The 121,896-nt window shown below is 42.3% G+C and overlaps 1 protein-coding gene and 1 pseudogene across 1 annotated transcript; both read right to left on the bottom strand.

Annotated features, from left to right (window-relative positions):
* Positions 1–316: 316 nt before the first annotated feature.
* On the bottom strand, positions 317–67,001 carry LOC112232698 (apoptosis regulator Bcl-2-like). The gene is made up of 2 exons (XM_042298804.1): positions 65,615–67,001; positions 317–537 (listed from the first exon to the last, which is right to left on the bottom strand). Exons 1-2 carry the CDS (start codon positions 66,170–66,172, stop codon positions 409–411), a joined length of 687 nt encoding a protein of 228 aa, XP_042154738.1. The 5' UTR covers positions 66,173–67,001; the 3' UTR covers positions 317–408.
* Positions 67,002–70,018: 3,017 nt separating this feature from the next.
* On the bottom strand, positions 70,019–76,337 carry LOC112232670 (annotated as a pseudogene).
* Between the last annotated feature and the right edge of the window lie 45,559 nt (positions 76,338–121,896).

The following is a 121,896-nucleotide window of genomic DNA, read 5'->3' as shown; positions in this document are numbered from 1 at the left end:
TGTGTGTGTGTGCATATACAAGGCTGTACTTTTCATTTCGCAGGAGGATGGGTCATAGAGTATGAAAGAACTGTTCCGTTGGCAGTTGGGGAGTAACAGAGTTGTGCAGTTTCATTTGAAGAGCTGGGAGCTCTGGGATAGAACCAGGCTACAGGCCCAGGCTGGGCAGTGCTAAGCTGTGAGGTGCTTTCAAAGATACATGAGGAAAAAAGAAGGTGATGGGAACGAGAGACGAAATATTGTAGTCTGCACACAGCAAAGTTATAGGCTGCCAGTTTTTGGAAAGAAAACTTGCTGTGGGCCTTTTGGGGGGGGCTACTGGGGCCTTTTGGGGGGGGCTACTGGGTAAGGACCCTTCATCTGGTAGCAGGCGATTGACAAGGGGGAGGTCTTCTGGGGCCTTTTGGATCACTTCTGGGTGAACAAGGCTCCGATGGTGACTCCGGCGGCTCCCAGGGCGGCCAGGCCGAACACTGTCTTTAAGTACGACCAGGAGTGAGAGATCCTCTGCTGCTCATAGATCTCCACAAAGGCGTCCTGGGAGAGAGAGAGACGGGGAGAGAGATTGGGAGAGAGAGAGAGGTTAGTATCACCATCATCAAAGCCACCCTTTAACATTACATCTGTTCTTTTTTCTGGTTACTGAACATTCACCTCCTGTGTATGTGTCTTTTTTACATTATCAGTTTGTCCCATCAAGCCCCGAGTGTACAAGACATTAGGAACTCCTTCCTAATATTGTGTTGCAACCCATTTTGCCCTCAGAATAGCCTCAATTCGTCTCCAATGCTCCCCACAGTTGTGTCAAGTTGGCTGAATGTCCTTTGGGTAGGGGATCATTCTTGATACACACGCGAAACTGTTGAGTGTGAAAAACCCAGCAGCATTGCAGTTCTTGACACAAACCGGTGCGCCCGCCAACTCCTACCATGCCCCATTCAAAGGCACTTAAATATTTTGTTTTGCCCATTCACCCTCTGAATGGCACACATACACAATCCATGTCTCAATTGTCTCAAGGCTTAAAAATCCTTCTTTAACCTGTCTCCTTCCCTTCATCTACACTGATTGAAGTAGATTTCACAAGTGACATCAATAAGGGATCATAGCTTTCACCTGATTCACCTGGTCAGTCTATGTCATGGAAATGTTTTGTCCACTCAGTGTATGTATAGGCACTAGGCATCCGGAAACCCAAACCCCCCCTGGGCCTTGGTCCAGCAAGGTCTCAATGACAATGGCTGCATGTGGCCCAGATCTCTGTGGCTCTACTCCTGAGCCTCCTCTGTCTGTGGTACACATAGGGACAAAAGACAGGAACAGACGACCATGTCTCACAGCCAACCTCTCAGTAAGAAAGAGACTCAGTTTAATGCCTCCCACACACACACACACACACACACACACACACACACACACACACACACACACACACACACACACACACACACACACACACACACACACACACACACACACACACACACACACACACACACACACACACACACATTTACACTCCTTCTTTGCATACCAGGCATAGTAAGACCAAAACATCAAATTCCACAAGAATATGAACCACATGTAAATGTATCTCAGCATATCTTGGTTTACAACAGGTTCTTCCCCAAATGTGTCCACTGGACCGGTTACAAGGAAATGTTCAGGTTCTTCCCCCTGCTTGTTCAGTGTAGTGTAATTGTAATATGATAAGCAAGGGGACATGAATCTCTGTTCCTGGTAATACTTAGCTTTTTATAAATAGTTGGAAAAAATTTAATCTGATGCAATATAATCCCACTGCAGCTCCTCTAGATGGAATCTTTACAAAGTTAGTTTAAGAGGATGTAATACTGCCTCAGGTGCTAGACTGCCTCCAGTGTTTGAGGTATTTTGGTCGACATCGAAGGCTGTTTTATCACTGTAAACACTGTTACTGTGTGTGGTTGTGACCTGTGACCCCAGGCTGTGCAGTAAGAGCTGGGTATGTAACACTGTATTCACAAATGTGTGTTTATTTTTTACAGCCAGAACTCTATGGCCAGAACCCTAGATCCTAGTGTGTGTGTGTGTGTGTGCGTGCGTGCATGTGTGGTTGGTTGGTAGATTGTAAGGCATTTCACTGCACTTGTGCATGTGACATTCAAACTTGAAACTTGAAACTAGATTGAATACTAGTATGCCTTCGATTTCTTCCCCACCTCCCCATACGCAGAGGAGTAGTCTGCTTAATAAGTAAAGCCACATTGTTTTTATTGCAGCGTGCTTGAACCATATTACACTTGGCACAGACTCTCATCTGCAGCTCAAACCCGTCATCTGAGTTCAGCGTTCCACAACGTGCTGCCTGGGAGGAGGGTAACAGACTGCAAAAAGGAAGCTTCCCCAACGTGCTGCATGGGAGAAGGTTAACCCACAACCGCCGCACATCAAAACCAGTTAGAGCAGATGAGACGTGGAGGGAAGAGGAGAGACAGAGAGCAAAGAAGAGCTAGCTCAAGTCAGAGCGATGATGCAATATTCAGTACCATTTATCCAGAGGTGTAGCTCACACAAGTCGTTCTTCATAGTCCAGAATCATCCTCTAGTTAGAATGGATAGGCCAACGAAGTTGGATTTAAGTCTTGGAGTAATCACAATTTCCCATACACACATACCTTCCCTCATTCTACACTAAATGTCACTGAGGAAAAAGCACGTCGTGGATCTTTTCTCTGACAGCCACGGGTCAATATCCTGTGTCTTGTATGATGAGCACTGCATCATATCATGTACTTAATCCCCTCTCTTCCAGAAATATCATGTTTATAGCCATCCTTCCCACTTCCAATATTCACCCACGGTGCTTACTGTAGTAAAGGTGATCAATCGAAAAGTGCATCATTCAAAGTGTTCAATTACGAGAACAATTTCTCTACATTTCCACCACTCAGCAAAAAAAGAGATTGATGACATCATGGGAAATTCCTTGATTGCTCAGTCTGGTCATACAGAGGCATGACAGCCTCCCAATAGGAACTGCCTCTACTTGTCTCATTAGCTTATTCCTAAACGTTGTCCTATCACGGCTAATTACATGAATCGATTCCAGCTGGGGGAACAGTTGTCCAGATGAGTACAGTTGATCATGCATATCCAGCGTAAACAAAGCAACCCTGTGGATGTACTGTAAAGAGTAGATGTCACACTGGTTCCCTGTTTTCACAGTTGTTTCCACTGTCGTGCTTCCACAGTATGGGGATATACACTAGCACTGACAAGAGAGCTGTACAAAACATAGACATACGTCAGTCCAAAGATACCAACGCTGGTTTGATGTCATGGTTTATTCCATTCTCTCGACTCGTTTGTTCCCCCTCTGGCCAGATAGAGCAGACGTGCAGTGTGTATTTCATTATGACACACAAGCAAGGGCTATTAGGTGTTTACACCTGCAACAACAGCTGCTTTGTTGATCACCTGATACACACACACTCTGTCCCCTCTCTCTCCTCCTCTATCTCTCTTTCCCTTCAGGTTACTTTATGGTGCTGTCCTCTCCAATGGCTTCCATTCCTCCTCGTCTAATGTTTTGTTCTCACAAATACAAGAGCAGGTCCCCAAGGAATGCAATGACTTCCATTTGGAGTAAACCTTTCTTAGCAGCTATCCTGTTTGCTAGTCAGAGGGTCGGTGACAGACAGGGCCCCTTGGATTTCCAACATGTTGACAGGTTGGCTACCTCCATCCCTGTTTGCTTTACGTTTTTCCCCCCACCTCAGCAAACATTGTCACTCGGCAAGCTTCCGGCGTGTGTTTGAACAGACCGGCTCTGTTTGCCCAAGGCCAGTACTAATAGCCTCTGAACGCAGCTCTGACTTTTAGATGGAGCAGCTGAGCTAGCTAGCTGAGTCAAAGATGATCTGTTATATTGACAAGATGGACCAGTGACCGGTCTAAACAATGGAAATACATGTTCTCAAAGATGGAACGCAAGAGCAGGCGAGATCAGGTGGGACCATTCTAGCCAATGAAAGGGCAGATACGCGTGTGAACATTTTTGCAGAAATGCCACGTGTCCACTTATTATCAGTGCATTTGTAACAACCTAGCCATTACAAAACTTCTATTCAATCAAATAAGCCTAATGTAGCAAATTAATAATTACATTTTATGTTGACCAAATTCAACATTCTCTCATTGACCTCCATACAAAAATTCCTCACTTCCTGGTCTTATTTTGTGGACAGATTTTTGGGCAGAGTAAACCCACTTGCTTCACCAGTGCCATCATGGCCACCAGGATATACTAGCCTACTTGTTTGGGCTTACGTAATGTTAATGCTAACAGCGAGGTGAATGAAAAAAGTGTCCACTATGTAAAGATGTCAGTAAATATTAGTAAAGGGTAAGTTGTGAATCTTCCGAATGTCACATCTGACTATTGCTATATAAACAGATGTCATTCTTTGTTATGCAGACTTTGCAGAAGCTTTATATGCATTCTAAGAAGTAGTGTTACTGACATCTCTTTACAAACAAAACGATGACATTTACTCAACCTGAAAATGGCGCCAACAGGGAGGGCTGCCTCGCTTCTTGTTCTGAGGAAACTTTGCATTATTTTGTTTTTTTATGTATTATTTCTTATATTGTTAGCCCAGAACTCGGGAAGAATTATTGGATATCAGAGAGGCAGTAACTCACCAGCACTACCAGCATCACGACCAGGAATAAAACTTTCCCAAAACAAATTATTTTTTCGCACCCCCCAGGGCAATTGAACTGATTCCAGAAGCCGACCCAAAACAATGGCGGTGAAGGAGAGGTACTCGGAGTGGTCTTCTAGTCCGATTTAGGAGACGCGCACAGCACCCACCGCTTCCGAGTATATTACTCGCTAATGTTCAGTCTCTGGATAATAAAGTTGATATGGGATATGTTCCGGGTAGCTTCTGAGAATAACATTGACGAATACACTGCAACTCCTCCCTGTAGGCCGTCTCATCGTTGTTGGTAAACAAGCCTACCACTGTAGTGTCATCTGCAAACTTGATGATTGAGTTGGAGGTGTGCATGGCCACGCAGTCGTGGGTGAACAGGGAGTACAGGCTCAGAACGCACCCTTGTGGGACCCCAGTGTTGAGGATCAACGGGGTGTAAATGTTGTTATCTACCCAAGCCACTGCCTGTTATCATCCAGAAGGCGAGGTCAGTACAAGAGCATCAAAGCTGGGACCGAGAGACTGAAAAACAGCTTTTATCTCAAGGCCATCAGACTGTTAAATAGCCATCACAAGCACATAGAGGCTGCTGCCTAGACATGAAATCACTGGCCACTTTAATAAATGGAACACTAGTCACTTTAATAATGTCTACATATCTTGCATTACCCATCTCATATGTATAAACTGTTTCCTATACTATTCTACAGTATCTTATTCTATGCTGCTCTGACATTGCTCGTCCATATATTTTTATATTCTTAATTCCATTCAGTTACTAGATTTGTGTTTATTGGGTATATGTTGAGTAATTGTTAGATATTAATTGTTAGATATTACTGCACTGTCAGAGCTAGAAGCACAAGCATTTCGCTACACCCGCAATAACATCTGGCAAACACCTGTATGTGACCAATAATTATTTTGATTTGACCCATCAGTGTACCTATTCTTCAACAACCTGATTAGCGCAATGATAACTGACTTCCTTGGAATATCAATAGCAATTCTACCTAAAAACAGCCAACCAAGCCCTTTCCCAGAGTTTTCCCTAATGGATTGGATCAGAGCCCAGGTAATGTAACAAAGCCAGCCAAATGTGACAGGCTCTCACTGTACCCACACATGGGTTATTAGGGTTTGAGGTCGTTTAATCCAGGGGGATTAGCCAAATGGATGGGATTTAGACGGATTTGCATGAGATGCTGATTAGGGCATCCGACTGGGTAATGGAGGAATGCTTCATCTGGGGAGTTTCCTCTGCCGGTTCACTGGGGGTTCAGCATGATGGGATGGCTCACTGTGGAGAGACGATCAAACTCATAAGTGCTCTCTTTCTCTTTCCTCTCTCTCATTTCCTTATTCCCGGGTCTCTTTCCTCTCTCATTTCTTTATTCCCGGGTCTCTTTATTCTCTCATTTCTTTATCCCTGGGTCTCTTTCCCCTCTCTCTCATTTCCGTATCCCCGGGTCTCTATCCTCTCTCTCATTTCCTTATCCCTGGGTCTCTTTCCTCTCTCTCATATCCATATCCCTGGGTCTCTCACCTCTATCATACACATCCCTCTCTGTTTGTTCTTTATCTCTGTCTCTGGGCTTGATTCAATCCATAGCACTGAAGTTCTGCGCTGCAGCACGGTTGAAATTTAAAGTGAATTTCCAATTGAGCCAACATACGCAGCGTTTAGTGTGAATGCAGTCTCCGCAGGAACATTGCTTTCAAATTTATTGCGTTGTAGTACAGGTCTTCAGCGCTATGGATTTAATCGAGCCCTCTGTCTCTCACTCCGCCTCTCTCTACTTACATACACTAACTAGGACATATACATATACATATTTATATATACATATATTTACAGTGCATTCGGAAAGTATTCAGACCCCTTAACTTTTACCACATTTTGTTACGTTACATCCTTATTCCAAATAGGGCTATCTTCTTTATTGCACCCCTACCTTGTCACAACACAACTGATCTAACTCATTAAGAAGGAAAGAAATTCCACAAATTAACTTTTAACAAAGAACACCTGTTAATTGAAATGCATTCCAGGTGACTAGCTCATGAAGCTGGTTGAGAGAATAGCAAGAGTGTGCAAAGCTGTCATCAAGGCAAATTATTTTGACTTGTTTTGGTTACCACAATTCCATATGTTTTATTTCATAGTTTTGATGTCTTCACTATTATTCTGTAATGTATAAAATAGTCAAAATAAAGAAAAACCCTTGAATGAGTAGGTGTTCTAAAACTCTGGACCGGTAGTGTATAACCAGAGTCTATACCAGGTAATCGTCTTTGATCAAATGACGTAGGTGCTCCAATTCCAGGTGAGGTAGTCTTCTTAATGTGGAAGGACTGAGAAAAATCCCTGGTTGTTCTTAGTGTAAAACAAAAAGAGATTGGTTATTCCCAAAGCTCCAACAAAGGACTAACTCTTGGATTCTTGTCAGGCAGGGAGTTGAGAATGAGAATAGGAACGTTGAGGGCTTTGCCCTGCTCAGGCACCTGTCACATGTTGGCAACAACACATCCCCCCTGCCTCTCATTTGTGCTGAAAAACCTCCACTGACCCCAACCTCCTCCCCTCAACTCCTCCCCTCAACCCCTCACACAGATTTTATTAAGAGGGCCTCTTTTCTGGCAGGCATAAAAAAAATAGTTTAACGGTTTTAGATTGCCAGAAGGATGTCGCAATAGAGGAGAAAGGAAGCAAAACTCTCTGAAAATGGGGAGGCTTCCGATTCAGGCCTACCCACTGTGTCAGGTGACAGTTGACCTGTTATTTGCGTCAAAAGCCAGGCCCTTTGATTCATTGTTGTAAGTTCAAGGAAAGAATGTAAATCGTATTGCCTTGGAGCTTTTGGTTGTGGCCTCAATTGACAATGCTGGGATTGTACACATAATAACATTGACTGTGTGTGTGTGTTTCTGTTCATTTGAGTCTCTTACAGAGAAAACAAGGCCTTAGTTCATGTCATGGCCTCCAGGTCTTTGGCTTTGTCACGTCACATGTCAAATGTAGTCAGTCCTGGACAATTATGAGCTCAGACAATCACCCATTCCTGAATTCAAGAATGCAATTATTTGCTGATCTACTTGCTGCCTATCCCATGATGCACTGTGTGTTTGGCTCACAGGCCTCCTATGAACCTTACCGTAACACATTATGACATCCTTTCACACAGCCATTTAACCTGAGTCAAGCGTACCAACTGACAACTGTACCATACAGCTAAGAAGGCTTCAGGTCTCACCTAACCCCAGAGCTGAACACGAATGTCTCCATCCATCCAATCACGTGGAAGCATGACTCTGGGTAAGGTTTTCCCCGTCATGTGTTCAGCCATCAGAGTGGATTAATTAGCTGGCCACAGATATAAATGCACCATGGGAAAGGGAACAAGGCACGATTAACACTGCACTGCCTAAGAAGAGGAGTGTGTAGAGCTGTGGCGGTGATCGTCATGCAGACATCTGCCAGTCTCACTTTAATTGACCGTTAATTAACATAAAACACATTTAGCATCTCCTGGCTTCCATGCATAGCCTACAAGCCACTGATGCGGACCCTTGGAACATCTACATTTTAAAAAGCTTGAATAAATCAACGTAATAGCCTACACCATCACAATCACTCCATTATTTATTTTAGACAGGTCTAAAGAAACATGACATGAAGAAAAGGTTGCCTAAAGAAACATGATATGAAGAAAATGTTGCCTATTTCAGAAGTACAGAATAGCATATTCTGAGTTGTCCTTATGTTAGGCTCTGATCTGGCTATGCCAAATGTCTGTGTCTTTTAGTTATCCAAATTCTAAACTTAATTGAGCAGACAACAGTAGGCCTATAACCTATTTTATTGGCACCAGCGGAGAGCATCGGCAATATCTCCGGTGAGTGCGCACTTTGCATATTCACTATTTATCATTGTTGGGTCAGTACCAGTGTTTTGGACACTACGTTATATGCGCTCAGCCATTGAACAGCCATTTTGCAGTTAAATTATCAGCCAAAATTACTAACGACTATCCAATCATCACATAAGGTATAGTATGGTATTTTACATGTCTGTAAATGCAATGATGCATGGAATTCGTTATTGTATATTGACAGATGAGAGTTGACCTGTTATTTGCATCAAAAGCCAGACCCTTTGATTCGTTATTGTAAATTCAAGGAAAGATAGTAAATCGTATTGCCATGGAGCTTGTGTTGGTTGGTTGTGGCCTCAATTGACGAAACTGGGATTGTACACAGAACAAAATTGACTGTGTGTGTGTGTTTCTGTAAATAAGAATTTGTTCTTAACTGACTTGCCTAGTTAAAAAAATTAATACTTTTTTTTTTATAAAGGTGAATTTTTATGGAGAAAATGAGCTTCCACAAACCTGAAACACACGTGCCACCTGTGTATGCTACACTGGATGTAAAGCCAATTAATGTGCTTCATTTGAAGAATTAAGCAAGAAATATCGTAGCACGAAACAAACTGGGCCAGTCAAAACTCTGTTTTCATACATGATTGCGCAATGACTGTGCTGTTTCTTGCCTTAGACTGTACACGCTGGACATCATTCACAGGTGGTAATAATGCATCAGTCACATGTGACAATATTGGCCCACATTAGACTATTCTTAATTCTCAATCTTGTTTTTACATATACTAAATAATATACGTGTGAAATTAGTTTTGATTGAGAATGTCCATTATCATACACCTGTCGGTACAGGGGTATATTTGCATTGATGTCAGAGTGATTAGAGGGACAATAGAGCGCTGAGTACCAAGCCATTAGTGACTGGCAGTTAGCCACTTTCATAGGCTACTAATGACCATCAGGGGCATCAGAGTACAGTCTTGGAGAAGACTAGTTACCATGACTAAACGGTCAAGTGGAATTTGATTGCAATCATGACTCGGTAACTAGGTCATGGTGTGTTACTGTTGGAACAAATGCATGCTGGGATTTACAAACAACAACATTTCAATGTTTTAGAACGATTCATACACATCAAACACAGAAATAACTACACCGGTGTTGTGTTATACATGTACTGTTCAGTTTATCACGTCGACTTTAAATTCAAACAACGTAGAGTGACTACCGGGGGAAATTGATATCTGACACAAAAAAACTATGCCCCTAGTGCCCCAGACCACGACACTAAAACGAAATGTGTTTATTTCTCAGAACTTTCCTTTTAGCTGTTACCCTAGCAACACTTCCTCTTCTTACAGCTCACTATCATGGACCCGCTGGGGACTAATGAGGTCTTACAAGCATTTTTTTCTCCTTGAGATAACGAGATTCCAGTCATTAAGGCAATGCAGTGGAGGTGAAGACAGACCCCCTACTGTGCACAGGTTGACACACCCCCCTGTGGCCCCTCCCAGGGTACCTTCCATCAGGGGGTCAGCATCACAGATAAAAACGGAAATTAAAAAGCACACATCCTCCCAGTTCTATCCAATCAGTGTGTAGACCAGGGTGTGTGTGTGAGCATGTGAATGTGTGTGTGGTAGAGAGAGAGAGTAGCGGTGGGGAAAGGGGATTGTGTCCGCTTTGATGTAGTAACCACAGGGCCTGAACGTTAGCTCCAGATGCACCTTCCACTGCATGCACCCCACGGCCGGGCAAGCGTAACGCAGAAAGCAGGAAATCATTTTGTTTAGATGAAGTAGCTTGGGGCAGATGTTGTCCCTTTGTGATGTTTTTTATTTTCCATAGAGGAAACATTAACTTGTCTAGAAAATGTCTTTGCTCTTAGCGTCTTGTCGACCCAGTTTCATATATTTTATTTTGTTATGTTATCGTGTGTTTAATGCAAAAAACATACGGTGACATTCTCATGAAGCGGTAACTAACTTGCGGTAGCACATAGAAATCTGCAGCTTAGTCAAGACCTAATATCATTATTTTCTCACACTTTATACCTCTGAGAATATCCTTAATTGAATGATGAAACACAATTTCAGTGTTGTGCTTTAAGGCCTAACAATACTTTTGGCAAGAGTAAGAGGCATGAGACATGAATAATGTTGTTAAATGTACGAAGCCTGGAGAGAGATTTATATTTTGTCTGTTGCTCAGTACCAGAGTCAGGAGTTTAAACTGAAAACAATTACCTTTTTTTTAGGATGCATTGGATTACGAGGTCAAGGTTCAATCCCCCCTCCCTTCTGTGCTTCCCCACTCTGCTTCTATTTCTTCTTTTATGGCATTGACCCCTGTGACCCATGGCGGGCAGCACCACACTGACATGAGAGGATTGAGGTTTAGGAGGGTTTGAAGTGTGTAACATGGCACCAGAAACTGAACCAAGAGGAGGGTCACACTGTTGCTCTTTCGGGAGAGCCTTATGGGTAATGAGATTGGCCACCTTGGAAAGTCCTCTTTCTTGGAGGGTTGGGGCATGTCCCCCCACCCCATCTCCACTTTACTTGATGGGGTTTTATTTAGTCCCTTTGTCCTCTCCTCCCCTTGACCGTGTTTTGGTTTGGAATAATTCTCTAGGGGACAGTAGGGTAAGTTGAGCCATTTTTTTTACATTCAATATCACTCCTTCAAGGGAAATGTAGTATTCTTTCTAACAAAGATATCTACATATACACTGAGTGTACAAAACATTTAAAACACCTGCTCTTTCCATGACATGGACTGACCAGGTGAAAACTATGATCACTTATTGACATCACTTGTTAAATCCACTTCAATCAGAGTAGATGAAGGGGAGGAGACAGGTTAAAGAAGGATTTTTAAGCCTTGAGATAACTGAGTCAATGATTGTGTATGTGTGCCATTCAGAGAGGAATGGGCTAGACAAAAAATGTAAGTGCCTTTGAACAGGTTATGGTAGTAGTTGCCAGTTCGTGTCAAGAACTGCAATGCTGCTGCGTTTTTCACAATCAATAGTTCATCCAGCCAACTTGACACTACTGTGGGAAGCATTGGAGTCAACATGGGCCAGCAATGGGGTATGTTGAGCCGCGGGACATGGTGAGTTTAGCCACCTACAAACGTCTATACTGAATGAAATATTACCACTACCTTTTCAAAACCATGTATCTTCATTTCCCAAACACAATTCAACACAATCACAATCGCTTTTTTGTATTTTAATCATTTTAATCATATTTTAACACAGGCTTAACACCTAACAAACACTTTGTACTGTTTTAAAGACTTTCAAATCAAATCAAATTTTATTAACATAGGTCAGGCCCTGTTGTTACCTCCTATCCCAGCGATAATGCCTTGCATTACGCCTGGGAAGAAAACTCTCTTAATGGTGCTCAACTATTAGCTTAACTTATGCTACGTTTCAGACTTCATATTGAAGCTTATAGAGACCCCAACTGATGTATATAACAATCTTTAAATGATCTACTTTGGTTTAGATACAAGCATCATGAAACCTCTAACACAAACTAATTTGACCTGGTGAAAATCTGTTTTTAGGATCTAAATTGCTTTCCATTTTTTCTTCCTTCACAGACTCCATGAAATGATGACCTCTACCTAAATATTTGGTCAAATGATTCATTTTGTGCATGGTTTCCTAGAAACAAGGGTGGCTCAACTTACCCCACTCTCCCCCATTGTATGTTGTTGTAATAGGGAATAAAGCTTAGATCTGCTTAGAATGGCATCTTAGGGGAGATTGACAGTGCATGATCATGGTATCACACACATCCCTAGTAACCTATGTCCTAATTTGTAAGGAAGACAAAGAGATACTGTATCGTTCTATCTCCCATCTGTCACTATGCATGTTTGTTTGTTTCTGCTAAAAACAGCCATGTTGAATGTGTTGTTCCTCAACGCTTTTGGCTTTGGTCTAAATTGACCGTCACAATGGTCATTTGAGTGTGCAATAATCTTTACGATAAAAAAACGTGACCCACGAAAGCCAGATGGAGATGGGTGAATTAGACGCGCATTCTGTCTTTATATTACTGTAGCAGAGGCTATGCTGCAGCAAGTGAAGACCTACCTGTCACAAGAAAAAAAGTTACCATGATGAGATGATATGTCTACATGCATTGTGAACTGCATTCCATATTGAGATGGGCTGTCTGTCCCCACCCTGAGCGTTGATTCATCATGCAGAGGCTGTAGAGAAGCCAGATTTAGCCAGATTTAATCACATATAATTTAGCAGTTCCATTTCACGCCATGCTATTCATATAAATAATTTATTATAATTTACATTTTTCTCAGTTATTTTTCACAGGAAAGGGGAGTGTTTTTGGTTGGCAAATCCCGGCCAATCTTGGTAACCGGGTTCCCGCCATTCAACCCTAGTGCATGTCCTGTTCATGGCTGAGCATAGCTATCTTCAACAGATGCACTGGACAGAAAGTGGAAATAGAGGGATGGAGGGGGTGAAACTACTCCCGGCCAATGGGGTCCACCGATCTGGTTTCATTCACCATTCTGCCAAAGGATCCTAGAGAGCCAATTAGGGTACAAGAAGAGTGGGGGAAAAGAAATAGAATTACCCCCAGTCCAGCTGTCTCCCCTTCCCCTTGTCTCTCTGTCCCCATATCCAATGCCCAAAATGTAAGGCAACAGGGATTTACGCAAAAAATCCCTCCCAGGAAGAGTATAAATTGTGTCACATGCAGAAACTTATATTAGCTAATGAAAAAAAAAGAAGAGTTTATTATTTAGTGACAAAATGCTTGTTCTTGAACAGAGGCAGATGAAGTGAGAATGAACACATTGAATAATAGTTCAAAAGCTGTAAGAACCTTAAGTAACCTTTAGTTTGTAAAATGCTCACCATTGTTGGAACATTACTGTATGGTAATGAGTGGGCGTGGGTGTGTTCTGTGTATACGCTAGTCAAAGTGAATGATGTATGAGGGAGGAAGCAAAGACAGAGGGGGTTGGGGGCACATCTAAAATGTATGAAACAAGGCGTTGATTAAGATCAGAGAAAGCATGTCACCGGTGTACTTTGATGAAACAAATCAACACATATTAAAAATGAACCTTTAGCGTGAACAGACATGTCCCATCCTCAACATCAACCCCGTTCTCTTTTAGACAAAGATTTTAAATATGACTAAGGACGAAGAGTGTCTCAGTTCCTAGTCTAGAGTTGCTGTGTTCATACTGTTAACTCTGAGGGGGAGGTTAAGTGAGGTCATCTCTTGGCTTAGCGCCAAGCAAGGCCGCCCAGAACATCCGAGGAAACGATGAATCTGTCACTCTGAAATCCAACCCTCTGTCACTGACAACTGTCACCGTCCTTATTAGGATGGAACACACTGACCACAACAGAGTCAGGAGGCCATTCAGTCTGTGGAGGCATTGAGTCTCCCCCTTCACCAGGACTCTTTCTTTCTTCTCTAAAAGGTGCTGGAGGTTATTTATAATCTGATGTATTAATGGCTGAAGGAACCGTTGGCCCCTTCCACCACAGAGCCATCCCAGGTTTACAGGCTGTTCTGTATGTTTGACACCACTACACCACAGAGCCATCCCAGGTTTACAGGCTGTTCTGTATGTTTGACACCACTACACCACAGAGCCATCCCAGGTTTACAGGCTGTTCTGTATGTTTGACACCACTACACCACAGAGCCATCCCAGGTTTACAGGCTGTTCTGTATGTTTGACACCACTACACCACAGAGCCATCCCAGGTTTACAGGCTGTTCTGTATGTTTGACACAACTACACCACAGAGCCATCCCAGGTTTACAGGCTGTTCTGTATGTTTGACACAACTACACCACAGAGCCATCCCAGGTTTACAGGCTGTTCTGTATGTTTGACACCACTACACCAGAGAGCAGTGAAGACCTGCTTGGCCTTTAGCGTCTGTGGTAAGTGCAGTTAGCTGTTGTTAATGTGGCTTGATAATTAATCTGCTCTGACTGTTTAAAACATGTCAGGGGAAAGAAACTGATCTAGAGGCATGTTTCCTCATGATTGGGATGGAAAAGCCTTGCGAAATAGCTTAGATACAGACTTGAGGCTGCCTTGGCTTGGTAACTTAGGCATTATATTTTTCAGAATGAACAGTTGCAGTATACTAAATCACAGGAAGTCATAAGAAGCTGACTATGATTAGGAAGCTTTAGTATTTAGGAAACCCATATATTTTTTAAAATGTTCCTGTATATGTGTGTGTGTATGTGTTTGTTTGTGTGTGTAAAGGGCCGTAGCAGTAGAGAATCTGACTCACATTTAAAGCTCGCTATTCATTAGCATGAGGTGAAATCCCTGCAGTGTCTACAAGTGAGACAGACTCTACCGCCCACCCAGTACCTGCAAACCTGTGAAAAAACATGGCGTTCCAGGAAGAATCTATCGATGGAATGGCAAAGGTTGACGCACCCATTGTCTTTGTCATGGGGCGAGGTGTAAAGTGCTGACTGATACACACTGCCAAGGTCATGTCCCCATAGGATAACCCTTTTTGGTTCCAGGTAGAACCCTTTGGTGGTGAAAAAGGTGCTACTTAAAACTTTATTAGTGAAAGGGTTCCACATATAGGATAAATACAATAAAATTGATTTTCATAACTCAGCTGCTAACTTTCAGTTGGGTCTTTGGAAGGCGAGACATTCTCAACCTCACCATCCTCCTCCCGTACCGTATCCCTCAACCTGCCCTTTCTGTTCCACTGATGATGTGTGCTACATACCGTATCCCTCAACCTGCCCTTTCTGTTCCCCTGATGATGTGTGCTACATACCGTATTCCTCAACCTGCCCTTTCTGTTCCCCTGATGATGTGTGTAATGTACCGTATTCCTCAACCTGCCCTTTCTGTTCCCCTGATGATGTGTGCTACATACCGTATTCCTCAACCTGCCCTTTCTGTTCCCCTGATGATGTGTGCTACATACCGTATTCCTCAACCTGCCCTTTCTGTTCCCCTGATGATGTGTGCTACATACCGTATTCCTCAACCTGCCCTTTCTGTTCCCCTGATGATGTGTGTAATGTACCGTATCACTCAACCTGCCCTTTCTGTTCCACTGATGATGTGGGGTACATACCGTATTCCTCAACCTGCCCTTTCTGTTCCACTGATGATGTGGGGTACATACCGTATCCCTCAACCTGCCCTTTCTGTTCCACTAATGTTATGGGGTACATACCGTATCACTCAACCTGCCCTTTCTGTTCCACTGATGATGTGGGGTACATACCGTATCCCTCAACCTGCCCTTTCTGTTCCACTAATGTTATGGGGTACATACCGTATCCCTCAACCTGCCCTTTCTGTTCCACTGATGATGTGTGGTACATTATATATCCCTTCCTCAGTCCATTCTCTCTTCAACCTCTCCTTCACATTTCAACCACACACATCCAGCTTGCTGGCTTTAAACAGGGGTAGGATTTTGTATCAGCTTTCAGAACAGCAAGACACGATCACAGGGGGGAATGTGTGTGTGTGTGCGTGTGTGTGTGTGGCTGGTCATACAATGGCACTGAGGTTGTTTGATGTTGGAGCCACAGAATCTAGTCCCCCCACCAGTGCCCTGCGTTCCCATGGCAGCTCAAGTTCGCTGTGGGAGCAGCAACTCGATCTCTACCCAAAAGTAGAGGCAAAAAGAGATTAAAAGAACCTAAAACTAAACCCCAAACTATTTGGTGAGGTATAATGTACATATTGACACTGCCTTATTGCATGACAGAGACTATAGCATTACGTCACATGACATCATAGTGTTGCTCGATGAGGCATCTACAGATTGATTGTAGTGGTTGGATTGTTGAAGCACTGATATCATGTAAATCCTTCGGATTCATAGGTCAATGTCAGAGAATGTTCAAGGTTCTTCCGAAATGTTGTCAGAAGCAACAATAAATATTTTCTTCAGCAAGACTGCCTTAACTGAAGAATAACCCTGCTGCACACTTTTAAGTATCTTAACAAGAAAAGTGTCAACAAACACTTAGTATTAGCATCGAAATGACAAAGCGACAAAATGGGCAAAGAGAAAGCACAACATTTAATTTCACTTGACACTGTCAAGTTTCAATGAATTTCAAGATATCTTTATATATATTTTCTGTTTAGTCCAAGCCTGGTTTCAGCCAACTTTTCTGTTTGTATGGCTGGCTCCATATCACGTTGAGGCCTTTCATAGAGGCTCCTCTATCAGCCTTTTAAACTGGTAGAGGAGCGATTAACCAAAATGTTGCTTATTTTTCGGTTAGTTACGAAACAAAAAATTGATCTACACTACCGGTCAAAGGTTTGGACACTGCTACTCATTCAAGGGTTTTTCTTTATTTTTACTATTTTCTGCATTGTAGAATAATAGTGAAGACATCAAACTATGAAATAACAAATATGGAATCCTGAGATTCTTCAAATAGCCACCCTTTAACATGATGACAGCTTTGCACACTCTTGGCATTCTCTCAACCAGCTTCACCTGGAATGCTTTCCCAACAGTCTTGCTGGAGTTTCCACATATGCTGAGCACTTGTTGGCTGCTTTTCCTTCAATCTGTGGTCCGACTCATCCCATACCATCTCAGTTTGTTTGAAGTCGGGGGATTGTGGAGTCCAGGTCATCTGATACAACACTCCATCACACTCCTTCTTGGTAAAATAGCCCTTACACAGCCTGGAGGTGTGTTGAGTCATTGTCCTGTTGAAAAACAAATGATAGTCCCTCTAAGCACAAACCAGATGGGATGACATATCGATGCAGAATGCTGTGGTAGCCATGCTGATTAAGTGTGCCTTGAATTCTAAATAAATCACAGACAGTCTCACCAGCAAACCACCCCCACACCATAACACCACCAACTCCATGCTTTACGGTGAGAAATATACTTTCAGAGATCATCCATTCACCCACACTGTCTCACAAAGACACCGCGGTTGGAGTCAAAAATCTCCAATTTGGACTCCAGGACAAAGGATACATTTCCACCGGTCTAATGTCCATTGCTCGTGTTTCTTGGCCCAAGAAGGTCTCTTCTTATTATTGGTGTCCTTTAGCAGTGGTTTCTTTGCAGCAATTCGACCATGAAGGCCTGATTCACACAGTTTCCTCTGAACAGTTGTTTTTGAGATGTGTCTTTGACTTGAACTCTGTGAAGCATTTATTTGGGCTGCAATTTCTGAGGCTGGTAACTAATGAACTTATCCTCTGCAGCAGTGGTAACTCTGGGTCTTCCATTCCTGTGGTTGTCCTCAAGAGAGCCAGTTTCATTATAGCGCTTGATGCACTTGAAGAAACTTTCAATGTTCTTGAAATGTTCTGTATTGACTAACCTTCATGTCTTAAAGTGATGATGGACTGTCATTTCTCTTTGATTATTTGAGCTGTTCTTGCCATAATAGTTACTTGGTCTTTTACCAGATAGGGCTATCTTCTGCATACCCCCCTCTCCCCCAACCTTGTCACAGCACAACTGATTGGCTCAAACACATTAAGAAAATACATTCCAGAAATGTACTTTTAAGAAGGCAGACCTGTTAATTAAAATGCATTCCAGGTGACTACCTCATGAAGCTGGTTGAGAGAATGCCAAGATTGTGCAAAGCTGTCATCAAAGCAAATGGTGGCTATTTGAAGATTCTCAAATATAAAATATATTTTGATTTGTTTAACACTTTTTTGGTTACTACATGATTACATGTGTTATTTCATAGTTTTGATGTCTTCACTACTGTTCTACAATGTAGAAAATAGTAAAAATAATGAAAAACTCTTGAATGAGTAGGTGTTCTAAAACTTTTGACCGGTAGTGTATGTTTGTTCAAATATTTTATATTCATTTTTTTTTTTGTGAGCTTGATGCTCAATGCAGTTTTTCTAGAGATAACTGTGCAATGCAGTAGGGAGTTATAGCTTCCAACTATTCAACATAGTTTAGCGCAGAAAACGTGATAATTAACTACAATGACCATAATCCATTGTGTGCCTACTTGTCCGGTCTGTGTGTTTCTCTTACGCCTGCTATATTAGGTTAGTGTGAGGCAGACGTGTCTAGGGGAAAAAGAGACAAGAATGTGTGATCAAGAGGGATAGAGAGAAGTTTATTCCTAAGGTATCACTACCTGAAAATACCTGATCTAAGTGATTGATCGTTGGTATTCTGCAGTCATAAAAGTATGCCTTATTTACTTTGAAGAACTACTAAAATAGTGATTTTGCCAGAAAACATAGGCAGCAGTTGTATAGAGATGAGGTGATGACTTGGAATTAAATAATTTAGTCATCAAATAAAGCAAATGTAATACACACAACTGAAATATTTTAGTAAAGTAATGTGTATAAAAGATGGTTAATAAGTGATAAGCAGTAATGGGCAGTCACTACCATCATGGGACTTTTATTCATTGTTATATTCTGTGTTGTTACAGCATTCTACCCACATAATGCATATTGCATTTAATGTTTACAACAATTCTCAAAATCAAAAACCGTGATTATTTTTTAATAATCTAACCGGAACTGAACCGACCTCAAAAATCACTAATCGCTCAGTACTCCAAACCAGGACTTGATTAAATGATTGAATATCAGGATTTTTATCTCCTTGGTTTCTGTTATCCCATTATAAACAACAGTTTATTACCATCTGTTAACATGAGCATTACTGGTATTAGTAGTTTATTACAGAGAGTGAAACTAGGTAAATTGGGATAGAGAGGTGGGCCTATCAGGTATGAGGAGACATTCACCCAGAAGTCTTTATTTAAGGCTTTTAAACTTTTTGTCTCATCGCACTTCATAATTACAATTTGAGAGTATCCAAGGGAACATTATCCCGAACACACACACACACACACACACACACACACACACACACACACACAATGAGACTTACACATTGATTCTGTTTCCACATTAGGATAGACATAGCATTATCCTGGCTCACTCTTTCCAGATGCTCCACGGTACCATAACCTTGATGGTTTGGGAGGAATAATCAAAGCATCCAATTCAATAATCTGCCATAAAGTAACTTCCATCCTGCAGAGAAGCTGAGAAAGAATCATCCTCTAAAGTTTCCTCTGGAAGATTATTGGTCTCTCTAAAAGCCCTGACTGTCCATTCACGAAACCATACCTGATGTCTATCAACTCAATGTTCATGCATAATTTAGCAGCTTGATGCCTGTTGTAAATACATAGTCCTTTATTATGACTGGGGCATCAAATATTCATCCAACAAGGGATTAAGATGGTGTTACATGCAATACATCATATGTATCAGGCAGAACCCTCTCAAGGCTCGTCTTCCGGTAAGGCAGAATGCACACTTACTGAATTAATGATACTCCTGGACATAACAAAAATGACTCTTCTTCCAGACAGTGATCCATAATGTGGAAATTGCACATCTATGCATAGATAATGAATCTCTGATTTTGGGAGAAGAAATAGGTGGGAGAGGGAGAATGCTTCTTTCTGATTTTCCAGGTATGATATACAAAGTTTACAAAACATTAGGAACACCTTAATATTGAGTTGCACCCCCTTGTGCACTAAGAAGAGCCTCAATGGTCGAAAGCGTTCCACAGGGATGCTGGCCAATGTTGACTCCAATGCTTCTCACAGTTGTGCCAAGTTGGCTGGATGTCCTTTGGTTGGGGGACCATTGTTGAGACACACGGGAAACTGTTGAGCGTGAAAAACCCAGCAGTGTTGCAGTTCTTGACACAAACCGGCACTTCAATCTTTTGTCTTGCCCATTCACCCTCTGAATGACACACACATAATCCATGTCTCAATTGTCTCAAGGCTTAAAATTCCTTATTTAACCTCTCTCCTCCCCTTCATCTACACTGTTCGAAGTGGTTTTAACAAGTGACATCAATAAGGGATCATAGTTTTTCCTGGATTCACCTGGCCAGTCTATGTCATGGAAAGTACAATTATTACACAGTACAATTATTGAACAATTGTTTATATAAGGTGTCAAAGAAAGAGTCTTTGAGTCCTGGTCTTCAACGCTATCAAAGACCTCTAGTGTACAATAGCTGCTGCTAATGCTAAAAAATAAACAGACCCATAGCAGAGTGTGTGACGCTCTATAAAAGTACTTAATCTTTAAACAAAGATGGTCCATTAAGGGGAAAGGGGGGTGCCACTGTAGAGTAACTGGCAGACTGAGTCATCACTGAATGACTGGCACCAGCAGACAGGATGTGCTAGCTAGTAAGTTCCACCCCAGCAGCCCACCTGGGCCGCCTTGCTCAGGGTTACGATCAGTAACCACCATCCTTCCCCATACCGCCCACCCATCTCATGCTAAGAGATCACACACACCACACGGACTGTCTATTAACCATTCATCTGCCATTCATCTTCTGTTCATCTGCCGTTCATTCGGCGCATTCATCTATCGTTCGTCGGTTCAACCATCCGGCGGTTGCATTTGCATTTGACATCTTCGGAGATTTCTACATGTTGGTTTGCCAGTCGGTAGAGACATCCCAGCAGGCATGGAGGGTAGGGGCTTTAGAGAGCAAAATACATTATTGTGTTATTAGCATTGCTAATGCTAATTTCAAGGAAATTGGTAATGCAATAGATCTAGGCCCTCTAACTCTAATGGCTTAGCATTGCTTACATGTTTAAGGGTCCCAAGGCCTACGAGACCAGTGGTATTTATACAGTACATACTAGTGATACACCAATATGACATTTATGTCCGATACCGATATCTGATATTTCCGTGCCCCAAAAAAATATACCGATAACCGATGGTGACGGAGAAGAAGGCAGATGTTTTACATGCCTCCAGTCAATTGTGTTTTTGGTTCGTTTCTTTGCGTTGTTTGTAACTTATTTTTGTACTTATTTCGTACATAATGTTGCCGCTATTGTCTCTTGTGACCAAAAAAAACTTCTAGACATCAGGACTGTGAGTACTCATCACGGACTAGCAGAATCCTTTTTATCCTTTCATGACTCTGATGGGCCCGACGCAAAGGATATACTGCTTCTTCGGGAACAGGCCCTGATCCCCATGATCTGCGTGAAGAGTTGGTGGAGAAAGAGGGGCTGAAGGGCGGGCTGCCTTTTGAGAATTGGTAGGCGATCAAATAAACCCCCACTTCCCTCCATTCTGCTAGCAAACATGCAATATCAACATACACCTTGCTGGTTATACAGTGTACCGGCAGGTAAGACAATGGGCAGCGGACTATGTATTTTTGTAAATAACAGCTGATGCACGATATCTAAGGAAATCTCGAGCTATTGCTCGCCTGAGGTAGAGTATCTCATGATAAGCTGTAGACCACTCTACCTACGAGAGAGTTTTAATTTCTATACTTCGTAGCTGTTTACATACCACCACAGTCAGATGCTGGCACTAAGACAGCATTGAATAAGTTGTATTCTGCCATAAGCAAACAAGAAAATGCTCACCCAGAGGCGGCGCTCCTAGTAGCCAGGGACTTTAATGCAGAGAAACTTACATCTGTTTTACCAAATTTCTATCAGCATGTTAAATGTGCAACCAGAGGATAAAGAACTCTGGACCACCTATACTCCACACACAGAGACGCATACAAAGCTCCCCCTCGCCCCCCATTTGGCAAATCTGACCATAATTCTATCTTCCCGATTCCTGCTTACAAGCTAAAATAAAAGCAGGAAGAACCTGTGACTAGATCAAAAATTGGTCAGATGAAACAGATGCTAAGCTAGAGGACTATTTTGCTATCACAGACTGGAATATGTTCCGGGATTCCTCCGATGGAATTGAGGAGTACAACACATAAGTCATTGGCTTCATCAATAAGTGCATTGATGACATCGTCTCCACAGTGACCGTACAGGCAAAGTTTCAAACAGGCCAAGCTTCAATACAGGACTAAGATCGAATCGTACTACACCTGCTCTGACGCTCGTCAGATGTGGCAGGGCTTGCAAACCATTACAGACCTCAAAGGGAAGCACAGGCGAGAGCTGCCCAGTGACAAGCCTACCAGATGAGCTAAACAACTTTTATACTCACTTCGAGGAAAATAACACTGAAACATGCATGAGACCACCAGCTGTTCCAGGAAGACTGTGATCACGCTCTCCGCAGCCGATATGAGTAAGACCTTTAAACAGGTCAACATTCACAAGGCCATAGGGCCAGACGTATTACCAGGATGTGTACTGCGAGCATGTGCTGACCAGCTGGCAAGTGTCTTTACTGACATTTTCAACCTCTCCCTGTCCGAGTCTGTAATACCAACATGTTTTAAACAGACCACCATAGTGCATGTACCCAAGAACACTAAGGTAACCTGCCTAAATGACTACCGACCCGTAGCACTCAAGTCTGTAGCCATGAAGTGCTTTGAAAGGCATCAACACCATCATCCCAGAAACACTAAACCCACTCCAATTTGCATACCGCCCCAACAGATCCACAAATGATGCAATCTCTATTGCACTCCACACTCCCACATGGACAAAAGGAACACCTATGTATGAATGCTATTCATTGACTACAGCTCAGCATTCAACATCATAGTGCCCTCAAAGCTCATCAATAATCTAAGGACCCTGGATCTAAACACCTCCCTCTGCAACTGGATCCTGGACTTTGACGGGCCGCCCCCAGGTGGTAAGTGTAGGTAACAACACATCCGCCACGCTGATCCTCAACACAGGGGCCCCTCAGGTGTGCGTGCTCAGTCGCCTCCTGTACTCCCTGTTCACTCATGACTGCACGGCCAAGCACGACTCCAACACCATCATTAAATTTGCTGATGACACAACAGTGGCAGGCCTGATCACAGAGAACAACGAGACAGCCTATAGGGAGGATGTCAGAAACCTGGCCATGTGGTGCCAGGACAACAACCTCTCCCTCAACGTGATCAAGACAAAGTAGATCATTGTGGACTACAGGAAAAAGAGGACCGAGTAAGGTCACATTCTCATTGACGGGGCTGCAGTAGAGCAGGTTGAGAGCTTCAAGTTCCTTGGTGTGCTGGTCATTAAAAAAAGCTAGCTAGCTCATGGATGCAAACAATGTTCTTCCCCAAAAACATAGCAAAACAACATAACCTGTTTCAGTAGCTATAGTTAGCTAGCTAACTTTACAGCTAGGTGTCATCATCTTAAATAACCCTAATTTATAACACAGTTCTTATTTGATTAATGGTGGCCGGACCCATCTATGTGAAGCTAGCCACAATAAGGATTAGCCACAACAGTGGACTTTGCGGTTAGCCTTCAAAATAAATGTATGGCATAATTCTACTAATTGTATTCATTTGCATCACTGTCAATGACATACTTTTATTTTGAAGGCAAACCACAAATTCCACTATTGTGCCTTATCCTTATTGTGGCTAGCTTCACACACACAACCCGGTCCTGTCGAGCCTCACAAGCCAGATGAAGCTAGCTGGCTGCTTATAACGTTAGCTTTGGGCAACAGGTTTAAGTAGATGGCTAGCTATTACGTCACGTACCTACGTTATATAGGTATGCACGTCAGCTTTGACATCGGTTTTGCACATCGATACCGATACTGATGTTGGCATTTATATCTAATATCGTCCGATTCTGATATGTTCACCAATAAATCGTGCATCCCTAATATAGACACGATATCACACAGGAGGTTGGCGGCACCTTTATTGGGAGAACGGGTTCGTGGTAATGGCTGGAGCGGAATCAGTGGAATGGTATCAAATACATCAAACACATGGTTTCCAGGTTCTCCCATCAGCAGCCTCCACTGCTATACCATACAGAAAACTGATCAGTATAGAAGCCTTTGCCATCCTTGATTATGACATGACTGATCCTTGATCAGAATGGTAGAGGACATCAGTAATCAGCACGTTGACATTTTTGCTCAACAACAGACAAGGGCTTTTTGATCTAATGGACTATTTATTGTAATTACAGTCATTTCTAGTTAGATGTGCTTGCTAGAGCACGACAACGGTATCAATTTGACATGTCAATGACTAACCTCTCTAGCATCAACTCATTCCCCAAATTGAAACAATGCCAAACAAATGTCTTTCTATTGCAACAAATAACACCATAAAACTGCCGAAAATAGCAATTAATCTCTTGTTCGCATTTCCCTGAAATGATGAATCAGCGATAGCCTATGTGTGGACTGCCCAGAAATGAGAGCGAGGTGAAGAGAATCTCTCACTGGAACAAAGAGGCTAGGGGGGACCGAACACAGAGGGGCATACAGTTACATACAGATACACTTCCCCATAGACAGTTAAAAGGGCAAAAAGAGACAAAAACAGCCGCAGCTGGTTGACTGTACATGACACACAATCTCCAGTATGACATTTCCAGCCAGACTTCATCCACCTCCAGTTTAACAGTTTGTACTTCTTCTGAGGAACAGAATATCCCCATCGGTAACATGTGTTATCCATTCTCAAAAGGAGAAATCTGCAGTTCAAACAATATAAAATACTACACCCCGTCCACTGTTTCTGTGAACAGCTGAGGGACAGGGCTTGAGAAGTGTAACCACACTCAAAATCATAAACAAAGGTATTGATGTATGGACTGGCCATCCAGGAGATCAATATGATAGTTTGAACCATGTGTTGAGGCTATACAGCATTTGTTTACAATTCCGTTGTTCACAAAATGGATTAAAACAAGTTTTATTTTTGGGGTTCTGTTGGTCTATGACAGTTGAACTAAGCTCATGAGGCATTTGTAAGTTATATTCTTCAAGAATCTATGAGTATATTGCGTTTAAAAAATACAAATAAAAGTTGTTAATTTAATTAAGTCGATATTTGTAATTTTTTCCTGGACTCTCATTATTGCTGTTAAATACACACAAGAAAACATCAGATCAGACTGGAAAATGTGCTTCTAACAAACAAATAATTCACTTCACGATAGAACTTCAAACAATGACTATTGTTCCGGAACATTCAGGCTACAGTTGGGCAACAAAGTTGAGTGACCTCTAAAGACAGGGAGATGTTACGTTAGCATTGAAGAAGTAATATACCCAAAATGCAAACATACTGCAGAAACATTTAGTCTATAATAATGCTGTCTCTGCTTCGGCTACATGGCCTCTTTCACTGGCAGTAGAGCTGTTTTGAATGTGCAGTCAATGTGTGACATTGGAATGCATGAGAGAGAGTCGTGATGGCGGTAAGAGGCGGTGGTGCGAAGGCGATTTTGGCTGCAGTCTCTCTGGGATTGGCACATGTACATATCTCTCACGTACAGTGGAAAGGAAACAAGTGCTTTGGCTCCATCCTGAAAGTCACGATGTGCCCTTCCATATCTCCCAGTAGTAGTCAACATATGGAGTTTCTTTTGGTGTTCCATCTCATTGCTTTAAAGGTTGGTATAAACCAGTTTAACTCAACTCAACCCCCTGAGATCTGTTAAGACCTGTTAGGACCGAAAAGTCTCTACGACACAAAGTTCTACCACACTTTCACTGGTCTCTCTGCCATTGATCTTGATCCATCTGAATCCCAAGTCAAATATATTGAATTCAACAACTAATTGATGGACAAAATGTCCACTTTCAAGTGAGAATATGTAATAATGGATGAGGAATCCGGATTGCTGAGTACTGTAACTCATAAATAATGCAATGTAAGGACCCTGCAGGCTAAGAGCTACGCTAACCATTTAGCCTCTGAAACAGTGAAAGCGTTTGCATTACTTTTGCTCAGAATCTCGGGAGCCAACCCAGGCTTGGAAGAAACCATTTCTTAAGGAGAAGAGGGGGAACCAGTGGGCGACTGAAGATTCCAAGCATTCAAAGGGGAGAAGCCATTGCACCGAGGATGTACAGCGTTGCTGTGGGTTTAACAACCTCCAACTAGCTCAGGCCGCAGGGTCATAATCAGCAGACTGAATCTTTTAAAAAGCCCTTAGGTGTGGCATTTGGTGAGAGTTCTCACACGGAACCCAAACCGGCTGCGTGCGTGCGCCATCATGCGCTATCGTGCATAAATGTATTTTGTCCCCCTACACCAAACGCGATCACGACATGTAGGTTAAAATATCAAAACAAACTCTGAACCAATGACATTCATTTGGGGACAGGTCGAAAAGCATTAAACATGTATGGCAATTTAGCTAGTTAGTTTGCACTTACTAGCTAATTTGTCCTATTTAGCTAGCTTGCTGTTGCTACCTTGAGTTGTTATTTTACCTGAAATGCACAAGGTCCTCTACTCCGAAAATTAATCCAGACATAAAACGGTCAACCAAATCGTTTCTAGTCATCTCTTCTCCTTCCAGACTTTTTCATCTATGTACGTATATGCTGATTGGCATCTACACATTCATAGTATTACCACGACAGCCGGCAAAACAGTTCGTCTTTCAATCACCCACGTGGGTATAACCAATGAAGAGATGGCACTTGGGTACCTGCTTCTATAAACCAGTGAGGAGATAGGAGAGGCAGGACTTGCAGCGCGATCTGCGTCAGAAATAGGAATTACTATTTTAGCCCTTGGCAACGCAGACGTTCGTTGGCGCACGCGACGCGAGCGGTGTAGTCAGGGTATCAGGCTTAGCCCCAAGGGTTATGAGGCTACATGTTTCAATAGCAAGAAAGGGTGATGACACTTAAACATACAACTTTTCTATCTCTCACAACATTGAGATATGTAATAACAATTGTTATAAAAGTAGAAACACCACCCGGCCCTGCCCCTCTGGAAACTCTCTTTCACAAAGCTACGGATCCTGATCACGTTCTGCACGTGTAATTTTACACACACGTTTTGTTCTAAGTAGCTGTTGCTCACCCTCTTCTGAACCATGATGATGTAGCCTATGTCTCTGCCTCATATTTCCGAATAGCTGAAATAAAAACCCAGCAGTGATTTGAATGAACATTCAAGGCCTTTATGAAGGCTACAATCCTTCTCTGCACTTCTCTGTCTGTTGTTGCCATATCTTAGCCCCTAGTCAGAGTTGCTGAAAAAGAACACTACTACTTTGATTGCCTGTCTGCTAGAGACGTGATACCAGTATCGTGATACTCGTTAGTATCGTGGCAAGGAAACAAAACACGAAGCGGATTGAACTTCTTTAGGAAAACAGCCCTAATGTTGGAAACAAACATCATTAGGTTGTCCTCCAGAGTCACATGTATTTATTTTCCAAGCCATAGCACACAACAGGACCCATAGAAGTAGGTCTTGTTCGCGTTTTTATTTTTGCCATTGAAAAAATACTGGTATCGTCACTGCCCTACTACTGTCTGGCTCCTGCTTAGTCAATGTTTGCAATGATGATTAAAAAATAACATTCAATTGTGAATTAGACTGTGTGTCTGTGTCTTGCTTGTATTGATCATGTCTTTAGTGTACAACATGTAAATAGCTGCATGTAGCCTAACTCTCCTCCGGAAAAAAGAACATGAAATCGTGCTTATGCTTAATAACCTTCTGAGGCATGCAATGCAGTAGTTAAAACATGTCAACCATGTCCTTTGTGTACAACATGCCATTTGTAGGCTACCCTAGACAATGGTGTTCATCGCTGATCAAGGAGTGGGAAGTGGCATTGGAGCACTGGGCAGCAGCTACCTATGCAGCTGAGTGTGCAGCAGCTACGTTAAAAAAATGCAGCACATGCACAGAAATCTCTGTATCTTATTAACAAATCGGGTTTCCAGAAAATCCGGAACCGCAGCCACTCCGTATCAAATACTATGGTACAATATAACTGCTTTCTTTGTCATGACACATGGAAGTCTAAATCTATCAATTTTCTAACACATTTATTGAGATGCTTCTTTGTGAAAGATGAGTTGGGTTGCTCATGAGATGTTATGACAAATTTACCAGTATTTACCAGTACGACAGAAGTATGTAAGTTCACATTTTCTGCATCTCTTTTTATAGATTCAGATGATTTTATTGAAATGGGAGACTGAGTTTAATCTGTGAAAGATTGACTGTTGCATTTAACCCGTATAGGTAAGAGGTAGATTGCTTTAAAACTATCCTGATGGAACAAAGGCTTGCAGGCAATTAAAAAACATTACATTTGGTGACCAGGATAACTCTTTAAGTATTCTCTGAGACCATAACATGGAAGCAATTGTGTGTGTTTTCTAAGGTACTCTAAGTGCCTGCCAACAAGTGCCTGCCACTCCCCAGTGCTCGCTCTATCTCTCTCTCTCTGTGTGTGTGTGTGTGTGTGTGTGTGTGTGTGTGTGTGTGTGTGTGTGTGTGTGTGTGTGTGTGTGTGTGTAGAAGGTATGCTGGAGTCAGAGCAAATCCCCACCAGCTGAAATCTGTTCCATAATCAAGACCTCTACATATACTCAGTCCTGCCAGATTGTAATCTCTGCTCAGTCAGACCATGTTTCTAGCCGTTTGTTCCTGTTGTGCCTGTTTTCCCTTGCCTGACGCTGTTTTCCTCTCCCCTACAATTCTGCCCGCTATGACTCTGGTCCCTGGTTTCCAGTCTTACTTCTTGTCAGTCCTGCTACTCTGTCCTGGATTCCACTCTATGCTCCCTTGGATTCCCCTCCAGACTTGCTTACCCTGTCCCAACACCTAGTTTCCTGCAACCAGCCCGAACTTCCCAGTCTCCTTGTCTGAGTTTACTCTTGGGTTCAGCTGTTCCGCTCCGCGTGACAGTACGATCTGGCCAAAGACATGAACCCAGCAGACTCAGATCCTCTCCACCAAACCCTCGCTGGCCAAGGCGCCCTGCTCGAGCAACATGACCAAGCCCTGAAAACCCTTCTGGAGCACATCAAGGAGTTGTCACGGAGCCTGTCTGACCTACAGGGCTGAACCTTCGCCCAGAGCTCGCAACCAGCCCATAGTTCGCCTCCTCTGCTCCGTGAGCCGTTTGTTCCAGCCCCTGAGCGTTACGACGGCAACCTCGGAGCTTGCAGAGCCTTTTTGTTACATTGTTCGCTGGTAAACGAGCAAAAGCCCTACGCTTATGCTAGCGAACGGGCCAAGATTTCCTTCCTGATTGGCAGCCTCTGTGGAGCAGCGCTTTCTCGGACCACGGCTGTGTGGGAGAAACAGTCCCCTGTCTGCTCCTCCTGCTCCAGCTTCACGGAGGACAGTCTTTGACCACCCTGTCTCTCCGACTCCTGTCCCTCCGACTCCTGTCCCTCCGTCAAGGCTCCCATAGTGTCGCTTAGATGGCGATCGAGTTTTGCACCCTTTAATATACAGCGAACACTGTATATTAATCCTACAATGTGATGTTCTGGATTTTTTTTCTCATTTTGTCTGTCATAGTTGAAGCGTACCTATGATGAAAATTACAGGCCTCTCTCATCTTTTTAAGTGGGAGAACTTGCACAATTGGTGGCTGACTAAATACTTTTTTACCCCACTGTATATATATATATAGAGAGAGAGAGGGGAGAGAGAGAGAGGGAACCTGAATGTAAATACATAAGAATCCATAGTCTCCTTCATGGTCCCATGAATGATTTCAGCACTCGTGCATATTCAGAGGAGTGCACTTTAATCTAGGTAAACGGTACAAAATAACACATTGCTGTTTTGGTAGCATTCCATGCTTTACCAAGGCTGCCGACTCAATGCTGGGGCCCACATTGCAGTTGTAAGTACCGTAATTGCACTGTTGTGGTTTAGTTTTATGGTGCTTTCCCCCTTTTTCTGAGTCCAAGTAACTATGGTAACCAACAAACAAATGTATAGACCTTGGATGAAAGGATATGGAAAAATGTGGTCTACTCATATCTTTAGATCATAATTGCATGTTATTATAGGTCCTTTCTGGAATATCTAAACACCAAACATGGAATTCGTGCCCATCAGATTCATTTTCTCAAAAACCATACGGGGGCATTCTGTGTCATCTTTGTGCAGTCGCCCTGCAGATCTCAGGGGATTACTCCATCATATTAAAGAAAGGTGGGCGGAGCAATACTGCTCCTGACACTTGTGTCCTTTTTCTCTCCAGATAAAAAGGTCTGTTCACCTGAAAACCATGAAATAATCATCAGAGCCTTGTCACAAGCGTTGCCATGTTAATGGTAGTACACTGTAAGCGAGGTGGCCATATCTACATGACATAGTAATTTATGTTACTATCATTCAGAATAGTTGTACATGACCTAAATTTGATTTGAACCAAAACTGCCAATGCCTGCACAATACTCAAAATTAAATTTATCGCTAAGTTTAAATCTATAAAAGTCACATTTAAATAATAGAACAGTGAGCTGAAATGTACAGAGGCTACCATTTCTGTGAGCCTGGGAGGTTTGTTTATTTTGTATTTTTTTGACACCACACCATTAACACGTCAACTCCCTTTGGTTTGGATCTGTCTTTATCTTCACAAAAGTCATCCTCCTCTATTCTGTAGCAAGCCTCACCCCAGTTCTGAGAATGGAAGAGATTCACCACAACCGGTATTCTTAGAGTTAGGGCAAATACCAGGCCCTATGGACTGAATATATCGCTTGGTATAAATTTGGAATGCAGTGCAAGCTCTGTGCACTAATTTCTTTCTGCTATGTCTTTTTATAGTGTAGCAGAAAGATGCAGAGATGCATTTCATACCATGCACCCTAAAGGCTGTGGCTTTGTTGCCCTACAAGCCAAGCAGATGTAGACATACATACAGCTAAAGTGTCGTAATCATTTCTCAAGAAATTCTCTGATAGAGGTGTTTGAGGTTGGGGGAGTATAAAGTCGTGAATCAACTGGTTCCTTCTCTCTCTCAAGCACTCGCACGCACGCACGCACACACACACACACACACACACATTTACATACATACAAGTATTTAGGCTGCTGATGTGCTACGGCCTTTGACATTCTTGTTGATTCATATCCATCCGCCATTCAGCTTTTTTCTATTCCCCTGGTGCCAGTTGTCCAGTAATAATTTCCTGAAATGAAATGGCATTGAGAAACTGCTTCCTAAAATGGCGTTTACACTGTTTTGTGAATGGCCTGCACTACTTAAATCAAGTGGTCAAAACATGTTCATTTTCAAACTCATACTGACAAACACATTTAATTTCTTCAAACACAACATATGATACACACTTAAACGACCCCTACACTAACACTTTAATCTTTCAGAATTCACTCAACCTTTGTTTATGTGCTCAATAGCAAAGACATACAAGCACGTGATTTCAACAGAACTAAGCTGGTAGAAACTTGGGAATCATTGTATCAGCAATTCTGTGGCTTGACCTTTTGAAGAGGCATTCACACCACAGCTCAGCTGATTGAAGCTCGAAGCCGGAAATGGAAGCTCAGCGATTACCTGGAAAGGGTTTTCTGGGTATTACCAAATACACACAGAGTTCTAATTAAGATAAAACTGGGCTGAACCACAAACCAAGAGAGAGAGAAAAAAAATGAGAAAAGAAAGCAAAAGTTTTTGACTTCCTTTTAATTCAATTTGCTCTATACAGATTTATAGTTGTTCCATTTGGTCTGCAAAGTGATCCCAAGGTTTAGTTAACGAAGTAACATTTTATTTCTGGCCGCTAAGTCAACTACTACTTAGCTAAATGGCTATTTATTGAAATGTGACACATCCATGCCCAGAAATAAAATAATTTCAAAACAATATCAATATGATCTGTTGTAGGCCTATGTAGCTTCATAATACATGTGTTTAATCATTCAGTTGAAGATGGACGTTCCATCACAATACATGTAATCAGGTTTCAGTCGCTGGTCGACCAAAGTGTTGAATAGTAAAGAGCTATTTCCAGCTGTCAAAAGCCCAAATCTCCCTCTAGTGGCCTCATGGGTGGAAGGTTATTCATATATTTTTTAAATAATTTCATTATAAATAAAAAACTTTTTTTTTAAACTGCTGAAAAACTGATGGTTTTTTTATATGTCTTCTGTGATGTATATAAAGCATAATATTGGGATGCAAACTCAAACTTTAATACATTTAAACTCCTAATCTGACATGGTACAGGTGTCTTCTTTTTTTAAGCCCATAACCATGTGTGTGAGGTGTATACTTTGTTTCAAAGTAGATCTGTTTCAGACTACCAAGAAGCACTCTGTGTAACTCTGATTTAGCCCACTGCAATAAAAGGTGTTAATACAGTCCAGTACAAATCAATCTGAAAATACTTAACTTTTCCCTCATGTTAGTCTGCAATAATATAGAAAACCTAACCATGACACTCCCCTCACCATGACACTTATGTAATATCTACCTAAGCAGACCGGATTCCCTTCTTGCTACTTTAAAATATCTAATGATTTCAAAGCAGTCTTCGCCCTGGCATCCAAGTCTTCATGATATAGAACACATTATCTCCACAACCTTTTGATGTTTGATTTTCTCACATTGAGATTTTAGCTAATTAAAAAGCCACAAATGGAGGGGCCGAGCAGTTTAATACACTGTGGTTGAGTTGTTTGTGAAACTCCCATAGCCATTAATGGGAGCGGTATCAATTATGTGTTTCAGGAGAACTATGGGCCGGGCTTTGAAGTGGGTTGACTGATTCACTCCAAAATACATATTTTCACAGCGTGAGCAGCAGGTGAACAAAGCATTCTGGATCCGCCCAGACTTTGACCAATAAAGCGATGCGTGTTGCGCCGGCTCAGCTAAGATACATTATCATCACTTTTTACACCTTGGCTTCAAAGGGGGGATTTTCTCATTCAAGTAATTTGGCTCGAATAAATCAGTTTCATATTCACTATAATGGCAAACCCCACTGAGTGAAACTTAGAGTTAGCATTGTGGTATCATGTAAAGTTCACAGTGAACCCACAGCGACGAGGAGACTGCGTCATACCGATAGACCATAATGTTTAGGGGAAAAGAATACAAAAACACAAACACACGCTTCAAAACATATGTTTTCCGCTTTCCCCCTCCTTTTAAATCATGTGCTCCAGAAATGGCAACCTTATCCCCTAGTGTGTTGCTATGAGTCAGCCAGTGCAAATAAGGGGAATGTCCCCTTCACCGAGCCACATAAATAGAGACATGTCTTTTCATCTTAAACAGGAGAGCATGAGTAGTAATGAATAACCACTAGTGATAGGGGAAAACATTGACACAGTTACATATCGCAAAATTATTTTAGAAGATAGTATATCGATACTTTGACTCCAAGTAACAATTAAATAAAAAAGTAGGTAGCTTTAGCTAGCGCTAGACGGCTGTACTTGCGCCAAAATGCCGGTATTGTTCATCCTATAGCTTGTTCTCCATCTTCTTTTTAAATAGTTAGCCAACATGTTTTCAGCACTTTTATTTCCATGACTGATCAAAACAAATTTTCGCAGGATCACACATCTCTCTGCAGCAGACATGTAGTGAGCAATATGTTTGGAACATCAAATCACAAAAAAAAATTGGTGTATCGAATTGCAATACATATAGAATTGTGAGAATCATGAGTATCGCAATACATGTCGTGTCGGCACCTAAGTATCATGATAATATCGTATCGTGAGGCCCCAGATAATTCCAAGAATTCAACCAGTTCATTCTAAGAATGGAAGTGTCCTTAAGTGGATGTTGATGTTATCTTGGTGCTTGAACACGTTACAGTGCTGGGAAGTCCAGTTTCATACCATGTTACCCACTAATGCATCCATCTATGGTTATGTTTCTAAGCAGACATGCGCTCACACATACTGAGCAGAGATCACGATCTGGCAGGACTGAGTATATGTAGAGGTCTTGATTATGGAACAGATTGCAGCTGGTGGGGATCTGCTCCAGCACACACACACACACACACACACACACACACACACACACACACACACACACACACACACACACACACACACACACACACACACACACACACACACACACACACACACACACACACAGAGAGAGAGAGAGAGACACACAAGCGCGTGGGGAAGACTATTGCGAAATGCTGTGTTTTTACCCCTTGGTTTAACATATTTTCATTATATAGAGATTTATGTAATAGCCAGCAATGTAGGATGAGCATATTTCTGTCCCATTTGTTATAGGGGGAAAGGGAGGGAATTACATCACTGATGATGAAAACAATGCAGGGGAATGCTGTTGTGCTTTTCAAGGTTAATGGACTTCAGATGAGACATCGGAGGCTCGAATTGGACAGTACGGGAAAAATTTAACAAGGACCAATATTTAAATACATTTACCTTAATACATTTGCCTCATACATCTACAATAACAACAGCTATGATAATATAATCAACTTCTGTAGACATTACTTTGCAGGCATTTCAATTAGTGAAGATGATCCCAAATGCACAGAAAAAAGGCATTTTCTCTCAGCAGAGTCTACTCTATTCCATAGGATCAAGGATACAAATAATCACCCAAAAAATAAACGAAGACAGACTGTTATGTTGAAAACAAAAAAGGAACTTTTGCTTTTACCACCAGGGAAGTCCACTTCCTGCCTACGCTCACCACCATAGCCTTTTCCTCAAGCCCGGGAATACACACGCCTGCACAGGGTTACATTCCTTCATGTTGTTTCACATTCATCTGATTTTATACATCTCTGTGGTGAACAGCAACTTCCAACTGCGGAATAGACAAAAATACATGGAGGATAGTAAAGAAAGAAAGAAAGAAGAAAGAAAGAAAGAAAGAAAGAGAGGAAGGAAGAGAGAGAGAAAAGAAAGACAGAAAGAAAGCAAAAAAAATGAAAGAAAGACAAAGAAAGAGAGAGGGAGAAGGAAAGAGACAAAAGAAAGACAAAGAAAGAGAGAGGGAGAAGGAAAGAGACAAAAGAAAGACAAAGAAAGACAGAGGGAGAAGGAAAGAGACAAAAGAAAGACAAAGAAAGAGAGAGGGAGAAGGAAAGAGACAAAAGAAAGACAAAAGAAAGAAGAGGAACTGAAGACAGAACGAGAGATGGGAAAGAGACAACTAGAAAGAACAATTATGAAAGCAAGAGAGAGACTTTGTGGAGGCGGTGACCAGACCACGTGGAGGCCCAGATAGGATGGAAAGAGAGACTTTGTGTGGAGGCCCAGATAAGATGGGGGCGGTGACCAGACCACGATGGGAGGCCCAGATAGAATGGAAAGAGAGACTTTGGGGGGGCAGGTGACCAGACCACGTGGAGGCCCAGATAGGATGGAAAGAGAGACTTTGTGGGGGCGGTGACCAGACCACGTGGAGGCCCAGATAGAATGGAAAGAGAGACTTTGTGGGGGCGGTGACCAGACCACGTGGAGGCCCAGATAGAATGGAAAGAGAGACTTTGTGGGGGCGGTGACCAGACCACGTGGAGGCCCAGATAGAATGGAAAGAGAGACTTTGTGGGGGCAGATAGGATGGAAAAGAGACTTTGTGACCAGACCACGTGGAGGCCCAGATAGGATGGAAAGAGAGACTTTGTGGGGGCGGTGACCAGACCACGTGGAGGCCCAGATAGAATGGAAAGAGAGACTTTGTAGGATGGGGCGGTGACCAGACCACGTGGAGGCCCAGATAGAATGGAAAGAGAGACTTTGTGGGGGCGGTGACCAGACCACGTGGAGGCCCAGATAGGATGGAAAGAGAGACTTTGTGGGGGCGGTGACCAGACCACGTGGAGGCCCAGATAGAATGGAAAGAGAGACTTTGTGGGGGCGGTGACCAGACCACGTGGAGGCCCAGATAGGATGGAAAGAGAGACTTTGTGGGGGGCATTGACCAGACCACATGGAGGCCCAGATAGGATGGAAAGAGAGACTTTGTGGGGGGCAGTGACCAGACCACATGGAGGCCCAGATAGGATGGAAAGATTCCCCTAGCCAGTGGAAAGAGAAAACACTTTTCCAGCATTAGCTCGGTAAAGGGGGATTGTTAGGGGGCTGCTGCTGGAAATGCTTCAATCTGGGACCTCATCTCGTGTTTTCCCCCAACCATAGGCTGCGTGAGTTTCAAGTTTGGGGAAGCTGATTTTCACCATAAAAACACACCATCATCGCATGTGCAGACTTATTATACAGTTTTCAATGTAACCTTTATTTAACAAGGCAAGTCAGTTAAGAACAAATTCTTATTTACAATGACGGCCTACATCGTCCAAACCCGGACGACGCTGGGCCAATTGTGTGACGCCCTATGGGACGCCCAATCACAGCCGGTTGTGATACAACTTATGTGAGCCTACTGTACTATTCCTAATGTGATGAGTTGATTGGATAGTCCTAATTTAAGCTAATAATGTAACTCAATCACTGTTCGCAAAAAAAGACTGTTCAATGCATGGCTGAGCGTGTATAGCGTAGAGTAGACCTCATTAACTACATTCAGCCACAGTCAACCATAGTGCCCTCCAAGCTCGTCATCAAGCTCGAGACCCTGGGTCGAGATCCCGCCCTGTGCAACTGGGTACTGGACTTCCTGACGGGCCGCCCTCCAGGTGGTGAGGGTAGGCAACAACATCTCCACCCCGCTGATCCTCAACACTGGGGCCCCACAAGGGTGCGTTCTGAGCCTTCTCCTGTACTCCCTGTTCACCCACGACTGCGTGGCCACGCATGCCTCCAACTCAATCATCAAGTTTGCGGACGACACAACAGTGGTAGGCTTGATTACCAACAACGACGAGACGGCCTACAGGGAGGAGGTGAGGGCCCTCGGAGTGTGGTGTCAGGAAAATAACCTCACACTCAACGTCAACAAGACTAAGGAGATGATTGTGGACTTCAGGAAACAGCAGAGGGAACACCCCCCTATCCACATCGATGGAACAGTAGTGGAGAGGGTAGTAAGTTTTAAGTTCCTAGGCGTACACATCACAGACAAACTAAATTGGTCCACCCACACAGACAGCATCGTGAAGAAGGCGCAGCAGCGCCTCTTCAACCTCAGGAGGCTGAAGAAATTCGGCTTGTCACCAAAAGCACTCACAAACTTCTACAGATGCACAATCGAGAGCATCCTGTCGAGCTGTATCACCGCCTGGTACGGCAACTGCTCCGCCCACAACTGTAAGGCTCTCCAGAGGGTAGTGAGGTCTGCACAATGCATCACCGGGGGCAAACTACCTGCCCTCCAGGACACCTACTGTCCGGGGGTGTCCTCGGATGGGGCCACAGTGTCTCCTGACCCCTCCTGTCTCAGCCTCCAGTATTTATGCTGCAGTAGTTTATGTGTTGGGGGGCTAGGGTCAGTTTGTTATATCTGGAGTACTTCTCCTGTCCTATTCGGTGTCCTGTGTGAATCTAAGTGTGCATTCTCTAATTCTCTCCTTCTCTCTTTCTTTCTCTCTCTCGGAGGACCTGAGCCCTAGGACCATGCCCCAGGACTACCTGACATGATGACTCCTTGCTGTCCCCAGTCCACCTGGCCGTGCTGCTGCTCCAGTTTCAACTGTTCTGCTTTATAATTATTCGACCATGCTGGTCATTTATGAACATTTGAACATCTTGGCCATGTTCTGTTATAATCTCCACCCGGCACAGCCAGAAGAGGACTGGCCACCCCACATATGCTCTCTCTAATTCTCTCTTTCTTTCTCTCTCTCGGAGGACCTGAGCCCTAGGACCATGCCCCAGGACTACCTGACATGATGACTCCATGCTGTGCCCAGTCCACCTGACCGTGCTGCTGCTCCAGTTTCAACTGTTCTGCCTTATTATTATTCGACCATGCTGGTCATTTATGAACATTTGAACATCTTGTCCATGTTCTGTTATAATCTCCACCCAGCACAGCCAGAAGAGGACTGGCCACCCCACATAGCCTGGTTCCTCTCTAGGTTTCTTCCTAGGTTTTGGCCTTTCTAGGGAGTTTTTCCTAGCCACCGTGCTTCTACACCTGCATTGCTTGCTGTTTGGGGTTTTAGGCTGGGTTTCTGTACAGCACTTTGAGATATCAGCTGATGTACGAAGGGCTATACAAATAAATTTGATTTGATTTGACCTACACCACCCGATGTCACAGGAAGGCCATAAAGATCATCAAGGACAACAACCACCCGAGCCACTGCCTGTTCACCCCGCTATCATCCAGAAGGCGAGGTCAGTACAGGTGCATCAAAGCTGGGACCGAGAGACTGAAAAACAGCTTCTATCTCAAGGCCATCAGACTGTCAAACAGCCACCACTAACATTGAGTGGCTGCTGCCAACACACTGACTCAACTCCAGCCACTTTAATAATGGGAATTGATGGGAAATGATGTAAAATATATCACTAGCCACTTTAAACAATGCTACCTATTATGTTTACATACCCTACATTATTCATCTCATATGTATACGTATACTGTACTCTATATCATCTACTGCATCTTTATGTAATACATGTATCACTAGCCACTTTAACTATACCACTTTGTTTACATACTCATCTCATATGTATATACTGTACTCAATACCATCTACTGTATCTTGCCTATGCTGCTCTGTACCATCACTCATTCATATATCTTTATGTACATATTCTTTATCCCCTTACACTTGTGTCTATAAGGTAGTAGTTTTGGAATTGTTAGCTAGATTACTTGTTGGTTATTACTGCATTGTCGGAACTAGAAGCACAAGCATTTCGCTACACTCGCATTAACATCTGCTAACCATGTGTATGTGACAAATAAAATTGGATTTGATTTTTTCTTGAATGGATGGTCAGGGGGCAGCAACATAATTACAAATAATTAGTTCTTCTCCTTTCTTTTCACAGGAAGAATTTGGCCTTTTATAAACACATTTCATGCAATTCTACTACACTTTATAAACTTAGCAAAAAAATAATAGTCCTCTCACTGTCAACTGCGTTTATTTTCAGCAAACTGAACATGTGTAAATATTTGTATGAACATAACAAGATGATGTCTGATGTCTGGTGAGGGCCTGCCTTACAACAGGCCTACAAGCCTTCAAGCCTCTCTCAGCCTATTGTGGACAGTCTGAGCACTGATGGAGGGATTGTGCATTCCTGGTGTAACTCGAGCAGTTGTTGTTGCCATCCTGTACCTGTCCCGCAGGTGTGATGTTCGGGTGTACCGATCCTGTGCAGGTGTTGTTACACGTGGTCTGCCACTGCGAGGACGATCAGCTGTCCGTCCTGTCTCCCTGTAGCGCTGTCTTAGGTGTCTCACAGTACAGACATTGCAATGTATTGCCCTGGCCACATCTGCAGTCCTCATGCCTCCTTGCTGCATGCCTAAGGCACGTTCACGCAGATGAGTAGGGACCCTGGGCCTTAATTGCCTACCGTCTGTAAGCTGTTAGTGTCTTAGCGACCGTTCCACAGGTGCATGTTCATTAATTGTTTATGGTTCATTGAACAAGCATGGGAAACAGTGTTTAAACCCTTTACAATGAAGATCTGTGAAGTTATTTGGATTTTTACGAATGATCTTTGAAAGACAGGGTCCTGAAAAAAGGACGTTTCTTTTTTTGCTAAGTTTATGACTGGAGACATTAGCAGAACCTTTTTTAATACGCCAAATTACAGGGTAGCCTACTCTGCTGACACTGACAAGCAGATCAATGAAAATAACATTGTCTGATGCATATATTAGGCCTACGAGAAGTGGAGACACAATTACAATATGATATCCTTCTAACCTGGAGGAGGAAATTATTGTCCAAAAACAAACTTTCAAGTGGCACTGACCTAAAAATGATAAAGAGTCACTATGCGCACTCACCGGGGATATTACCGATGCTCTCTCCATTGTTGATCTCCATAAGGCTATAGACCTACAATTAAGTTGAGAATTTGGATAACTAAAAGACAGATGAGAGTCTTTTCATTGTCTTCTCCTTACAGCAATAGCCATTTTCTTTCCAAACTATGTTTTCCCTCGATTTAATTTTGAAATATTGCGATATGCCTGGCTTGGCCTCTCTACTTTTCACTGACAGTCGCATCTGAACAATCATCTATTTGGTATTTGCAGTGAGCGCTGCTCAAATGGCCATCTTTAGGCAATGTGATTGAAAACAATCCACAGATGACTTTTTTTAAGAAGCTCATGATCCTTTGTGGCCAAATCATGCTTTCTGGTGTAGGTGCCTATTTTGAAGGATTTGTTTGTGTATAGATAGGAGTAGGCTAATGAGGCTATATCATTTTGGCAATTTAATTCAATTTACTTTAAGGGAAGCTTTATGGACGCGCCACCTATGCCCCCAACCACGATGTAAGCACAGCTCACAACCAGACTGGTCTCTTCCACCCCCGCCAACCCCAACTTCCCCTGACACCCACGCACACCTCCCCCTGACTGACTCCACCACTCCGTCAACACCCACTCCTTCCTCCCTCTTTGTCTGGGGCTGGAAACCAAGGAAAAGTTCAATGACCTCTCTGAACTCTCTCTTATTCGTTCTGCGTGTTTTTTGGGTATCAGCTGAGCTCATTCTGGCCATGTAAAGGAATGAGAGGAAAGCATTGATGTAAGGGTGAGTGAGACAATCTGTCTTTGTTTTGCTTTCTGTGCAATAAGCTTGTAGCTGAGTACCAGTCTGCTTAACTAACACTCCTTGTACTCGGTTTCATTATGACATGACAGGAGTGGCAAGGAGTGGAATGACTGGTACTCAGGCTAATAGGCTTGGGTAGCACATAGAGAGATGAAGAAAGTGAGCGCAAGAAGAGAATCTGAGATGATCCTCACCCACTACATCATCCTCTCCTCAAGCTCTTCAGCACCAAATCTCTTCTAACGCACATAAGAGGCTTCCCTGATCAACGGAACAATGGATACCCAAAACAGGGGCCATCCATTATTGAACCAAAAGAGCAACACTACTCAATCAACAGTACAGACTGAATACCGACTGGGATACCACAACTCTCAAATCAGACACCAAGATGCTGTCTCTGTCGAACGTTGAGCTTTTTCAGACACCTGAACAATTGCTTCAAACTCTACGAAATGTAGAACTTTGGGATTCTTGAGTATGTGAAATAACTTTTGAGGATCCCTTGATCTTCAATGCTTCAGAGAAGTTTCTCTTCTACTTGAAATGCAAGGTGAATCACAACTTTGCATTTAATTAGTCTTCACCTTAACTCTTCTCCTCTATTGTCCTCATTAGAGGCAAGATCTTTTCTATCAATACTGTATCAAGCGTTGAGAAAACATGGGCAGCATGGGCTCCACCTCCATCTGGACCTTCAAACAAAAGTTGACAGAAAGCCAGAGTTGCCAATTAGCACAGAATGATGTTATTTTCTCCCCAGTTATCGCTCTCCAAACAGAACAATGAGGATCAGCTGTTCAGGCCGACCCACGCTCCGGTTACATGTTTCTGCTGCGAGGCCCAGTTTGTGTGAGCGTAATCCTTGAGAAAGCAGCTTTTTACAAAACACAAAGAGCAATGCTGGAGCCAGGGACCTCATCACCAGATAAAAGTGTGGAACAAACTATTTCCCCCTATGAGGCAAACTGTCTGGTGTTATATCAGGGAGAGGTTTTTCCATGCAATGAGTGCTGTGAAAACATGACTTCACCTGAGAGTCAAATGGGACTATCATATCTTGGATGTAGGATTGGTGTATACTGTTGGTTTGAATGACTGTTGCTTGTTGAAGAGATATTTCTGTTCAAAGGCTGCATTCAAAAACACGCATTGTATTAAGATCCAATAAAAAATACATTTCACAATATAATTCTGTCTTTTTTTGTGCATAATATTTCAGCGTTTGTATGTACATGTACCATTTGCAACAATGAGAATGTCCATTTGAAATGTGAAAATATAATAACACTTCATTAGTGGTGTCATAAAATGTTTAATTCATATTCAAAATAATATTAAAGCTTCATCACGCATGTCTTATAGCATTATAGCGGCTTAATTACCTATTGCCAGCTTTATGGTACTTAGAACTGAGCATCTTAACCCCCAGGGTTTCTATTATGATGTTTGAGTTTGTTCTCCTTTTGCAGGGGGGAATACCAAGGGGACTTTCAATTTCTGTCAGGTGAACAAGATGGTAAACAGAACAGAGATAATGCCTGATAAAATGGGGGATTTTCCACCTTTGCATATATTTGCATTCGTGTCAAAACAGGATAGTTGGGCCCTTTCTCTGTGTTTCAATTTGAAATACTGTTTTGAGACTCAAAACTTGTTTTCGAATCACCGCAAAAGCCAACTGGTTCTTTCAAACGGAGGCAATTAAAGAAAAAAAAACAAGAAAAAAAACAATCAAAATCATCTCTGTCGCATTGCACCGTGCTAATATTTGGTTAGCATTTGATGACCTCTCATTCACAATGCATTGCACCGTGCTAATATTTGGTTAGCATTTGATGACCTCTCATTCACAATGCATTGCACTGTGCTAATATTTGGTTAGCATTTGATGACCTCTCATTCACAATGCATTGCACCGTGCTAATATTTGGTTAGCATTTGATGACCTCTCATTCACAATGCATTGCACCGTGCTAATATTTGGTTAGCATTTGATGACCTCTCATTCACAATGCATTGCACCGTGCTAATATTTGGTTAGCAATCTCAACCACAATCTCGACCCCGCCCTGTGCAACTGGGTACTGGACTTCCTGACGGGCCGCCCCCAGGTGGTGAGGGTAGGCAACAACATCTCCTCCCCGCTGATCCTCAACACTGGGGCCCCACAAGGGTGCGTTCTGAGCCCTCTCCTGTACTCCCTGTTCACCCACGACTGCGTGGCCATGCACGCCTCCAACTCAATCATCAAGTTTGCGGACGACACAACAGTGGTAGGCTTGATTACCAACAACGACGAGACGGCCTACAGGGAGGAGGTGAGGGCCCTCGGAGTGTAGTGTCAGGAAAATAACCTCACACTCAACGTCAACAAAACTAAGGAGATGATTGTGGATTTCAGGAAACAGCAGAGGGAACACCCCCCCATCCACATCGATGGAACAGTAGTGGAGAGGGTAGCAAGTTTTAAGTTCCTCGGCATACACATCACAGACAAACTGAATTGGTCCACTCACACAGACAGCATCGTGAGGAAGGCGCAGCAGCGCCTCTTCAACCTCAGGAGGCTGAAGAAATTCGGCTTGTCACCAAAAGCACTCACAAACTTCTACAGATGCACAATCGAGAGCATCCTGGCGGGCTGTATCACCGCCTGGTATGGCAACTGCACCGCCCTCAACCGTAAGGCTCTCCAGAGGGTAGTGAGGTCTGCACAACGCATCACTGGGGGCAAACTACCTGCCCTCCAGGACACCTACACCACCCGATGCTACAGGAAGGCCATAAAGATCATCAAGGACATCAACCACCCGAGCCACTGCCTGTTCACCCCGCTGCCATCCAGAAGGCGAGGTCAGTACAGGTGCATCAAAGCTGGGACCGAGAGACTGAAAAACAGCTTCTATCTCAAGGCCATCAGACTGTTAAACAGCCACCACTAACATTGAGTGGCTACTGCCAACACACTGTCAATGACACTGACTCTACTCCAGCCACTTTAATCATGGGAATTGATGGGAAATGATGTAAATATATCACTAGCCACTTTAAACAATGCTACCTTATATAATGTTACTTACCCTACATTGTTCATCTCATATGCATACGTTGATACTGTACTCTATATCATCGACTGCATCCTTATGTAATACATGTATCACTAGCCACTTTAACTATGCCACTTGGTTTACATACTTATCTCATATGTATATACTGTACTCGATATCATCTACTGTATCTTGCCTATGCTGCTCTGTACCATCACTCATTCATATATCCTTATGTACATATTCTTTATCCCCTTACACTGTGTATGACAGTAGTTTTTTTTGGAATTGTTAGTTAGATTACTTGCTCGTTATTACTGCATTGTCGGAACTAGAAGCACAAGCATTTCGCTACACTCGCATTAACATCTGCTAACCATGTGTATGTGACAAATAAAATTTGATTTGATTTGATTTGATTTGATTTAGCATTTGATGACCTCTCATTCACAATGCATTGCACCGTGCTAATATTTGGTTAGCATTTGATGACCTCTCATTCACAATGCATTGCACCGTGCTAATATTTGGTTAGCATTTGATGACCTCTCATTCACAATGCATTGCACCGTGCTAATATTTGGTTAGCATTTGATGACCTCTCATTCACAATGCTGTGATTGGAATTGGGGGTCCCATAGGGCGGCGCACAATTGGCCCAAAGTCATCCAGGTTTGGCCGGGGTAGGCCGTCACTGTAAATAAGAATTTGTTCTTAACTGACTTGCCTCGTTAAATAAAGGTAAAACAAATTGTACCGTGCTAATATTTGGTGAGCATCTGATGACCTCTCCTTCACAATGCATTGTACATCTGCTAGGAAAGGTTGACATGGACAATGTGGTCCAGCCAAGTGCATTGTTGAAAAAGCAATATGATGCCCGCAGATATCCTGCCAAAGCCACAATAGTCCATCTGGTGTGTTTAATACAAGGAATCAGGGTGGAACCACAGGTACCGTTAACGTCTGAGGGGTCAAGGTCTCCAAACTGATGTCAGCTCTCCATTCTCAAGGTCTCTCTCTCCATCTCTGTGTGTATAGCACTGTCACTGAAGCCATAGTGCTAATGCAACCGCTATCCTGCCGTCAAATATCCAATATCCATTGCGTTGTTATCCTTTTAGTCTGGTCTTCTTCAGTGGCAGCCCTGGGGGCATCAAGTCACGGCGCTAACGCTCATTACTTAGACACCCACACTCCACACTCTCTCCCCTCACTGAACCATATAATCACCCCCAAACTACCCAGCACCCCCCAAACTAACCAGCTATCTATTGGAGCTCCCAAAGCGCTTTGTAAACCAACCCCAGAAAAGCACATATTCCAAAGCGTAGTATGACAGATTGGACCTCCAGGGTCTGATGAGGGGGATCACAGAGCAATGTGATGAAAACAACAACCCTTGAAAGGAATACAAACAAAAACACAGACGATGGTGTATTAAGCAGAGAGGAGAGAGTGTGTTGCTATGCATCTCGTCTGTATCCAGTCTTAGGTTGTAGGGCGCCCCTCTGGGCTCCCTGAATGCTAAATCACCCATCTGCCACTGTGTTCCCCTTATGTCCGTCCCCTTGCCCCTGTAGAGCTACAGGTAACTGCCAGAATAAAGGAAACGCTTGAGTAAATGAGGGATACTAAGTATATTGAAAGCAGTGGCTTCCACACAGGTGTGGTTCCTGACTTAATTAAGCAATTAACCTCCCATCATGCTTAGGGTCATGTATAAAACACCCAGTTACCCATTATTTTGGCTACCATGGCTAGAAGATCTCAGAGATCTCAGTGGTTTTGACAGAGAGGTTTCAAAGGAGCATAGGGGGTTAAAAGGGTGTGTGTGTGTGTGTGTGTCTCAGTCACCAGATCTCAACCCAAATGAACACTCATGGGAGATTCTGGTGCGATGCCTGAAACAGTGTTTTCTACCACCATCAGCAAAACACAAAATTATGGAAATTTCTTGATGAAGAATGGTGTCACATCCCTCCAATAGAGTTCCAGACACTTTTAGAATCTATGTCAAGGTGGATTGAAGCTGTTCTGGCTCGTGGTTGTCCAACACCCTATTAAGACACTTTATGTTGGTGTTTCCTTTATTTAGGCAGCTACCTGTACAATCTCCTCTACAGAATGTGTGTGTGTGTGTGTGTGTTTGAGTTTGAATAAAACAAGTCAGTTTGCATGAGAGAGGATGTGTAAGCAGCATACAAAACAAAACATTAAGAACATCTTCCTAATATTGAGTTGCACCCCCTTTTGCCCTCAGAACAGCCTCAATTCGTCGGGGCATGGACTCTATAAGGTGTCGAAAGTGTTCCACGGGGATGCTGGCCCATGCTTCCCACAGTTGTGTCAAGTTGGCTGGATGTCCTTTGGGTGGTGGATCATTCTTGATACACATGGGAAACCGTTGAGTGTGAAAAACCCTGCAGCGTTGCAGTTCTTGACACAAACCGGTGCGCCTGGCACATACTACTATCTTTTGTCTTGCCCATTCAACCTCTGAATGGCACACATCCATGTCTCAACTGTGTCTCAAGGCTTAAAAATACTTCTTTAACCTTCTTATCTAAACTGATTCAAGTGGATTTAACAAGTGACATCAATAAGGGATCAATAGCTTTCACCTGGATTCACCTGGTCAGTCTATGTCATGGAAAGAGCAGGTGTCCTTAATGTTTTGTACACTAGGTGTATGTGTGCACTGGTATTTTGTGTGTGTGTGTCGGCATATTATGCCCAGCTTGTGTTGTGCCATTGTCAACAGCATCAATAGTTCTAGCCACTTGTGATTGACTGTTACTTTCCATCACTCTCACAGAGGTGTTGAACTGCCTTCATGTGTGAGATGACTGTGTGCTTCACTCTTAGAAAAAAAGGTGCTATCTAGAACCTTAAAGGGTTCTTCGGCTGTCCTTATAGAATAACCTTTTTCTAAGAGTGTATGCCAGTGAAATTAATAGACTATCAAAACAAACAGAAACACTTCCACACAGAATGTCTCCACCACACAGTCTGTTAAAACGCAGACATTTGCCTCCACCGATCCATCCTACACGTTGAAGTTAATGCTATAATGTCACCCAATGACAAAACGTTATAGGTCCCATTTAAAACACCATGGATACATTTTTAATTCCACCTTGCCCTGGTCTTTATTATACCATGGAACCATGTCTAGACAACTCTATGCTTCATTTTCCCAGAATGCACTCGCTCGAGGAAAATCCCAGGAAGTGAACCCAGAACACACCACATTTGTTAAATCTTCAGATTGAAGGCGTGCCCCTCCATAAAAATGCTGATACTTTAATATGTCGACCTAACCACTGTAGTTTGGCTCGCTGTTGGTATTCAAGTGTATACTTTTCAGCTCAAGTGGAATGGCATTCAAACAAGAAATATATGTTTTTTTAAATTTAACCTTCATTTAATTAGGCAAGTAAGTTAAGGACAAATTCTTATTTACAATGACGGCCTACCCCAGCCAAACCCTCCACTAACCCGTACGACGTTGGGCCAATTGTAGGCCGCCCTATGGGACTCCCAATCACAGCCGGTTGTGATACAACCCAGGATCAAACCAGGGTCTTTAGTGACACTTCTAGCACAGAGATGCAGTGCCTTCGAACGCTGCGCCACTCGGGAGCAACTCCTGGGGACCAGTATACAGCATTTTATTACATACTCTTCTGCCTGAATCATAACTTGAAATGTGTACACACATCTTCCATTGAAATCACTGCATGGGTTAAATGCGCACATTTCCAGTAAGTATTCAGGCCCTCTGTGCATTATGACAGTCCATGAAAAACACAAAAGCTATCGCTACATTCATAATGCATTAGTACAATTAGGCCTAGGGTAGAGCCAGCTCACTAGAAGCCAATAGCATCAGGGACAGTGAAGTTTATCCAGACAGATTTTGTTTCTGAAGCTAAGCTGGGCAGAACAACCAGAAAGCAGCTAGTGGGAGGAATTCATTTCTCAACGATTCCAAGAGTGTTCTCTGCCAAACAAACACGAGGATGAGTGTGAGGTGTCCGCTTGACAGCAAAGTACAAATGTGTATGAGTGTATGTGTGAGTACATACAGTTGAAGTCGGAAGCTTACATACACCTTAGCCAACTACATTTAAACTCTGTTTTTCACAAATCCTGACATTTAATCCGAGTAAAAACGCCTTGTCTTAGGTCGGTTAGGACCACAACTTTATTTTAAGAATGTGAAATGTCAAAATAATAGTATAGATTATGATTTATTTCAGCTTTTATTCCTTTCATCACATTCCCGGTGGATCAGAAGTTTACACATATTCAATTAGTATTTGGTAGCATTGCCTTTAAATGTTTTTATTTGGATCAAACGTTTCGTGTAGCCTTCCACAATAAGTTGGGTGAATTTTGGCCCATTCCTCCTTACAGAGCTGATGTAACTGAGTCAGGTTTGTAGGCCTCTTTGCTCACACACGCTTTTTCAGTTCTGCCCAGACATTTTCTATAGGATTGAGGTCAGGGCTTTGTGATGGCCACTCCAATACCTTGACTTTGTTGTCCTTAAGCCATTTTGCCACAACTTGGGGTCTTGGGGTCATTGGGGTCAAGTATGCTTGGGGTCATTGTTCATTTGGAAGACCAATTTGCGACCAAGCTTTAACTTCCTGACTGATGTCTTGAGATGTTGCTTCAATATATCCACATCATTTTCCTCCCTCATGGTGCCATCTATTTTGTGAAGTGCACCAGTCCCTCCTGCAGGAAAGCATCCCCACAACATGATGCTGCCACCCCCGTGATTCACGGTTGGGATGGTGTTCTTCGGCTTGCAAGCCGCCCCGTTTTTCCTCCAAACATAACAATGGTAAATATGGCCAAACAGTTCTATTTTTTTTCCTTTTTTACATCAGACCAGAGGACATTTTTCCAAAAAGTACTATCTTTGTCCCCATGTGCAGTTGCAAACCGTAGTCTGGCCTTTTTATGGCGGTTTTGGAGTAGTGGCTTCTTCCTTGCTGAGCGGCCTTTTAGGTTATGTCAATATAGGACACGTTTTACTGTGAATATATATACTTTTGTCCCTGTTTCCTCCAGCATCTTCACAAGGTCCTTTGCTGTTGTTCTGGGATTGATTTGCACTTTTCGCACCAAACTACATTCATCTCTAGGAGACAGAACGTGTCTCCTTCCTGAGCGGTATGACGGCTGTGTGGTCCCATGGTGTTTATACTTGCGTACTATTGTTTGTACAGATGAACGTGGTACCTTCAGGCATTTAGAAATTGCTCCCAAGGATGAACCAGACTTGTGGAGTTCAACAAAAACAATTCTGAGGTCTTGGCTGATTTATTTTGATTTTCCCATGATGCCAAGCAAAGAGGCACTGAGTGAAGGTTGGCCTTGAAATACATCCACATGTACACCTCCAATTGACTCAAATTCTGTCAATTAGCCTATCGGAAGCTTCTAAAGCCATGACATCATTTTCTGGAATTTGCTAAGCTGTTTAAAGGCACAGTCAACTTAGTGTATGTAAACTTCTAACCCACTGGGTTTGTGATACAGTGAATTATAAGTGAAATACTATGTTTGTAAACAATTGTTGGAAAAATGACTTGTGTCATGCACAAAGTAGATGTCCTAACTGACGTGCCAAGACTATAGTTAACAAGAAATGTGTGGAGTGGTTGAAAAACCAGTTTTAATGACTCCAACCTAAGTGTATGTAAACTTCCGACTTGAACTGTACATGTTCTTGTATGTCGTTATACACACCTATACGTGTATTTGGGTGCATGCAAGGATGTGTGTCATGTTAATGATACATGCTCCATCATTGTGTGTGTGTGTGTGTGTGTGTGTGTGTGTGTGTGTTTATGTTTGCAAGCCTGTGAGAAAGTTTGTCTTCCCTCAACTACATCCCAATACATTGGAATGTGACAGTTCCCTTGCTTTCATCTCCCTTCATCACTCTGGTATACTCCCTTCTCCCCATCGCCATCCCCGCCCCTCCCTGGCACTTCAAACCCCATCAGCTTCCATCAAAAGCTGTGGGGGGAGCCCAAGTCAGCCTCTGAGAGAACTCCAATCTGCTGCCACCACCTCCACTGCCATCAGCATCACCACCAGCACCACTGCTGCCAGCACCACCACCACCTGCACTATTTGCCAACTTAAAAGGAGATTAGATGCTTATCAATCATGATGATGCCCAGGAATCAGAAGGTAGATCCTGCCTTCCTCCTCTCTCTCTAGAAAGCCCTTGTCTGACTGAATACTGACTGTAATACCTCTACTCTCAAAGATGCCCGCTGCAGAATAAATATGGCATGGACAATGTTTTGCTTGACGCTCTTCCAGTACATGACCAAAAGTATGTGGACACCTGATCGTTGAACATCTCACTCCAAAATCATGGGCATTAATATGGAGTTGGTCCATCCTTTGCTGCTGTCACAGTCTGTGTCCCAATCCTTCCCAAAGTTGTTTGATGGGGTTGAGGTCAGGGCTCTGTTCAGGCCAGTCAAGTTCTTCCACACCAATCTCAGCAAAAAATGTCTGTATGGATCTCACTTTGTGTACTGGGGCATTGTCATGCTGAAACAGGAAATGGCCTCCCCCAAACTGTTGCCACAAAGTTGGAAGCACAGAAACGTCTAGAATATCATTGTATACTGTAGCGTTAAGTTTTCCCTTCAATGGAACTAAGGTGCCTAGCCGGAACCATGAAAAACAGCCACAGACCATTATTCCTCATCCACCAAACTTTACAGTTGACGCTATGCATTGGGGCAGGTAGGCATTGGCATTGCGCATGGTGATCTTACGCTTGTGTACGGCTGCTCGGCCATGGAAACCCATTTCATGAAGCTCCCGACGAACAGTTATTGTGCTGACGTTCCTTCCAGAGGCAGTTTGGAACTCGGTAGTGAATGTTACAACTGAGGACAGACAATATTTACACGCTACGCGCTTTAGCACTCGGCGGCCCCGTTCTGTGAGCTTGTGTGGCTGAGCTGTTGTTGCTCCTAGAAATGTCCGATTTGCAATAACAGCACTTACACTACAGTTGACGGGGGAAGCACTAGCCGGGCAGAAATTTGACGAACTGACTTGTTGGAAAGGTGGCATCCTATGACGGTGCCACGTTGAATGCCACTGAGCTCTTCAGTAAGGCCATTCTACTGCCAAAATTTGTCTATGGAGATTGTATGGCCGTGTGTTCGATTTTATACACCTGTCAGCAACATGTGTGGTTGAAATAGCTGAATCCACTAATTTGAAGGGGTGTCCACATACTTTTGTATATATACAGTAGTGTATTTGACAGAGGCATTGAATGAGAATGGTATTTTTTAGTAGCCAAAATCTTGATCATCATTTTTATTTGATCATACCAGCATCTTTATGAAGTCACTTGTCTCTTGGTGATGATGTCATTGCTTAAAAAAATATACCAAACAGGACTGGGGAAACACTTTAATTGAAGCTGCCGACACTAGTAATGTCTATTTTTAGACGGCCTACTGTAGCCTTTCTGAAGCCTCAGCTGTGGCATGGATGGTGAAAATGTGTTGCCCTCCAGGTAACCTGGAGGCTATAGGAGGAAGACATAGTGGCGCCCCATACAGCCTCTTCCTATTACATTCTACTTGTGGCCAAGGCTTGACCCCATTACGACACAGTTTCCAAATTGTTGGGATAATACCCATGGTGGTACGCGAATGCAGCCGGGGCCAACTAACGACCCTGGCGAGCGCCTCTCACTAATCCAGCAGACGGCACCGACCATGGCTTCAGCATGATCCAGGAAATCCCTCTATAATCCCCTGACACAATGAAGATTGAGGTTAGGGTGAGGTTGGGTTGGCATGTCCTCAGTCTTACGAGTGGACACTACTTATAGACCAGAGGTGTCAAACAAATTTCCCTGTGGGCCGAATTCGGTCTTCACCAAGGTCCGTAGGGCTGCAGTTAAAATGTATACTTTTTCCTCACTGTCAAAATTTGCTTTCGAAATGTTCGATGCTCAGCAAGCTGGACAGAGTGAAGAGACTATAAATGTAGGTTAATTATAATTTCTACCCAGTTTCGAATTTGATTTTAGTAACGTCAATGTCGATTGAGATCACCCCCCAAAAACCACTCAAATTAAATTCTTAAAACCCTGCGGGCCTTGAGTTTCACATGTGTGATAGAGCTTGGTGGTCGCTGAGGTTGAGTAACAAAGTTTTAAGCCAGGATTTAAAATAGTGTATTTTCACTTCCGATTCCTATGGAAGATACAATTGATTCCATTAAGTCAAAGTATTCAACATTTCCCCTAAAGCTCTATAACATTACCACATCAGCGGAGCATTACCAGATGCTTCCTCATTAGCCTATTTTTACAGACAGACAATAAGAGCAAAGCAGGAAACCTTCTGTACATTGCATGTTAATACATTCATGAATGTGACCTGCGTGATGTATACACTGCACTGCTGGGGTTTTTGATGTCCAGCCACCACCGACTCACGTGCCCCCCCAAAACAATTCCCAGCATGCTTGCTATGAACCCTCCGCATGACGTCTTGTGATGACACATATCTGTGAGGAGTGGACACATCCTCGCTCCAGCTGCGTCCTCATGCAAGAACATGAGCGTGTGGCAGAGGTTAGGACATGGCCCTCTTGTTGTGAGGGTGGCCCGTTTAGGGTTGGATGTTAGCATCACTATGAATTATTAATTTACAGGAAAGGGTTGAGGGAAGTAAAAAGGGAGGAGAGAAACAGACAGACAGACAGACAGACAGACAGACAGACAGACAGACAGACAGACAGACAGACAGACAGACAGACAGACAGACAGACAGACAGACAGACAGAGTGCAAGAGAGTAGTGATGCAATATTTACAAGACCGAAGCCTGCAAGTGATCTTGTACTTCCACCAGCTTTCATGGAAACCTTAGTATCATTCATTTAAATCAATTACTGATTACATGAAGCTAATAGACTCATCATGATGCATCCATGTGCCGAAGAGCAGGTCAGTGGAGGGTAGATGAGTAAAAACTCCAAGGCTGTGTTTCAAATGCACCTGTTGATTTGTGGAGCTTTTACTGGAATGGGACAAAACCTAAATGTGAGCTTTAAATGGCTCAAACTCAAAGCATCACTTTCTTTTATCTCCCCGTCCCCCCAAAAAAATAAAACACCTTTGAAGCACCGAGTAATATCTCAGCCCTATTGACTGACCAGAGGCATTACCCAGTCAAGAGAGACTTGATCAAGGGGGAAAAGAATTGTAATCATTGCTAGTTAATGAGCGACTTCAATTTTCAAAAGACAGTATGTTTAATGTTAACAGGAAAAGACTGCCTCCTTCGCCGGCATGATGAATAATTCATTGCACATCGGAGGGAACCTAAAATACATAATTACTGGTTGACTTATCTAAGCTTTGATTCTGCCATATCTGACATCAGTGCTGCTTAAACTTTGCCGTATCTTTTTAATAACGGCTTATTAGCATTCAACAGGGGCAGTGAGCAATGGCTCCTGGGTAGAATATTGTTTTTTTGGAGAATTGCCCTCTGCGTTTTACAGAGGGTACAACAGTGTAAAGCGCACACAAAATTACGTCAAAACCACAATGAGGAAACAGACCTATTATTGTCCAAAATCATTTCAGTTGTGAATGGGAGCCGAGTTTCTGGTCTTCTGGCTATCTCTAGTCCAGAGGGAGAGGCTTACTGTGGACATATGAAAGAGGGGGATTCATGTTTTGAGGACTGTACTGAGCTCCAGTTGGACCGCCTGTAGGAAATGTCATTTTTTGTGTGCATGCTTTTTGGGGGATCACAGCCCTGCAGTGGCGGGTGCAAACGGTACACCAGATGGCAAGCGACAGAGCCAGAACCCAACCCGGCGGTACCGGAGAGGAGGAACACGTGGCTTCAGCCCCTCTACACTGTTTTAAGGGCACCCAGAATCGGTTTCCTTTAGACAACATAAGCCAAGGGAATAACAGACTTGGAATGGGTGCCTGTGCTCCACCACACTTTTGACAAGACCCCCACTGTGACAAATTGGTCTGTAATGACATGTTCATGAAAACAGTAGGTAGCTAGATTTAAAAGGAGAGTTTCTTGTTTCATCCTGACTGGTGCAGAGCAAAGTTGAGAAATCCTATTATATTTTCAATAATTGCAATATACAGGTGCATTCCATTTCCAGCAACTAGCACACCTCCTTGTGTTTAAAAAGATCCAAAGACAAAGATAACATTGACATGGATAATAAATCAAATGAGTGCTTCTGCCCAGAGAGAAACAGAGAGACAAAGGAAGCACACAATACTGTAGCCTATAGCACAAAATGAAAACGAGCACAAAAAAAAAACAAATGTGGTGGATAACCAGTATTTACATGAACAAGTAAGAGAGACTTTTATATTGGTTGTATATTGAGGAAATAAACAAATCACAGAATCGAGACTGAGGCAATTGCAGAACAGTAGGGAGAGAGACTGTTTAAAAGCAACACATCTAAGGGAACAAGTCAATCTGTACCCTGCTCCCAGACTAATTCCATTACAGCAAGCCACACAAACCTGCCCACACACCCTCCCACATGTAAGAACCGTGGTGCAGAATGCACACCAAACACAGTGTTTATATTCGTCTGAACATCTGAGTGTGTCTTTAACCCATTTCTATTTTCAATGTGTGGACCTGTTCAACTCTGTGTGTGTGTATTCAGTATTCGATGTTAAATCCCTGTTCTTATGCAAGTCTGTGTACTTTTCATGTGTGTATGTCCTTTTGTGTAAATACCAGTCGGTTGAGTCTTTGTACTTGTTTGTTTATATGTATGTGTGTGTACCGTCTGCATCTGTCCCGCTCTGAGCGGGAGACATGGATTTACAGTTAAATGCTCCTATGTGCCAACTGTCAGCGTTGACAACTTCTGTGTGGGTGGTTGAATGAACCGTGTTTTGACGGGAAGCGGGGTGGATTGCATGGTACTGGCATGGGGTTTTTTGTCAAACAAAAACGTATTTCCCTTTGTGCAGGGGACAGACGACTCCACAGCTACAGGAGGAAGAAAAGGTGTACTTGACAGGGTGCTTTGTCCCGGTCTCCATGCAAGATGGAGACAGTTGTTGAATACCTTTAGTGCTGCCGAAATACATAACACTCTACGAAATGAAACTGACATCTTCAGTTAACCCTAAAAACGCCAATAGGGGTAATTTTTGTATTAATTAATGATTGCAAAGAGACACTGTCTGTCAAGCATTAACACTTCCTTTTATTAACCTTTTGTAACACAAGTAAATTGTTTAAATTACCCTAAAATAAACATATTTTTAAACAAATTCACACATTTTAGTCAAATTTGATCGATATGCGCGATATGGGCACCGGTGCCATCAGACTTTTAGCTCGAACTCGGGAACGCTATGGGATATCAACTCAGTTCCAATTGCATCTGAAATATGACACTCAACTTGGTATAAAGACATTGACTGGAAGCTGTCAATATTTGTATTTTTCAGTTATAGTGGCTGCCGTGCCCTCCCCCCAATGGCCAAATCTGGGGTGGCTCCATATCTATATTTTTTCAGGGTACATACATCTCTACCTCAGTGCCAAATTTGGTCCTTTATCACAAAGTTTACTATTGAGTCCACGTTTTCAGTTTAGTATACAACTAGTATACAAAAGAGAGATTATTTTCCATTTAAAAATAGGTTTCAAAATGATGACATTATTTAACCCTTGTGGTCAAAATGTACCCCTGTTTATCTTCAGGCTACATTCCAAACAATAGTTGATGATGGGCAAAGGGTTTGATGTTGATGTCCCATATAGCATGGGTTAAACCGAAGCAAAGCCTTCTAGTTTGGTCCCCAATGGCAAGGTGGATGATGGTTTGTCATTAATCTAATGAGTCTGGAAATGTGTAGAGTTTGAAAAAACAAATGTTTTCGTAAACATTTTCTGAATCCTAAAGCAGTCCCAGCAACTGTAATTATGGCTTTGTACAGTATGTTGACAACCCTTGTGAGGTATGTTGTTGTACATATCCTCTCTCTTAATCTCTCACTTTTAGTCTCTTTCCCATTCACTACATTTTCAATTTTGGTATGAACCTAACACATACTGGACACCTTTTGTTATACACGCTTAGAACAAAGGGTTCCAAAAGGGTTCTTCGGCTGTCCCCATAGGAGAACCCATTTTGGTTCCAGGTAGAACCGTTTTGGTTCCAGATAGAACCCTTTTGAGTCCCATGTAGAATCCTCTGTGGAAAGAGTTCTACATGGAATCCAAACAAAAAGGGTTCTACCTGGAAACAAAAAGGGTTCTCATATGGGGACAGCCGAAGAACCCTTTTGGAAACCTTTTTCCGAAGAGTTTACCAGCTGACACAACCAGGCAGATAACCAACTGAGGAAGAAAACCAACCAATTGTAAGCTGGTGTGGAGCCACAGCAGATGGACAAAAGTCTTGTAACACCCATACGACTAGCCCATTACTTTAAAATGGGATATAAATCAATTCTGACCAGATTACAGATATCCACAGTCCTCACAAAAGGCAAATCTGCTTTGGCCAACAAAGGATCCCTGAGCCAGTCTGGAGCTGTGACAGGGGCCCAACCTGATGTACACTACAGTATACAGACCTCTATTGGACTTGGAATCGGATCTGGGTTCAAATACTATTTGAAATCATTGCAAATACTTTAGCTGGATTTGATTCAGCTTGCCTGGCAAAATGGAACTAATACAATAGTCCCAAAAGTGTAAGCACCACCCATCTTGCACTTCAGTCAGGCTATAACAAATGCTGAAATAGTATTTGACCCCAGATCTGCTTGGCCTTTTACATCGATAGTAATTTGGGGTGTGTGCAGATCATTGTGTATTTGTATGTGTTAGGGGCTTACCCAGACACAAAACTTTCTTAAACAAAATGTGACCACATTTACATTTAGCAGAAAAGGGCGGCTCTGCAGAACGACCGATTAATAAAAACACAAAGAACTTGGTGGCAACAATAAGGTTTTTAGGGTATTTTCTGACTCAAAGCTAAAAAGTGAAATGTTCTGTTAATCTCTAGATGTGTGTTCAAGGTTACTCTGGTATTTCCCCTACGGTTTTAACTTTCGACTGAGACCTCCTACTGTAGCGCACAGTTCCACAGTTCCTCCCTCTCTGTGATCTTAAAAGTAGGTACTCTGAATTCTTTTAGAAATGCTTTCTTTAAAATAAATATCAGAGCTTCTCTGTGATTAATTCTGTCAGATGTTTGTGATTTGTGCTTTTCATCTTTTTTTTCCTCATCTCCATAACGATGTCATGCAGAGATACAATTCCCCAAAATATTATAAAGGTGTCTGTTCCTTGTATTCCATTAAAATCCTGGTATTATCTAGGTTAATGGGTCCCGTACATTGCAGACTGCATCGTAAGCCGGACACACAGCGACGGCTGACCCACGGATCTCCTCCATCCGTCTACACTTCCCTTTCTCATCCTTTCCTCGTCTCCCTCTACCTCTGCAATCAGCTTTGCTCTCTTCTCCTTTCAAACTGCTCCTGGTTCTCTTCTCTTCGGCCCACACCCCTTTCTTACCACTGCCGTCCCTCTGTTCTCTCCTCTCTTCTCTGCCCTGATAGCCTGAGGGGTGAGGGTAGATACGCCAACTGCACAATATGCAGTGGGTTCGTTTGAAGCCATTATTTCGTAGGAAACATCAGAAAGAGAAAAGCTCCTGCTTGGTCTTTCTTGTCTTTATCTCTGGGGATTTCCACATACTGCTCTGTGTCGAGTTCGCTTATATAAACAATATCAGTTGAAAGCTCTTGGTAAGAGGCACATATACAGGGAAATGAATACCTGAGTGACGTTCCACTGATTGAAGCACTTTTCTTTTTCTTTCCCTTTCAACGCCCCTTCCTCTACTACCACCACAGTAATACCAAGCAGGTCAAACATGCCTCATTGAGCTCCACCTGACAGTAAACACAGCCAATCAGCGTCCTTCATCGAGACAAACAAATGCCAAGAGCCACAGGTATGCACTGCGTGGGTTGAGCACCTGAATGACTCTAGCCTGCTCACACAAACTAAAGAGCAAAAAGATGAAAGGTTGGTAACTTATTGATACAGAGAATGTAACCCAGAGTGATTAAATGAGAATACAAAATACATTTGCTATTAAATTTGCAGAGACATTTGTGCCCTGCGAACACAGTCATTTGTTATCACTCGTTATATTTGATTGAGCTCAAATGCCCTGTCCAGACAAATTAATGGACATTATTTCAAATGTTTTTAATAGCAACAGGCTAACCGCAATCATCTCAAACTGAGCCAAAAGGGATGAGCTGCGGAGTACATTAACAAGCAGCTCAATCCCGTAAATTCATGTAATTCCTCCCTCCTGCACATGATAGGCAGTTAGGAACATGTACAGTGACTATGATAACCAACAACTATAATTTGTAGCATGACAAAAACACATTAAATTAGTTAGAGATTAGCAGTAAGCAGACAATGAACACCTCGTTAGGCAAGCTGCAATCTGGCAATTGCAAACGACACACTTCACCTGTCCTCATTTGCATACCCTAAAAAAGTGCACACCCTAAAAAAGTGCACACCCTAAAAAAGTGTAACAATCAAGTTGGTGATACTGAAATTTCCAGTTTGCTGATTTTAACCATTGGACCATTTGGGGTAAACTACAGTATGATGTGGTGTAGTGATCATCTTCATGCCAGGCATGTCCTACCTTGACACAATCCTAACTACAGAGTACGAAAGAGTGAGTGACTTTAAATTTGAGAAGGCTTTTGTTCGTTTAAAAAAAAAAACATTTCGACATGAAAGAGCGACGTCGGCTCCCTACACCCTCACGTCAACAAAGAACAAAGCTTGAATCCAAGACCTAAAGAATGTCAAAGTCTTCCAATTAATTGGAGGCAACTATATGCAGCTCTTATTGTGATTAAAAGTTTTCCTGACACACAAAGCAGAAATGGAAAATCTTCCCAGCATTGAAGAAGTTGGTCAAAAAGAGACAGTAATGGGCCCCCAGAGCATACTCTGGCTATTCTGCAACAGAGAAAGGGAATCGAAGTTCATAATTGTGGCCCATACTAGGCATTACTTACAGTATAAAACATATGTTGTTATTATAACTAGAATGTAACTCTGGACAATTTTTTGTAAAGGGGGTCATAGAAATGAACAAACTGGATCGCAAGCCACCCACAAGGCAAAGCATGCCCCCTTTACTATGGTGTCAAGTGACCTTTTCCTGCCTGTAAACATTCCCATCCGTTTCCCACCTTATTTACTAAGGATGTCATCAGCACTGAGTTGTTTGGGCTGGAATCCCCCAGACAAAAAGGCTCTCAAAACAAAAACAAAAATAGCATTCAAAGTCAAACTCTTCTTGGGTTAATAAACAATAAATGCAGGTTAGCGTTTTTCATCATGAATCTTGTTCTGGAGGCAGCTCTGCAGGGTGGTCACGAGCTGACACATTTTAATCCTAACTTTCACCCTAACCACACTGCTAACCTTAATGCCTAACCCTAGCCTTAAAGTAAGACCAAAATGCACATTTTTTTCATAAAAAAATAATATTTAGCCAATTCTGACTTTGCATTTGCCCTATCTAATCGTTCAGTTCTGCCTCCAAGGCCAAGACTCATGGGACTAAACGTCAACCTGCAGAATAAACAACAAAATAAGTCACCACAAACAGTTACCTGTAGACGAAATACAAAAGAAGATATGAAGGCAATTCTTCAGAAACTCAAAATAAAACAGAAATTTAATTGGGCTAATACAAGACAAAGGGTCTTGATCACAGGCTGGTAAACTAGGGTTGTCCCAGCAGGGGATCTGAAATAACAGTAGTACTGAAAAGGCACAGAGTAGCGCAGCTGAATCATGTATTCTCCACAGACGGCGCAATTATTCGGCAGGCTTTATCCGAGGATTAATGAATCACATGGATTCAAAAGAAAGGATAATAAGTACAGCTTAGCCATAAGGGGGAAAGGGCAATTCTTCTTGACAAATAAACTAAGCCATCTGACCAATTTAGAGGGTGCATCTGACTGACATGGCCATTCTTTGGTTGTAAACGCATCATTTCAAGATTTCTTTGTGCCAGGAGGACACATCAGAGGAATTGTGGGAAAGACCATGATCAGCTCAAAATGTGATAGTGAACAACCTTTCTCTCCATCCCACCACATCCCTCCATTACCTGACCTGTACATCGATGGCGAGAACGGAGCAAACGGAATGGCATCAAACACCTGGAAACCAATGTGTTTGATGTATTTGATACCATTCCACTGACTCCGCTCCAGTCCTTACCACAAGCCCGTTCTGCCCAGTTAAAGGTGCCACCAACCTGCTGTGCTGTACATACAGTGAAACAGACAAGATGTAAGGAACACCCCCAAGACAGTACGTTACTCGTCCTCGTAATTGGATAACAAGATTTAAAGGTCCAGTGTAGTCAAACATGTAATTTGCCTGGGTTTTGTATATATCAAAACAAATTGTATGTCACGTGCGCCGAATACAACAGGTTACTGTGAAATGCTTAATTACAAGCCTTTGACCAACAATACAGTTCAAGAATTAGAGTTAAGAAAACATTTACTTAATAAACTAAAGTAAAAAATAAAAAGTATATTACCACACTATGAGGTTGGGATACTACTGTGAAATTGTGAAAATTATGTTAATCAGTAGAGGCTGCTGAGGGGAGGACGGCTCATAATAATGGCTGGAACGGAGCAAATGGAATGGCATCAAACATAGAAACCATGCATTTAATACCATTCCACTTATTCTTCTCCAGCCATTATTATGAGCCTGTCCTCCCCAATTAAGGTGCCACCAACCTCCTGTGATGTTAATGCCTTTTTAGTATAAGAGCTGTTTGAAAAGACCGCCTGAAATTTGAACCTGTTGTGGTGGGATGGAGTTTTGGCCTGCCCGGTGATATCACCAGGCGGTAAATAAGTTCATAGACCAATAAGAAAGAGAGTTCCAAACCTCTCTGCCAATAACAGCTAGTTTTCAGATTCCCCATCCCCACTCAGACAGTTCGAGCAAAAATATTGCTTGAGAAATTGCTCTTTGTTTTAAGAAGCTATTTTTGTTTATTTTTGACCATTTTAATTTGAAAACCATCACAGTAAGGTACTTAATTGTTACCCAGAAATGATTTGATATTGAGATAAAAACAACTGCATTGGACCTTTAAAGCTTCAACGGTGACCGTGCAAGAGCATAGAAAAACTCAGTTGTCTCATTTACTGTCACATCCATACATACACTAGTGGAATGATGCAAGCTTGTCTTCGCATGACAACAAGCTGTACCTGTACGTTATGTGCAGAATCTGATGTAACTGACACCACACAGGCAAAATCTAGGAATAGACGGCCAGTGGCCAGATGCCCATTTGGATAAATCTCCTTCATCTCCAATGTACTGATTTACCAACCAGACTTAGACAAGACTCACCCAACATATTCGAACAGGTGTCAAATATAGAAAATGAAATTTAACAAGCAGCTCTCTCAGCAATACAATATACAGTATATTGTATACAGGCATTAGTAATAACTATAATATATCTACTTATAAAATCTGGTCTTGCTGGAACAATGCTAATGATAATGAATAGCTAACGTAAACTCACCCCATTCCGTACAAATGTGCGCAACCTCGACATTCAAACGAGGCTACGAAGAAAAGAATGGGACTGTAGCGACTGTGTTGACTTCAAAATCAAATCAAATTTATTTGTCACATACACATGGTTAGCAGATGTTAATGCGAGTGTAGCGAAATGCTTGTGCTTCTAGTTCCGACAATGCAGTACTAACCAACGAGTAATCTAACCTAACAATTCCAAAACTACTAACTTATACACACAAGTGTAAAGGGATAAAGAATATGTACATAAAGATATATGAATGAGTGATGGTACAGAACGGGATAGGCAAGATGCAGTAGAAGGTATCGAGTACAGTATACAGTATATGAGATGAGTAATGTAGGGTATGTAAACAAAGTGGCATAGTTTAAAGTGGCTAGTGGCCTTCCTGTGACATCGGGTGGTGTAGGTGTCCTGGAGGGCAGGTAGTTTGCCCCCGGTGATGCGTTGTGCAGACCTCACTACCCTCTGGAGAGCCTTACGGTTGTCGGCAGAGCAGTTGCCGTACCAGGCAGGGATACAGCCCGACAGGATGCTCTCGATTGTGCATCTGTAGAAGTTTGTGAGTGCTTTTGGTGACAAGCCAAATTTATTCAGCCTCCTGAGGTTGAAGTGGCGCTGCTGCGCCTTCTTCACGATGCTGTCTGTGTTGGTCGACCAATTCAGTTTGTCTGTGATGTGTATGCCGAGGAATTTTAAACTTACTACCCTCTCCACTACTGTCCCATCAATGTGGATAGGGGGGTGCTCCCTCTGCTGTTTCCTGAAGTCCACAATCATCTCCTTAGTTTTGTTGACGTTGAGTGTCAGGTTATTTTCCTGACACCACGCTCCGAGGGCCCTCACCTTCTCCCTGTAGGCCGTCTCGTCGTTGTTGGTAATCAAGCCTACCACTGCAGTGTCGTCCGCAAACTTGATGATCGAGTTGGAGGTGTGCATGGCCACGCAGTCATGGGTGAACAGGGAGTACAGGAGAGGGCTCAGAACGCACCCTTGTGGGGCCCCAGTGTTGAGGATCAGCGGGGTACAGCAGACTGGGATAAGGATTGATTGAATATGTCCGTAAACACACCAGCCAGCTGGTCTGCGCACGCTCTGAGGGTGCGACTGGGGATGCCGTCTGGGCCTGCAGCCTTGCAAGGGTTAACACGTTTAAATGTTTCACTCACTTTGGCTGCAGTGAAGGAGAGTCCGCATATTTTGGTTGCAGGCCGTGCTAGTGGCACTGTATTTTCCTCAAACCGGCCAAAAAGTTATTTAGTCTGCCTGGGAGCAAGACATCCTGGTCCGTGACGGGGCTGGTTTTCTTTTTGTAATCCGTGATTGACTGTAGACCCTGCCACATACCTCTTATGTCTGAGCCGTTGAATTGCGATTCTACTTTGTCTCTATACTGGCGCTTAGCTTGTTCGATTGCATTGCGGAGGGAATAGCTACACTGTTTGTATTCGGTCATGTTTCCGGTCACCTTGCCCTGGTTAAAAGCAGTGGTTCGCGCTTTCAGTTTCACGTGAATGCTGCCATCAATCCATGGTTTCTGGTTTGGGAATGTTTTAATTGTTGCTATGGGAACGACATCTTCAATGCACTTTCTAATGAACTCACTCACCGAATCAGCGTATTCGTCAATGTTGTTGTTGGACGTAGTGCGGAACATATCCCAGTCCACGTGATGGAAGCAGTCTTGGAGCGTGGAATCAGATTGGTCGGACCAGCGTTGAACAGACCTGAGCGCGGGAGCTTCTTGTTTTAGCTTCTGTCTGTAGGCAGGGAGCAACAAAATGGAGTCGTGGTCAGCTTTTCCGAAAGGAGGGTGGGGGAGGGCCTTATATGCGTCGCGGAAGTTAGAATAACAATGATCCAAGGTTTTACCAGCCCTGGTTGCGCAATCGATATGCTGATACAATTTAGGGAGTCTTGTTTTCAGATTAGCCTTGTTAAAATCCCCAGCTACAATGAATGCAGCCTCAGGATATGTGGTTTCCAGTTTACATAGAGTCAAATAAAGTTCGTTCAGATCCATCGATGTGTCTGGTTGTGGGGGAATATATACGGCTGTGATTATAATCGAAGAGAATTCCCTTGGTAGATAATGCGGTTGACATATACAGTATCTGCCTGTGTGTTGGGAACCACACATGCCACATTAATCATGACAACGGGTCAAGTAAAGAGGACATGAAGGATATTGCCTCATCAATATCATGACATTTAAATAAACTTAGTTCTAAATCAAATGTAAACATGCTGACCAAACTAAATGTACACATACATGTTATTCAATAAATTAATTGAAACAAGCACGCGCCAACAGGCGACTGCACAGCCAGACGCTAAAATAGAGTTATATTTTAGACGCACTGCAAGTCCCACCTCTCCCATCTACTCATTGGTTTAAACCAGCATATACACACGTGGGTGATTGAAAGATGAACTGAGGTCCCCACTCCAGTCCAGTTGGTGGCGGTTATGCACCTTAAAGTTGGTTGCCAACCCCCATATAAAATCCATAGAATAAGAATGTACAAGGCAATATTAATCAAAGAAAACCAAATAAAAACTAACTAGGTTTGCACTTTTATACGTGGATTAATTGTCGGAGTAGAAAACACACATTTTGTGTGACTCAAAATTGGTCAACATTCTACAAAGTTCCAGGGAAAAAAAGGACCATATGCATTTCAGGTAAAATAACAACCCGAAACAAATTAGCTAGCAACAGCAAGCTAGCTAAATGTTAGCTAAATGTACATAGATGTTTCAAATGTGTTTTGACCTCTCCCTTAATGAATTATTGTTGGTTCATAGTTGGTCTTGGTATTTTAATCTGCGTGTCATGAATGCGTCTGGTGAGGATAGATAAAATCAGCATGCGCATGATGGCGCACGGGGACGCAGCCATGGAACTGATTTGGTCATCATGTCCCTGTAACCATTGCTTCTCTATTTGAGCAGTTCATTTGCTCATCCGTGATTATGCAAATTATCAATCAAAGAAAAAGAGGGTGAATTAACTACCAAATGAGGAGTGCATTCGTGATTATGGTAACCTAGACATAGATTCTACTACACCAAGATGGGAGTGTATGAAAGCATGGTGTGCCTGTTCTAATTTCAGCCATAAATTATTCAATACTCGAGCGAAGCAGTAAAACAGACGGACAGGATGTAAAGAACTAAGAGGAGACACTGAAACAGGGGAGGCTTTTTTTCTCCATTTGATGTGGAAGCTAAATAGGGAAACGCTCTGTTCATTCATTCAAACTGGAATGGTGGAAACACGCCAAGTTTCTCTTTGAAGACATCATTCTGTGTAGTAGTTCAACTCAAAGCACACATGTTGGGGGAGAGAAATTATGTCAGCCGTTTCCAAACATCTGGCAAACAAATTACAGAGTAAAATGCAGTCAAGCTCATTCAGTGTGTGATTGACCTTCAGTCAGACTAGGTGTAGGGTTTCCCTTGACTGACTGAAATATCGGCCAGGAGAACAGGGACAGCAAAAACAGACAATTATCAATCCATGTAGGTCTATACTGTCCCCATCGTGATAACAGGGTTGGCTGACATTGGAACCCAAATGTTAGACAACGGTAGTAGTCTAATTTGTTGCGAGACAGAGGTAATGGTAGGGTCAGGTGCATGCTCCCCTGAAGGAATTGATCCACTGTAAGTTTATGTGCTTACTACTGATGCATTTGCAACTGATGCATATATGCCTATAGGTGTAATAGAGGCTGAGCAAATGCGGAATGATTTATTAACAAACATACCCAGCCACCATTCTCCTGGATCCAGTTCTGTAGGGGTCCGTTCAAGTACTCCGTCATCCAACGAGCGATGTTGTCTACTTGGGACGTCATCTCCCGGTTGACGCTCTCCACGCACATTGTCCCTCCAAACTCAAAGAAAGCCACAATCCGACCCCAGTTTACCCCGTCGCTGAAGAGCTCATCTATTACAGCGGTAAACCTTCTCTGTGCCGTGCTGGGTGTAAAATGCAACTGCCCCGACATCTCTGCAAAGTCCCGCTGATACATTCTTTCAATCTCGCCACCAGCCTCGCGCAGGACCCTGTGGAGCCTGGCATGTGGGTCAGGTTGCGGACTGCTGTTTTGGTAAGGAGAGTCGGTGTCCTCTCCCGCGGCAGTGGGCTGGGACCTCCGTGCAAAAACTTCGGGGGAGTTGGGTGTAGAGGGGTCCCCAAAGCCATTATTTGGAGAATCGTTTTCTCCTTGAAATTTCCATACAAATCCCACTTTCAACAGTTTGTGATGGATGTATTTTTCGACAATAAAGCGACTGTTATAAGGATTCTCGTTTGCCATCATGGTTTTGTTATATCCAAAAAGCTGTTTACGCAAAATACATTTCCAATAGTTGGTTGAGACAGCCTAAAAGATATCCCCTAAAATGAGATATGGTGTCAGACGATCAAATGTATCGCTAACATTGGCCAACAGTGCATGATCTGCATAGCAACGCTTGTTCCAGCCGTGGTAGAAAATAATACAAAGTAATCAAATCGTATTTCCAAATATTCCAATAAGAGCATGTGGAAACACTGTTTTCTTTTAAAAACATGCACATTCAAATATTTAATCAGGTCAAAGAAATGGTGCTATTCTAACATACATTTCTAGTTCCAGCAGCCAGTCAACTTTACAGTACAGAATGTAGTAGAATGATCTGCCCGCAATGTCTGGTCCTTGCATATGGTACGCCCCTTTTCAGGAATCCATTGGAACAGTAATGCGTTTTGGATATGCTTTGAGCTGATCCTCACTTGGAACACGAGCGTATGACTGTCTCAATCGGTTGCTTCAATCAACACTGCGTAGCTAGGCCTATTTGTCCCGGGAAAAAAATAAGTCTTTGATTCAGTTACATTATTGCGTTCTGGGGTTGAATCCTCAGACATTAACTACAAAGTCCCAGAAAGACGGAAGAGAAATTATTTGTAAGGCAGCTCTCGAAATAGCCTACTCTTATTTCACAGAGAAATGCACAAAAAACTCAAACAGAAGTACTCAGACAGAAGGTCCAAGATTTATACGGATAGAAAAGCGCAGGTTACTTGTGTATTGTATTCAGACGATTTCAGCGACGCTCCTCTCATGCAGTGAGTTACAGTAGCCCTCAGCTTTCCCCTCGTCCACTCCCTCGTAGGCGAGCCACTCACTCCCACTCAGGGAGGTACTTCCTTCTAGCTACGTCACTCTCATTCAAGCTTTTCTTGTATTATGTTAATTAGGGTGAAGGCATATGGCCATAGGATGATATGATGGTCATCTGTTTATGTTGCACAATTTAACACATTACATATGTGATAACAGAGTAGCTAGCCCATAAAGTGGAATAACTAGGGACAGTAGGCCTACATACTACATTATTACCATGTAGTTACAGGATAAGCCTATGATAAGACATTATAAACATCAAAATGTTTAGAACAAATAGACATCAAAATGTATGGTAACAATGTTAAAGTAAGGGTGTACTGCCCTTACTCTCATATGGTAGATGTATTATCAATATGATGGTTACAAAGAACTCATATTTCCAGAACAAAATCAGAACTGATACTATAAAATCCCCTACTGTACCTCCAGTTCACTGACCCATATCAAATGACAGACCCTCACTACTGTCCTCTCCTGACCTCTTGGTTTGGGCTATAGCTCCTCACATGAAGAGAATCCTTCAAACATATTTTTTTCTGTCTTACACCACACATGTTCATAATTTTTCTACACTGTTGAGATGGATGTGTGTGTATGTGTGTGTGCACATACACACACACACACACACACGCGCACGCTAGTAGAGGATGGTGACTTAGAAAGCCTAAAAGAAACCTAACAGAAAGAGTCATGTTGCAGAATACTAAATAACATGACACAACAAAGCTATTGTGTGCTCTCGAGCGGCCCAGCGGTCTAAGGCACTACATCTCAGTGCTAGAGGCATCACTACAGACACCCTGGTTGTATCACAACCGGCCGTTATTGGGAGTCCCATAGGGCGGCGCACAATACGCCCAGTGTTGTCCGGGTTTGGCCGGTGTAGGCCGTCATTGGAAATAAGAATTTGTTCTTAACTGACTTGCCTAGTTAAATAAAGGTTAAATAAAAAAATAAAAAATCATCTAACATCGACTGAATGAGAACCCCTGTCTCACTTGAGAACATGAATGCAATTACATGAATCATTGGGGTGCGCCATTGCAATAGTGATGTATTCCTCTTCTTGAAACAATGTCCCCAAGCCTTCTCTGCACTGGCAGTTACTTTAATAGGCAACTGGCATAGTGGAAAGGAATGTACTGAATGTGTCCAGAGAGACAAGTGACAACATTTGGGGTCCTATGGAATTGAGGCAAGCATGGCTGCTGCTACTACATACCATATGGTTTGTAGTCATTGTTTTGTTAACTTGTCATGCTTTACAATATATTTACATTTCAGTCAATCTTATCCAGAGCAACTGGAGATAAGTGCCTTGCTCAAGAGCACATTAATAGTTTTTTCAACTTGTCGGTTTGGGGATTCAAACAAGCAACCTTTTGATTTCTGGCTCAATGCTATTACCCACTATGTTACCTGCATTGTTCCCTGTGTTTCCTGTAGTCAGGTAAGGGAATGTGATGTAGAAGTATTCAGTGAAAGAAGATACTCTAAGCAGGTTTGGATATGTTAGATTTGTCATACTGACACTTGTATGTGAATCTCTGATCAGTTATTATGAAACGTTGATCAATCAAGTTGCCCCTAAAATTATATGATTATGGATTATAGACCCTTCAACATTTCCTTTTCACTCATGATTTCATTATATCACTTCAGATACAATCATTTCGTGCCAACATGGAATGCACCTCTTAATTCAAATTATTATGAATTTTCATTTTAGTCTGTTTTTCACCATAGTGCATTTCTGAAAATCTGGTTTTATTAATTAAATTAATGTGACTTATTCATATAGGAGACCAAGAGACCAAGCCATGCAGTTAGTAAGTACAGAAGGATGTCATAAAGTTTGAACCCATAAAGGGTCAGTGGGTGCAAATCAGTAGCCATTTGTACATTGGAGAGCCATTTCATAACATTGATGAGTGGACAATTGTCTCTTCTAAACATCATTTTGAAAACACACTATTTGTCACGACTTCCGCCGAAATCGGTCCCTCTCCTTGTTTGGGCGGCGTTCAGAGGTCGACGTCACTGGCCTTCTAGCCATCGCCGATCCACTTTTCATTTTCCATTTGTTTTGTCTTTGTCTTACACACCTGGCTTCAATTCCCCAATTACTCGTTCATTATTTAAACCTCTGTTCCCCCATGTTTGTTTGGGAGTAATTGTTTGTATGTAATACGTCTGTTATGTGGGCTCGCTTTATTGTAGTGTATTTGTCTATTTTGAGTAAATTACGTTTATTTACTCATATCTGCTGTCCTGCGCCTGACTCCTCTACACAAGCTACACACAAACCTCATTACACTATTATCTTCACAAGTGTCAACAAGTGTCAATAGTTGTACCTTCAAGTTCATAAAAAAACTAGCTACCATTATATATTTTTTCTTCAAATAATCACTTATAAATTCTAATCACAGTTTCAACCACTTATCTTTTTTAAATTAAGCTACAGCTATCTACTGTATCTTACTGCTCAGAATTTATAGCAGCACTCCACTCTGCATGTTGTATGCATGTCCCTAACTGATAATCCAATGTAAATGTATATCATTACCTTTAAAATGATGAGGGATGAGATTGGGATTAGGTTTAAATCCTAGATCTGCACTTCAAAAACATTGTAACTGGAGTGATCTGCCTGCCTTACTATATTGTTGTAAACTAGGCATAGTTTGCCATCTGGTGGACTAAACATTCAACACAAATCTGAACTGAAATGTAGCTGCAAGCAACAACAAAGGCTCTTAGCCACGACATAATTAGAATTTGAATGACAAAATCACTGGGACTTCTATATATATTACATTTCTAATAACTTATTATTGCCCCATGAGGTCTCGGCCCAAAATATGCTAACAGTTTAGGTTCACAACAGACAGGAGGATACCTAGTCAGTTGTACAACTGAATGCATTCAACTGAAATGTGTCTTCCACATTTAACCCAACCCCTCTGAATCAGAGAGGTGCGGAGGGCAGCCTTAATCGTTGTCCACAACTTCTGCAATGGGGAACAGTTGGTTTACTCCCTTGCTCAGGGGCAAAATGACAGATTTTTTACCTTGTCAACTCTGGGATTCAATCTAGAAACCTTTCGGTTACTGGCCCAACGCTCCTACCCGCCAGGCTACCTGCCACCCCACAATTGCATCCTGTTTCCATGTTTTTGAAAATATCAACATGTTTCAGAATAAACCTAACTTGCAGTGCCATTAAGCCCCACAGTCAGTATCAATTGGATGGATAACAAGAAGGTGAGTAGTTTGGGTTTAGTTAGGTTTGGGGTGGGGTGGGAACATTTACTTTCGTTTTTACAAAATTGACATTTTTTCTCATCTTTTGACAAAATTCTTAGCTTTTTACAAACACAGTATAGACTTGAGTTGCTATGTGTCAAATGATGTGGCTGGGCTGAGCTTTTGAATTTAAGTGCTTATTATAGCGCCACCTATGAGCCACTCAGTTCAGGGTTTAGCCCTAAAATTACTCTATTGGTGTTCTGCTTGTATGCATATTTGTATAACTTTTTGACAATCTGGGCTTGAGATATTGGCCCTATGCAAGGAGACTGTAACCCAAACCATAAGGTTACTAGCCGCTATGTGTCTAGAAGCCTTAATTCTACAGCTCAGATTCATTGTTGCTTGTTTAAATACAGAATTGTGAGAAAGAAAATCTATATTAGTTAAATATACAACAGTAATATATTGTAATGTATGTTTAGTAACAAAACCAGAATCAAAATGTAAATTTACCACTATGTCTTGCGTGACTAGTTTCAGAGTCTATGGTCCACATTTATGAGAACTAGGGTGTTTTATATGAAATAATGTTTAAAGAAAGGACTAGACAGTAAGGAACATTCAGGTACACCTTTATCTAAACTTGGTAATATTCTCTAACTATGTGCTGCAGGTATTTTAAAATCTTACTTGAAGATGTTATATATATGGCGGCAGGTAGCCTAGTGGTTAGAGCGTTGGGCCAGTGACCAAAAGATTGCGAGATCGAATCCCCAAACTGACAAGGTAAAAATCTGTCATTCTGCCCCCGAACAAGGCAGTTAACCCACTGTTCCTAGGCTGTCATTGTAAATAAGAATTTGTTCTTAACTGACTTGTCTAGTTAAATAAAGCTAAAATAAAAAAAATGTGGTATTCTAAACAAAGTTCATTATTGTATTGGTGTCAGTATCTTGACAGATCCACTACAGACAAAAAACCCAGGATAGAGGGGCTGAGTGAATGTGGTCTGGACTCTGTGGAGGAGGGTCATTGTGTCAGACACTCTAGAAAGACAGAGTTCCTGTCCTGTGGTCCAGGTACACTCCTACTCTGCTGGAGCAGGGGGCAGATATGTCAGTCTGTTTACTATTGTGATAGAAGGAGCAGCCAAAGACACTACACATCAAACACTTGGCCTGATTACTGATGATAAACCACTCATCAAAACCTCTCCTGCTTGTCCCTTTATATGAGACCCACTCCACTCTACCTCCCAGTAGCAGGATCCAGACAGACCCTCTCTACACAACACCTGGTAGTGGGTGGTAAATCTGTCTGGATGGTCATGATAGGACTGGACCTTGTTAATACATGTCACCTTTCTGTTACCCTCAGACAGACACAGATTTGTATGTGCTGTGGTGGGGTCCAATGTGAGCTGACAGGAATCTAAAGAAAAATAATAAACAACTGGTGAAATATGTGTGCATCCAGGTGTGTGTGTGTGTGTGTGTGTGTGTACATGCAGATGCACAGTGTGTCCTTTACTCACATTCTAAGAACTCCTCTCTGGTCTTGGGTTCAGGCCTTGTCTCCTGACAGGTGACGTCATTCCTACGTGATGCTAGTCCTCCAACTGACAGTCCAGACTGAGTCCTCCCAAATGACGGAGGATAATGGGGCTCAGAAGGTGTAACAATGTGGACTTTTGTGGAGACACATGAAATCAAATATCACAATACTGATCATGACATAAACATAGCAGAAAGTCAAAGGGGTCAGTGATTGAAAGAGGTTTAGGTTATTTGTTTAAGTAATTAGTTATATCAATCACCAGATGGACTCCGACTGTATTTATTTGGACAGTAAAGCTATGTATAAATTTGTCTCTATACTCCAGCTGTAACGTCTGCTTCCAACTCACACTCTCAAACACGTAGATCCCCTGAACGCAGCTCACTTTCCAGCCCACTTTCCAGCTCACACTCTCAAACACATAGGTCCCCTGAACACAGCTCACTCTCCAGATCCCAATCACCTGAATTCTGATCACCTGTTCACACACCTGTATGTCATTATCACACCTATTTGGTTCAGTTCTTTGCACCCTATCATTGTGAGGTATTGTTTGTTTTGTGACACACGTCTATTTGAAGCGCTCAGTTTCACATACATTTTATCCTCCCGTGTATGATAGTTTTTGCCTGCCTCACTAATAATGCCTTTTACCTATTCCCTGCCTGTACTTTAGCCTATCGTATTTCTTCTTATCAACCTATTGCCTGATCTCCCGAATGACGTTACTAGCCTTTTCCCTGCCTGTACTGTTGCCTTTTTTGGACTTCCTGTGTATGACCTTCTGTCTGCTATTGGACCCAGCTACCTGCCTCCTCATGTGGTCCTTTACAATAAACACCTGCTGTGCCCTGCGCTTGAAACCAGCTCTCTGTCTCCCATCATGTTCATTACACCAGCAGTTTGGATTTGAGATCAAATGTTTGGTTTACTGGCACAGTATATAATGTCACCTTTCATTTTAGGGCATTTTCATAAATATCTGTTTTACCATTTAGAAATGAAAGCACTTTATGTATCTAGTCCCCCCAATTGAATACATATATTTTTGGGACAAATTCACTTGTAGTGTATTCAAGTATTCAAAAGTTTTGTATTTGGTCCCATATTTTTACTACGCAATGAGTACAAACTTCTTAGGGCTAGGCCCCTTTTTTCTCCATTTCCGCCTGAATGACATGTCCAAAGTAAACTGCCTGTGGCTCAGACCCTGAAGCCAGGATATGCATATAATTGGTAGCATTGGAAAGAAAACACTTTGACGTATGTAGAAATGTTAAAATAATAGAAAATAATATAACACAATATATATGGTAGGAGAAAATCCAAAGGAAAACCATCTGAATTTTTTTTTTTTTAGATACACCATCCTCTTAGAAAGGCAAGTAAAACATAATTTAGAAAATTAGCTCCCTGGATGCAATTCCTATTCTTCCACTGGGTGGCAGCAGTCTATGTTCAAGGTTTTAGGCTTGTAACTTAAAAAACTAATAAGAAATTCAGTTTTAGTACAGGGACCCAGTCTTGTAAATTCGAGTTTGCATGCGCCATGAAGACAAGGCGCACCTGCTAAAATCAGGTTTCCTATTGAACATACTTCTTTCCCATAAGAAATATTATAGTTTTATTACATTTTAGGGTATCTGAGGAGTGAGTATAAAAGTATTTTGACTTGCTGAAACAACGTTTACAGGTAGATTTTCGGATTCCGTTCTCTGCCCAGTTGAATGAGTGGATTACTCAAATTGATGGCGCCAACTAAACTGACTTTTTGGGATATAAAGAAGGATTTTATCTAACTAAATGACACGACATGTTATAGCTGGGCTCCTTTGGATGCCAAATCAATCAGAGGAAGATTTTCAAAAAGTAAGTGAATATTTAATCGTTATTTGTGAATGTTTGAAACCTGTGCCAGTGGAAAAATATTTTTCCTATCCCTAAGATTAAAGCTTGTGACTGCAAGCGTTTTGGATGCATTTCCAGTTTGTTTTGGTTGTTTCAGATTATGTTTTGCTAAATAGGAACCGAATGGACATTAATGTATCGTTCTATTTTGGAGTCACTTGTTTCTGAACACTTCTATATTAATGTGCATTTTTTTGGGGTGCATGATATTTGTTCCTCTGTAACCTTCTCACTCATCATTATTCACTATTCATTAATGATTATCCATAATCATGGTAGCATCCACATGAATGTAGAAGTGAAAACAGAAACATCAAGTATTCTTATTTACAATAAGTGACTCCAACATGAAGCAAATACATTTTTCCCCATTCATTTATTTTGGGTGTAACATAATCTGAAACACAACCAAAACAAACTGCTAATGCAGCCAACAAGTTTGTCGAGTCACAAGCTTGATGTAGTCATTGTGTGCTCGGAATATGGGACCAAATACTGAAGTTTTGCCGAAGGGAGAGTGGGGGAGGGTATTGTGTTCATCGCGAATTTGTCAAAATACTTCTGAATTTTTTTTTAATCAAATGGTTGACTAGACATATAACGTGCCTTCATTTCTGAAACATTTATGTATAAAAATGCCCTAAAATTTCTGAGCTGTCACCTCATAAAACATTTGATCTCAAACCCAAAATGCTCGATTATAGAGAGACATTGACACATTTTAGCTTCACTGTCCAAAAGTGTATGTTACCAACCATTTACAGAGATTTTGGCAATTTCCCCAGAGCAGATCTTTTCAACTTGACTTTTCGGCCCGGAGACTGATTTCTTAACATCCTCAAATGAGATGTGCTGGTTGACAGTGATGCAGGGTAAGGCCTCAGATCCAGGAGAGACACAGAGAGACTGGAAACTCTACAGTAACAGATCAGAAAACAGGGAAAATAGTATTGTTGAGAAAGAAACACATTACACTTTCATCAGACACACCTGATGCTGTGGACAAAGATCCAGTGATGTCACCTGTAGGAATGTGATGTTGTCATCTGTGTGTGAGAGCTGCTCCAGCTCAACTTCTCTCCTCCTCAGCTCAGACATCTCCTGCTCCAGTTGCTTCAGGAGTCTTTCAGCTCGACTCACTTCAGCCTTCTCCTGGGCTCTGATCTGCTCCTTCACCTCAGAGTACCTTCTCTCAATGGAGCGGATCAGCTCAGTAAAGATCTTCTTCCACTGCTGCTTGTGCTGAGTACTGTTAAGACAAACAGAAAGAGAGAAAAAATCAACAGGTGATGGTGAAAATGGGGCCATCTGGTTTGCCTAATATAAGTTATTTGAAATTATTTATACTTTTACTTTTGATACTTAAGTATATTTAAAACCAAATACTTTTAGACTTTTACTAAAATTATATTTTTCCGGGTGACTGTCACTTTTATTTGAGTCATTTTCAATTAAGGTATATTTACTTTTACTCAAGTATGAGAAGTGGGTACTTTTTCCACCATTGATGAATGGTCAACACTCACCTTGAGTGACTCACCTCCTGTATCTCTTTCTCTCTCCTCTGGATTCTCTGTTTGGATTTCTGCTGTTCCTCCCCCAGCTGGCTCTGCAGTTAAACACATGTCAATCCATGGCTCCTTTGTTCAAGTCTAAGTTAAAACAGATGAAACTTTATGATAGGTCAGAGCCTACACATTATGGAGGAAAAGGTATGCATATGCCTGTGTGCGTCTGTATGAATGTGACTGATCGGGTTCGATCCAGAGTCTCCTGCATGCCAGAAAAGTGCATTAGCCTGCAAACCTAAAGCCTAGGCATTAACTGAAGGAGGCAATGCAACTCTTAAGGTCTCAGTAAATGTTACATCACATGAGTGTGTATATTAGCACAGCTAGAAGATTGGGTGTTGGCTGACTTCCAAGCTATGTTGTACAGTAGTCACTCATATTCAGTTATGAATGGTATTTTCACAGTGATACTCTGAAAGAACAGCAATTACAGATTATCCTCCCTGTCTCTCAGTCCTTTCTGATTCAGCTGAGACTGTATCGTGACCTTTATGTTCACACACCACACACAGCAGACAGATAAACTGCTGATCAGTACGGCAGTACATCTCCAGTAGTTAATCATGACGAGAGTAGATCTTCTCCTCTAGTTGTGTAGAGGCTTTGACCAGCTTGTGCTTCTTAAAGGCAGGAGATTCATAGTGAGGCTGGAGGTGAGTCTCACAGTAAGAGACCAGACATACTAGACAGGACTTAACAGCTTTGAGTTTTCTCTCAGTGCAGACATCACATGCCACATCTCCAGGTCCAGCATAATAGTGAGCAGGAGGAGCATCTTGGAGTCCTGTCTTCTTCAGATTCTCCACCAATTCTGCTAGCATGGTGCTTTTCTTCAGAACAGGCCTCGAGATGAAGGTCTGTCTGCACTGGGGACAGCTGATCAGGACACCCTTCTGATCATCCTGATCCCAGCAGTCTTTAATACAGCCCATACAGTAACTGTGTTCACAGGGAATAGTGACTGGATCCTTCAGTAGATTCAGACATATTGAACAACTGATTGAATGCATGGCTGCTGCCATTTTGGTGCACACACTTTGGTGCAGACTGTAGTTTCTCTAGAATGCTTCTGAGTCGGTACATTTCCTGGTTTTGTGTGTGTACTCTGTATTTATACAGGGTGTGGCGTTGGATAGAGACCAGAAAATAGTGGTTGTGACTGGACAGAGGTCATTGAGGGAGTATACTCCTCATAGATAATTCACTAGACACAAACCACACCTCCAAGTACATAGTCATTACAACATTTATTGAGGAACACTGAAGTGACGATTCAGGAGAACAGATTCAGTATGGTGGAATATCAGGGGGAGACACTGGAGCATGTGAACTGGGCTTCCATTTCACTTGGTACTGCATCAATGGTAATCCATGGTCATAGACTGACAGTGTGTTCAAGGGGATCGCTGTGAGCAAGGTACTGTGAGAACATCATGTGTAGTTATTCAGCCGATCCTATCAAGCAGGTTAGTTAGAAGATAGAGGGTGGAGAAAGGAGGGAGGCTTCCAAACACTGGAGACATGGTAAAACCCTATTCTCCATACTGTACTTCACAAGCAATTTTTTTGTTTAATTATTATTGTTGACACAACACTGTGGCAAAGTTTTGAAAAGCCTATTGACTTGGTCACATACAACCAGGGCCGGTTCTAGGCATAATCAACATAATTTACCTTAATTTCAAAAGGGAATGTCATATTGAGACTAGAGTCTCTTTTGCAAATGAGCCCTGCACAATACAAAAAAAAACATCAATTAACATAAATATACACACTATACACATTAAATAAACATTAAGATGCAAAACACATTCAATTCAAACAAACACATCCTTCATTATAAAAATCCTCTGTTAACTGTTTAATTGCCCTTTGGGACACCAAAGCTTCTAATCGTAATGTATTTTGGAGATTATTTCAAATTTACGGTGCAAGGAAGTTAAAAGCTGATTTACCTAAATCTGTAGTTACTAAGGAAATCTCCAGAGTTAATAATCTGTTGTGACTAGGGGGCAGTATTTTCATTTTTGGAAGAAAAAAACGTTTCCATAGTAAACAGGATATTTTGTCAGGACAAGATGCTAGAATATGCATATAATTGACAGCTTAGGATAGAAAACACTCTAAATTTTCCAAAACTGTAAAACATAATGTCTGTGAGTATAACAGAACTGATGTTGCAGGTGAAAGCCTGAGAAAAATCCAATCCAGAAGTGCCTCCTGTTTTGAAAGCGCTGCGTTCCAATGAGTCCCTATTGAGCAGTGAATGGGCAATCAACCAGATTACTCTTTCTCCGTATTCCCGAAGGTGTCTACAGCATTGTGACGTAGTTTTACGCATTTATGATGAAGAATACCCGTAAGCGGCTACATTGCGCAAGTGGTCACCTGATGCTCCCAGAGAGATTCTCGCGTAAAATACAGAGGTAGCCATTACTCCAATCAGTCCTACTGAAAAACTAATTGTCCCGATGGATATATTATCGAATAGATATTTGAAAAACACATTGAGGATTGATTGTAAACAACGTTTGCCATGTTGAGTTAGCAGCGGCCACTGTAAACGTGGGCTAGGAAAGACGGACGACGTATCCAGTCTGTCACACAACGACGATACTACAACGTATCCAATTTACCACCAGAAACATTCTTCCGAGGACAGGAAGATCTCTGTTGGCCAACACGGCCAGCATCTGCGACCAACCTACCGAAGCGCAGCTCAGAGTAAATAATATTGCATTTTCCTTTTCCAAATAGGCGGTAATTTACAATGCATAAGATTCTGTATTTACGATAGCATAGCTTCTCCCTTTGTTCCCCAGTCTTCCCGCTCTTTCACTCAAACCCAACCCCCTTTCCTTTGTGTAACCAGCTGTCATGTCGGCTCTGTCCACCAGGGACATTTTCTGTATAACATAATTTGCATTCTGTGTATATGTGATTCTGTGTGATTAGTTAGGTATTTAGTAAATAAATGATTAAACCCGATTTTGTATTGCTGATTCAACTTGTAAGCCAGGGTTCGTGAAGATAACCAAGAATTTACAACTTTGAGATGAGACTGAAATTAGGTGACGATTAATATTGACTGCTATTGATGTAAAATATTACTAGGTCTTTAAGAGTTTATTTGGAAGATAACAGCTCTATAAAACACTTGTTCTTAGTGCCCCAACTTTCTAGTTACATTTACATGATTAGCTCAATCAGGAAATATTAATTACAGAGAAAGTATTTTATAGAATAGCATGTCATATCACTTAATCTGGCATAGCCAAAGACACAACACTGTGTTCCTGTCTGGTAGAGGGCTCATGATGACTGTGGAAGACTTTTAGTATATGGGATCCTTAATAACAGAATGCACAAGGACAAGACTGTCAGGATCGTTCATGTATACATTTATTTAACTTGGTAATATTTCCTAACCACTTGTTGGAGTGGTTACAATGTAACAATATGGATGTATGGTTCTGTTTCAGTATTTTTATCTTAGCAATGCTTAAAAATCATTCAAAAGGGGTTTGAACCCACATTTAAACCAGAGAAGTGACCGGTGTTAGTAGAATCATTCAAAACCCTAGCTCTTCTGGTCAATGCTGAGCGATAGTGCAATTGCTCCAACATGCCTGTGTCGTGAAGTTGTATTAGTTAATGAGACGACTGTTGTTCATCGAATGATTAAAAGTTTCTAATTGCGTGATTAACTGAATCAATCAATTATTAACTAATTAACCTGGGGCACCATGGGAAAACTAGTTTTTATTGAGTTTCTATTTCCCAAATTAACTCAAAGAATATCAGAATATCGATTTTACAACAGCCGCTAATTAACCAGTTACCTCTACAATCTCGTTCTGAACGTCGTATAGTCCGTAAATCTGCACGGACCCGGGTCTCACCAATGAGTTTGTACCACACCAATCTTAGTTGAATATTTATTTAATAGAAAGCTAAAATGATGATAAAAGATACACATAGACAAAACACATTATAGGCTATTGATTAGAACTTAGTATAACGGGCCAACACACTATGGCGCGTTACCCAAAATGGGGATTTCAAAGAGAGAGAGAGAAAAAAGAAAGTACATGAGAGAAATATACATTTGGGGGAATTTGTCAGCTATGCTATTCTAACCCTAGCATTGCCCCAAAGTGCCGCTCTTATGGGTCAGAATATAATGATGTAATTACGTGGGGAAGACCTCCGAGGATTCTCTGCGTGGACCGTTCAGGGGACAGTTCAGGCTGCTCAATGACGCACTTCTCCGGCGCAACTTTCTGGTCGTCCTCACGATGTCAGTGTCCTTTTGGCTTAGGAGTCTGTTCCCTCACCCTTGCTCTGGAAGGGGTCTTCTGAGGACAGACAGCTCTGTAGCTCAGAGCTCACAGCATAGGAATGAAACCGTTTAGATACCACGATTTGCTGGGATTGGATGCTAGGGGTCCGGCTTGAATTCACCCGCGTAGACACAGCTACTCATCCGTAGCTTGGGTAGAAAAAGATTTCTTTGTCTTCAAACTTGTGTTGCGTTCTGGGTTCGTTGACTTTATAGACCTTGGCTGCAGCTTGGGCACGTAGTCTTGTCTATAAATTCTTTACTCACAGGTTTTATACCCTTGGGTCAGAAGTGGGCGTAACCGCCTTTAGGGTAATTCTCTGGGCGTACCAAGTTAAGAGCAAGGTCTAGGTTTTTCTCAAATCCAATTTTAGACAACTAACTTCACATTTCATCTTTACCAAAACATTCCCTTTGATTTGGACATTTTCCACACAACGTACAATGTATAAACATCAAACATATACTAGGAAAACTGTTGATGTTTCAATGTTTTCGTATTAACTTAATCTATTAACCTTTACTAACAAAACAAAAATGACATACATTTTCATATTCCATCTATCGTCATGACCACCATTGTGGCTGACGGAAACCATTGCTCTAAAGTCCCTTTATTTCTTGTTTAATGTTCTGAGGCTGGTTCTCCATAGTAACAGGACAAAGGAATTTGTCTGTGGCCTGAGATTTACCAGGGGCATGAGGGATCATAAAAACCCCACATTTTCAGACCCCTAGATCTCTCCTCCTCTGTTAGGGTTGAGAGATAATCTGTAGGGTTGTGGTCTCTTGTAACCTGACATGATCAGGACAGTCATGACACCTGTATCCTTATGAACGTGAATCATTGTGTCGGTGTCAGTATCTTCACAGATTCATGAAAGACTCCGAACCCAGGATAAAAAGGCTGAGTGAATGGGTTCTGGACTCTGTGGAGGAGTGTCATTGGGTCAAAGACACTGTAGAAAGACAGAGTTCCTGCCCTGTTGTCCAGGTACACTCCTAGTTTGCTGGAGCAGGGGACAGATATGCCAGTCTGTTCACTATTGTGATAGAAGAAGCAGCTAGAGACACCACACCTCAAACACCAGGCCTGATTACTGTCTCTAAACCACTCCACAGGTCCTCTCCTGTTGATCCCTTTATATGAGACAGCTATATCAATCCACCCACTCCACTCTAACTCCTAGTAGCAGACTCTGGACAGATCCTCTATACACAACACCTGGTAGTTGGGATCCAATGTGAGCTGGCAGGAATCTGAAGATGAAGAAAAATCAACTGGTGAAATGTATTTGTGCATCCAGGTGTGTGTGTGTGTTTGTCTGTGTCCATGCAGATGCACAGTGTGTCCTTTACTCACATTCTAAGAACTCCTCTCTGGTCTTGGGTTCAGGCCTTGTCTCCTGACAGGTGATGTCATTCCTACGTGATGCCAGTCCTCCAACTGACAGTCCAGACTGAGTCCTCCCAAACGACAGAAGATAATGGGGCTCAGAAGGTGGAACGATTTTGACTTTGTTACTATGGAGACACAGGAAACCAAATATCACTGTTCAATACTGTTCATCACATAAACATAACATAAAATCAAAGGGGTCAGTGGTTGAAAGAGGTTCAGATCATTTGTTTTAGTAATAAGTTATGTCAATGACCAGATAGAAAGTCAAGTGAAGCTAAAATGTATACATTTGTCTCTATACTCCAGCATTTTGGATTTGAGATCAACTGTTTCGTATCAAGTGACAGTATATAATGCCACCTTTCATTTAAGGGTATTTTCATACATATCTGTTTTACTGTTTAGAAATGAAAGCACTTCATGTATCTAGTCCCCCAAATTGAATACATATATATTTTTACAAGTTTTGGACAAATTCACTTATAGTGTATTCAAATAGTTAAAAATGTTGTATTTGGTTGTATATTTTTAGCTCGTAAAGACTACATCAAGCTTGTGATTCTACAAATGTTTTGGATGCATTTGCAGTGTGTTTTGGTTGTATTTCAGATTATGTTATGCCCAATAGGAACTCAATGGACAATAATGTCTCGTTCTATTTTGGAGACGCTTGTTTTTTTTTTTGTGGGGGCATGATCTTTAATCCTCTGTAACCTTCTCACTCATCATTATTCACTATTCATTCATGATTATCCATAATCATGGTAGCATCCACATTAATGTAGAAGTGAAAACAGTAACCTATTCTGTTCTTATTTACAATAAGTGACTCCAAATTGACACAATACATTATTTACCATTAATTTATATTGGGCGTAACATAATCTGAAACACAAACAAAACAAACTGCAAATACATCCAACAAGTTTGTCGAGTCACAAGCTTGATGTGTGAATTTGTCCTTATGGAAAAAAACTTTTTCAAATGGGCGACTACTATATTCAGGGAAGCTAGAAACCATTATACACAGGCAGTTAGAAAAGCCAAGGCTAGCTTTTTCAAGCAGAAATTTGCTTCCTGCAACACTAACTCAAAAAAGTTCTGGGACACTGTAAAGTCCATGGAGAATAAGAACACCTCCTCCCAGCTGCCCACTGCACTGACGATAGGAAACACCGTCACCACTGATAAATCCACTATAATTGAGAATTTCAATAAGCGTTTTTCTACGGCTGGCCATGCTTTCCACCTGGCTACCTCTACCCCGGTCAACAGCACTGCACCCCCCCCAGAAACTCGCCCAAGCCTTCCCCATTTCTCCTTCTCCCAAATCCAGTCAGCTGATGTCCTGAAAGAGCTGCAAAATCTGGACCCCTACAAATCAGACAATCTAGACAATCTGGACCCTTTTTTTCTAAAATTATCTGCCGAAATTGTTGCCACCCCTATTACTAGCCTGTTCAACCTCTCTTTCGTGTCGTCTGAGATTCCCAAAGATTGGAAAGCAGCTGCGGTCATCCCCCTCTTCAAAGGGGGGGACACTCTTGACCCAAACTGCTATAGACCTATATCTATCCTACTCTGCCTTTCTAAGGTCTTCGAAAGCCAAGTCAATAAACAGATTACTGACCATTTCGAATCTCACCATACCCTCTCTGCTATGCAATCTGGTTTCAGAGCTGGTCATGGATGCATCTCAGCCACGCTCAAGGTCCTAAATGATATCTTAATCGTCATCGATAAGAAACATTACTGTGCAGCTGTATTCATTGATCTGGCCAAGGCTTTCGACTCTGTCAATCACCACATCCTCATCGGCAGACTCGACAGCCTTGGTTTCTCAAATGATTGCCTCGCCTGGTTCACCAACTACTTCTCTGATAGAGTTCAGTGTGTCAAATCGGAGGGTCTGTAGTCCGGACCTCTGGCAGTCTCTATGGGGGTGCCACAGTGTTCAATTCTTGAACCGACTGTCTTCTCTGTATACATCAATGATGTCGCTCTTGCTGCTGGTGAGTCTCTGATCCACCTCTACGCAGACGACACCATTCTGCATATTTCTGGCCCTTCTTTGGACACTGTGTTAACAACCCTCCAGGCAAGCTTCAATGCCATACAACTCTCCTTCCGTGGCCTCCAATTGCTCTTAAATACAAGTAAAACTAAATGCATGCTCTTCAACCGATCGCTACCTGCACCTGCCCGCCTGTCCAACATCACTACTCTGGATGGCTCTGACTTAGAATACGTGGACTACAAATACCTAGATGTCTGGTTAGACTGTAAACTCTCCTTCCAGACCCACATCAAACATCTCCAATCCAAAGTTAAGTCTAGAATTGGCTTCCTATTTCGCAACAAAGCATCCTTCACTCATGCAGCCAAACATACCCTTGTAAAATTGACAATCCCACCAATCCTCGACTTCAGCGATGTCATTTACAAAATAGCCTCCAATACCCTACTCAACAAATCGGATGCAGCCTATCACAGTGCCATCCGTTTTGTCACCAAAGCCCCATATACTACCCACCATTGCGACGTGTACGCTATCGTTGGCTGGCCCTCGCTTCTTACTTGTCGCCAAACCCACTGGCTCCATGTCATCTACAAGACCCTGCTAGGTAAAGTCCCCCCTTATCTCAGCTCGCTGGTCACCATAGCATCACCCACCTGTAGCACGCGCTCCAGCAGGTATATCTCTCTGGTCATCCCCAGAACCAATTCTTTCTTTGGCCGCCTCTCCTTCCAGTTCTCTGCTGCCAATGACTGGAACGAACTACAAAAATCTCTGAAACTGGAAACACTTATCTCCCTCACTAGCTTTAAGCACCAGCTGTCAGAGCAGCTCACAGATTACTGCACCTGTACATAGCCCACCTATAATTTAGCCCAAACAACTACCTCTTTCCTACTGTATTTATTTTATTTTGCTCCTTTGCACCCCATTATTTTTATTTCTACTTTGCACATTCTTCCACTGCAAATCTGCCATTCCAGTGTTTTACTTGCTATATTGTATTTACTTTGCCACCATGGCCTTTTTTTGCCTTTACCTCCCTTATCTCACCTCATTTGCTCACATTGTATATAGACTTGTTTCTACTGGAATATTGGAATACTGTATGTTTGTTTTACCTCATGTGTAACTCTGTGTCGTTGTTTGTGTCGAACTGCTTTGCTTTATCTTGGCCAGGTCGCAATTGTAAATGAGAACTTGTTCTCAACTTGCCTACCTGGTTAAATAAAGGTGAAATAAACCAAATAAATAAATTAAAAACTATATACATAAAGTGCTTTCATTTCTAAAAGAGGTATGTATGAATATATCCTCAAATAAATGGTGAAAATCTGAACTGTCACCTCATAAAACATTGCATCTCAAAGTCAAAACGCTGGAGTATAGAGCCGAATGGACACATTTGAGCTTCATGGTCCAAATAGTGTATTAACATACAACCTTTTACAGAGATTTTGGCAATTTCCCCAGAGCAGATCTTTTCAACTTGACTTTTCAGCCCAGAGACTGATTTCTTAACATCCTCAAATGAGATGTGCTGGTTGACAGTGATGCAGGGTAAGGCCTCAGATCCAGGAGAGACACAGAGAGACTGGAAACTCTACAGTAACAGATCAGAAAACAGGGAAAATATTATTGTTGAGGAAGAAAAACATTTAAAGTTCATCAGACACACCTGATGCTGTGGACAAAGATCCAGTGATGTCACCTGGAGGAATGTGATGTTGTCATCTTTATGTGAGCGTTGCTCCAGCTCAGCTTCTCTCCTCCTCAGCTCAGACATCTCCTGCTCCAGTTGCTTCAGGAGTCTTTCAGCTCGACTCACTTCAGGCTTCTCCTGAGCTCTGATCTGCTCCTTCACCCCAGAGTACCTTCTCTCAATGGAGCGGATCAGCTCAGTAAAGATCTTCTTCCACTGCTGCTTGTGCTGAGTACTGTTGAAACAATCAGAGAGAGGAGGGATTCCAATTCAATATCAGAACCCCATACATCCTGTTACTCAAAGTGGGGCTCAGTGTGATCGAAACATGGCCCAGCAGTGGACTCCTCACTGGTTCCAGTTTTACTGAAGTTTAGTTTAGGAAGAGTAAGTCTATTTAGAAAGGACTATCTGCTAAGTGAATACATATAAATGGTCAACACTCACCTTGAGTGACTCACCTCCTGTATCTCTTTCTCTCTCCTCTGGATTCTCTGTTTGGATTTCTGCTGTTCCTCCCCCAGCTGGCTCTGCAGTTAAACACATGTCAATCCATGGCTCATTTGTACAAGTGATTGTGTCTTAATGAAAACAGATATAACTTTATGATAAAAGCTCTCCTGCATGGTAGAAAAGTGCATTAGACTGCTAACCCAAAGCCTAGACAAACCTCTCTGGGCTAGGGTCCCTTTTTCAGAATTCCCACCTGTCTTACATGCCCAAAGTAAACTGCCTGATACACAGGTCCAGAAGCTAGGATATGCATATAATTGGTAGCATTGGATAGAAACACTTTGACAACTCTAAAACTGTTAAAATAATGTCTGTGAGTATAACAGAATTGATATGTCAGGCGAAAATCCGAAGACAATCCAACCTAAATAAAAAGTAATTGGGATCTCCCAGGCACTTCCGATGCAAAGCTATTGACAACTATCCCATTGACTATATGCAGTAATAGTTTCTTATTGTTCTAGTTAGGATCTCACAACACAGTTAGCTACTACTATTAATCCATAAGCAGGGATCCAAACTGGTGTGGGCCCAAAAAGGGGACACTTTTTTTGCACTGAAAAATCCCTGCGAGGGGGGATAAAAATGAATAAAATAATATCAGCTTTAAAATGCTAATTTCTAGTAATTTAGGCTGGATCTGTTCTTGAAATGCAGGTTTTAACTAATTAAACAACAAAGAATATGATCTGTAGACTAAAGGATGAATTTGGACTATTGAAAGGGCCAGGATGAATCAAGCTAGATTACAGGCAATGACTTAGAAGGGAGTATTAAAGCTCCCTAACATGTAATTATATCAAGAAGACTTTATAATAGACCAAATCATTAGGGTGAGGCACATTGAACGCTGTTTGGGTCTTTGCGTGTCAAAAAAGATACACGTCAAATAACACTATTTGAAGCATTAAATCAACTTTTAATTACACAATTCTATTATAGAAAGTTGTGCGTGCTGAATTTGCACGTGCAAGCCAAGCGCCACCACTACTATCGGTAGCACTGTCAAAGCTGTACAACAAAAGTTGCAAACAAGCACACCGGGCCACGAACAATGTGTTTACAATACCGTGTTGGTGAAAATAGACCAAATTATTAGGATGATGCACATGGGCTACTAACAGTTTACAGTACTACACACCATACACTTAGTATTACTTTCTTAGCTACAGTATACATATCTCCCTGGCATATTACATCATTTATGAAGCAGCATACAAGACATTGTTGGACTCACTTTGTGAAGGTGTCACGTTCTGACCTTTATTTCCTTTGTTTTGTATTGATTTAGTATGGTCAGGGCGTGAGTTGGGTGGGCAGTCTATGTTTGTTTTTCTAGGTTTTGGGTATTTCTATGTTTCGGCCTAGTATGGTTCTCAATCAGAGGCAGGTGTCATTAGTTGTCTCTGATTGAGAATCATACTTAGGTAGCCTGGGTTGCACTGTTTGTGTGTGGGTGATTGTCTATGTTGATGGCTTGTTTCAGCGCAGCTCGCATTAGCTTCACGGTTGTTATTTTGTTTACTGGTTTTGTATAGTGTTTCAGTGTTCAGTTCTTTTATTAAACATTCAACATGAACACATATCACGCCGCATTTTGGTCCTCCGATCCTTCTCGCCTCTCCTCTTCAGATGAAGAGGAGGACGACCGTGACAGAAGGTGACGCATTGGTCATTTGTGGGCAAATTTTGTCATCAAACTTTGTAATCTCGTAGTCTCATATTCTTTGGATTTATGGTGGGAACTCAAAAAAAAGAAAACACAGTCACTCCATTGAATATCAGGCTAACGTTAGTGGTTTATTTGCAACACTTGCAATTATCCACTGATTCCTTCCAAATAACTAATTGTTGAATTTGCGATTTGCAATTTGTTGTGTAATCTTTATGTCCAATGATGATGACTGCTAGCTAAGACTTTGAAAGTAAGATTTTGACATGATCAGTCCAATCAAAGCTACTGTAGATATAACGTGATTTGACGTCATTTTATCTGTGGCCAATGACCTTGAGCCTTCTTAGAAGGGCACTTGTAATATAACTCTATGGCAGGACCCAAAGGGCTGAAATTTGGGATGTCTACCTTTACTAAGCACTTAAACTTGGCGATGACGTACTGTCCCCATGAGTGACAGAACATTGAGCCAATCACGGCACTACGCTCCATATTTTCTGCTGGCTCGCCCCACTACCACAGAAAGCACTGAGCTAAGCTGAAACACCTGCATTTTGGAGCTGCCTTACTCAAGAAAACAAAAAAGAGACCATGTGTGTATGCAGCTTTATTAACTGAATGATATATATGTAAATATATATATATATATTTACATTGTTTGCAAACTGATATGTGACATGCATTAATGCCAAACTAACATGCAAAACAGGCAAGCCCAAGCCTAACTTTAACATTAGTCTGAAGACTGTTATTTATCTAATTAACTAACTATGTTTAATTGTTACCCAATTAAATGAATCATGTAACAATTAACTCATTAGGATCTGGGGCACCACGAGAGCGGTTCTTTAAAGAGTTACCATCTCCCGAATGAAACTCTAAAAGGTCTTTACCTATCACATCTATAAACAGTCAACTTATTAGTTAAATGGGAACACAGGATAAACATACACACTTTACACTGGTTATTGACTGGAGATTTAATATGCTGAAAACAGATCCCTAGCGACAAGAACATGGTTGCTTGTTAAAGAAGAGATGGAGAGGGAGAGAGAGAGGGACAGAGCCACTTAACATTGGTACATTCAGAAACTACTCTCACCTACAGTAACCATATAGAAATCATGAATGTATTTAGGTGAAATGCCTGGGTTCGCCGGGGATCTCTCTGTGAAAAGGGCAGCCTTGGAAAAGGGGGTTGGGCCTTTTAAAAGCATGCTTATAAGGCTCTGATTGTCCAAAATGGTTCCAACAAGTCTTCTACTGTTGTCCTTCTTTGTAGTTGTCCGGTATCCAGTGACTTGTTGTGTAGTCCTGAACAGAACTACAGAGTTCACTTTCCTTCCATTCACTCTTGAAGAGGCTTCTTTGAAGATAGGCTAGCCAGCTGTATCGGTGGTAGGAGTAGAGTAACATGATGGTCCTACTTAAATTCACTTTCAAAGATACTTTACATAGGGCAGCTAATCAGCCTTACCAGTGATTGTCACAGAGGTGAGTTTATCGTCTCCACCTTGTGTTGAGATTCAAAGTTCAAACCACTTTATGGTGCAGCTGCAGCTTCACATTTTTCTGGTCTCGTGTTTTTTCTTAGCCCATCATTAATACATTATGCTCGAAAGGGGCGGATCCAGCAGACTGACATGCTCTCTGACCTTACTTTGGAGTGGTGTCTGCTCATTGTGCAAAGTTAGGTAAAACAATTATCTCTTATAGTTTCTCAAATCACATCCCTCTCTTAGCAAAAACAAAATAATACATGCACAACGCACAGTATGGAAACTTCATATACTATGTAGTGGATATACTTTCCAAGTTAAAGTATTTCCTTTAACATTTTTAATGACATCACAAAATAACACACAAAATTCCATTAGTGTTCTATAGATCGCCTCTGACCATTCCCCACGTTCCACGTTAGAAATATTGTTCCAGTATGCGCTTTTGAACGTGCTAGAGTTTCAGCAAAACTAAGAACATTCCTTTGGTGACTCGAGAGCACAGGCCTGAATCTTCTCCCTTGATTTACACCAAGGTGGGAGTTGTTAACCCAAACCTGTTCTTTCCTTTCCCCTCTAGGTGGAGAGGGGTCCGATTGAAGTTATTCATTGCGAACCTGATCTGACCTATTTGGATTCTTGTGGACAGTCATGACACTGGCATCATCCCAACGGGGAAGCATGGTGGTGGCAGAATCATGCTGTGGGGATGTTTTTCAGCTTCAGGGACTGGGAGACTAGTCAGGATCAAGGGAAAGTTGAACAGAGCACAATACGGAGAGATCCTTGATGAAAATCTGCTCAGGACCTCAGACTGTAGCGAAGGTTCAGCTTCCAAAAGGACAACTACCCTAAGCACATGGCTAATACAACGCAGGAGTGGCTTCGGGATATGTCTCTGAATGGCCTTGCGTGGCCCAGCCAGAGCCCGGATTTGAACCCAATCAAACTGTATGGGAATAATAATGCATTTTATTTTGTAAAGTGTTTTCTTGCATCAAACAAGGCAACAAAATGTTCAGTCACCTCCTTGTCAGAGGGACAAGTGGATAAACAGATTAATGCAAAGGCCTGTATGTTCTTTTCAAAAGTCTCATGGAATGTAGGCCTACATTGAACACCACACTTTGGCTGCTACTGTAGGCTGAATGATAGAACCACTATTTAAATGTTAAAATGTTATGGGATGCATTTTCTCCATTGTTTTCGATGGTAGGTCACTCTGGTAGGCCTATATTATGATCAGATAGCTACAGTAGCTTACTTGGCCACTGTTAAAACAGTCAATTAAAGCGTGTACAGACTCAGTGTTCACAGTAAATGCGTGACGGAAGTTGCACAGAATTTTCACAACATTCAAGTTCAGCAGACCTGAAATTTGCTCAGCATCGAAAATAATTATAGGGAACATTACTTATCACATATGCTGCTGCTACTGTTGATTATCAATTCCACTAGATGTCAACAGTCTTTAGAAATTGGTTGATGTTTTTCTTTTGAGAAAGGAAAAAGTAGGGCTGTTCATTGTAAGTGTCACTCCAAGTGGACTCCTGTTGGACTATTGTTTGGTGTGCGTGAACTGGAACGCGCTTCACATAGTTTTTATCCCGTCTTACATTTTATTGATTTTTTACGTTTTAGGATACCAGAGGTTGGATTAGGAAAGTTGTTTGAAATGTTTGGACCAAGTTTACAGGTAACTTATTAGATACTTTGTAGTCATGTTGGGTGATGTGTATTTCCGGTGTATTTCTGATTCAAACGCCCAAATAAATTGACATTTTGGGGATATAAAGAAGGAATTTATTTTAAAAAACAACCATTTGTGATATTTCTGGGACATTTTGGAGTGGCATCAGAAGAAGATCTTGAAAGGTAAGACATGAATTATATCACTATTTTTTATTTTATTTTTTTATTACATTTTTTTATTTTACCCCTTTTTCTCCCCAAATTCGTGGTATCCAATTGTTTTAGTAGCTACTATCTTGTCTCATTGCTACAACTCCCGTACGGGCTCGGGAGAGATGAAGGTTGAAAGTCATGCGTCCTCCGATACACAACCAAACCACTGCTTCTTAACACAGCGCGTATCCAACCCGGAAGCCAGCCGCACCAATGTGTTGGAGGAAACACAGTGCACCTGGTAACCTTGGTTAGCGCGAGTCGCTGGTGCGTGATGAGACAAGGATATCCCTACCGGCCAAACCCTCCCTAACCCGGACGACGCTAGGCCAATTGTGTGTCGCCCCACGAACCTCCTGGTCGCTGCCGGTTACGACAGAGCCCGGGCGCAAACCCAGAGTCTCTGATGGCACAGCTGGAGCTGCAGTGCAGCACCCTTTACCACTGCGCCACCTGGGAGGCCCCTATATCACTATTTCTGACTTTTGTGTCGCCACCTGCCTGGTTGAAAACGATTTTCATGTGTTTGTATGCGGGGCGCTGTCCTGAGATAATCGCATGGTCTGCTTTCGACGTAAAGCCTTTTTGGAATCTGACACTGCGGCTGGATTAACAAGAAGTTAAACTTTATTTTGATGTATTACACTTATATTTTTGTGAATCTTGTAGTTTGAATTTGGCGCTCTGCAATTTCACTGGAAGTTGTCAAATCGATCCTGCTAAAGGGATTGGCGCGCAAAGGGATCACTAACAGGTTAAAGGTCTTACTCACATCGGCTGCGGAGACCGTGATCACACAGTTTTCTGGAACAGCTGGTACTCTCATGCATATTTCAGTGTTATTTGCCTCAAAGCGAGCATAGAAGTAGTTTAGCTCATCTGGTAGGCTTGTGCCATTGGGCAGCTATTGGCTCTGCTTCCTTTTGTAGTCTGTAATGGTTTGCAAGCCCTGCCACATCTGACGAGCGTCAGAGCCGGTGTAGTACGATTCGATCTTAGTCCTGTATTGAAGCTTTGCCTGTTTGATGGGTCGTCAGAGGGCATAGCGGGATTTCTTAGAAGCTTCCGGGTTAGAGTCCCGCTCCTTGAAAGTGGCAGCTCTAGCCTTTATCTCAGTGCGGATGTTGCCCGTAATCCTACATACTGTAAGATATAGATCTGTTATTCGCATTGAAAGCAAGTCTAAGAAGAGGTAGATCTATTCTATGTGCGCTATTTCTATGTTTCCCGGTCTTAAGTTTGGTTTTTGCATTGTTAACTTTCGGTTTTGTACACCAGATTCAAACAGCTGAAAATATAATATTTTTGGTTATGGAAAATATTTTCACAATGGTTTAGATGGTATAATGATTCTCTAAACTATAAATGCTTGATTTGTCTCACAACCTGAAATTAGGCAAACTATTAGAAATATATTAAGCAGGAAATGGCAGAGTGCATCTTTAATGAGCGACAGAGAAACACATGAGGAATCGTTGCATTCAGTCACTCTTTAAAGTTAGGTTAGATAGATAGAGGGTGGAGAAGGGAGGGAGGCTTGTATATACTGTAGCACAGAGAGGGAATTATTTGTTGAATTCTGATTGTTGCCAACACAACAGTTTGACAACATTATAACGTACAAATATTGCGTGGGAAAGTTATGAAAAGCCTATTGACTTGGGCACATAACCACATATCTGATGAGGTGCAAACATTCAAGCTCTTCTTTTACAAAGCCATGAATCAGCAGTTCCTCAGTGATGCAGTCCTCTCCATAGAGGATTACATTTTGCTGCACTTGGCAATGCACTTAACTGCCTATTCCCTCTAGTTCAGCTGTTGTCTGAAATTGCGGAAATTTCTTTAGGTGCTGAAAAACATTGTTTATAAAATGTTAAATCTTTCCAACAATTTTTACAGTATTAGTTAGTATACCAAAACAAAGACTACATAGCTACATTTCAATGGGGCTAGCAAACAGCTAGGCTAAACACAAGACTGTTTTGGCTTGCAATCTTCTTGATCTGGTAAAGAGTTATATAAACGTCTAAACAACGACATGATAGTATGTATACAACATAAAGGAACGTTAAACTTACAGATGATGCCAGCATAAGTGTTATGAAAGACAGGATGACAATGGATGGAAGATCACATTAGGGATTGTCAGAAACAGCAGCTAGCTAACAACCAACTACTTCCTTTTTATTTTGTACCTTTATTTAGCTAGGCAAGTCAGTTAAGAACAAACTCTTATTTTCAATGACAGCCTAGGAACAGTGGGTTAACTGCCTTGTTCAGGGGCAGAATGACAGATTTTTATCTTGTCAGCTCGGGGATTCAATCTTGCAACCTTTCAGTTACTAGTCCAACGCTCTAACCACTAGGCTACCTGCCACCCCGTTCCTGCTTTGTCTTCTTCTGTGGATGCAAAAACCAGTGTAGTCTGACTGTAGTGTTGTGGCTACTTATTTATTACCAACATCAAGTAGTAAAAATCTCTACCTGATTACTAATGGAAACACTACTGTTTTCCTGCTGAGCACTACACAACTCTACTTGTGTGTCTTGAGTAGGGCATAAACTACATATTCACTTCACAGTCCCTACAAGTCTCTACATAGTCACTACTGCACCAATAGGTTTTGTGTAGTAATTCAGTAGTTCTTTTTCATGGGGGTAGTATGGTGGAAATTATAAAATTATGTTATAATACTTTTATTGCATAAAATTGTTGTTTTATGCAACAGAATAGAGAGTTATTTTTTATTATTTCTGTGTGAACTGATAGTGGGCCTTTGGGAGATAACACTGACAGGAGATTTACGATGTCTTTGTGATGTCCAGAGCATGAGTAAATGTTTCTGTACTGTGGTACGAGGAGGAGATGGCTCCAGTATGGAGTTGGGGGGCCAGACACTGGTCGCTACACAATGAAAACTGTTTTTACAGCAGATACTGTCTGTATCTTTCATACAAATCTTAACCTTGTGACCTATTCCATACATCTGTTGTGTGTTATGTAGACTGAAGGAGGATGTACTTTGCTATAAAATGCTGTGGCTCAAACCAGCTGGTTGAGTTCTCAGGGGTCACCTCCAGGGGTTGATTACTGACCACCTCCATTACTGCAGTTATTAAATAATAAAGGTTTGATTGTTTTGAAGAAATCTAAAAGTCACTCCTTTTGATTACAATAATTCCACCACAGTAGTCTAGCTGGTCAGAAAGTGTCACGGCTGGAGTAATGGTGAATATCACAGGCATGTATTTTCACAGCTTTGAACAAACTTAGAAGCACAGTGGCCAAAAGATGGGAACAAGCCATTCCGTGTGGACTTTTAATGTGAAGGGAAGGGTTGTAAATATTTCTAAAGAGACTCACTACTGTACGTGAACACAGCAGCTGATCATGAGAGAAGCACAGCAGAGCAAACAATCTCATCGTAGAAAGTTGTCTACTGGTGTTCGCATAAGGACAGTGTCCATCTTTTTTTATCTTCCTCCTTGAAAACACACAGCCACAATCCAGACTTTGTCTGTTCCTATTAGTCCATCAGGTCAGCCATCCAACTGGCAAACTGTGACAGCAGTGAAACGCAGCGCAGCACAGGGCCATTCATCATGTTCACTGGAGCTGTCCGTGCCACACTTAAGATTCACAGGCATTTGCCTGACTTGGTTCACTGGCAGCAGGGTTGATAGAAAATTCCAGTGTTGGTGTGTATATAGTCGGCATATATAACATTAAACCAGTCTGTATATAGTAGGCATATATAACATTAAACCAGTCTGTATATAGTAGGCATATATAACATTAAACCAGTCTGTATATAGTAGGCATATATAACATTAAACCATTCTGTATATAGTAGGCATATATAACATTAAACCACTCTGTATATAGTAGGCATATATAACATTAAACCAGTCTGTATATAGTAGGCATATATAACATTAAACCACTCTGTATATGGTAGGCATATATAACATTAAACCACTCTGTATATAGTAGGCATATATAACATTAAACCACTCTGTATATAGTAGGCATATATAACATTAAAACACTCTGTATATAGTAGGCATATATAACATTAAACCACTCTGTATATAGTAGGCATATATAACATTAAACCAGTCTATATATAGTAGGCATATATAACATTAAACCAGCCTGTATATAGTCGGCATATATAACATTAAACCAGTCTATATATAGTAGGCATATATAACATTAAACCAGTATGTATATAGTAGGCTTATATAACATTAACCAGCCTGTATATAGTAGGCTTATATAACATTAAACCAGTATGTATATAGTAGGCTTATATAACATTACACCAGCCTGTATATAGTAGGCTTATATAACATTAAACCAGCCTGTATATAGTAGGCTTATATAACATTAAACCAGTCTATATATAGTAGGCTTATATAACATTAAACCAGCCTGTATATAGTAGGCTTATATAACATTACACCAGCCTGTATATAGTAGGCTTATATAACATTAAACCAGTCTATATATAGTAGGCTTATATAACATTAAACCAGCCTGTATATAGTAGGCTTATATAACATTAAACCAGGGGTGGCAGGGTAGCCTAGTGGTTAGAGCATTGGACTAGTAACCAGAAGGTTGTGAGTTCAAACCCCCGAGCTGACAAGGTACAAATCTGTCGTTCTGCCCCTGAACAGGCAGTTAACCCACTGTTCCCAGGCCGTCATTGAAAATAAGAATTTATACCTGTATTTAGCAGGCATATATAACATTAAACCAGCCTGTATATAGTAGGCATCAGAGACATCACTAGAGATTCATGGATATTGGGGCTAAGCCTCTTTTAGGGTGGTCTGGGCATTCTCTCACTGGATTTTTTTTAAAGCCCTCAAAATGTATTTTCATCATGTATTTTTAGAGTAACAACGGGTGTAAAATCTATCAAAATAAGGTCATTTTTGGTCAAGGTTGGCTAAAAGTATACCTGTCTCATAGTTTATGTTAGACACTGATCTAATATAACTCAGTTAAATTCTATCCAAATAAAGAAATTCAAGTCCACCCTGTTCCCATCCATCCAACACCAGCAAAAGGCATAAAAATGGCTGTACTTCGTAGCCCAAATACTTTTGGGATTTTATTTTGAGAGACAGAGACAGACATAGAGCGAGAGGAGAGAGAAGACATGCAGGTCATATTATACCATTAGAAAAAAAATCTTTATATAAATCTCACTCATTCTGTTAATTGTTGCTCAAAATTAACCCAATAATTCAGACACATGGAACATATTAAACAGTATCATCCACAATGGGGACTAAAACTAAATTCAACTAATGAGCTAAATAAAATGTAAAACACAGAACAATAATTAGGAATCAAATCTGATTTTAAAAAAACGATACCAAACAAATATTACAAGCCATATTACAGAACTGCTCCTACTCCTTCTTTCTTTTGATGCTTATTGTGTGGGTGGATGCATCAAAGTGGGTGGATAACCCAAAGCGATCAATGACACTATTGTGGCTTAGTGGCCCAAGGACTTCATCCTCACTGGACATGGACACCCTCAAGACTTGCAAGCCTTTTCTGACCCATTGTCTTACGCAACCAGGAGTGCAGCCGGCGCAGTGCACTGAAGGACCTTTCACAGGAGCAGCTGCTCACAGGGATTGTGAGGACAACCTGGATGATTTCCTTCAGAGAAGGAAACATATCATCATCCAGGAGGTTATGCACAGCAACCATATCTTTGGAAGGACGTCCAGCCGTCTCTTTTCCGGACAAGAAAGTTTCTTGCCACCAACATCTCTTCTGTTTTAAAATCAATACTGTAGTGCTTGGCAAACTCAGTTAAGCATGATGTATCTAGGAAGATTTTTGAGTTGGGACTGCATGCCTGTATGCCTTTGAGCAGACCTGCATCTAAAGTCGAGAATCGCTGGTCAAGCTCACAAACCATCATGTCCAAGCAGGGGAGCAACAACCCTGTTTTCATTGTTTGGGAACATGACAATTCTGTGTCTCAACCCAAGGAGGCCTCCACCACAAAATCTCCCATTTTCCTTTGTTTGTGCTTTCTTGCGGCATCTGCCTCTGGATTATTGTGAATTTTGTGAGTGCTTTGTGAGTGCTTTGTGAGTGCTTTGTGAGTGCTTTGGGTCTGTCATAAAGTTCTGTGGCAAATGCGTCTGTGCATTTGCCTATCAGTGTGTCACATACAGCTTGTTTGCCGAAACAAGCTTCTGCCAGGTCTACAGTCTCTTTCTGGAGGAACTTGTGTCGTCCCTCAGTTATAGAAAGAAGGGACTGAAACATCAGTAGCAAATACACAGTGGAGAACTTATGAAGCTTTACTCTCAGACCAACAGCCATGGGGGATTCAATGGCAGATAGACAATCAAAAATAGCAGTTAAAGTGTCCACGACTGCATTCATGGACCGCAGCTGACATGCAGTCCATTAATGGAGTATTGATGGAGTATTGTACCTTTGCAGGAAAGGGTTAAACTCCTTCAAAAGCTCCATACATTCAAGAAAGTTCCCTCTATTTGTGCTTTTACTAGATTCATCATTGGCACGGAAAGAGAGTCCCTGTCTTCCTAACATCGAGGTGACCGCAACACTTCTCCTCAGATACTCTCTTCTCGCTGCAATATCACTAGCATGGGCAGATGTTAAAATCTGAGCAATGTTCCCATGATTACTACTTGCCTGGTAGCTTTGCCATGCCACAACACTGTCTCTGTGTGTCTGTGCCATCTCATGTTTACCGAAGACAAACAAATATTTTTCTTCAAATTTTTGCCGCCATTACTGACAAAAGAATCAAATTTAATGGATTTGCCAAAAACTCTACATGCAAAGCAGAAAGCTGTGATCAACACTATGTCACATTTTCTACACATGACCTACTGATAATTGTTTTCCAATGGCCTACTGAATGAAAGCAATTGAGTATGAAAAGATATGCGCATGATGTTATGTCATCTGTCTCATTTATAGCCTGGCACAGATAGCAAAACTACATTAAATACAAAGCTAATGCCACATAACTTACGTTGAATTTAAAAGACACTGTTAACGTTAGCTAGCTCACAACGTCTGTTACACTGTAACTTACAGCCAGCCTCACATAAAAAGTTATTGGTTAACAAAGCTTTGATTATGACCAGTCTACAGTAGTGAATACTCTCTCTCTCTCTCTCTCTCTCAATTCAATTCAAGGGCTTTATTGACATGGGAAACATGTGTTAACATTGCCAAAGCAAGTGAGGTAGACAACATACAAAGTGAATATATAAAGTGAAAAACAACAAAAATTAACAGTAAACATTACACATACAGAAGTTTCAAAACAGTAAAGACATTACAAATGTCATATTATATATATACAGTGTTTTTACAATGTACAAATGGTTAAAGGACACAAGATAAAATAAATAAGCATAAATATGGGTTGTATTTACAATGGTGTTTGTTCTTCACTGGTTGCCCTTTTCTCGTGGCAACAGGTCACAAATCTTGCTGCTGTGATGGCACACTGTGGAATTTCACCCAGTAGATATGGGAGTTTTTCAAAATTGGATTTGTTTTCGAATTCTTTGTGGATCTGTGTAATCTGAGGGAAACATGTCTCTCTAATATGGTCATACATTGGGCAGGAGGTTAGGAAGTGCAGCTCAGTTTCCACCTCATTTTGTGGGCAGTGAGCACATAGCCTGTCTTCTCTCTCTCTCTCTCTCTCTGTTCTAACTTACCACAAATTCACAATATAGCCTATCTGCATGAATCTGTCCTGTCTGAGCCTTTTCCTATCCGTTTACTGTTAGTTAGCAGACTCAAGCCACAGAAGAATCTAATGTTAACCAAAATGTGAGCTACAAGTAGGACTGACAGTCACTAGCGTGTGCAGCAGCCTCTGCAGCAGCAGCCTCCCCCAGGTCCTAGTGTCCGCCGGTAAGGAGTTTAAGATGCGATGGAACAATTGACGGAAAAAGAAAAAAATCAGAGAGAAAATATGTTGACTGATATATTGATTTATTTAAGGGGGGGCTAATTAATATTTTAGGGGGATAAAGTCCCCCTAAAATAGGCCTAGCGACGTCCCTGGTAGGCATACAGTCGGGCAAAAAAGTCTTTAGTCAACCACCAATTGTGCAAGTTCTCCCACTTAAAAAGATGAGAGGCCTGTAATTTTCATCATAGATACACTTCAACTATGACAGACAAAATGAGAAAAACAATTAAGAAAATCACATTGTAGGATTTTTTATGAATTTATTTGCAAATTATGGTGGAAAATAAGTATTTGGTCAATAACAAAAGTTTATCTCAATACTTTGTTATATACCCTTTGTTGGCAATGACAGAGGTCAAACGTTTTCTGTAAGTCTTCACAAGGTTTTCACACACTGTTGCTGGTATTTTGGCCCATTCCTCCATGCAGATCTCCTCTAGAGCAGTGATGTTTTGGGGCTGTTGCTGGGAAACACGGACTTTCAACTCCCTCCAAAGATTTTCTATGGGGTTGAGATCTGGAGACTGGCTAGACCACTCCAGGACCTTGAAATGCTTCTTACGAAGCCACTCCTTCGTTGCCCGGGCAGTGTGTTTGGGATCATTGTCATGCTGAAAGACCCAGCCACGTTTCATCTTCAATGCCCTTGCTGATGGAAGGTTTTCATTCAAAATCTCACGATACATGGCCCCATTCATTATTTCCTTTACACGGATCAGTCGTCCTGGTCCCTTTGCAGAAAAACAGCCCGATCCCCATGCTTCACAGTAGGTATGGTGTTCTTTGGATGCAACTCAGAATTCTTTGTCCTCCAAACACGACGAGTTGAGTTTTTACCAAAAAGTTAGATTTTGGTTTCATCTGACCATATGACATTCTCCCAATCTTCTTCTGGATCATCCAAATGCTCTCTAGCAAACTTCAGACGGGTCTGGACATGTACTGGCTTAAGCAGGGGGTCATGTCTGGCACTGTAGGATTTGAGTCCCTGGCGGCGTAGTGTGTTACTGATTGTAGGCTTTGTTACTTTGGTCCCAGCTCTCTGCAGGTCATTCACTAGGTCCCCCCGTGTGGCTCTAGGATTTTTGCTCACCGTTCTTGTGATCATTTTGACCCCACGAGGTGAGATCTTGCGTGGAGCCCCAGATCGAGGGAGATTATCAGTGGTCTTGTATGTCTTCCATTTTCTAATAATTGCTCCCACAGTTGATTTCTTCAAACCAAGCTGCTTACCTATTGCAGATTCAGTCTTCCCAGCCTGGTGCAGGTCTACAATTTTGTTTCTGGTGTCCTTTGACAGCTCTTTGGTCTTGGCCATAGTGGAGTTTGGAGTGTGACTATTTGAGGTTGTGGACAGGTGTCTTTTATACTGATAACAAGTTCAAACAGGTGCCATTAATACAGGTAACAAGTGGAGGACAGAGGAGCCTCTTAAATAAGAAGTTACAGGTCTGTGAGAGCCAGAAATCTTGCTTGTTTGTAGGTGACCAAATACTTATTTTCCACAATAACTTGCAAATAAATTCATTAAAAATCCTACAATGTGATTTTCTGGATTTTTATCTCTCATTTTGTCTGTCATAGTTGAAGTGTACCTATGATGAAAATTACAGGCCTCTCATCTTTTTAAGTGGGAGAACTTGCACAATTGGTGGCTGACTAAAGACTTTTTTGCCCCACTGTATATAATATTAAACTGTGGCGTGAGAAAGAGGAAAGAGAGAGAACAAGGTGAGCTGGATTTAAGGATGTATGTATGGAGTGCATCATGTGCATGAGAGAGTGTGTGTGCGTGTGTGTCTGTGTGTGTGTGTGTGTGTGTGTGATATAGATTGTGATAGACAAATTGATAGTCTATGTACAGTACTTGTTTATTTAGATGAGATCATTTCCTTTCCTTATTTGCTCTTCATGGATCTTACAGAAGGGCACCTAGGTATTTTACATATGTGGCCAAAGAAAAGCATTTTGATATCCAGTAGTGGATGTTGTCATGTAGGATGATGTTGTCATGGCCTAACAGAGAGCTTGGTGGCTAGAGGACTCCCTTAAACCAGGACATGCATTTTTCATTCTGGTCCTGGTGAGCAATTCAATTCATTCTGGCCCACCCTCGCCATCTTGAGGCTCATTCATGCATTCTGTCACAATAATCTATTCAGTAGGGGAAAGAGGAGAGATTAAGAATGTGATTGGAATTAGCAAGAAAAATCTAGACATCAATGTCATGATTTAATTTATTCAAATGTTTACATATTTGATAATGATCCCCAGACAAGTGAGGACACAAACCATCTATGTTGTTTACTGCAAGTCCAATGATTTTTGAATTTTGTAACAGTTTGTTAGTTTGTACGGTACAGTGTATTGATGAATTTAATGTGTATCCCAGATCTACCACTAGATGACACTAAAGTATTTATAGTTGTCTGTTTTACCCCTCAGTACTTTGATGGAGCATGTCATGGTTTGAGCGTTGTGCCGGTACCCAAGATGAAAAATATGTCGATGTGCCCTTGAGCAAGGCACTTAACCCTAATTTGCTCAAGGGGTGTCACAAGGTGGTAATTTTGTCATGATTCATGGCCATCTCACTTAATTCACACTGGAATGAAATGTTTACTTTTTGAAAGTCGTTTGCACTCCTGATTAATTGTACTCATTTGCCAACGTCATTACGCATCTATGTACTCTAACAAAACCATTGAATCACTTTAAAAAGGACCAACTAGACTCTATTCCAGATAATTTTTCATCCCAACTATCAAACTTTTTTTGTCGCCCACTTTGGGAAGTGCATAAGCAGACAGGACAACTGACAGAAAAGTTGTCATTTGTTATTGAGTGTTGTCATCGTTATACATTGCACAACCATTGCATATTTGACCAAGACACAAAGGCAGTTGAGACATTCTGTCAGTTCTATTGGTTTTGTTTCACCTAGGGCGGCAGAACAGCCAGGCCCGGCCCTGAATCTACTGTAGTTGTAGTCTTTTCAGATTTCCAGCCATTTGTAGATTGGAAAGCCATTTCATAACCCAAAAATAATAGCATGAATTAGCATAAATGCTAACAGTTTAGGTTAACAACAGAATTGCATCTTGTTTCCATGTTTTTGAAAATATAATGTTTTGAGTATAAACCTTCCTTGTAGTGTCCTTAAGCCTCACAATCAGTATCAATTTGATAAATCAAAGAGAAGTTGAGTAGTTTGGGTTTAGTTGGGATTGGGGTGGGAGCATTTTCTTTTGTTTTGACAAAATTGACATTTTGCCATCTTTTGCCATTTTTTTTTACAAACAAAGCATAGTCTTGCGTTGCTCGAATACAAACGGGACAGCTTATTGTTGCGTCACCTATGGGCCATTCAGTTCTGGGTTTGTCTCGGAGTCTATGGTCCACATTTAGGAGAACTAGGGTGTTGTATATGAAATATAAATGTCAATCCATGGTTCATTTGCGCAAGTGATTCTATCTAAGTTAAAACATATCAAACTTTATGATAGGTCAGAGTCGACACATTATGGAGGAAAAAGGTATGTGTGTGTGTCTGTGTGCATCTGTATGAATATGACTGATCGGGTTCGATCCCGGGTCTCCTGCATGCCAGAAAAGTGGATTAGCCTGCAAACCTAAAGCCTAGGCAATACCTGAAGGAGCCAATGCAACTCTTCAGGTCTCAGTAAATGTTACATCACGTGAGTGTGTATATTAGCACAGCTAGAAGATTGGGTGTTGGCTGACTTCCAAGCTATATTGTACAGTAATCACAAATACTCAGCAATGAATGGTATTTTCGACGTAAACAGCAATTACAGATTATCCTCCCTGTCTCTCAGTCCTTTCTGATTCAGCTGAGACTGTATCGTGACCTTTATGTTCACACACCACACACAGCAGACAGATAAACTGCTGATCAGTACGGCAGTACATCTCCAGATGTTGATTAGTTTAATGTCACGCCTACTTCTGCTCTCCCTCTCTGGCACTCGAGGGAGCCAGACTGCCTTCATTGCACACACCTGTCACCATCATTATGTGCACCTGCGCTTCATCACTGGTCACCATCACGCACCGCAGGGCATCATTGGACTCACCTGGACAACTTTAATTTGTTTATTGCCCCTCCTATGTCTGTCTGTTTCTTTGGTTAGATCCCTGTGTCAGCATACATGTCGTTGTGTGTTCCTGTCCAGATGCTGTCCTGTCCTGTTCCATGTCCGTGGTAAATTAAATGTTCACTCCCTGTACCTGCTTCTCATCTCCAGCGTTGTACCTCACATTTAATTCATGTGACTTATTCACATAGGAGACCAAGAGACCAAGCCATGCAGTTAGTAAGTTCAGAAGGATGTCGTATAAAGTTTGAACTCATTAAGTGGCAGTGGGTGCTTGCAAATCAGTAGACATCTTTTCAGTTTTTCAGTCATCTGTACATTGGAGAGCCATTTCATAACATTGACGAGTGGACAATTGTCTCTTCTAAACATCCATTTGAAAACACACTCTTATCTTCACAGGTGTCAATAATAGTACCTTCAAGTTCAGAAAAAGAATAGCTACCATTATATATATTTTTCCAAGAATCACTTATAAATCCTAATCAGGTTTTTGATTTTATTTAACTAAGCAAGTCAGTTAAGAACACATTCTTATTTACAATGACGGCCTACCAGAAGGCAAAAGGCCTCCTGCTGGGATTAAAAATACATTCACAATAAATAAAGGACAAAACACACATCACGACAAGAGACACAACACTACATAAAGAGACACCTAAGACAACAACATAGCAAGGCAGCAACACATGACAACACAGCATGGTAGCAACACAACATGACAACAACATGATAGCAACACAACATGGCAGCAGCACAAAACAGGGTAGCAGCACAAAACAGGGTATAAACATTATTGGGCAATTATTGGACAGCAGGACAAAGGACAAGAAGGTCAGAGACAACAATACATCACGCAACGCAACCACAACTGTCAGTAAGAGTGTCCATGATTGAGTCTTCGAATGAAGAGATAAAAATAAAACTGTCCAGTTTGAGGGTTTGTTGTAGCTAGTTCCAGTCGCTAGCTGCAGCAAACTGAAAAGACAAGCGACTCAGGGATGTGTGCGCTTTGGGGACCTTTTAACAGAATGTGACTGGCAGAACGGGTGAGGTATGTGGAGGGTGAGGGCTGCAGTAGATATCTCAGATAGGGGGGGTGAGGCCTAAGAGGGGTTTATAAATTAGAATCAAACAGTGGGTTTTGCAACTGGTATTACAGAGATGACCAGTTTACAGAGTATAGAGTGCAGTGATGTATCCTATAAGGAGTATTGGTGGCAAACCTTATGGCCGAATGGTAAAAAACATCTAGACGCTCGAGAGCCCCCTTACCTGTCGATCTATAAATTACGTCTCCGTAATCTAGCATGGGTAGGAGGGTCATCTGAATCAGGGTTCATTTGGCAGCTGGGTTTGAAAGAGGAGCATTTACGATAGAGGAAACCAAGTCTAGATTTAACTTTAGCCTGCAGTTTTGATATGTGCTGAGAGAAGGACAGTGTACCATCTAGCCATACTCCCAAATACTTGTATGAGTTTAAACCACTAATCATTTTTTAAATTAGGCTACAGTATCTGCTGTATCTTACTGTCCTCAAATTATAGTAGCACTCTACTCTGCATGTTGTATGCATGTCCCTAACTGATAATCCAATGTAAATGTATATCATTACCTTTAAATTATGAGAGATGAGATTAGGTTTAAATCCTTGATCGACACAAACACATTGTAACTGGAGGGATCTGCCTGCCTTACTATATTGTTGTGAACTAGGCATGGTTTGCCATCTGGTGGACTAAACATTCAACACAAATCTGAACTGAAATATATGTGCAAGCAGCAACAATGGCTTCTAACTTAGAATTCAAATATTTAATATTGGACCCATGAGGCATTGGCCTGAAAATATTAGCATAAATTAAAATAACTGTTCACAGAATTGCATCCTATTTCCATGTTTTTGAAAATATCAACATGTTTCAGAGTAAACCTTCCTTCAGCTCCACAATCAATATCAATTTGATGGATAACAGAGAAGTTAAGTAGTTTGGGTTTAGTTGGGTTTGGGGTGGGAACATTTACTTTGGTCTTTACAAAACGTACATTTTCTCTGTCATCTTTTTACGAAATTCTTAGCTGTTCACAAACACAGTAGAGACTTTCGTTGCTTTATGTCAAATGGGGTAGTGGGGCTGAGCTTTTTAATGTATGTGCCATTTGTCATGACCTGATCTGTCCCACCTGTCCTTGTGCTTGTCTCCACCCCCCTCCAGGTGTTGCCCATCTCCCCCATTATCCCCCGAGTACTTTCTACTTGAAGAAACAAGGAGTTGCTTTGCAAGTTCATTTTCTTCATCAAATCTAGGGCTCCAGGACGTGGCGTAACGTCACAAACTAGCATTGGAAACAAAACATTGCGGGAGCAAATCCGTGGGCTGTGTACTAGGCAGCCTACCACGACGGTAACCTCCCAGCCCCTCAGTAACCAGGCTGGTAGCAGAGTCGTCACCCCGGTTTCCTGGGAACCCCACTTACCTCCCCTGGAGCGCTTTGAGTCGGGCACCTGTGGGGCGTTTCTCGCTCAGTGTTCCCTCGTCATGGAGCTGCAGCCTTCCTCCTCCCCTTCGGACCGCTCTAAGACAGCGTACCTCATCACGCTGATGTCCGGGAGGGCCCTCGCCTGGGCTGTGGCTGTTTGAGAACAATAATCAGCCGTATGCTTCAGTCTGGAGGGTTTCGTGGTGGAGGTGAATAAAGTTTGAGGCTCCGGTGTAAGGGAGAGAGGCTGCCCGGAAGTTACTCCAGCTACGGCAGGACTCCCTCAGTGTGGCAGACTATGCGGTGGAGTTCTGCACACTAGCAGCGTAGGGTGCCTGGAACCTGGAAGCGCTGCTCAACACGCTCCTGCGATGATCATCGGAGGAAGTAAAGGACGCGCTTGCAGCCCAGGAACTACCGACGGATCTCGAATCACTCATTGCCTTAACCATCCGGATCAATGGACGTCTACAGGAATGTAGGAGGGAGAAGATGTCCCAATCGCTCACTCAACGATCCCACCCTGCATCTGATGAACTCCGGAAGTCCCTGAGAGGATTCGAGCTTACCCAAGTTCCTCCAAGACTGTCGATTTACCTCTTCCTGAGCTGATGCAGCTCTGCAGGGCTAGGCGGTCTACAGCCAAACGCGTACGCAGACTTAACACCCAGACCCAGAGTTGTCTGTATTGCGGTGCTGTCAGTCGTTATGTGTCTACCTGTCCCTTCAGGAGACCTAGCTCATTTGTAGGAATGAGTACTCTGGTGGGTCTTAAGGACAATTTTGTTTCTCCTTCTCCCCTTACTCTCCCCCCTCTCCATGCCACCCTGCTGTGGGGGGACCAGTCCAAGTCTCTCCAGATACTCATCAACTCGGAGCCGAAGTCTTATGGACATTACCCTGGCGTCTGAGCTGGGTATCCCCACTCAACCTCTCACCATTCCCATGAATGTTAGAGTGCTGGACGGGCGCTCTATAGGCCGGGTCACCCACCATACCACCCCCATCAACCTACGAGTGTCAGGGAACCGCAGCGAGACGATCCAATTCCTGTTATTTGAGTCTCCGCAGGTTCCCGTGGTATTGGGATTCTCTTGGCTCCAGCGACACAATCCCTCGATTGACTGCCACACTCATTGCCTGTAGTCAGCTTTGCCTGCCCCGGGAAGTCTTCCTGGGGGCTTTGAAATTGCCCTGGACCTCTCCGCTAGCCCCACAGCTACACCCCCTGAAGCCTCCCACCCCTCTGCCTAGAAGGCCAGCATCCTGGTGTCGCCTCTTCACTGTTGCCGTTGAGACTGGTGTTTTGTGGGTACTATTTAATGAAGCTGCCAATTGGACTTGTGAGGCGTCTGTTTCTCAAACTAGACAGTCTAATATACTTGTCCTTTTGCTCAGTTGTGCACTGGGGCCTCCCACTCCTCTTTCAATTCTGGTTAGAGCCAGTTTGCGCTGTTCTGTGAAGGGAGTAGTTCACAGCGTCGTACGAGATCTTCAGTTTCTTGGCAATTTCTCATATAGAATAGCCTCCATTTCTCAGAACAAGAATAGACTGACAAGTTTCAGAAGAAAGTGCTTTGTTTCTGGCCATTTTGAGCCTGTAATCAAACCCACAAATGCTGATGCTCCAGATACCCAACTAGTCTAAAGAAGGCCAGTTGTATTGTTTCTTTAATCAGAACAACATTTTTCAGCTGTGCTAACATAATTGCATTATGTCATTTTTAAGTGACCCCAATCTTTTGAACGGTAGTGTATGTTTAGTGACAAAATCAGAATCAAAACGTTAATCCTACTAGTATGTCTTGCATGACTAATCTCAGAGTCTATGGTCCAAATTTTAGGAGGACTGGGATGTTAAATGTGGATCAGCGATTTTAAAATGTATAGCCTTCATGTATGGCCTGTCTGTATTCTTATCAGAGTGAATCACTGTGTCGGTGTCAGTATCTTCACAAATCCATGAAAGTTATAAAAACAGGATAGAGGGGCTGAGTGAATGTGGTCTGGACTCTGTGGAGGAGGGTCATTGTGTCAGAGACACTGTAGAAAGACAGAGTTCCTGTCCTGTGGTCCAGGTACACTCCTAGTCTGCTGGAGCAGGGGGCAGATATGTCAGTCTGTTTACTATTGTGATAGAAGAAGGATCTAGAGATACCACACCTCAAACACCAGGCCTGAGGACTTTTTCTAAACCACTCATCAGGTCCCCTCCTACGGATGCCTTTATATGAGACAGCTATGTTAACCCATTTCCCACTCCACTCTACCTCCCAGTAGCAGACTCCAGACAGACCCTCCCTCTCTACACAACACCTGGTGGCAGTTGGTAAATCTGTCTGGATGGTCAGGATAGGACTGGAACTTATTACTCCATGTCACCTTTCTGTTCCCCTCAGACAGACACAGCTCTTTCTATGCTGTGTTGGGATCCAATGTGAGCTGGCAGGAATCTGAGGATAAATAAACAACTGGTGAAATGTATTTGTGCATCTAGGTGTGTGTGTGTGTGTGTGTGTGTGTGTGTGTGTGTGTGTGTGTGTGTGTGTGTGGGTGGGTGCTTGTTTCTGTGTGTCTGTACACATGCAGATGCACAGTGTGTCCTTTACTCACATTCTAAGAACTCCTCTCTGGTCTTGGTTTCAGGCCTTGTCTCCTGACAGGTGATGTCATTCCTACGTGATGCTAGTCCTCCAACTGACAGTCCAGACTGAGTCCTCCCAAATGACGGCGGATAATGGGGCTCAAGTGTAACAATGTGAACTTTTGTCACTATGCAGACACAGGAAATCAAATATCACTGTTCAATACTGATCATGACATAAAATTACAAAAAGTCAAAGGGGTCAGTGGTTGAAAGAGGTTTAGGTCATTAGTTTTAGTAATTAGTTATATCAGTGACCAGATATGCTCCCCTCTGAAGCTAAAGTGTATGAATTTGGCTCTATACTCCAGCATTTTGAATTTGAGATCAAGAAATGAAAGCACTTTATGTATGTAGTCCATGCATTTGAATACGTTTTTCTTTCTTAAGTATTTGGACAAATTTACTTATTGTCTATTAGAGTAGTCAAAAGTTTAGTATTTAGTCACATATTCCTAGCACGCAATGACTACATCAAGCTAGTAACTCTACAAACTTGTTGGATGCATTTGCAGTTTGTTTTGGTTGTGTTTCAGATTATGTTTTGCCCAATAGGAACTAAATGGACATTAATGTATCGTTCTATTTTGGAGTCACTTGTTTCTGAACACTTCTATATTAATGTGCATTTTTTTGGGGTGCATGATATTTGTTCCTCTGTAACCTTCTCACTCATCATTATTCACTATTCATTAATGATTATCCATAATCATGGTAGCATCCACATGAATGTAGAAGTGAAAACAGAAACATCAAGTATTCTTATTTACAATAAGTGACTCCAAAATGACGCAATACATTATTCACCATTCATTTATTTTGGGCGTAACAGAATCTGAAACACAACCAAAACAAACTGCAAATACATCCAAAACGTTTGTAGGCACAAGATTGATGTAGTCATTGCGTACTTGGAATATGGGACCAAAAGCTAAACTTGGAACTACTTGAACACACTCTAAGTGAATTTGTCCAAATACTTATGAAAAAACCTTATTCAAATGGGGGACAACATACATCAAGTCCTTTAATTTCTAAAACATATGTATAAAAAATATCCTCAAATAATGTGTGACATTCTGAACTGTCGCCTAATTAAATATTTGATCTCAACCCCAAAATGCTCAGGTATAGAGCCAAATGTACAAATTGTAGCTCCACTGTCCAAATAGTTTATGTTACCAAACTTTAACAGAGATGTTGACAATTTCCCCAGAGCAGATGGTTTCAACTTGACTTTTCAGTCCAGAGACTGCTTTCTGAACATGACAGTGATGCAGGGTAAGGCTTCAGTTCCAGGAGAGACACAAAAAGACTGGAAACTACAGAGACAGATCAGAAAAGATTATTGTTGAGAAAAACTAAAATCTCACATTCAACAGTACACCTGATGCTGTGGACAAAGAACCAGTGATGTCACCTGGAGGTATTGGATGTTGTCCTCTGTGTGTGAGAGCTGCTCCAGCTCAATTTCTCTCCTCCTGAGCTCATACATCTCCTGCTTCAGTTGCTTCAGGAGTCCTTCAGCTCGACTCACTTCAACCTTCTCCTGGACTCCGATCTGCTCCTTCACCTCAGAGTACCTTCTCTCAACGGAGAGGAGCAGCCCGGTAAAGATCTTCTCACTGTCCTCCACTGCTGCTTGTGCAGAGTTCTGTTAAGACAAACAGAAAGGAACATGGCCCAGCACGTCCCAAAACTTCCAGTTTTACCTCAGTTTAGTTTAGGAAGAGTAAGTCAATTTAGAAAGGACTATCTGCTAAGTGAATACATATAAATGGTCAACACTCACCTTGAGTGACTCACCTCCTGTATCTCTTTCTCTCTCCTCTGGATTCTCTGTTTGGATTTCTGCTGTTCCTCCCCCAGCTGGCTCTGCAGATAAGCAAATGTCTTTCCATGGTTCCTTTGTACAAGTGATTGTCTTAGTGAAAACATATCAAACCTTATGATAGGTCACCGTCTATGCATAATGGGGGAAAAGGAATGCAGGTGTCTGTGTGCGTCTATATGCATGTAACAGATCGGGTTCGATCCGGGGTCTCCTCTGCATGCCAGAAAAGTGCATTAGCCTGCTAACCCAAAGCCTAGGTATTAACTGAATGAGCCAATGCAACTCTTTAGGTCTCAGTAAATGTTACATCACATGAGTGTGTATATTAGCACAGCTAGATGATTGGGTGTTGGCTGACTTCCAAGCTATATTGTACAGTAGTCACTCATATTCAGTTATGAATGGTATTTTCACAGTGATACTCATATTCAGTTATGAATGGTATTTTCACAGTGATACTCTGAAAGAACAGCAATTACAGATGATCCTCCCTGTCTCTCAGTCCTTTCTGATTCAGCTGAGACTGTACCGTGACCTTTATGTTCACACACCACACACAGCAGACAGATAAACTGCTGATCAGTACGGCAGTACATCTCCAGTAGTTAATCATGACGAGAGTAGATCTTCTCCTCTAGTTGTGTAGAGGCTTTGACCAGCTTGTGCTTCTTAAAGGCAGGAGATTCATAGTGAGGCTGGAGGTGAGTCTCACAGTAAGTGGCCAGACACACCAGACAGGACTTAACAGCTTTGAGTTTTCTCTCAGTGCAGACATCACATGCCACATCTCCAGGTCCAGCATAATAGTGAGCAGGAGGAGCATCTTGGAGTCCTGTCTTCTTCAGATTCTCCACCAATTCTGCTAGCATGGTGCTTTTCTTCAGAACAGGCCTCGGGATGAAGGTCTGTCTGCACTGGGGACAGCTGATCAGGACACCCTTCTGATCATCCTGATCCCAGCAGTCTTTAATACAGCCCATACAGTAACTGTGTCCACAGGGAATAGTGACTGGATCCTTCAGTAGATCCAGACATATTGAACAACTGATTGATTCCATGGCTGTTGCCATTTAGCTGCACACACTTTGGTGCAGACTGAAAATCACTTTTGTTTCTCTAAAAAATGTTGTGCTTCTGATTGTGTGTGTATTGCAGGAAGAGGTTTGTGGTTGGACAGAGGTGCTTGTAGAAGTTCCATTTATGGTATGTACGAGTCTTTTAGACAAAACATGTTTTTTTTCGACGACTAGAGCCACCCAAGTTATAGACTGTTCTCTTCATAGAAAAGGACTCAAGTAAAAGTGAAAGTCACCCAGTAAAATTCTAATTGAGTAAAAGCCTAAAAGTATTTGGTTTTAAATATACTTAAGTATCAAAGTAACAGTATAATTGATTTCAAATTCCTTATATTAAGCAAAGCAGATAGGACCATTGTCTTGTTTTGAACATTTACGGATAGCCATGGGCGCACTCCAACATTTACAAACAATACACTTGTGTTTAGTGAGTCCGCCAGATTAGATGCAGTACGGATGACCATGTGTTCTCTTGATAAGTGCGTGAATTTGACAATTTTCCTGTCCTGCTAAACATTCAAAATGTAACAAGTTCTTTTGGGTGTCAGGGAAAATGTATGAGTAGAAATTACATTATATTCTTTAGGAATGTCATGAAATAAACGTTGTCAAAAATATTACTAGTAAAGTAAAACACAGATACCACCCCCAAAATAAATACTACTTTCAAGTATTTTGACTTAATTACTTTACTCCACTGACTTCAATTACCTTGTGTCCCTGCACATCGACTCAGTACTGGTACCCTGTGTATATAGCCAAGTTACTGTTACTCATTGTATTTATTATTACGTGTTATTGCTTTTCTATACATTTTCTATTTTCTTTCTCTCTGCATTATTGGGAAGGGCCCAATTCCTGACACTTAATCCTAGTAAAAATTCCTTGTCTTAGGTCAGTTAGGATCACCACTTTATTTTAAGAATGTGAATGTATTTATTTCAGCTTTTATTTCTTTCCTCACATTTCCAGTGGGTAAGAAGTTTATGTACACTCAAGTAGTATTTGGTAGCATTGCCTTTAAATGATTTAACTTGTGCCAAATGTCTCGGGTAGCCTTCCACAAGATTCCCTCAATAAGTTGGGTGAATTTTGGCCCATTCCTCCTGACAAGGTTGGTGTAACTGAGTCAGGTTTGTAGACCTCCTTGCTCGCACACGCTTTTTCAGATCTGCCCACAAACGTTCTATAGGATTGAGGTCAGGGCTTTGTTTTTGCCAGTCCAATACCTTGACTTTCTTTTCCTTTAAGCCATTTTGCCTCAACTTTGGAAGTATGCTTGGGGTCATTGTTCATTTGGAGTACCCATGTGCGACTCCCTGACTGATGTCTTGAGATGTTGCTTCATTATATCCACATAATTTTCCTATCTCATGACGTCATCTATTTTGTGAAGTGCATCAGTCCTCCTGCAGCAAAGCACACAAATGATCTTTGAAAGACAGTGTCCTGAAAAAGGGACGTTTCTTTTTTTGCTGAGGTTACATGGCTGAACAATATAAAAGTACTTATATTCATGAAACATAAAGGAAAGTTAAACGTATAGATGGTGCCATCATAAGGGCTATGAAAGACCTGATGATGGATGGAAGATCACCATGATTACATTCCTGATTGTCAAAAACAGTAGCTAGCTAACAACAACCAACTTCTTCTGGTGTTGTCTGGCTGTAGTGTTGGCAAATGCCAGTGTTGTGGCTACTTATTTACTACCAACATCAAGTAGTAAAAATCTCTACCTGATTACAAATGGAAATACTACTGTTTTCCTGCTGAGCACTACACAACTCTACTTGTGTGTCTTGAGTAGGGCATAAACTACATATTCACTTCACAGTCCCTACAAGCCTCTACATAGTCACTACTGCACCAATAGACTTTGTGTAGTAATTCAGTATTACTTTTCCATGAGGGTAGTGCAGCTGGTAAGAAAGTGTAAAGGCTGGAGCAGTGTTGCATTTCACAGATTTATTTTCAGAGCTTTGAACAAACTTAGACGCACAGTGGCCAAAAGATGGGAACAAGCCATTATGTGTAGACTTTATGTGAAGGGAAGGGTTGTACATATTTCTGAAGAGACTCACTACTGTATGTGAACACAGCAGCTGATCAGGAGAGAAGCCCAGCAGAGCAAACAATCTCATCGTAGAAAGTTGTCTATTGGTGTTTGCATAAGGACAGTGTCCATCTTTTTTTATCTTCCTCCTTGAAAACATAGAAAGATCCTCTTAATACCTGATTGATACCCTTAAAAAAACAGATTGATGCTCACCAGCATTGACAGTAGGCAGTAAGTAGTGCATGGTGTAATCAATTCTGTGTTTACCCTCCATTCAGTACCCCTGAAGAGATGAACATGTGAGTAGAATATTTTATAACTCCTAACCAACAGTTGTGCTGTGCTGTAGTGTAGCTAACAGCCACAATCCAGACTTTGTCTGTTCCTATTAGTCCATCAGGTCAGCCATCCAACTGGTAAACTGTGACAGCAGTGGAACGCAGCTCAGCACAGGGCCATTCATCATGTTCACTGGAGCTGTCCGTGCCACACTTAAGATTCACAGGCATTTGCCTGACTTGGTTCACTGGCAGCAGGGTTGATTGAAATTCCAGTGTTGGCCTGTATATAGTCGGCATATATAACATTAAACCAGTCTGTATATAGTAGGCATATATAACATTAAACCAGTCTGTATATGGTAGGCATATATGACATTAAACCAGTCTGTACATAGTAGGCATATATAACATTAAACCAGCCTAGAAGGCAGTGACGCCTAGAAGGCAGGTGACATAGACCTCAGGAGCTGGTGAGCTGAATGAGCAGCAGTTCCTCGGGAATCCATGACAGTACCCCCGACGCACTGTACCAGCAGTGGGACGACACCGGGACGAGGTGCGGGTCGGTCCATGCGCCGACGTTGAAAATCTCTGGTCAGCGAAGCGACCAGGATTGCCATCGCAGAAACCCAGAACCGCTCCTCTGGGCCGTACCCCTCCCAGTCGATGAGGTACTGAAGACACCCCACCCGATGCCTCGAATCCAGGACTTCACTGACCAAGTATGCCGGACCTCCCTCGATGTCCAGAGGAGAAGGCGGGGCTTCACTGGGTCCAGCCTCAGCGTGAGGAGAGACGCATGAAAAGTTGGGTTAATGATGTAATCAGCAGGGAGTTGCAAATGTTATGTTACCTCATTAACCCTCCTCAGGACTTTAAATGGCCCCACAAACCACAGGCTCAGCTTCCGGCAGGGCAGGTGGAGGGGCAGGTCCCGGATGTAGAGCTAGACACGGTCACTTGGAGAGAATACAGACATCTCACTGCGGTGGCTGTCGGCTTGTTCCATATGCCGACACACGGCCCGCTGCAGACAAGTGTGCGCAGCGTTCCAGATCTCCTCAGCACGCTGAAACCACTCATCCACCGCAGGGGCCTCGGTCTGGCTCGGATGCCAAGGTGTCAGGGCCAGCTGATACCCCAACACCCACTAGAAAGGAATGAGGTTAGCGGAGGAGTGGCGAAGGGTATTCTGTGCGTACCAGGTTCATTGTGGAACTGGCAGCGGAAGGAGCTTTCCATAAGGGAAGTGTCTGGGTGTCTTAGACTGGGCACCGATGGAGCAGGAAGAGACCCTGACGTCCCTTGCCAAGGTGGGCCACCAGTACTTATCAATCAGGCAGGTGATAGTATGGCCTATCCCAGGATTACCCGACACTGGCGCCATGTGCGCCCAGGTACGGAGGCAGTCCGCACACCCGTGGTTATGTAGGCGCGCTTCTCCGGGCATTGTGCAGGGTTCCGTACGGTTCCGTAGGTGTTCACGTCCCACACCACTGGCGCAATGATACGGAATGGAGGGATGATGGGGGTCTCCTCTCCCTGCTTCTCCATTGCGTCATAGAGGCGAGACAGGGCATCCACATTCACGTTTTTCGAGCCTGGCCTATAGGAAATCTGAATTGGAACCTGGGGAAGAATAGAGTGCGCCTGGCTTGTCTTGGGTTTAAGCCTCTTCACTGCCCTGATGTACTCCAGGTTGCGGTGGTTCATCCACACCAGGAAAGGATGTTTGGACCCCTCAAACCAGTGTCTCTACGCCTTCAGTGCCTTCTTGACCGCCAAGAGTTCCCGGTCCCCTACATTGTAGTTCCTCTGGGCGGAGCTCAGCTGCTTGGATTAGAAGGCGCAGGGACAGCACTTCCCCGACTCCTACTTCAGGAGGCATCCACCTCGACGATGAAGGGGAGTGAGGGGTCGGGATGTGCCAACACAGGAGCAGTGGTGAAGAGTACCTTCAGCATCTCGAACGCCCTCTCCCACTCTACTGTCCAACGAAGCCGCTGGGGACCTCCTCTCAGCAGGGAGGTAAGAGGCGCGACCACCATGATGAAGCCCCAGATGAACCTCCGGAAATGGTTGGTGAACCCCAGGAATTGCTGGATAGCAATTGGGTTGGGGATGAGCCATGACCTGACTGCTCTGACGCGTTGTTCTCTCCACTCTCTCCGTGGATATGAGGTAGCCCAAAAAGGACACGGACCACTGGAAATACATTTTTTTCTTGTTTAACATATGATGATGCCCCAACAGCCTTCCCAGAACAGACCTGACCAGCGAGACATGCTGGGCGCGGTCAGCAAGATAGACCAAAATGTAGTCTATATAAACCACAACGCCCTGTCCCAGCATGCGCCGAAACAATAAAGGCCTGGAAGACGGAAGGAGCATTAGACAGGCCAAAGGGCATTAGGAGATACTCATAATGCCCCTTGGTCGTGGAACAGGCTGTATTCCATTTGTCGACAGCACTAATGCGCACCAGATTGTAGGCGCTCCTCAAGTCCAGTTTTGTGAAGTACTGCACCCGGTGTATTTGATTGATGATGGTTGGGATGAGAGGTAAAGGATAGCTGAACATAACAGCGGCTTTATTCAGTGTTTGATAATCAATGCAGGGGCGCAGTCCCCCATATTTCTTCTTAACAAAAAAGAAGCTTGAGGAGGCTGGTGATGTAGAAGGGTGAATAAAACCCTGCTGGAGGCTCTCCTGGATGTAGGTCTCCATGGCCTCGGTCTCCGCATAGGAGAGGGGGTAGACGTGTCCTCTCGGGAGGGCTGCATCAGACAACAGGTCAATGACCCAGTCCCAGGGGCGATGAGGAGGCAGGCATGTAGCCTGGGTCTTAGAGAAAACCCGGTGTAAATCCACTTGAGAGATGTGGCCCGGACTTTCCACCGTAGTGGGAGACACCTCCCCTGACACTCCTGCGACCAACCCAGTAGTCTCCCCTCAGACCAGGAAATAATGGCAACTCAACCAGGGGAGACCTAAAACAATGGGGTGCGTGGGGGTGTCTATAATCAAAACGGTGATCTGTTTTAAATGAGTGTCAGGAGTCAGCAGAGAAACGGGAACAGTGATGTGATGTACGATCCCTGTCCCTATTGGACGATTATCCTGGACTCGAACCGGAATGGGTGACTGTAGGGGAACCAAAGGAATGGTAATGTATTCAGGGAATTTAATGGGAAAACACACTGGTTGAGTTGACAGAAAAGGAGAGGAGATCTTGCTTCCTCCCTGGGTTGGAGCAGGGGATGTCCCTGGCTTGTCCCCTCTCCGCCTATTAATGAATAGAGGGCAGGTCTGGGAGAAATGACTCTTTTCTATACAATAGGAGCAGAGGCCCAGATTCCTCCTTCTCCAACGCGCTGCCTCGGGCAAACGTGCAGAGCCCACCTCCATCGGCTCTGGCCACGGAGCAGGTGTTGCTATGAGCTCAGGATTCCGCGCAGGTATTCATCGGGACCATAGGAGGTTGTCCAACCAGATCGCCATGCTGATGAGCTGGTCGAGTGACAGGATGTCATCACGGCAGGTTAACTCCATCTGTACCTCCTCCTGCAGTCTGCTGTGGAACATGTGACCAGAGCCGTCTCGTTCCATCTGGTGGAGGCCACGATGGTCCAGAACTCCGAGGCGGTCCTAGACCCCTGGCGTAGTCGGAGTAGGCCCTCACCCCCCTCTTGGCCGTCCACAGGATTATCAAACACCGAGCGGCAGAGGAGGGTGAAGCTCTCGTAGGACTCAAACTCAGGCCTGCCCACTTCCCAAACCAAGGCACCCCAGTCCAGGGCCTGTCCGGTCAGTGCCGAAATGACGGTGGCAACCCTGTCTCCCAGATACAGCCTCGACGTAGTGAGCGAGGTACAGGTCGCATTGCAGAAGGAATCCCTCGCGTCTCGCTGGCTTGCTGTCAAATCGCTCCGGGAGGAACAGGGTATCCTGCGTGCCGTCAAAGCGCTCCGGGAGGGACAGGGTATCCTGCGTGCCATCAAAGCGCTCCGGGAGGGACAGGGTAGACCTGCGTTCCGTCAAAGCGCCCGGGAGGGACAGGTTATCCTGCGTGCCGTCAAAGCGCTCCGGGAGGGACAGGGTATCCTGCGTGCCATCAAAGCGCCCGGGAGGGACAGGGTATCCTCCGTGCCGTCAAAGCGCTCCCGGGAGGGACAGGGTATCCTGCGTGCCGTCAAAGCTCTCCGGGAGGGACAGGGTATCCTGCGTGCCGTCAAAGCGCTCCGGGAGGGACAGGGTATCCTGCGTGCCATCAAAGCGCTCCGGGAGGGACAGGGTATCCTGCTTGCCATCAAAGCGCCCGGGAGGGACAGGGTATCCTGCGTGCCGTCAAAGCGCTCCGGGAGGGACAGGGTATCCTGTGTGCCGTCAAAGCGCTCCGGGAGGGACAGGGTATCCTGCGTGCCATCAAAGCGCCCCTGGAGGGACAGGGTATCCTGCATGCCGTCAAAGCGCTCCGGGAGGGACAGGGTATCCTGCATGCCGTCAAAGCGCTCCGGGAGGGACAGGGTATCCTGCGTGCCGTCAAAGCGCCCCGGGAGGGACAGGGTATCCTGTGTGCCGTCAAAGCGCCCCGGGAGGGACAGGGTATCCCGCGGACTGGCTGAGAAGGGACGGAGGCAGGTAGTGGTGGTGTGGGAGCTGGAACCGGAACAGGTGCTGGAGACTGGAGGGACTGCACATTCCCCTCCAAACACAGGATGGTTGCCAGTACGCTGTCCATGGTGTTGCCGCTGTCTCCATTAGATGGGTTGATTATTCTGTCACGTTGTATAATGATAGGAGACGCAGGAATGCAGAATAGTTTTTAAAATTTAGGCATATATAACATTAAACCAGTCTGTATATAGTAGGCATATATAACATTAAACCAGTCTGTATATAGTAGGCATATATAACATTAAACCAGTCTGTATATAGTAGGCATATATAACATTAAACCAGCCAGTATATAGTAGGCATATATAACTTTAAACCAGTCTGTACATAATTCCAGTACTATGCATAATTATGTGGTTGTCATAACCTAACAGACATGATGAGCTTGGTGGCTAGAGGACAACAGACTCCCTTAAACCAGGACATGCATTTTTATTCTGTTCCTGGTGAGCAATTCTGGCCCACCCTTGCAGTCTTAAGGCTCATTCATGCACATGTCTGTCACAATAATCTATTCAGTAGGGGAAAGAGGAGAGGGTACGAATGTGATTGGATTTAGGAAGAAAAATCTAGACCTCAATGTCATGATTGAATTTATTCAAGTGTTTTCATATTTGATAATGATCCCCAGACAAGTGAGGACACAAACCATCTATGTTTACTGCAAGTCCAATGATTGTTCCATAACTATCACTTCCATCCAAATAAAGTACAGTATGTATAACAAAGTATAAAATCCAGTATAACAACATTATATACATGAAGATTTCATACAAATTTTATGATCCATGGCCCCTGAATTTTGTAACAGTTTGTTAATTGGTACAGTACAGTATGTTGATTAATTTAATCTGTGCCTCCCAGATCTACCAGTAGATGGCACTAAAGCATTTCTAGTGTCTGTTTTACCCTTCAGTACTTTGATGGAGCATATCATGGTTAGAGTGTTAGACCAGTACCTGAGGTAAAAAAAATCTGTCTATGTGCCCTTGAGCAAGGCACTTAACCCTAATTTGCTCAAGGGGTGCCATACTACTATGGCGGACCCTGTAAAACAACATAATTCACTACAACTATCCTGTATTTGTAACTATCTAACATTTTTATAAAAAAGATATATTCTGCAGCACTGAGATCATCAACGCCCAGTGGTTGTCCATAACTCATCAGTGGTAATGCCTCTCAGTTATGGGTGTCAGTCCCTTGATGTTGATCACTTACATAACATTCTAAACGTAATTTAAAACAGATTTCAGATTTCCTCTCCTCCTAGAATGTGCTTATATAGAAACCATGATGGGAAAAGCAAATCTCATACGTGAACCTGTGCATATTGCCATGATATTTTAATATGGACGTTATTATGTGGGTTATGTGACCGTGATATATTAACATTCAATAAAGCAAAGCACATTTGTCTTCATTGAAGCAAACATTCATAATCGAGAATTGACTTTTTCCTCGGTGAGGCATGTATGAATAAATGATTACATAATGGTTAATTGATTCTGAATTAGTAATGGAATGTAAAGTAAACAATGTGGTCATTTTGTCATGATTCATGGCCGTCTCACTAGAACGCCAGAATGTAATGTTTTCCTTTTGAAACGCATTTGCACTCCTGATTAATTGTACTAATTTGCCAACGTCATTATGCATCTATATACTGCAACAAAATCATTGAATCACTTAAAAAAGGACCAACTAGACTATTTTTCAGATAATTTTTCATCCCAACTTTGAAACTTTTTTTGCCGCCCACTTTGAGAAGTAAAAAAGCAGACAGGACGGCAGACAGAAAAGTTGTCATTTGTTATTGTGTTGTCATCCTTCTTCATTACACAACCATTGCATATTTGACCAAGACAAAATGGCAGTTGAGACATTCTGTCAGTTCTATCTGAGCAGCAAGTAGGTGTCTTTCATTCGTGTTGTTATTATTTCACAGTTCGTCATACTATCAATTAGCCATTGGAAAACATTGGAAAACAAACTCGAAAGTCAATACATTCGTGGAATCAGGTGCATGGGCAGATTACTTCCATGTTTGTGGAGCACGCACACATGCTCACACACACGTGCGCTCACACACACACACACACACACACACACACACACACACACACACACACACACACACACACACACACACACACACACACACACACACACACACACACACACACACACACACACACACACACACACACACTTTCTGAACAGCGCAGATGTTCCATTATTGAACTGATGGATATAGTAATGGTCGTTTCCACAGTCCTCTACAGCATAGCCTTCACTCACACAGTACAGTAGAGATGAGGCCATGTTTGATGAACATTCACATAGAGGTAAGATTACATCCTAACGTATATCTCCTCTCTCTCTCTCTGAAGACCTCACAAACCATTTTGCTGGCCTATCCATTTCCATCAGATCTAGCAAGCCTATGAAGCAGAGAAGATATGGGAAGGAAACCAGCTGTGAAGTTTCATTGGCTTTGGAATATTTAGCAAAAGCAAAGAGTAGTTAAGATTCTCTCAATTCCTATAATCAGTCGACCTAAGCGTTTGAGTCGGTATGCACGCTAATTGGGCAGGTAACATATGGGCCTGCTATATCTTAATTTATGGTAATGTAGAGGTGAGGTAATGAATCAATGAAATGGAAGACAAAATCATTATGTTTTTTAGTACCTATCTTTTTCTATGATGTCCAGATTCTAATGCAAGGTAAGCCCTGAAAATTTGATCTACCACAGAAAGTAGTTAATTCCCATGCCAGATATAGAGTATTTATAATTGGATCTAATTTCTGTGGTTTACAAAGCCTCAGGCAAAAGTGATGTGGTAGCCCTTTCCTGCTGTCTAATGACCAGAGCGCCCTCTAGTGGCCTCATGGGTGGAAAGTTATTAAATCATATTTTTTATAATTTCTGAATTAGTACACTCTTTTGTTGTTGTTGCTGAATGTGTTTCTATGTCATACGGTTTTGTTATATTTCAGTCATCTGTGATGCATATAAAGTGTAATATTGGGATGTAAACTCAAAATACATGTCAACTCTATATCTGACATTGTACAGCTGTTTTCTTTTTTTAAGTCCATAACTATGTGTGTGAGGTGTATACTGTTGTTTCATTGATATTAGATTTGTTTAAGACTACCAAGAAACACTCTGTGTGACCCTGACTTAGCCCACTGCAGTAAAAGGTTAACTGCAGGGGAAGTATTGAGTAGCTTGGATGAAAGGTGCCCAGAGGTGCCCTGAGTAAATGGCCTGCTCCTCAGTCCCAGTTGCTAATATATGCATATTATTATTAGTATTGGATAGAAAACACTCTGAAGTTTCTAAAACTGTTTGAATGATGTCTGTGAGTATAACATAACTCATGCTTCTACACCTGCATTGCTTGCTGTTTGGGGTTTTAGGCTGGGTTTCTGTACAGCACTTTGAGATATCAGCTGATGTACGAAGGGCTATATAAATAAATTTGATTTGATTTGATATGGCAGGCAAAAACCTGAGAAGAACTCCAAACAGGAAGTGGGAAATCTGAGGTTGGTCGATTTTCAACCCAGCCCCTATTGAATACACAGTGGGATGGATGAAGTTGCAATTCCTAGGGCTTCCACTAGATGTCAACTGTCTTTAGAAACTTGAATGAAGCTTCTACTGTGTTGTGGAGCCGGATGGGAGCTCTTTGAGTCAGTTGTCTGGCAGAGAGCCAGGTCCTGGTCATGCACATTTCACATGATAGCGACCTGCTTTCCATGCCTTCTCTACAGGCATAGGAATTCTCCGGTTGGAACTTTATTTAAGATTTATGATAACAACATCCTAAAGATTGATTCTATACTTAGTTTGACAAGTTTCTTCGACCTGTAATATAACTTTTTGAAGTTTTCGTCCGACGATCGGATGGACCTGCACGAGCGTTTGGATTTGTGTACTAAACGCTCTAACAAAAGTAGCTACTTGGACATAAATGATGGACATTATCGAACAAATAAAGCATTTATTGTGGAAATAGGATTCCTGGGAGTGCATTCTGATGAAGATCATCAAAGGTAAGGGAATAATTATAATGTGATTTCTGATTTCTGTTGACTCCAACATGGCGGATAATTTTATTTATTTTCTGAGCGCCGTCTCAGATTATTGCATGGTTTGCTTTTTCCGTTAAGTTTTTGAAAAATCTGACACAGCGGTTGCATTAAGGAGATGTATATTGATATTTTCATGTCTAACAATTGTATTTATTGACATTTATAATGAGTATTTCTGTAAAATGATGTGGCTCTCTGCAATATCACCGGATGTTTTTGGAACTAGTGAACGTAA

The sequence above is a fragment of the Oncorhynchus tshawytscha genome, linkage group LG16, assembly GCF_018296145.1.
Source record: "Oncorhynchus tshawytscha isolate Ot180627B linkage group LG16, Otsh_v2.0, whole genome shotgun sequence".
Taxonomy (NCBI): domain Eukaryota; kingdom Metazoa; phylum Chordata; class Actinopteri; order Salmoniformes; family Salmonidae; genus Oncorhynchus; species Oncorhynchus tshawytscha.
Note: the sequence above shows the minus strand (reverse complement) of the source record. Positions and strands in the feature narration are given on the sequence as shown.

Bases quoted from the DNA above. Each gene is read 5' to 3' on its own strand.
- LOC112232698 (XM_042298804.1), bottom strand. From the start codon at position 66,172: ATGATGGCAAACGAGAATCCTTATAACAGTCGCTTTATTGTCGAAAAA. The intron at 538-65,614 runs GTATGTTTGTTA...TCTCTCTCCCAG, and splicing joins TCCAGGAGAATGGTGGCTGG to GACGCCTTTGTGGAGATCTA.